Consider the following 144,179-nt stretch of genomic DNA (forward strand, 5'->3'; position numbering starts at 1 on the left):
CATGAAGAACCTGTGATACTTTCATCTTGGCTACAAAGAATTTCACCCATAATTTGGTTTTGAAACCACAAGCATGCAACATGAACTTCAAAACAGAATACAGCAGTTTGGAACCCAATTCTGCAAACCACAGGTAGTTTTAGCCATATGTATAGTTCCATATTTTAGGTATTGGAGGGTGAATATCAGTTATTTAATATGTTGAATCTGAAAGTATATCTTATTAAATAATTGTTATGTGTCTAAGTTCTAGGTGTGTTATGATCAAATATTGTTGAAGAGCATTGTCTGAAACTGAACAGTTTAAAGTAATCTACTGACTTTTGTCTATTATATTTTGTATTGAGCTCTAAACAGACAACTGCAATATGAGGAATGGGATCCAGCCAGAAGAAAGTGATTGAACAATGAAGGTATGTTAGTTTCACATTTGCTGTGTTTGATCTTTTGTTGATTTTTTCCTTCTCTCATATAATCTCAATCTCTTTCTTTCCTCCCTCTTCTGCTCTGTTGTGTTTGCATTTGGTAGATTGAGGGCCTATAAACATCTTATCAGAAAAATGTTGGAAGGAGGGTGAGGGGCATATCAGAGTCAAGAAGAGTGCTGGGTATAGAGGAGCCTGTGTAAGGCAGGCAGGAAAGAAGAGGGGGCACAAAAGAGATGGTTAGTCATGCTGGAGGGTTTTGGTCTTTTTCCTTCTTTTTTAAAATATGAAATCTATAAGAATGTTTTATTTGACTTGGATATGTAGCCTCAGGTTTGAGTTTAAAACCCATGGTACCTTCCAGGTTTGTACTATACATGACTTGTCCATGTTTGGAATTATTCCAGATTTGCTGCTGCACTTGAAATTCACTCCCTGCCTTAATCCAAAGTAACTTTCAAGTGTAGACAAGCCTAGCAGTTCAACACTAACATTTACTTACCTTAGCAAAGTTTTAGGTGTTCAAGGAATGCAGGATCATTTAGTAAGGAATGTAGAATTTTACCTCATTAGTTTGTATTAATGACTTATTTCCTAAGAAGCTTTTAATGGCTTAATTACATTAACTGACCCTTCATATTAAAGGTGGTTGGGTAGAGTCATATGACTAAAACAATGGAGTTAATGTAATGCAGCATAAGAACCCATACCTAGTCAGCAACCTATGCTTATTGCTTCTAGACCTTTCTTTTCCTTGCTTCAGTGGCACAATAAATCAGCTTAAAGCACAAAGCTAATTTTAAATAACATTTTACCTCAGAGAGGGACACAATGGATGTGCTGGGCAATGGCTGTACTGATCTGAACATACTCCCTGTGCTTGATCCCAGTTCTAAACCTATCTTATGTACAAGATATCCCTTCAGGGTGCCTATTCATCCATTTGGGTTTTGGAATTTAGTGAATTAGCATGCTTACTATTTTCTGGACTTTCAAGCTACTAGAGATTCTTTAGTGGTTCTTAGTGGTTCAAAACATGGCTGCTGGCTCGTTTTCTGGATCCACTGTTATTGGCTTAATGTAGAATATGATCCATTAACTTAAAAGCAAACAGGAACAGCTCTTAGGACAGTGTGGTCCTTCCTAGCTGTCTTTTTCTTTTCTAATGCTTTATTGGTTGTGACAACCTTTTAGCCTTGAAAAGATTCTAGATACTGTATGAAGTAAGAGAGTTTTGTGAGAATTAGTCCTTACTAATGTCCAAAAATAATTTCTGAGATCTTAAAATACTTTATGACAAGAAAACATTTTCATACCAAGATGCTTGTTTATAGAAGTCTCTGTTTTCAATTAGAATTTTCAAATCAGTTTGGAAATAAACATTTTGTAGAGCTGTTGTACCCTTCATTTCTTTTGGTGGGTGAAGCAGGTTTAAATAGTGCTATAAAGAGATAAGTGATCATCAGATGCCTAATCCAGCAGCAACTATTGAAAGTGCACTGGGGCTCGTGGCAGTGGGTCCATCACAAGAAGCTGTTAATTAGCAGGCAGTGTACTCACTGCCCCATCAGTGACAGCATGTAGTCCCCAGCTCCATGTTGAGTCCCAAGGCCCCAGTCTAATGTCAGCCCAGAAGGCAGAGAAGATTCTGTGTTTCTTAAAACTGTGGAAATTTCCCAGGCAATGACAGGTTTAGTGCTAAAGTTTTGAGACCAAGTGAATCCTAATTTTCCTTTCCAACCAAACTGTTCTGTGATTCTATGAACACAGAATGATACCCAAATGAATAGCCTGCTCCTGGGAAGGATTAGTTAGTTCAGCTTGGATGCCATGTTAACAGCTTGATGCTGCTCTTGGTGTTGGTGACCTGAACTCAGCTGGCTCCTCAGGGCAGGTTAGGGCTTTATGGCCATAACATGAAAAGAGTAACTGAAAGTAGTCTAGAACTTTTGGGGAGTAGTAAATGGGTAGTTGCTATCCACAGGAGTATCCCTACTGTATTTTCTGGGAAAGGAGGAAAAAAATGACAACTGTGATGTTAATAGTTTTAACAGTGCATATTTTAAAAGATTTTACATTTACTTAGGCCTAATTCTGTAGCACCACACCATGAAAACCTCTAAACCTCCTGCAAAAGTCAACTGTCACACTTCATGCATCTTAGTGAGGACAATACATTACATTGCTGGATTGGAGCAATGCCTGCTAAGTGAAATAATCCTGCCCAGGACTGAAGATAATCACTAGATCAGCAAATACTTAAAAAGTAAGTAAAATGTAAATTATGTATATAATTGTGTTCCTCAGCTGCAAAGATTGAACACTGTAGTTAAGATTGCAGGAATTTTCCATGGTTTTAAGAGGAAATTATGTGGTTTCTGTTTATTCTGCCACAAAATGTAAAAATAAAAAAAAAAAAGCCAAAGCCAACTGTATATCATTATGTTCCTGGGTGACCCAACCCACGTGCCTAATTGTACTTTAATGTGACAATTTGTCATGGCTTCAGTCTTTGAATATCATGTACATCAACTGAGTTACATATTAGCTCATAACTAAAAATCTCTGGTTTTGTGTCTTAGTCTTGAACTTTTTCAAACACCAGGACAAGTGGTGTTTGCTTTGCTCAAGGATGCTGACTGCCTAACAGAATTGGTTCCATGGACAAGAACCATTTCTTACCAAAATCAGTGAAAATGGTAAAAATAATTTGGCTAAGGTTAGACCTATATAGAAACAATTTGATTTTACAAAGGCTTGTGCATACATATTTGATGTCACATACTTGAACAGCTCTCATGGCTACTTATTTGAGTGAACCTAATCTGTTTTATTTAATCTTTGCAGGATTGGGACCTAAATGAGTAATTAAAATTAAAATAATGTGTTTGCTTAAGTTTCAATCCCATTTTAAATCAGCAGTCTGGAATTTTAGCTAGCAGAAATATAGCAGACACACAATATGCCTTGAAATACATATATTGCTGTAGAATATTAGTGTTCTTCTTTGTTGAAGGGACTTCCCCCACCTCCGCATCCCTCTTGCAAAAATTTTGCATCCTACATATGAGAGTGATAAGAGAGGAGGTATGTCATGCTCCAACATGCACAACTTTTCAAACGCTAAAAATAAATTAAAAGTTCTGTAAGTGAGCTTAGGCTGCCAACAAGCAGTCTGAACTTGTATTTTACTTGTTTCTGCAGGTTTTTCTCCAGGTTTTGTAAGCTCGTTTGCTAAAATATTTAATGTAGACTAAATGCTTGTTATTTGATTTACTTTGATTTCCTTGCTAGAGCTGTCATATACAGATAATGTTGTTTTGAGGACAGGTCTTTGGGGGACCCAGCCATTGACTGATGTGTGGTGCATGCAGCAGAACTGTGAGTAAGTCCTGTCCAAACACAAAGAGGTCAAAGGTAAATGGCAGTGGACTATTCTAGGTTGTGAACTGACATTTCAAGAGTGGCTTAATTGTGTCTGAACTCTTGCAACACTCCTCTTGGGTAGATGTAAGAACTTGGCATTTGTGACTCAGGGAAAAGGGCCTGAAGTCAAAGAGAATTATGAAAGAATCAAGTCATCTCTAATCCCCTCAGTAAGAAAGCCAATTAAACTAGTAAAATTTTGCTGAGACAATGTAGAGATATACAGGAGTGGAGTAGTTCTACTCCTCTCCACTTCTCTCTATCTCCACATTATCTCCATGCCTACAGAAGAACAATTGCTCACTTGGATAATAATAGGAGTAGGGCTCAATTTTGTGATGGGAGTTTTGCTAGAATGATGTTTGCCAAGTTCTAGTACTGCTCTCATTACCATGACCTTTAGAGGACATAGAGGTTTGAGCAGCACACACCTGATGTTGCAGGACTGTGTCAGAAACTAACTCTGTTCATCCGGCTGAAGGATGAAGTTGTGGGTAGAAAGGCCTCATCTGTGGTGTAACTCCCTTAACGCCAATTTGCTCCACAACTCGATAGTCTTGAAGTTGGGGGATTTGACAACCTTAAGCGTGCCTTCTGCACTGTACAGCACTTTCTGTTATTTCCTAGTATAATGAACCTCGAGGGAACTGGAATAGTTTGCTCCGCTGTAAACGATGTCAGCTCTGCGGTGTTGGCCAAAACTGGTTGAGATGTGGGCTCTGGGCTGCCCTCGGCTGGGGAGGCAGCACTGAGGGGCGGCCGGGGCCTCGCTCTGCGCCAGCCGCCGCTGGGAGCTGGGCCCGCTCGGGGGGCTGCAGGGACGTACCTCGGTGCACAGGGCAGGGCACCGTCACACCGCCGCTCAGACTGGGCCCGTACCGAGCGCAGCCCAGGCTCCGTTACGGACGCGGTGCCCGGCGGCCTCACGCGGTTTCGAGGCCGGTAACTTCAAGGCCGTTGCGGCTCCGGCTGCCGTGAGCAGGGACTGTGCCCCTAGCCCCGGCTGCGCGGGGGTTTTCGAGCCGCTGGCCGCCAGCACAGCCGGGCCGTGCGCGACCCCAGGACCCCCTCACGGCTCCCGGGGGGCGGGCGGGGCTCAGGTGTGGGACGGGACGGGGCGGGCGGGGCCGCGGCGCGCGCTGGCGGCACGCGGGCGCGAGGGGCGGTGGGCGCGGCCGTCACGGCGCCGTCTCCGCCCCGCGCCCAATGGCGGCACCGCCCGCGTCCGCCCGCCCCGCCCCGCGGGCCGCGGGGTTACTGCCGGGCCGGAGGCCGGGCGGGCGCACACGCGCCTCCTCCGCCTCCGCCTCCTCGCTGCCTCCTCCGCGCACCGCGGGCCGGGCAGCGGTGGCCGGCGCTGGGCGGCCTTGGCGAGGACTGCGTTCCCGTCCCGGCCGGCGGTGCCCATGGCGTAGCTGCGCCGCTGCGCGCCTGCCCCGCGGGACGCGGCGTGGACAGACCTGCCGCCGGGTAGGTGCGGCGGCCGCGACCCCCGCCCCGATTCGGGCCGTCCGCTGGGGCTGTCACCGTGACAGGGCTGAGCGGGAGGGTCCGGGGGCCTCCGCCGGGCGCGGGCTGCGGGAGCTGCCGGGGGCGGTCAGTGTCCGCACGCGTGCCGGGAGGAGCGGCTCGCCCCTCGGGACCGGGACCGTGCGAGCTGCGGGCTCCCTGTGGGAACCGAGGGGAGAGCGGGAGGCGGGCACCTGGCGAGGGGCAGCTACAGGTGTCCCAGCGGCGGTCGCTGTGCCCGGTACGTGCTGGGCGCGCTGCGGGCAGAGAGCGAAATGCTTTACAGATAGGCTCGCTCTGCTGTGTGCGAGTGTGTCCTCGTACCCTTCCTGAGCCCAGGTGAGAACTCGGCAGTGCACGAGCAGAGTGTGACTTCAGTGTAAGTGACAATAATAAAAGGGCCAGTATAATGTCCCTTCAGTGTTATTTCAGTGAGGCATTGACATGTGGGAGTTCCTGCTGCAGATTTTGCAGGGGATGCACTGGAGTCAGGTCACTGCAGGCTTCTGAGTACAGCTGTCCTAGTAATAACAAGAATGTGGCTTCTATGTTAGATGTAAAATAAGTAAGTTTTTAAACATGAGCTTTCCCCAGTTTCAAGTGCACTTGCAGTTCCAAAGTCATGGGTGTCAAACAGCACAGGATGTGCTACTTCTCCCTTTCACAAGAAAGGGCTTATTCAGGTGTAGTGTGCGTGTGTAGTTATGCCTTTTCCACTTGCTGTGGATGTAACCAGATCTAAATCTACTTAGTTCTATTAAGCTGTAGGTGTTGAAATTGATTTGCTGTCATTTATTATTTTCTTCTCAAATGTATGATCATTGCACAGTTCATTTTTTACAGAGTATTTCTGGTAGTGTTTGTAAGTTGTTAAAGAGACACTTGGACATACAAGTGCCATTATTTTGCTCTAACAAAAAGGTTTTCTGGCTGGGTCTGTATTTATACTGATCTAAGTTTATGTATTTTTTGTTTGGTGAGGTTAAACAGGGTGATATCAGACCCCCAATGGAGAGAAAACCCGAAGTGAGAGAGCTGCCTGCTCACTAACTGTGGCATCAATTAGGTTTGTCTCATGGTGACCCACAGGACTGATACTATTGTAGTGTCATATATGGAAGACTTTACATGTGTAAATGAAATCTCTTCCCAAGACAAAATCTAATTGTTTATTGCTACTTATGAAGATTACTTTATTTTCCTTACAGTCCATGCTTTTTTCCATGAATGCCTGCCACAGTATGAGTTGGTCGCTGGGTTTTTAATTAGCCCTGCACAAGTATCCTGTCAAAGTATTCCCAACAACAGTGTTAGTAAATGTTAATGGCAGATGCTTATTCATTTGAAGAGCTCCAGTTTAACCCATGAAAGCTTACAGGGCTTGAGTTCCAGCTGAGGAGGAGCTGCTCCTCGAATGCTGACCTGGTGCAGCTGGGGCTGGGCTGGGGGAGGAAGGGAGGGACGCGTGTTGGAGGGGGGGGCAGGTCATTGGCTTCCTTCAGTGAAGAGTCCTTTACTCTGAAACTTGCTTCCCCCAATTGTTTGCTGCAGTTCAACCTTTTCAAGTTTAAAGTGACACTTCAGATTTTTCTCTTGACATGCTTTCTGTCCCTGGGGAGATCTTGTTTCATTGTTGATTTTGATCCATGTTTTGTGGGTCCAGATCCTCATCTAGTCAAAGCGTGTTAAGTGATATCCACCAAGGGTGTGAGTTCTTTTAAAAAGTAACTTTTAGTTGTTGTTCCTGGCATGCAAAACATATTTTCATACTCCAGCATCTTGATGCCTACCACAGGAACAGTGTTTGGAAGTCAATTGCTAAACCAGCAGGGGGAACACAAAACTTGCTGTCTATAAAGTCTCTCCTCCTACCACAGTTGGAATTTATTAAAACTTTGGGCCTATACTTTTGATAGTATTTCTTTAGAAGGTGAATGTTAATTTACTTGGAACACCCACATACATTGAAATAAACACATTATTTTCAAATACTTGTTTATACATTTCCTCTAGCAGGCAGATCTCCCATTCTTCTGAATGCAATTTTTGCCATATTAGCCATGACTGACTTGCAAAAATACTACAGGTTTATGTGAGTGAAATTTCTCTATGAAGATGTTTGAAGTGAATTAATCCCAAGAAACGATATTTTGAGTAATCCTGCAAAGTTTCAGATGATGAACTAGACAAAATATTTTCAGAGTGGAGCTCTTACTAGGTCACATATGATTGCACGTAGACATCTCGAGAGCTCAAGTTGACTTGCAAAGCAGTTGTATTCTCACAAGAAACTATTGCTAGTATTTAGGCTTTCCATAAAAGAAAATATTTCTAGATATTCTCTTAGGTTTTAAGAAGCCATTACTAGCTTATTATGTAGAGGTCAACTGATGGTCCCAACACAGAGCAATAATAGGTTTTTTTTTTTCATTCATATTGGCGTAATGATTAAGTCTTTTGTACCAGGAATACAGAATGTAAAGGCTGTTGCCAAAGAAGGTTATGTGGATGGCTTGCACCAATCCATATTGCTTTCTGGTCTGTGAAGTCTGGTGCAGCCAAATGGCAAATACTGAAGGTGTGGATGCACAAACAGATGGCTGAATGGGAATTTGCAGGGTGTCAGGTACTCCTCAGTAAGAGCTGGGGAACAGCCTGACATCACAGTAAATTCAAGAATCTTGCTGCTTCTACTTGGGGTTAAGCCACCTTTCACTGATGGTGGGGTAAAAACATGCCGAGGAGCATTTGCTACAGAGTAACCAGTTTGCTGCTTGTTATTGATAACAATTGTATATTCCACCAGCATTAGGTGCTAAAGCAAATACAGACACAATAGAGTTCAACTGAAATTAACAGTCCCAGGTCAGGTTTAAGGATATGTAAGCTCTGGTTCTGGAATGGCACTAATTGCACAGTGAGGTATAAAATAGATATAAATGTATATAAAGTATATGCATATTTCAATGGCTATGCATTGTTCTCTGAGAGCATTACTTGATGTTGCCTGCCCCTAAAAGTACAAAAAGGTGTATGTTAAATTCCATTGGCAATCTTCATCTTCTGTTGTTTTCATGGAATCCCAAACTTTCTCTCCAGATGGTTCTCTTGAGATGCTGAAGTGTGTATTTTGTAAAGTCAAACTGAAATTTCTGTTTTAATGTGATTTGAAAATAGTGGTAAATCTTTGCCTAATTTGTCTTACAATTCTTTTTTTTTTTTTTGATATTGCCAGTAATATTGTGTTAAAATTAAAGACATGAATTATCAAGTCTTGGGCCATTTATGTGAATCTCAGAAAATACTATCTGGGATGTAGATTGCAAATATCTTGGCAATCACATTGCTTTTGATCTAGTTCCATAAAAATATTTGTATATTATAAATAGGCATTACTTCTATAGCAGTAATATTTGTGGTGATTAACAGTGGTATGCCAATTTCTAGCCACTTCATGAATACAAGCATGTTTTGCCATAAAAATGTACTAGCAAAAAGTAGTGCAGTTGGAATTGCTTGATCCATCAGTGTGGATTCGCATTTTTATGTGCTGGCATTCATCCAACAGAGCAGCATTTCTTGTGCTTACAGCAACAATTAACTCTGTGGTAGCCAAAATGAGAGAGGTTTACCAGATTTCAGTTATCTCTGGAAATCATGGAAGAGGGACTTTAAAGCTGCCACCTAATTTATATTCCATATTTTTTAATTTCAAGTATCACAAAATAAATGTCTTAAAAGAAGAACTTACTTTTTGACCTTGATTATCTAAGTAGTCATATTTGTTGAGTTCAGCAGAGAACATTTCATATATTGCATTTTAAGATAATAACTGTTTATTTGTACTTTCAAATAATTCTGTCTTGGAAAGTGTGCTAGTTTCTGATGTTTCTATAATGAAATGAATGGTGTTTTTGAGGAAAATGTGAAAACAATTTCATCTTCATCCTGTGAATAGTACTTCAAAATGAGTGACACCTGCTTATTATTAACAAATTTATTGCATTATATTTAGCACTTCTGTGTAATAATCACTCTAATTTCAGTACACTAGTTGGCCAAATTCAGATTTTTTTTTCTTCTGTCCTGCTGTAAGAGGTAATAACATTTTGAGAGTCAGCTGGAAAGGGCCTCTCTTTTAGATAATTTCTGTTGTGACCTTGCAAGAGACCTGCTTAGATTGCAGGAGAGCAGTTTATCTAGAGGTCTTTGGTCTGAAACAATTTAATTATAGAGCGGCTGTGTAGAGGTTGTTTTTCTGCCCAGAAGGCAGTAGGGGCTGTGATACATAAGGTGGTGTTAGTTATTCTGAAGGATAGTGGCAATTTGTTTATTCTCTGATTCTCCTTTGTAAGCATAGGCATTTTCTGTTGGAAATTGGTGAGCTATATTGTGTGAGTCAGGGACAATAAAAAAATGCCAAAGTATCCAGTGAGCTTACTGTGTAGTAGAAATTTGCTGAATTCATGTGTTTCTTTGCCAAGAAGCTGGAGGTGGACTGAAGACTGGTATGTCCTCTTTTGCCTTACATTTGACAAGTAAGTTGTTAGACTGTAGCTGCATTTGACTCTGTGTGATTGAGAGCTATGGTAGTATTTTTACAATGTTTTTTACAATGATGTGAGTGAAACAAAATTCTGTTCTGCTTTCCAAAGCAGCTGTTGTGGTGTTTGAAAAGAGCCTTTTCTTTAATAAAGCTATTGCATTAATGGACCAAGTCACTCCTCCAGTGTATGCAGCTTGTGTTCTGTGATAGATTAGTTCCTCCCTCCAGCAGTTAAAATCACCACTGTTTCTAAATACCTGTAGATCTGGTGAATTGGTTCACTCCAGTGATCATCATATACATGATAATTTCCTTCTGACAGAAAGGTCCTTCTGACAAATTATTTATGTGACTACTGGAATTTGTTGTGGTCTTCCTTCTCTCCATACCTGTGCCTGAAAATTTTTTACAGTTGTTATTTATACATTTGATGTAACATATTTAAAGGAAATTCTGAATGGTGATGATTTTATGGGAGTGTTCTCCACTCACTCTGAGTGGAACATGCTAGTGATTCATACCTTGACTGAAGCAAATGCCCAACGAAGTGCTTCTAAATAAAAATTTTTATGAAAAAAATTTTGCTCCAACCTGAATAGATTTTTCTGCTCAACAAATGGAATGACACCATTTATTTGGTAGAAAGTGAGAGGGTAGATGCCCCTACACAAAGGGAAACTCTTTTTGACTCCTTCTTTTAACTGTGTGTCCCTTTAAGGACTTCCCTGTTTGTGTGGGAGAAGTTTCCTATCTGTGAGATGCGCAGCTGAAAGTTTAGTGGCTAACAGATAACTTTTGGTGGGTTTATCTTGCATTCTTGTTTAGCAACCTGAACAAATAATCTGCTCATCTGCCTGCCTATTAGAGTTTGCCTTATTCTAGAGACCAAAAGAGACACTTATTTTGTTGCTCTGTTTGGCTTTTTTTCCCAAATGTGGGTCTGATAATGCATGCAGTTAACTTTAAAATCCCTAGTAGGTAATATTTCAGTCTGTTAATTCACTTCTTGTAGTATGTAATGGTCCATGGCAGTGAGGAGGGCTGGCTTGTATTGCTTCATCTAATTCCCCTGTAATGAGAAGCACTGATTTTTCAATCTTGTTCATTTATTTACTAACTGTCTTTTTTGTTTGTTTCTTTTACCCTTCCCAAAGAGGATTGCATCCTTATACAGTGAACTTGTTTAATGCTGTAGTCTTGCTTTTCATCATAATCTTTGTGGCTTTCTCACAATTAACCCAGACAGTTGCTGGTATTTATAGGTCATGGTTTCAAAACTACTTTTCTAAATGTCTACAAGTCATTTCAAGATTTTAAATCCACCACTGATGGATTTAGTTGTTTTTTCATGGTAGGAAGGTTCTAGGTAAAATATTTCTAGATGCAATCCTATGGTTTTGCAGTTCGGTCTTGAAAAAAATAACAGTGCCGAGCATTCATTAACAGTAATTTGCTGAAATCTTTTACCCTGTGTGGAAGAAGCCTTGCTGAATTGTTGGTAATTTTCCATCCTGCTGTGGCTTCAATTCCACAGAGATGCCCTCCCTAGGGTTATATCTGGCTTGATAGGTACATTAGAGCTGTTATCTGTTTAGTTGAGGTGTTCAATTAGAAACCCAGCCAAGTAAAACTTAAGATAAATTAAATTTGTGTGAAGTTGTTGGCTGCTACTGTGTTTATGAAGAGTAAGATAGTCCAGTGCCAGGAAACCTATTCTGTTTCCAATTAGAAACAATAAAAAGTTGGTAATTAGTCCAAAGAAATTTAACTGTGAGAAAGAAAGGTTCTAGAGATGTTTTTTTCATGCAATTTAGCATGATCTCACTTAGAGTGAAGATTCCTATTTCTATTGTTTTTGTTTTAGGGTAAACTTCTTAGAAGCAGCAAGTCCCATTTAAGAAACATGAACTTAGTTCTTGTTAGTTGTGGTGAGATATTACTGGTTAATTGGGAACTTGAGTTTTATTCAAATGTACATCTGAGATTTCTTGAGTTGCCATGTTTTTATGTATGTATGTTTCTGGTTATGTCTGCTTTTTTGCTTCGTTGTGCTTCCTTAATGTGTATCAGAAAGATGGGGTATAATTGTGCTTCTGGTATTCCCTGGTAAAATCAGTGAGGTTTCTTGTCCATTTTCTAACTAGAAGGTGGAAGCAGAATGCCCCAAGTAGTGTGTTGTCTTTCCAGGCAGGTGTTAAGGAGGTGCTGCTGTGGCCAAGGTGAGGTCCTGTTATGACTTTTTGCCTGTGAAAGAATGGAGTAGCTGTGAGTTGCACAGAAAATACACAGCTGGAGCTGGTATGAGATTGCAGATGGCTTGAGCCAATACAGTACAAGAGCTGTACAGCACCCCTGCCTCTTGTTTTCTCCACTCCCTTTAGAGATGTCCTGATGTAGGAAGTGCCTGAAGGCTCTATGATAAAGGAAAAAAATTCTGATTTGGTACTCAGATTACGTGTGGGGTGTTGGTCTTGGTAAACTCTGTCTGCGGTGCCATCTGTGCCTCCTCCTGTAGAGGTTCAGTAACCTCTAGGAATTTCTGCTGCTGTCAAAAAGCAATCTGTTCCAGTCTGCTCCTTGTGGAAGCCTTGTGTGCTCCTTCCACTCCAAGATGCCCGAATGCACTTCCTTCCCTTCCATGCATTGAAACCCTCCTGCATCCTGATCCTTTAAGAGACTGTTCTCTTGTTTACACTTGGTAAGCAAAACCTTCCTCAGCCTAGGAAGATTTAACTGCATACCTCCCTGTGTTTGGGGGAAGGGAAGTCCTGGGAATGTATAACAGAATGATTTTTTTTGGTCCTGTTTCTGTAAACTGTCTCTTACTTTTGTGCTGTATTATGCAGTGATTCTTCACCCAAAACTTACAATATCTGGTGTCATCTAAATTGACAGCAATAAAATCAGGTGATTAAAAAAAGGGAAAGTTGTGAAGCTGAAGGGGAAGTTGGTTATGAAATGATACTGAGAATAGACACCCCCATCCACACTTTCATTCCAGCTGTGGGCAAAATACCTACCAGGTAACAAAATCCCCCTCCAGTACACTGTTACTAAATAGGTGGAATGGTTTCACATTTTTATTGGATTTATTTGTTTATATTTTTGTTCCTGTAATTTGGTAGGCTACATTGTAATACATTAATAAGAAAATAAATAAAATACTAAAACAAAAATCACATGGAATAGAGGGGCACATTACTAAATGGCATAAAACATCTTCATTTGGCACTCATCCAGTTCCCATAGCCTTTAACTGTGACTTGTTGAAATGTCCCATTACAAGCACAGCAGCATGTGAACTGCAGGACATCAGAGTTACTTTTTCCCTGGACTTTATGATATGTCAGGATTTTTAGTTTTATTGCTATTCATATATTCCCTGAAAATGAAACTGCTTTGTTGTTTCTAAACCAGAATCTGTCCCTTTATAGTTTATGAATAAGTTACTATTTTAAGTTCTGAATGAACTTGTGGGACTTTGTGTATATGCCTTGGACATAGACATTTAAAAATTTGGACAAATTTTCAATTCCACGTGAGCATTTGCTAATCCTATTAATCAGCTTTCCTGCCTGTATGTGTGCAAATCGTGCAGAATTGACATGATCAATGTCAGCTAGTAAGTCTTTAAAAAAGCATTTTTAATAGGAGTAGGGTTATAAATAAGCCCTTTTGCTGTTCCTAAGTTTATAGAACTGCTCATATAGTTAACTATTTGTGGGGTTATTTTACTTGAGATTGGGTGTACTTGATTACAAATGTTTGCCTTATTTACTTACACAGGGCATGCGTGTATTCACTGCATTCTCACAGGGAAGCAGCTTGGACAAATGGAAGAAAAACCGGTTAAATGAGTGAAATGGTTGCCATGTGTAAAACAAGCAAACAAAAAATGCAAAAGCTTTGGCTGTGAAGGCGGCCTTGGATGGCCTAGAAACTTGGGTTCACGTTGCTATGGCAAAACAACACAAAGGGACAGATCCTGCTGGCTTCACTCAAGTATCCCCATTCACTTTGTTGGGACTTGTGATGTGACTTGAGAGGAGGAGGAATTTTGGCTTGCTTTGGTAGAGGAGTGTTTGTTAGCAGTGTTGTAGAGAGCTGTGCAACCTCTGGCACCACGTGTGGAAAGAGAAGGGAATTACCAGAGTCCATGCTGATAAGGCAGAGAGGAAGTGGAAGTTATTCTTCAGGGAGTAAAGGAAAAGTTTAGACAACAAGAAGGGTAGAGTTAAGGCAGGGGAAGAGCTTGTATGGGAAAGGTAGGTGCTGATTAATGAAACAGATGGTAGCTGTTGGGGAAAGGGCTTCAGGGAACAGAAGTAAAAGGGGTAAATAAAACAATAAGATCCCAATTCAGCAAGAAATGTGGCAAATTCCTGTGCTAGAGAAGCGTTAATAGGAAACAGAAATGCCCTAGAATCTGTGGCTCTGGCTGCCTGCAGGTTGCACTGGGCAGAGAAGCTTTGAAGAAGTAAGCAAAAATAAATTTACCTAGAGAAGAAAAGGGTGTAAAAGTTGAAGCTAAGGAGACTTCTGATTTGAAGAAGACTGCTGCATAATAGTCACTTGGCTAAAAGTACAGAATTGGGCTGAGTAGAAAGGTGCTCAAATGTCCTGAAGCCTGAACCTAACCCAGGGTGGTTCATTTTCATTTATAGTTCTTGAAGCACTTTAGAGCAGAGTCCTGTCCCCTTTCTAGAGAGCATTAGGCCCACGTGGGGGTGGGGGCATTTCTGCTAGTGGCAGAACGGTGCTGAATGTCATTTCTTAGTGACAAGCCATAGACCACAGAGCCTTATGGTCTGGGAGTGCCTGTCAGTAAGGACTAGAAAATCCATAGGGAAAGATGTTTTGGATTTTTTTTAGGAGTAAGTGTCATGCTTCTAGCCTGTGAATTCTTCCATGTTGTTGCAGTATTAAAGGTGACTTTTTAGTTCAAAGGCTAGCTTTAAAAAATCCAAAGACTGAAATTCTGAGGAAGATGAGTAGCAGAATTTTACAAAGAAAACTATTTATGTAGGTGAAAGGCAGAGAGAAAACAGTAGTGTACTCAAGTGATTTGTTTCTTCTGCTATTGGCTCTAACAAATATAGATTGCTTTAAGTACCACTAAATTAAGGACAACATTTGTTGTCCTTTAGCTTAGCATAGCAATGAGATCTGTCCTTCCAGGCCGTGCTTTGGTATCTTCCAAAAGCACCATGCTTTTCACTGGGTTCTAGCTAAGCTTTATGCATTAAAATTCTCATGGGCACCAGAGGCTCCTAGCTGAAACCAAATTAAAACCTCATGCTTTCTCCTTTGCTTGTCCTTATGTACTTCAAAATGTGTTTCCTCCCCTTCCATTTCCCCAGTCTTCTTTCATACCTAATCAAAGCTAGTAGTAGTCAGGTTATTCCTGATGTTCCCAGCAGCATGTATTCCTGATTTGATCTGCAGATATATATTTCTCAACAAAATAGGGTCTTTGTGGTTTTTAGACCCTCACTTTTACCAGGACTAGTGGCCTTTACAACAGCAGATTTCAGTGAAAATGACCAAAAATGACCCCATAGTCTTCAATGGTTTTGATTCAGATGCCTTCTTTTGCCAGCCTTCCTTGCAGCTTGTTGTAGTAAAAAGCATTGGCATGAAAACATTATTAATAAACCCAAAACTCATGTCTTCTCTTTCTCTTCCACATCAGGATTTTTTGGTTATACTTTTAATATGTCCTTTCATGATCTCATTTACAAAAATAGCCACCCAGATATACCCCAAAGGAAAAGATGATTCTCTTGAAAATTTCTTCTGAATGTCAAGTTGGCTAGCAGTTGTGTTTACTTCTTGGGTAAATAGTTTAGGTTCCTTATCCCTTTGCACAGCTTTCTTCTCTTGTTTCAAGGGAACTAGCTTCCTATTTTGTGGACTGGCTTTTCCTAGTTTGCAGGTTTCACATTTTTTCTAGTGACAGCAGGTCTCGCACTGAAGCAAAATCTGGCAGATTTTGCACCACAACTTAACTTTCTCACTTTTTGTTGTTGTGGTTGGTTAGTTTGTTTGTTTGGTACTGTCAGATGGTCACTTAAGAGCAGCTTGGTAGCTGATTCCTGCCACACATGATCATATTTTGGAAAATATCAACAAATTGCCTGCTTAGTAGGTTTAGTCTTAAATGAGTTATTACTAGCAGTTTCATCTGTCTTTTAAATTGCAGCTGTGGAGCTGACAGTTGGGGTATCATTCATCCTAAATTCATGAAACTCACTGTTAGTTTGTCACCTTTTCATGTTGTTTGATATTTGCCCTGCATTTTGAGTTTGTGAGTGTATGTCTTCAAGCAAGTGAGCTCACTCTTCAGAAAGCTCTTCCAAATTTTCATTTAAGTCTTCATTATTCACCCTTCATGAACTGGCAGAATCAGGGTAGAAGTTTAGGACTTTTCAATCATATACTGGTAGCTCTGAGTCATACCTTGCAAAAGTTATTGGTCAGTAGATTGTGGTAGGGATCAAATCACTCCTACAGATGGAAATGTGTATGTGTTCTCTCTGCCTTTGAAATCAGCTTTTTCAAATGGACTTTCATCCAAGTTGAATTGCAACTTGACATTTAAACACATTTAGATGCTCAGGTCAGAATGGGATTCTAAACATAATTTCTTTCTCTCCAGTTCTTTCCCTGTGCTCCCTGTTTCTACACAACTTGGTGCCTTATAAAATTGTCACTGAGGAATGAGAGGCTTATGCAGATGGGACAGTGAGCATCTTGGATTTTCTTTATTAGCATATGTGCTGTAGTTGCTCTTTTTCTGGTTTCTCTTCTGTTTGTTGGTGGTGGTCAAATGGCTGTACATCAGTAACTTGGGTTTCAGAATGCTTCTTCATTGCCTCTTTGCACATAGGACATCTTGCAGAACATTATGATGGTCTTCTATAGATAACACTGACTAGAAACCTCATTATTTCCTCTATTTGATAATTTTTCTTTGTGGCAGCATTTAAAAATTGAACTAGCAACCAAATAGTACCACCAGGAGGTAGAGTTAGGTTTCTTTTCATCTAGAGAAATAGCAGCAAATTATTCCAGTTTATATTTGACTTCCCAAATAATGCTCAATATTTGTAATGTCTTGCCATTTTTCCAAAAGTGCATTTTAGGTGGGGCACTAGAAAAGGAGCTGCATGAACCCCCATGTTGTGACAGACTGTCAGCTCCTGGCTCCCCCCATACCATGCTGTCCTGTAGGAGTGTGTCTGGTGTTCCCAGCAGCCTGCAGAGCTGCTCCTGTTCCCCCCACCTCCCAGTGGGATCTGGGGCACTGCCAAGGCCACTTGGAGGTTCCAGGAGCTGGATGCTGAGTGGAGCATCTGCAGGAGGCTGGAGTTGTGCCCTTGGGCCCCAGCAGCCCTTTCAGGGGTGTAGATGCAGCTCTATGCACACAGGGCAGTGCCACCCCACCAAATAACCCATGCAGAAATGCTGCTGAGCAGTTTGTCCAGTTTCCTCAGAGCCCCAGGGGTGCTGGTCTTCAAATGCTGATCTGGGTGCAGGTTCTGGTTGAGCAGGCTTCTGCTGGTGCACAGCATGGCACACACTGTGTGACAGAATCTGGCCTTTTGTCCTTGTGCTTCATTCCATTGTCAGGTCAGCAAGAACCTTTTAAGTGATATTGATGTTGCCACATGATCCTGACTCAGCATTGTGCTATCACTTAGTCCCAAGATGGAGGTTTGTCATTTCTTGCAGTACTTTATGATGGGTGTTAGTGGTTGCCAAGGTGCCATCTGTCATCTGCTCCCAAAGGCTCAATACCAACATTCCTGTTCTTTACCTTCCTGGTTTGTAATCTTATTCTAGACATCTAGATAACTGAGAATAGAATAAAAAAAAGTTTAAGAGGATATTGTGGATCTGCTTAAGTGTTTCCCATCCAAAATCTGCAGCATGCATTCTGGGGTCAGAATTTTCCATGTTTGTAAGGGTTGCAGGCATCAGCTCTATTGTCATTTATTAGCGTAGCACGCTGGAGTTGTTTAACTGACCTGGTATATCATGTCTCAAAGTATTTTAAAATAAAGATTCTGAGCAGTTTTATGTTTATATTTAGTGTCGAGTAGCATGGAAAAGTTTTCAGAGTTTGTCATACTGAGAAATGATGAGTTAAATTTGAGTTACCCACCAACCAGCACATGTGAAACATTTCTCCATGCTATAATAAAGGTAGCAGCAGATAACTGAGCAAACAAATGTTTATATGCACCAGGGAAAGTCTGATTACTTAAAATAAACATGTCTGAGGGTGTGAGTACCATTGGCAGGCTTCAGTGGGACTGTGGTATTAGCTGACAGAAAGGACTCTGGGGCCTCGCTTCCAAACAGATCCCAACTTGCACAATGTATCATAGAAGGGAGCAACATCTGCAAAGAAGTACTGCAATACAGGGGAGGAATACTAAGTTACTGGTACCTAGGGTATCTGACAATATAAAATGCACTCCCCTACTAGACCTTTAAGAGAGAGTTCTGTTTCTCTTCTTACAAGAGAGAGAATTTTAAATATCTAACAATATTTCTGTAAGTTGTATTTGTATTAATGTTTATTTTTACTTCTTTCTGTAGGCAATTAAAACTCCAGAAGATCTGATTTCAAAGCCCACCACAAATTTCAAAGAAAGTAAATCTACATGAGGAGCCACAAAGCAAGTTGATTTGAGAAGAATACAGCATTTACAAAAATGTCAAGTTGTGTGACTTCAGTGTTTCCTTTGATGGTTTTGTGCTTTGCAGCTGCAGGTAGGTGGTATTATGCAAATCATGCATTCAGTGGATTAACTTGATGTGCATATTTAGAATTGTTGATCAGAAATACTTTTTCATGCTGAAGAAAGTAGGTCAGCTAAAGTATGTCTAGGTTTTCTGTAAAACTATTGTGATCATAATTGCATCATATATGATGTGAGAAACAATGCTGTTCCTATAAGAATGTTTTCTTGCATCTATGTTCACCCTTAAGATAATACAAGAACTGCAGTAGTAATCGAAGTTATTTAGGTTATTTACCTATTTATTTTTAAAAAAATGCATGGTGCACTTAAAGGGGAGGATTGATATGGAAGCCTTTGGGAGTGGAGGCAGTGTAGCTCTGCCAGCCTGATGAACTATTGGCTCTGCCAAGAGGCTGAGTTTATTTTCCCAGATGCAGGGTTGGGCTGGTGAAGCTGAGGCTGCTAGAGTCTCTCTGCAGAGCTGGGCTGAAAGGGTCTACCTGCTCAGCTCCATGCTGCCTCCAAGACCTGTAATCTGGAATTAAGCCCCAATTATTTGACTTTATAAAAAATATGTCAGACAAAATCCCAGAAAGGTTCATAATAGGTCACTGAGTCTGTCCATCCATCCTGCCTTATTGGGATAAACCTCACCTTGGTCATTTCTGACAGTTGTCTAACGTGACTTACAGTCAACCATTAGTGATGATGGCAAAGGCCTTTTAATAACAGTTGTCTGTGTTAATGGAGTCCTTTTCGGTTAGGAACATGCATTGCCATTTAAGGGGATTGTTCCCGTCCCACATTTTGGCCTAGCTGGGGATTTTTAAAATGGTATGTTGCAATAACTTGTGACAGAGAAAGGAAAGATCTGTGGAGTTCAAGTACCTAGTTTATTCTGTAGTTTCTTCAAGCACTGAAGTGATTGTACTCAGAATGTTTGTTTGTCAAAGTTCTTTCTGTGGTTGCAAGGGGAAGCCTCTTATGTGTCCAGCTTGTGTACAGTGTGGGTCTTTGGAGAAGAGGCCAAGTGGATGTGCAGTCAGTCAAAATGAGACAGTGGGAAAAGCAGACAGTGGACAGATGGCTTGCTTAAATCTGAGATGTCCTCACTGTGGAAAAGATGACCAGCTTTGGAAGAGACAGGGCTGAACAATTAAATGTGTTACAATTTGGCTTCATTTCATCTTCAGCATGGAAAATTATGTTATTTCAAGCCCTCAAGCCTTGTGGGACTTTCTCTGGGTTTGACCTCCTTGAGGGCATCCATCCAGCATGAGTAACTTTGATTGTTTAACAGTACGTGATGCTGACATTTTGCAATAGCTTCACTGCAGACAGACTTCCAGCAATGCAGGGTGTGTCTGAGTGTGTCTGCAGCTCGAGCTGAGCACATCAATGCTGCTCTTGGCTTACAAGAGCCATTACTTGGAGCAAATCTGGATCATTCTAGATGTGTAAAAATCTACTTTAAAAGGAAGGGCCAGTGCAGAAAAGAAAAGCTTTTTTAATTGATCACAACCATAATTCTGTTTTGCTGCTGAGGAGAATGCTTGCCTGTTGAGTCAGCTTACCTCTTAATGCTAGCTTTAATTAAAACCCACTGATTTAAAAGTGCTGTCAAACAGTAACACTATTAGTAAGTTATTCAGTGTTAAAAAAAAGTAATGTGTCTGTCTTGAAATTCGTTGTGGTTTTTTTTGGTTTTACTCCCCATCTCTGTGTTTTCCTCTGGCAGATATTCTTGAAACAAACTCTTAAAAAGCTTTGGATTCAATCAGATGCTTAAGTAGAGTGACAGAATTACTTTGGCTGGAAGGGACCTCTGGAAGTCTACTCCAGCACCCTGCTTGGAGGAAGGCTAGTTTCAAATTCTTTCTTTCTTTCTCTGATTTTTCTTCTATCTGTATGGGAAGAAATCAGCTGAGGAGAGTAGGAGGGGTCACAGTCTGTTAGGGGAAGGTGAGGAAACACTGTCTTTGTGGTTTCTGGCTATATCTGCCTGTATGTTTTGGTTTCCTTCCATGCTTTTTAAATTTTTCAATAAATTCTTAATGAGAACAACTAGATAATGTCCTTACAGAGTATAATGAGTACAGTGAGATAAGAGCAAGAACCAATGGACTATGATGAAGAGGGAAGAGATGTCAGGCAGATGCAATTAAAACTGAGGAAGGACAGCTCTCTGAAGGTTATTCAGATAGAGCTTTTGCAACTGGAGGCTTTGAGTCCTTTTAATGCAAACAGTTATGCTTTAAATGCAGGGAGTTTGTGGCTCTAGGTGGGAGCACACAGCGTGTTGCAGAGCTGTGAAAAGCTGGCAGAGGGCCCTGGCTCTGGTCAGTCTGGTGGCCAGGGCACTGCAGGCGTGGCTCCTAATTGCCAGCATCCAGAACCTGTGCTTTTCCAGTCTTGAACCACAAATGTACTGGTATAAACAAAACTAGAAGTCTAAATAAAGTTAAGAAATATAAATAAAATCCCTTGCTTGTGGTGGAGCCTGGGGGAGGCAGGGGGCAGCATGCCACCTCCCTAGGGTATTGATTTATTTTTACATTTGAGCCTTTTTCCAGCTTGCTCTTTGTTTCTGAAGAAGTGAAGCTGCTGCAGCAGAGCACACCTTTGTTTTGTTTGCCAGTCCTACTCTGAAACTGCTGCTACTGGTTATGGAGGGTGTTTTGCTGACATTGTAGTAGCTTCGGTGTTCTTGTATTTTCAGGTGTGAGGTTCTAGACAGAATCCATGTTTGGTTTCTGTTTTTCCACTCTTGCTCTTGAAGGTACTAGTATGTTAAATATATCAAAAAGCCCCCAAAACGCTGGAGTTACACTGCATGATGTACAGAAATGGATGGTCAAAGATGAATCACAGATCTGCATGTTTTTCAAGCAAATAGTTTAAATATTACACCTCACTAACTGCATTGAAAATAGTCTATATAAATATTCAAAGAATATTTGCCTGTTTTTCTACCTCCTTATACTACTTGGATGTATGTAGCTAAATGCTTATCTGAATTTGATTTACTTTTGTCTTGTACACTGATTTCTTGTAAGCTTTTATTTGTAAAGCTTTTTTGGGCAGAAAAAGACTGCACAGTAAACCTTGATTACTCTGAGATTTTTCTACTTCATGGAAAGTCCAAGGCAGGATGGGGAGAAAAACTTCTGGCAAGCTCTCTACCCGACTGAAGGAATGAAGTTTTTGAAGTGGGATTAAATTAAGGTCTGGCAACCTGCAACAGGAGCTGCACACAAACACTTAGAACTACACACAGTTATCCAGGCCTTGGATGACCTCTTAAATTAGTCTGGCTTTTTAATCTTGGAGCAAAAATATTCTGTCCTAATGTGGCTTAAATCAAAGGCTGGAACATATTTATTTTACTTGCTGGCAAATTAGTGCAGTTGGGTGCATGATGCATGTCATAATAAAATGTCTTAGAGGACAGCTGAAATCCATACCTGCTCTAGACCTTGAGGGCCGAACCTTCAACAGAACAGGTCCTTCTGTGAAGGAATGGGGATGTTTTTTAACTTCAATTTTTTGGTTTTGGTTTGTTTCTTTCTATCCTGCATTACTATTCAGCTGGAAAGAAGACAGAAGGGTGATACAGGCTATGGATTTCCAGTGGCCAAAGGTTCTCATTGCAGCCTCTGGGGTAGATCTTCTGTTGGTGCAAATCATTCCTGCTGCTGAGAAAGCAGCACACCTGTGGCACCTGATACCAACTGGAATTTGCCCATGGAGCCATGTTCACTTTCCTTCAACACCCTTGATATTTAGCATTGTCTGTGCTTGACTTGTGGATGCTTTTCTCCCTATGGCTGCATTTCATGGTTGTGGTCAGGCAGATGATGACCCTGTAAGAATTGCATATATTGAAGAATTTACTTATTTTCTGTAATGCTGAGGTTATTGGTTTATCTGCTTATGTTAGGTCTGTCTTTATGGTTTTCTTCCAACAGCTCTTTACTCCCTGGTTCTCCCCTCTATTGTAATCCTAGCTGCTTTTTCTTTCTTTTTACATACTTGTTTTTGTAAGTAATCTTACATTGTTCAGAGCATGTGTGCTTCATTTTCTGTAGGACTGTTCACTTGCAAGCTCATGTATCTCTGGATCTGTGCCCCCCAGATATGATTGTGATGGGTGCCATGTTAATAAGTGGAACAACAGGAAGAAACAGGCCTTGTCATGACACCTAGTTTTTATGTTTTTTTTTAAAGATGAACTTCCCCTGACCTTGAACATTGTGTTTCCAAAAGCAATATATGATTCTTCAAAGCACGGTAGAAAAACCTTCTACTAGAAGGTGAAGGACATGATCTAAAAAAAGTAGAAAGTAATACTGGGAGTTACACAAATTTCCTTCTATTTTAAACAGTGTTTGCTGGGTATTTCCCAGATTTAATTAGACTGTAATTATTTTTTCCTTAAAGTATTTGTTGCCAGAGGTGTGGAGTTTTTTGTTTGTTTAAATTGTTTTTAGAGGATGAGAACCAAGGGAAAGAGGTTGGATCTTGAATTCTTAGGACTGAAGTAAAGCACAGGCTGGTTGCAGTATTCAGCTTTTGAATGGATGAAGATTTCACTTTCTACTTCCCTTTCCCTTCACATCTTTCTCATAATCAGCTGACTCCTGCCTTCCTTGTGAAATCACCTGTTCCTATCTGTTGATGGTCTGGGTGTTCAGACTTTTGAGGATGAAATAAACCAGCACTCAGAACATTTGAAGATTTGCAGTGTCAGAGAATTAGAGGAGCAAAGGCTGGTTCATGTGCTGTGCCATGGCAGAAAGGCTGCAAGGAGGGGCAGGGGCTGCAAGGGAATGCCCACCCTCTTCAGGGGAGGCTTATGTGCTCTCAGCTCTGAGAAATACTACTGAGAAACCAGGGACTGGCTATTAAAAGTGGAAATTGTTATAATTTTTTTATTCCTTCATCACCCTGATGGTGATTTGAAACATATGAATACCACATGTTTATCTGATAAGGAATCAAATGATGAATTCCTAAATTCATGTCCGTGAGCTCTGTGACATAACTTTGAGATGCCAAAATATACATAAAAAAGAGTTAATTTTCATTTCACACAAAACCTAATACCTTTCAAGCAGTAAATTGTTTTAAGTGAGCACTTTAAATAAAAAGACTGATTAGACTAAATCTGTGTCCCCTGATTTAAGTTTCTTCAGCATTCTTGTGCTGCATGTTGATCTATTCCTTTGTAAATTACTTCTTTAATCAGTTCATCTGTCTGTCTTTCAGCAACTGAATTGAATCAAATCCTGTGCCATTTCTATGTGCTTTATGCTTAAATAGTGTTTTTTTTATCTTCCAAACCCACGCAAAAATTGTGAAGAATTTAAAGAGTCAGGACACAGAGAAGGGTTATGTATTTTCAAAGAGGTAATTGTATCACAGACTTGGAATGGCTTGAACTGAACAGACTTCATTTTTCCTGTATCAGCAAGGCTCTCAAGCTAAAACCAGTTGAATTTCAGCAGAATTCTGCACAATTCTGCACCCATGTGGAGCAGTAGGATGTGGGATTGTGGGTCCTGATTCAGCAGAACAGCTGAGTGTATATCCAAGTGTTTGCTGAACCGGAGCATTTATCACTAAACATCAATATCTGCTTCTTTGATTAAAACTGGCTCTGGTGATGCCAAAGGAGCCCTAAGAAATCTGCAGCCCATAATGCAGTGCTGGAAATGTGTAGGTGCAGGCAAATGGTGTTACTGAGGCTCTCTGGAGGGAGGTACTCCACTGATGAAAAGTAGTTTTGAGGAAAATTTTATGGCACAGAATGGGGATGGCATTAATCCGTATCTTTGTAAAGGAATTTATTCAAGTTTTCCTTTTTTTTTTAAGAGAAACTTGTCTTTAACGAGTTCTAAGCTCCACATAATTATTTTATAAATACTTTGCTAAAAATAATTCTTTTGTTTTCTGAAGGGAATTGGGATTTGAGGTTTTGCTTGTAGATCTTTTAATATCCTTTCTGTATTGCAGGCCCTTGTTAACTCTTTATTATCGTTTCCATCTGTCATTTGTCTAATAAATAACACGATCCCTTTAATTAATAAAAAAGTGAAAAAGGCATATTTATTTAACTAAAGATTAGACTTCACATGCTGTAGAACCCCACACCCAGCATTCCCAATGTGGTCCTGGGGTGTCTCACCAAGAAATGAAGCATCTGCTATTAGAAAAGCAATTGTTATTTTCACATTAAAATTGTATTGAATTTCTGCAAATCTGTTTCTTTTGTAAGCTCCTTCCACTGAAGCATACTTGTATGATTCAATGCCATTATTTTACTGCTGGTCATGTTATAGTGTAGAGAAAATATAGGGACCAGATACATGCCTTTTCAAGAAAGAGAAATAATTTAATCCTCTGTAGCTAATGCTAAAAAGAACTGAAGTCCCTTAGGCTGTAAGTCATAGGAGAGATGAATTTGGAGTGAAAAAAAATATATATTTAGCACAAAGACTGTACCATGTTTCATTACCTGAAGGCACTGAGTTGGATTCCTCTTTGGTGTGAACTTATTTTAAGTCAATGGAATTTCACCAAGGATAAGTTTTGACACCAGGTGACAAAAGCAAAGGTTTTCACTAATGCCATGAAGTGCAGCTGCTTTAAGCACAATGTGCTTTTCTTTTTAAGCATACTTTATAAAAGATGGAGCTATTGTTCCTTTTTTTGGCAGCTTCCACACTGTGAGACTTACTAATAGGCGTTTAATAAAAAAGGGATTTTACCTGTCAGGGATAGAAATAACTAAACTGAAAAGGTCATTACTCTGATTATTGAAGTAGTGCAGTGAAGATGTAACAAATAAAGGAGTTTGGGGGTGGGCAATGGAAATGTATGTAAGGTTTGTTGCTGTTTTATCTCTTCAGCAAAAAGTTTGCATTCATCTGAAGCAGGTTTGGTGTTTTGGTGGTGGATTTTTCTGTTATCTTCTCCTTAACACTTGAAGCCAAGAGTGGGTGAAGAATTTATTTTTATGGTTATTTTTGCTCATTTTCTTCTTTAGTTTTTCTTCATTTCCTTGATCACCAAATCTGCCTTGAGTCTGGAAAGGATGATGGATGCAATCTATTTTGGAATAAATAAAATTTTTCTTTATTTATACTTTTAATTTAAATAGAGCAGTAATAAGTATGTCCTACCAGAGATGCTCCTCGTTATTTTCATTCTAGCTACTACGTCAAAATCAATTTTTTCCATCACAAGAATATGTGCCTTTCTTTAATATGTAAAAATCAAGGAGGGACACTTAGCATCATAATGCCTTGGTGATTCTTTAGACTTCAGGAATTGTATGAAAGTGGATAAAGGTGTAAAGGTTATTTGTAGCTATTACTGAAGTAGTTTAGCACAGTTCAGTTTGCAAATTTGGGGTTGCTTTAAGAAAATATGTAGAAGATGAAGAACTTGAAAAGCAGAGGTCACACATTTTATATATTGGGGGTGTGTGTGTTTGTTTAGTCTAAATGGGCATTTTGGTTACTCCTGGGAAGCATCTGCTCTGTAGCATGAAAGCTGGACAGGAAGCATAAAAAGCGTGGGTGGACAGGTGCTGCTGTGTCTGAGGACAGGGTGGAGTGCTGCCCTGCCCGTGGAGTGATGTGCCCTCTCGGTACAGCCAGGCCCAGCCGCCCCCTGTGAGGTGATGTGTGTGTGTGTGTGTGTGTGTCCATCCTCTGTGGTGACCGAGTGTAAATGTCTGTGTCTGAAGGACCCCTGGGAGAGGGTGGGGCGAGTTATGGGCTGGCAGAGCAGCTCCTTCCTGCTGTGGCTCTGCCACGAGCAGGGGCTCCTGAACGAGAGAGAGCACGGGGAGGCTGGAGCAGCAGCTGGAGCTGTTCTCCTTGTGCAACCCCCGTGCCCGATGGCCGTAGCTCTGTTCGGTGCACGGGGCTAATCTGTGAGCCTCTGCTTTTGGCTGAAATGTGAAAGGCTCGCATCTGGATTTGTGACTTGCTCTGTGATCTCCCCACGAGTTATTTAATCTCTCAGTCTTGGTCACTTGATATGTAAAACGGATGTGTTCAACCCTGGCATCTTCCCTGCAGGCCTGTTTGAAGAGCCAATGTAATCACTTTAAAGTCACATGGTTGACATTGTTGCTAACTGCTGGGATCTCGGTAATTCTTCAAAACCTCCCTGTGCCCTTTTTGGAGGTATGAAAATAACAAAAGTTTTACTAAAGGTACTGCCAGACTATTTGCCAATTTTGCTTGGTTTTAGACTCATGGATGCTGAACTGCAGAGGTTTGTTGTGATCTCTGATAAGGATCAAGGTGGTTTACGTTTTGGCAAGACATAGATAAAGTATCATGTTCTGAGAAGTGTCTTAACTCATGGAGTTACTTATTTTACTCTACCCATCATCCTTATTTAAAAAAAAATTAAAATTCACTATATTTGCAAGAAGTAGAGTCAGCCATACCAAAGCAAGGAAGTGGGAAATCTGAGACTGTACCAAAAATGATTTTCAGGTGAAATACAACTCTTTTGTTGCATGATTGGGAGACAACTTACAACTGCATTAAATCCCATGCAGGATTTGAGCAACATGATACAATTTAATGTGTGGCTTCAGTTTCTTGCATTAGGGTTGACTTTTCCTTTGGACTGTATAATAACTTGTAAGAGTTATATACAGTAAGAGTGGCCAGATTTCTGTATCTTCTGTTTTGAAATGTTATGTCAGTCTGGCAAAATTTTCTTTTATGGCACTAATGAGTTCAAAGCAGTAATTAATTTTTCTGTGGGATATTTTCACCTTCAAGCTGAAAAAGTAATAGGTATTTGAATAAATTGGCAAGAAAACTGTTGAGAGATTACTTTGGAAATTACTTGTCTCAGTTGCTTTTTGGAAGTAGGCCAGTAGTAGTTATTTTTCTTGCTAAAATAGTGCTCGTGGCCATATTGTTCACTGCCTTCATTCTCCAGTGCTGATGCTTGATCTCTGTGATCACAGATGGAAGTAAGAGACCTCAAGTATGCATCATAGGAAGGTCTCTGAGGTTTTTCTGAAGATTGCAATTGTCTTAATTGTAATACCTGACCAATGCTTCTGTAGTGCCTCCTGTGAAAAGGGGAAAAAAAAAGTAACTGAAATGTCAGAATAAGGAATGCTTCATGGCAGTAAGAGAAAAATAAAAGCAACCCTAAAAAAGATCTGATTTTATGACTTGTGTCTCTTGAAATCTTTTTTCTTCTTTGAAATTAGAAAAGTTAGAGGTATTTTCAGCAATTTCATGCCCAAGATAAAATAATGTTTAAGACTGTGTGATGGTTGATTTTGAATAAAGCATTTTAAAAAATATAAAGTTCCTTAATTCTAGGTCTATGATACATTTACTGGATCTCAAAAGTATGTTTGCAGCAAGAAGCCTATAAGTCAGCTCTTATAAATACTAGACTGAGCTTCAACTTAATTGATGTGATTCAGGAGAAAAGAATTCTAATGAAACTGTTCTGAGTATTGAACTGCTTAATAGTGTTGTTAAAATCTTCTTGTATATGGAGAAAACCAAACCAGCTTATTGTTCTGTTTGTTTCAAAATTGCACAAGCACTATGTAAAGGATTAACCAAAAATATTGTCAAAAACATTTCAAGTAAAAGTTGCTAACAAAGAACTCCTTGGGTTTTTTTCCTGCCTTGAAGAGTCCTAAAATGTATCTTGCCTCTTTCTCCAGAGAAATAATAATGCACTTGAGATGGTTTTATAGGTCAAGCATTCATGTAACTGTCTATGATTTGACAAGATTGCTCAAAGGAAAAGTGGAGTGAAATCAGGATTTACCCAGGAGGATTTTTGAGCAATGAATCAGTGCTTTTTTGGCTTAGTGGACTGAAATAATTTAATTGGAGAAATCAACATTTTTGGTACTAGTTGACTGAACTAATTAAGTTGATTCAGTTTTGATACCTGTGTTGTCATCTTGTTCCAGTTGCTTTCCTTAAATTTTTGGAAGGAGCCAGCCTGTATACTGCTGTCCCTGTGCTCCCTGGTGCCATCTCTTGCTGGAATGCTTTTTTGAGGATTCAGTTTGCTGCTTGGAGGGCTGCAAGTGCTGCAGACATAACAGGTTCATGTTGAGACCATAACTTCCTGCAGAATTGCTGTGTCTTCTTCCCTTTAATCCCATTCTAAACCAGTCAGTAGGTGTCTGATCCTGATACAGTTGCATAGCATTATGTCTCTAGGAGGACTTAATGGCAGAAATTTGAAGATGGTGTAGCACAGGTCCTCTTTCTTAATGGGTTTAATCCTAAGGGTCATGTCCTGAAGTGATAACAAAACTCGTGTTCTGGTCTGAAGACTTTTGGCCTGCCTTCTCCATTGGCGACACATAAGTTTGTTTGCTTTTTCTTCAAAGCTTCTTGTTAGGTCCTCTGTGCTATTTTGTTAACTAAGTCCTGTGTGGTGGAGTTGGAGAGAGATTTACTGAGAACCTGCTGTGCAAGGGCTGTTGTGCCAGCAAAGGGAAATCATGCTATTGCTCACTTTTGGTGGGACCCTGCAATGGGTGTGATGCTCTCTGCTCCCCTCTTTACTCGGGGCTATGTTCTTCCTCCCGTGTTCAATATCTCACTGTAATTGTTTGTATCCAAGATGTGCATTAGTATGGGTTTTTTTGCTAGGATGATCTCATCCCTAATGAGTATTTGATGCCTTTGCAATGTTCCTAATATACACATAGAACAGCTGGAAGAGACTTTTTAAACAAGGATCTTTGTAATATCCTGGATGATCTCAAAGAACATTCAAATACAACAGTGGAGTTGCATTGGAAGCTTTCAAGATAAACATATTTTTTCATACAATGGCTGAACAGTGTGCAGTGGGTGACATAGGGGGTCTCTCTGCATTTACAGTGAATGAAAGCTGCAGTGAACTGTCCAAAGGGGTTAACTAAACTGCTAATGGTTAATAGTAAGCACAAGTAAAAAACAGTAGATGAGAGTACACTTCTGTGCTATATTTCTGAATATATTCAAGTTGTTATTGTAGCCTTTTTATCCAGAGAAAAGGTTGTTTGTCCTCAACAAGAACTTGGTTCTTTTCCAGCCAGCCTTGTGGCACTGGTGCTAGGGCTGTGAGTGGTGGGACTGTGGAACTGCTCTGCCCGGGCTCTCTCTGGTCCTGAGTCAGGCCTGTGCTGTGCTCGGGGAGGGAGTGGGGCTGTTGGTTTCCCAGCTGTCCGTGTGCAATTAGAAAAGGCTGATACCGTGCTTCAGGTGCTCAGTTGGGGGTGGCAGCTTTTCTAAAGCAGGATACACTCACCAAGTGACTTGCCTTGCAGTGTGAGGTTAAGCTGCTTCTGCGTTGGATGGCCACTAAATTACCACACATCTCATGAGGTATTAGTGAAAGCATGGCTGTTAACTTCCATTCCATTCAATGAATTTAAACTACTGGTTCACAGATGGGAAGAACAAGTTTCAACTGGGCTCCTGTGTGCTTACATGAGAGCTTTTAAGTCCTAGAAGTGGCTGGTTTTCTCTGAACCATCATGATTGCTAGAGCAAATAAGGGACCCTTGGAAGTGTGTGGTGGGGTAGTGGAGCCTCCATTTTTTGCAGCAGATTATGTTTGTATTAGGTCAAAAATGACTTTCCTCTTATAGAAGAAGAGCATTGAAGTATTGTTCAAGTATTTTAAGTAACTTGATCTGTGCCTCACCTGGTGGCAGAGTCGGACACAACCTCAATGTAAAACAGCCTGTCAGAATTGGAATATAAAGCAACAAAACCATTTGGTTTACTGGCACAGCTGTACATCCTTACCCAAAAGTACATGAAAAAGCTGAGAGAAGCACTTTTTTTGTTCATGTAACTTATGTAACTCTACCCATAACAAGCGTTTGCCAGCTAGTTTCCCACAGTGATATGCAATACCTTACAAAAAGGAAATGTGCTGCTGCACAATGCAATGTTGAAACTTCTATGCTTCTCCTATGAAGACTGTTCAGTAAATGAGAGGCAACAGTCCTCCTCTGGACTCTTGAGCTGGAACTCTTCACAGTCAGTGTGTTATGCTACAATGTAAGCAAGTGAAAGCCTGAACCATTTGACCTTGTTAAAATCTACCCAACCATATAGTTTAACTGGGCCCTGCATTAGTTTGTCTGCTCGGTTTTTTGTTTGTATCTTGTTGGACATCTAAGTTTTTTCAGTCCCTAGCTCTTTTTTTTCCCCAAAATCAAAACCTGATATTACCTCCTAGTTAAAATATGCTGAAATGGGTTGCTTACATGGTATTTTCTCCTAAAAAAATAATAGTAGTAATTAAAAAAAAGGCATGTAAGATGCATAGCAATGGCTACTTTCAGGCTGTCAAAAATTGCAGCAAACCAGATGAATTGCCACCACCGAGTGCTGACTCAATGATATCTTTTATGTGTACTTTGAATGTTTAGCAGGAAGAGAGATTACTCATTCCCTCACCTTTCTGAGGGACTGTTTGAAAGCTTGCAAATCCTGCATGAGGCCCCTTAGACTGCTGACTGCACTGCAAAGTTATTTTGCATCTAGTAAATTCCAGTATATTGTGACTGTTTTCTGAGTAACACTATCCTTTACTGATTGTACTTGAAAACAAATAGTGCTAAGTGTTGCTGAGTCACTTTGAAAGGCTCACTGAAAGGTTTCTCACTGCTTACCCTATATGCAGGGCTGGGGTGTTGGTTGTTCTTTTTGTAGGAAGCAAAAAGCCATCCTACTCATTGAGGTCTCTGCTTACAGTTATGTTAGGGGCTAAGAAAACTTCTGTGATCTTGCACTTTTACATTTAGTTAGTGTTTTCTGGTTAGTTTTTACAGAATGTACCTGCATTTTTTTCCCTGAAGCCTTGTTGTTTGCTTGTTGAAGAAGGAGCAGCAGGCGTTTTCCTGTCCTGGAGAAGACAAGGAATTGCACTCCATTGCCAGCTCTCGGGCCCCCCATGTGTTCCCTGTGGTGTCAAGGAGGCTCATGCTCATGTGTAAGCCCTTAAATGGGAGTTGAACCTTTGCTATACAGAGAGATGGATTTCTACACCTGTGGGGTCTCTGAAAAGGAAGTACTTCAGATGTGCGTGTGAACATTTTATATTTTTGTGAAACCTGAATCGGCTTTGAGGCTCTCTGAGACTTTTTTCTCTGTAGCAATGATACTGCGATGCATGCCTTATAAAGGCTGTGTTAGCATTGGGCACAAATGACTTATTTCCTGTTAAAAATCCTTTCCCCAGCTTCCCTTAAAAAAAAAAAAAAAAGTCAGTAAAAGATTATTTGAGGAGAAGAGCCATTGTGTTTTCATATGGAGGCCATCTCAGTTCTCCTTTTATATCTGTTGCTCGCCTGGGAGAATACGCTGTACTCATGTCCAGAGCTTGAATTGTTTGCAGCTTCTTATTAGTTTTGAAAATGCATTTAGCAGCTAACTGCCAATGTGCGTGCTCCTTCTGCTTACAGCTAACAAGCAGCTGGGCAGTGCATTAAGGAAATGTGAAACTGGTTAACTCTTGTAGAACTACATCCCTGTGTTTCTTCAGTTGCCCTTGTAGAACTATATGGGGAGAAATCCTGTAGGATAACACAATGGGCATGTGTTTATTAATAAGGGAAGAAATGAGCAAAAGGAAGTCAAGGAGAAGAAAATTGTTTGGTGTTCTGGCAGGGAGGAAAGGCTGTAGTGAGTGAAGTGTCAGTTGTTGCCCAGATAGCCAGGAGATGAGTGAGTGGTGGCATTTAGTAAGAAACTCCTTAAACATAACTTTACCTCAGGGGGAATGGAAAGAGATGCATTAGTGAGTGATTCATTTCAGAGCTCTGATGTTTCAGATGGCCTTTTGAGAGACCTTTCCTAAGTGAGCAGTTTTACTTTTTCATGAGAATGATTTTGGTTTGGTGTGGGGTTTGTTTTATTTCTGGTGGGGAGAAAAGGGATACCTCAGGGATACTAGTTAGTGTTTTATTTTACAATTAAATATATATCCATTTATGTTACTTCAGCAGTTTTGAAAATCTTGTTACTGGACTTACTCTGTCAAAATTTACATTTTAAATAATGGAACTAATGCCTGTCTGCTGATGGGCCTTTTTCTTTTTGGTGAGGATGAGGTGCAAGTAGAGGATATATACGGCCAAATCTTTTCACATGTGGCTGCCATCTGCGTGAGCTAAATTACTGCCTATGAATCAGGCACACAATATGCAAGCTCTGCTCTGTATAAAGATCTGCTCCCAACTTGTTTAGAGTCATCCTTTCTCACTCTCCATTTAGTCCTTTCTCTGGCAAATCTCCCATGGACCTCATCTGGATTCTTGCCTGATTAAGGACTAAGAGCTTGACCCTGTGAGATAATAAAACCCCAACATCCCTGCAAGAATCTACAGATTTCAATGGGAGTTGAAGGCAGTGTGTGCTGCTAAAGTCTTCAGCATGTGTGCTGGGTTTAAGGTAATGATTTCAGGACTTGGCTGTGTTACAGTGTACATACTGGCCCTTACTTGATTAAGCTGTGAGTATATTACTATGATTTCAATCCTCTATGGGAAGGGAAACACCTAGTCTCTCTGTGGATTTTGTAGCTTATTTAGAATGAATTTTCATTTTCTGACTGTGTATATTGACATGTTTCTCACCAGAAAATTTCAGTTTATTGCTACTTATGCTTTTTTAGGAGCTGTTTTCCTAAAAGCAGGGGTCCAAGAGTAGATTGCTTTGGGAAGTGGAGGCCATGAAATTGTAAGAAGTAGGAAAGGTTGTAACTTTGACTCTTATTGCACAGAGCCTTCCAAAATGATTCACTGTTTCCTTAAAAGATTCCAGTATCTGCGTTTTTGTTAGAAACAAAGAAACACAAAGCTAATTATCACATCCAGGAAGAAAACACATTGCTGAATTAGACCACATAATGAGATAATGAGCACAGTTGGATAGTGACCTTCAGCTCTTTCTATGGGTAATGCTCTTTAGACTTTCTTTATTTTAATAGAGCAGACTACCCAAACCCAAGGTTTAAAAAGAATTCCCAGAGAACCTCCCAGTTTAGAAGTGAGTGGGAAATATTGAAATGCTCACATAACCCCCAAATTATCTTTTAATTAAAAACTGGATAAGTATAAAAAGCATTTTAACTTGCAAATAGTGTCTAACATAAAAGCCCTGTTCTTTAATGTTGCATTACTGCTTATAGGTTTCTTCTGGAATGCTGTTGCACCTAGGCACAAGGGGCCTGATATTCAATTTTAGGTTGAAAGAATAACCCCTAAAAGACAAAAGTTTCTTGATTTGAAGGCTACAGGATGCCTACCAGGAAAGTAACTTTTTATTGAAAAGCTCACCACAAACACAGGTAGTATTTAATTAAAGCAAGATTTAAAAAAAAACAAACCCAAACAACAAACTGTCACTTAAAAATCTGCGTAGTTTTCTGGTGATAATGCTCTTTCATGCTTTTGAGACCAACACTCCTGTGTTTATAAACTTTTTGGTGCATATACTTCTTTTTTTCATGCACGTATAGTTGTCTCCATACAAGGTTCACAGGGCTGGGTGTCACTGTGTTTGCACACTGGCTAGTATCTGATCAAACTTATAACACTTGTGTATTTACAAGCATGATGTGTTTTATCTTCCTGCAACATGGACTTCTGCTGTGATGACCTGGTAACACACAGTGTTTATACAGACAGGAATAGTCAAGCTTGGATGCTTGGTGAGTCAAGCAGAACAGATTGCAAAGGCCCAAGCGATGCAACCCCAGAGAGGTTCTAATAAAAAAGACAGGAAACAAAGACTAGTAAAAGTGCTCTTGTACACCCTGATGCATATTCAAGATAGTGCTGTGAACCAGTGAGTTTGTGGTCACTTTTCCTGTAGAGACTGAAGGAAGGAAGATGAGGTTTGACTGAGAAAAGAAATGGGAAACTGTGAAAAGAAAGAGTAGAAGGCAAAGGCTGTGAAGAGAAGGAAGGAAATAATGTAATTTCTGATATCCAGTCTGTGTTGTATGTGTTCATGGTTATCACAGGTACGTGGGGGATGGCAGGAAGGAGGAGGCATAAGGACTTCCTCCTTACTTGTAAATGCCTTTGGCTGCCTTCAGCTGGGGAAGGACTGGTAGGATGCAGTGCCTGGAAAGAGCACCCTCAGCCACTTCCGTGATAGCACTGAGCTGGCACACTGGAGGGAGTCAATGCCACCCAGGGGGGCACTGACTGGCTGGAGATGGCAGAGAGTCCAGAGGAGGGCACATAGTTCATAAGGGGACTGGGACACCTTCCCTCTGGAAGAAAAGCTGAGAAAAACTGGGGCTGTTCGCCTGGAGAAGGGAAGGTTGCATGGAGGCCTGAGAGTATCTGAAGGGGGTCTACAAGAAAGGCAGAGAGGGACTCTTCATTCAGGAAGTATAGTGACAGAACAAGGTGTAAGGGGTTCAAACTGAAAGAGGAGAAGTTTAGGTTGGATATATGGAGGACATTCTTTAGTGTGAGGGTGGTGAGATACTGGAACAGGTTGCCCAGGGAAGTTGTGGATGCCCTCTCCCTGGCAGGTTTCAAGGCCTGGTTGGATGGGGCTTTGAGCAATCTGGAGCAGTGGGAGATGTGTCTGCCCATGGCAGGGGTGTTGGAACTAGATGATCTTTAAGGTCCTTTCCACCCTAAACCATTCTATCGAGCTGTGATTCCAAGAGGAGGGAGCTTGCATCCATTTTCCTGGCAATTGATACAAAATAATCTTTCCAGTCCCAATTTTCCTTATATAATTCTGAGATTTAAATTCCATTTAAGTCTGTGACACTGTTGTTTCCCATGTATGGGTGTTACTCTGTGTTTCAGGGCTGGAGTGCTGGGTTCAGAGGGGTGGAAGATCAGGCAGGGCATGGAGCATATGCTGTACTGTGGCATTCTGGCCAGGTGCTGTTTGATTACATACTCCCACCATCAGTTTCTCCTCCATTAAGTGTGTTTTGCAATATGCCTTTATTTATTTTTTTTTAAAGGAAGATGTGAATAAACTTTAAGTGGTGCTTTTCATGTAAAACATTCAAAGAGAACCTGCTGTTTTAGCTAAAAAGGGTTAATTTGAAGTCTCATTTAAAAGCCACCAAATTATTTGCCAAAGGACAAGCTCATTTTTTCAGCTGCTGTATTTCTTTTGCCCTATAAATTAGTGGTAATAATGTTAACAGGTTATAAAAGGGGAAAATGTAGCAATGAAGCCATGTTAGTGCAAACCATTTGTCTTAAGTGCTAAGTTGCACTTTAAATGATAGTTTTGTTTTTAGGAAACTGGGGCCAAGCATTTCAAAAGTCTCAGATCCTTAACTTCTTGAAAATACCTTGAAAAATATTTGTCTAGGTTTATGCACCTGGAATTTCTGGTTTAAGTAATCTTACTTTGGGATAACTTTGCTGTGATGATGGCAACCCTGAGCTGTGGTGTAATGGCCTGTGGTCCAGTGGAAGGTGGGTTGGTTGTTTTTCACATGTCAGTATTAGAGTAACAGCTGAGTTTAAGATGTAACATCACACTTTGAAAACAGGTTTTGTTTAGAATGTGGTGTAAGCACTGAGCTTGTTAAAATTCAGGTATTTTTTTCAGTCTTTTAGTGTAGATGTTCAAAATAGGGTTTTCTGAGGCCACTTCATCTCTGTGCTTGTATTCCACTCATCCTGTTGAGTCAGCCTTATTGAGAGAGCAAAGATCAATTTCTTCCAGTTTGGGGATGAAAAAACAAAGATGGTTTCTGCTTTTCACTGCTATAAGCCAAAAGTGGTTGATTTGAAGAGAAGATCTCTTTATTTGCTTGTCTGATTATTGACAGTTTTATAGAATTAGCAGCAAAAGATGAGCAAAAACATGCACTTGATATGGACAGATATTTTGCCCAGCAAACAAACCTGTGGACAAAACTGATGAGAAAATGTTTATTTTAATTTATTTATTAAGCCTTTTTATGGTTAAAACCGATAGATTTATCTGTTTATGATTGGAGGTCCTAAATATGTAAATGAATTGAAGTGACATTGTATGCACTTAATAAATTATTAAACCAGTTCAGACTTCTCCCACATCAGGTCTAATACTGGAACATCTCCGGTGATCTTTGCAGTGCAGCTGTAAATGCAGTTTCCAGGAGTTCAACACAGGAAGTAGAGATGAGAAGGCAAGGGGAGTGCAGAAGTGCAATGTGGTTACCCCTTACAAAGGGAGTAGTTCCAGTTTTGCATTTCATATGAGGTGTTAAGAGTGGGCTTACACGAACACTGATTAGGGAAGCAATTTTAAGAGACCATGTGTCAGGACTGCTATGTCCTGTCATTGTAAATGGTGAGATTAGTAGTGTTGAGGAAATTAAATGGAATTCCTTCAGGAAAGGCTTTTATGTTAATAAAAGCCAGTCTCTTACATGCTCTTCAAAAGTGAAACAAATACCTTTATATGACTGAAGTTTGATTGATCTCATTTCCTCAGAGCATTTTGTCAGCATTTACATGAGGTAGCTATGGAGAACATGTATGAGTATACATAAATACTTACACATAAAAATATGTACATACATAGAGTGCAGTGAGGTATTGCATGAAATCTTCTTGATAATCAGAGCAGTTGTTAAGCTGTGACTATTTGTGTTCTCCACCATGGAAATATTTATTCAAAGTGAAAATGCATGAGAAGCTTTTGAAAGTGGTAGTTTGTGTCACTATTGTGCTTATAGTCAGCACATTTTCCAAAATCAACAGTATTATCTCTTTCTAGGAAGGTCTTTTCGCGTTCAGTCAGTGAGGTTTCACAAGCACAATCAAGTCTGAAGGCTCCCTGCTGCCCACAGTAGGGACAGGGGTGCAGGTTTATTCCAGTGGCTGTGGTGACAGCCAGCCTAGGTACTCCCCAGACCTTCCTTCCTGCTCTCAAAGCCACCAAAGGCCAACAAAAACCTGCTTAGTCTCTTTATTGCTGGGTTACTTTCCTGTCATGTTAGTGAGTTGAATCAGCTCCTGTGGAAGACAGGTTTTATCAGCATCAAAAGAGGCATAAGATAGCTGGAAAGTGTTGGTGGGAAGAAGAAAAGTGGAGAGACTGAGGCACCCTGGGTTTGGTTGTGGTTAGATGCTGGATGATTCATCCTGTCTCATAAACCTGCAGTGCTAGGTTTTACTGGTTTTTCATTACCTGTAGCAATAACTGTGTGTGTATAGCTCTGTCAAACCTGCCATCCCACAGACTTGCTCACTTGGGTCCATCTCCACCCAGATGATGTGGCCCCCTGTCTGTGTGAAGCTGAGAGCTGTGCCCTGGGTGCCAGGCACAGCATTTGTCACCTGCCAAGTAGCCACCAGGGCCTGGGGCCTGTCCTGCAGCTGGGCTGGTGCTCCTGAGCAAGCTTCAAACAATATACAGGCATGAAGTCACAGTGCCCACACCTGCCTTGGCTTGAGGCCTTCCTCAACAGCATGGGGCCAACATGGTTTCCTAGTCTTCTTTAGAACCTTGAAAAATGTTGAGCACAGTGTCTTTCCTAGTTAAAACCAAACTAGATAATAAATATTCAGAAGTCTGAAAAGAGAACCTGTAGCAGGGCATATTCCAGGATTGATTTCCTTACCAATTCTGCTGCCAAGGGCAAGAAGCATTTGGCTAACGGAGTGGGGACTGTGGAACAGTACAGTAGTCTTTGCCTTTTTCTTTATTGATTTTTTTAAAGCATCTCTTTTTGTATTTTTCAAGACAAGACTGAAGCTTTTAAGTGTTTTGTGGAGGAAAGTTTTGTCTTGCTTGAGCACTTGATCAGGATCAGTTTTCAAGGTTTGTTCAGTGAGACATATAGTGATAATGAACTCATCCTTAAAGGGTCAGTTACAGGAATTCAGCCTTCAATTGAACTTCTAATCTTGTTATTTGTGATTAGGAAAAAGCTGGTTTGCTTTCAGTTATGGAGCCATCTTTCCCAAGTTGTTCTCTTTCCTTTTGGCTTTTGCTGCTTCTGAGATCCCCACTGCATTTGATGGGACTGAAGCAAGTGGTGGCCAGCTGCTTGCAGCTGAAAGCCTGAGTAGCAAAGCCAGGTTTCTTTATTTTATGAAGGGTCCTGTCCACTGATGAGGATTTTCAATCCCTTTGCAGCTGAGGAGCTGGAAGAGCAGCCCCAGCCTGGCCTGGCGTGGCTGGCAGCGTGCGGATCACGTGTTCCAGTGGCGCTGCTCTCGTTCCAGCACTGCGTCCAGCAGCGGTGTTTATCAGATCCTCTGACACATAGCACTGAGCAGATGTTCCCTTTTTTAGTATGGACTGATGCTTCTGACGTGCAAACTGAGATTAGCAAAGGGAAGGCTTATAAAGTTTCATGCTTGAGTGAAGCACCTATATGTCAGTTTCTGACAGGCAGAACTGAGGGGAGGGAAAACCAAACCCCAGACCAAAAAGCTCTCTCCAGCTGTTTTTCACCGAGTGCCTGGTGTTGCAAGCAGAATCCACAAGCTTCAGTGGCCAAGGATTAGAGGCAGTGACTGCTAGCCTGGTCTTCTGGTGGGCTAGTCACAAATGGCAAGGCTCCCATGCAGCCCTGGGCCCAGTGACAAAGTTAAAGCAGAAGATGATTGCAGGAAGTTGCTGTTGCGCTGACAGCTGTACCATCTGGTACTCTGCATTTCTGTGGCTGTCAAAAAGATATTTTTGAAAGGAAATCACTTCTCTCTTAACTCTCCAGATGTGCATGCATCCATATGCACCAGCATCCAGAATTTATTGTTTTCTCTCTGAAGACCAAAATCTGATTTGCTGATAATTGAATTGACAGATAAAAGGAAGACATCCTATTGAAAGAAGAGCCCTGTGTATGCAGGTGTAGTGAATGCCAAGTGTTGATGAAGCTTAGGGGACTAGGTAGGAATGGTTAAATGGAATAACAGGGCTTGAATTGGATAGAATACCAACTACTGAGAAGGAAAGGAGCTCATAGAAGTGGTAAAAAAGGGGTACAACCAGAACTCCTGTAAGTTCAGTGTGTCTGTGTGAAGAAAAGGAAGAAGCTTGGGCCAGATAAAAGAAATTAAATAAAAGGAAAACTTTGGATATGCTTTTACACTGAAGCTTGGATAGCCTATCAAAAATAATACTAATGTTATGAATTAAAGGAAAATCTGTTAATGATTTGTAGAATTGTGTGATAGTGTAATTGTTTAGGAATGCTTGTGAAGTGTTTTAATAGATTCAGTAAAAGGAATTGGAAAATTTTCACAATTGCAGGAGTTGCTCTCAGCTCTGTGGTTGGGATGCCCCATAACCAGCAAACACAAGACACCTCTAAATCTCTCCTGATCTCGTTGAGGTTGCTTTCATTAGTCACCAGATAAGATAAACTCTTCATTGCATAGTAGTGCCACTTGGACACTGTGTTTTTGAGCAAAACATGGCTGCATATGGAGTTCCAAAGGAAAGTCAGTAAGGATCAAGCATGTGACAGCTACTTGCAATTCTGAAAAATTGCCTTGGGATATTTTTAATCATTATGATTAAGAAAAGCTGAAAAAAAACCTAACAAAATCCATCTATGCCAGAAATCTTACCCCTGCCCCCCAGTCTAGTGTATGCATTTTATAGTCCTACTATTACTGTATATTTTGGTACCTTCATCTATGCTATTGATACTGCCTGAGATGGGAATCCAACACTTGTTGTATTGGTTTGAAAATCATTAGAACTAGTATCAGAACTTGGAAGCACACCCATGAGTATGCAAAGAACTGAAGTATATATTTGCAATTTAAGTAGATAACATTTTGCTGTGAGGGACTCAGAAGACTTGTTTCCTTAGATAAACACAGATTGCTGAAGTTTACATGTGTGTTTTTGTGCATGCTCTTTGATGAATTCTTGTATGGCTGGTCATGAAAGTAAGTATGGTTCTCTCTCTTTGCCTCCTGAAACTGATTTTATGAAATCTGTGATTTTCTTCTCTGTCATCTTTAATTTACCCAATTTTAGGAATACAGTAAAAGCAATAGTGTGGGTAGGGTGGTTTGACAAGTTCCAATACTGATTTATTAAAAACAAAATGTTTTTGAAACCTGATTTAGAGTTTTTTGCTCTAAGCAGGCATTAAATTTTTATACAGTTTTTTCCCCCCTTTTGGCCTCAATACAGAGCTCTCATGTATACCAAGCAGAATGCTTCCTGTTGTTTTCTGATAAAAAGTGCACTTCCATTCATTGTTTCCATGCAATTTCCTATCTTTCTGTGGTCAAGAGAGGCGAATCTGAGACGATTTATGGGCTACCTCTAGGGAAAATAGACTTTTATAACATGAAGTTTAAATGTTTTAGGGAATAATGAACCAGGAATGTTAGAAATAGTTTGTGTCTGTTCATTTCTTCCTCTTTGTAATATCACTTTGCTGAAGACAGCTTTATCCATTAACAGTGATGAAAATTGAATGCTAAATGTGCTTCTTCTGTTAAGGCTGTTAAGGCACAATGTTTCTTTGCATTTTTAGGTATTGCTTGTTATCTGAAATAATTTTTGTATCTTTTACAGTCTTGTTAAAAGTTTGTGATTTGAGTTGGGCATTTCTGAAATACAGCCATGCCTGGGATGCAGGGAAGTCCTCAGTCTAACATTGACCAGTTTAAAAAAGTATGGGTGCTTCATGGGACAGAAGATTGGTGCAAGAGAATAATCTGCATTTGATTTTTAGACTAATTGCTTGAAACTTGGGTTTTTTCTCTACTACTTGAGGATAACAAAGGGAAAAACTCAACAATCCTTTTTGAAACATTGGTGAACCACTTTGTTTTCAGTTCTTTGACATGGAAACCAAAAATTGTGCTTTCTGGATGTGTTTAAATGAGAGTCAATGCATACGTGCTGTTCTGTTTATGAGTATTAAAAAGACGCTCTTATGTTAGTGGAAATGTTTTCCAAATATTGGCTTGGGAGAAGGAATGGGAAGAGAGAGTAAGAGCATATGTGGATGAGTTTGCACATTCAGGCATGGAAAAATACTAGGAAGAGTTCCTGTAAGCAGTGTTTTGCTGCAAACCTCAAGAGAAGGTAGGACTCTGACAGTACTTTTGGTCAGAACCAAGTACAGCAGAGGTTACATGAAATGTAGCTCTGTGGTAGAGTACATCTGCTTTTGAAAGGCGTCTTTGTTTTCCAGGTGCAGATGTTTGTTTTCTAAGATTATGCCTCATGGGTAGCAATGTCTTGAGACTGTGCTCAGCGGATGTTAAACCAAACAGGTTTTTCATTCATTGCCTTTTCTGTTTAGTTAGCTTAATATCTGTATAAACAAGACACCTAGAGTTTCTTTTGTTAAACAAGATGCTGAACTGATTGACATTGTCTATCTTGGCCTTGCTTGCTTGGGTATTGAAATAGTTTTGCTGTATAACAGAGGAGTATGACTTTATAATTTGTAATTTTTCATTAAATGGATAGTTTAGGTTTAATTCATATTTTTTAAGTAGCAGCACATTACTACAGCGATTGAGTTTTATTTGAGAGTTAACCTCTCCAATTAAACTTGGATTAGTGTTATGTCCTGATGAGGACAAAAGATCAATATAAGCTTATTTTTCAAAAAGTGAAAGAAGGAATTTCTGATTTAAAAATGTAATTTGAATGTTTTTCTACATGGAAAAAAGCTGTGAGGTCCATGCAGGTAACACTCAAAATTAGATCATCTCTGCTAAACAGAGATAAACATTGTGCTTCTACCAGTGGCTGGGAGCCATGGGAGTGGATGTTTTGCAACACATCCACCAGAGGGGCATAAAAAATTATTTTGCTTAGAAGGAGAAGCCAGTATCAGGAGTTTGTACCAAGCAAAACAGCAACCTAAAAAGGTATGGGACGTGTCATCTCAATGATTCCCAGTGGGCAGCTGATGATGTTAGATAGACTTTACTATGTATAACAGAAATGTTTAGAGAAACTGCAGAAAATAGAGGATCAAAAGACATGGGAGATTAAGTGTAATCTAATGTGTTGAAATGTCTGAATAGTTTGGTCCATACATGGAATAAGTCTGGGCAGAGTTGATAATAGTGGAATAGGAATAAATTGGAGGATAATGGTTGGGGATAGACAGCACATGGAGCAGGGGTCTAATTGCACGTAGCATTAGCACCAGATGTCAGTGTCAAGGTGAAGAATGTAGATTAATCCATAGTTCAAGAGAATTTTTTTTGTTCTTGAAGAAAGGGGAAGGGTGCAGGGACGGTGTTGTGGAGTTGCTGGAGGTTAGTGAGCTCAATGGAATATGCAACCTCTGCTGAGTTTCTGCAAAAGCACATGTTTTTAGTTAGTACAACTTGTATGTTTTAACTCCTACAACCAAATCTTGCCACCTGTACTGGATATTTCTTCAGGATATACTTTTTCTCAGTAGATGTTTTATAGCTCATTGAATTCAAATAGATACCTGTGGAGTCTGGTATCTTGGGTGTTTTTGTTGCTTGGATTGGTTTGTTTTTTCAAAATAGCCAAAATTAGTCCATGTTTGTGAATCTTCTCCCTGTTATTTTAAACCTCTCACCCTTGCTCCAATGGCAATTCAGTCAAAAGTGGCTTCACTCTGAAAAATATGCACTAGATGTGACAGTAAAAGAACTCCCTGAAAATTAAGGATCTGAAGGGAAATGTGTAGATTTATACAGATATAAAATGCTTTAGACAGTCATCTTCTTTAGTCTTCCTCCTGGCCAGTATGAAAGTCTGATATTCTGTACCCTGCATTTTCCTTACGGCAATCCCACTTACTCAGAGGGGAAAATGATGGAATCCAGGAGTGGTCTTGGACAACCCAGCTCCTTGTGGTTGCTGATCATTGTGGAGGAGCCTCTCCTATTCGTGAGCAGAAACACTGAGCTTTCCTCTACACCCTTGTCTCTCGACACAAAGCTGTGTAATATTTCCTACCACCCGATCTTCTCTTTTACATCTCTCAGGGCTGCTTGCCAGGATGAACTGGTCCTGAGCATTGATGTCTTGTTCAAGTGCTTGCTTGTGAGTGTGAAACTGGTTTTTTCATGGTTATCATTAATAAAAGCTGCTTTTCATATTAATAGTGGAGGTTGACCATTATCCTCTATATTGAAATTACTAGGAATTTGGCTTTCCAGGTGGTCTTCTGTGAAGGGGTATGCAGGAAGGAATTTAGTATTTACTGTTAGACAGCCACCCACACTGAATAAGTAGTAGTGACTAACGTTTTCTCTGGTAGTGATAGTTGTCACTTCCCTCTGTAAATTCTTATTTGCCTCAACTCTTGTGTATATTTTTTGGTATAAATACTTCCCTCAGTGAGAAACCCTTTATGAGAAGAAGGTTGTAGGTGGTAACAAATGCTCCATGTTGAACAGTGGTCCTTTGCCCATGCACTTTTAACTTTAGAAATGAGTGATGAATATCAAGGGAAGAAGTTATTCCTGAGTCTTGCTCAAGTGCTCTGTGAAGCTTTTTAGTTCAAGATTCAAATGATTTCCCCTCTCTGTTGTCATTCAAACGTAGGTTTGTTCCCGCCATCGTTGTCACTGAGAGATTTAAGAGAATATCCTTAAAATTAACCTTCTCTTTTGTGGAAGTCTGTCATTTGGGCACACTGAAATCTCTATTTGAGTTAGCCTCCTCCACATATTAATGTGCCTTTCAGCATAAAGTGATCAATTCTGGGTTTATACATAATGACTAGATTATTGTCGTTCTCTCATTCAAAAATCAATTACAATAAAGCTGTCCTTCTTCTGAGGAGTGTTCTATCCCCTTGGTGTGGCTTGTACCCTCTGCTATGGCATATGGGAACCATGCTCATGTCCTGTGGAGCCCCCAGCACAGATTCACGCCATTTGCAGGAGCTGCTCATGCTTTTCAGCTGACAGCACTGCAGAAATCACCATGGAAATACAACAGAAACTACGTTACCCTTTACTATGTGAGTAAAATCAATCACAGTTATGAGTTGGTCCTGGGTTGTTGTGTTATCCCCCTTAGTCTTACTCTCATTTCTGCTACCTTCTTACGGCAGAACACATGTTACTCATTAGTAGCATGTAGATATGGGAAACAAGAATGTTGAAATTGGATTGAATATGTTCCAGATGGACACAGCTACACACTATCAAACAAGATTGGGTCTGCACTGATTTCCTTTAAAATATTAATTGGAAGTGAAAAATAATTCCATACTCACCAATTCTCTAGAATTCTGAATTCACTAAACATTTGAAATAAGTATTTTATTGGAAAACATATACCTAATAATTGGTTCTTAGAAATAAAACTGCCTAACCTGCTTTCCATCCTCTAAAGGCATTAAGCAACTAAAATTTGATTGGGGTAGGAGCCAGGATTCACTAACAAGATTAAGTGGTTACATGCTCCAAAGTTAAGCAAAACCCAAGGATGGCGCACTTCAATTCTCAGCAGAGAAGGCACCAAAGGCTTGTGACAGCACTAGGATGGATAAACTGGAAGATATCTTTGACCCTTTGTGCTTTGATTGGAGTGGAGATGCGGGAGAACATCTGTACATATTTAGAGCTGATAAGGCAATCTTGATGTGTTAATTGGACATTGATAATGAATTTTGGCAGGATGTTGGTGCTACTGATGCAGGTGAGGAACAGGGTGTGAGGCTGGAGTGGGAAACTGGCCAAGCCTCATCCTGGTGTTTGTGGAGGGCAGAGGGACAGTAAAGCCCAGGTAGATGAGGCCGTGGTTTCCTGTTGGCTTTTCAAGTAGGTGGTGTGGAGGTGATAAACAATCAGATTAGTAGTATCCTAGGGAGAACTTTGTTTTGGTTTTTTTTCAGAGTGGTAAATATGCATTTTGTAGGATTTAAACTACATAAAGAAGTAGCTGGCTTTCTAGTCAGAGAAAAGTGACAGAAAAGAAGAAAGATGAAGGATCTGCAAGGGACTCAGAAGTTGCTAATTTGGGTAGAAGAGGGCTCTTGTTGCTCCCACTAGAGTGACAGTGCCTTGTAGCAGCATCCACCTTTGAGTGGGGCACATCTGCAGGTGCAGTAGGAAGGGCTGGAAAGAAATGCAGTTTATGAATGTTGAGCCAACAGCTCAAGCATTGCTGTGGTACATGCAGTATAAGAAAAGACTAAAGTAGAGCATAAATGCAGGAAAAGGTGGCAGAAGGAGCTGCCTTGTGCCATTTACAGGCTGAGTATTCAGTGGACTTTGTGACCTAGAAATAATTTTTCCTTTCACTTGCTGCTACCTCCAGGCATGCCAATGTATGTGGGCCTGGCACTACACCCAGGTTAGTGGTTGGGCAGATATGCCAATAGCAGTACATGAGAATTGTGGTTTGATATTGCCAGTGTAAGAGAAACATGATTGTGAGAGTCTTGAATTGCTGGGAAAGGCAGTATAGGCCCAGGACACACGTACTGAGACACCTGTGTGAAACTTGGCAAAAATTAGACAGCTGGAGCAACCTCTCAGTTATTTACCCCCACAGCATGCCTTGCACGTGGGCAGTCTCACAGCATGTGTGGTCTGATTGCAGTGGAGCATCCTCCAGGTAGTCCAGTCATTGGTTCAGATTCCAGGGCTATATCCCTTTCTCTTACAAGGCTGGTCTGGTCTGAAAGCAGTTCTATCAAATGCAGTAATTCCCCCAAAACATTGGTTTCTTGGACTTGAGTGGCTTAGAGCAGCCTTGTGCACCCCTTCCCTCCAAACAGATGTGACAGAGGGGACGTGCCCCAGGCTGCCAGGGTGTGCAGGCAGATGCTCTGAGCTGTGCTGCTCAGAGTGGCCCTGCCCCAGTAAGCCCTGCTCAGGAGTGACACAGCACGTGGGCTCGCTGCCAGCGAGGTGAGGGAATTTCTGCTGGAGATCTGGCCCCTGTCCAGCCAGGGTGGAGTGCAGGCAGAGCAGGCATGCCTCATGCTGCCAGTCCCTGTGCAGATAAGCTCAGCTGCACACAGTTATCCAGGATGTGAACTTCTGCTCCCTCCGGGACTGTTTCCATCTTGCATGTTGAGCAGAACAGAGGGATTTCTTAATGTGCATTTGGGGTGCCAGCAGAGGAGGCAGTTACAGCCTGAACAAACCAGTCACAATCATCTTCCCCTTGTAGGATGTGAGGGGAAAATCCAGATGTCTTTTATCTAATGTATTGAGTTTGTTCAGAGTAAGTACCAGATAAAGGCTGGAGGGGAGGATTGGTACATGTCTTGCATGGGGATAGGTGTTCACAAGAAAATCACAAGGAAAGTATTTGCTTTTTCTCCTCAACCTTTGCTAAGTGCACATTTTTGTCAGCAACTCCATTTTTGGTTTTGTTCAGTCCTGTGCCTTGTTCTTTGTGGGTGAGTGTGTGTTATGACTGAAACATCTTAAACGTGAATTCCATTCTGGGTGACAAGAAACAATTCAATGAACAAGTGCTCCTTTCCTTCCCAGCCCAAGAAATGCTTGTGGAGCTTAGAGAAGCGTTTTGTGCAGGTTGTGTAACATGGTGTGCTGTAGGACTTACACATCAGCGGCCCCGCTAATTTAGCAGCTGGCTCTCTGATCTGCTCTTGTACGTCAGGAAAATGCAGCCTTTCTACTGGTTTTGTTATTGTTACAAATCCTCAGTATTTCTTCAGCTGCTACAAAGGGCAACTTTTTAATTTTTTTTCTTAAACTGAATCATATCACTGCTTGGACCAGTCACATTCTGTATGTGTATTCTTTAAAAGGAGCTAAATAAAAACCAGAAAACCTCAAGTCAGTGCTGCTTGGTCAGTGCTACTGCTAAGCTCCTCATTTAAGGAGAAGAAAGTTTGTTTATCCTCTGTACCCCAAGCACATGCATGCGTAATTTATGCCTTGAGCATTTCCTTTACAAATATTCCTGCTCTGTGGGAGCTCATAGGATATGCACTATGCACTGGTGGGTTTCAGGAACGGCCTCTTTGAGGCCTGAGGCACTGCAGAAATCTCCCTGTGCTCAAGGGCTTTGCTTTTTCTAGATAGTCTGGTTTAAGACAGACTCTGACTTGTAAGTAAATGGCCAACTGCAAGCTGTATTTTGAAAGAACCGTGGTTTTAACCAGTGAAGTGTAGGTCAGTGCTAATACAATTAAACATAAGTGTACCCCAGCATCAGATGATCTCTAGTGTGACAATAGCTGGCTCTAGACTTGACAAAACCAGCTAGAGCTGTTCCATTTAATCAGTTGAGGATTTTCTTTATTTTGAACTTCCTTCAAAGGAAGCATTTTACTTCAATTGCAGATGTGCTCAATTTGGAAAAAAACCTATGCTTCTGCCTGTATTTCTCTTTTATGCCTGGCAGCCTCTGAACTGACTGGTTCATGTGAATCTAATTCTTATCTGAGTGATTTTGGTGCAAATTAGGGGTTAAATCAATTATGTTCTCCTGCGACCTTCTGAATCAAAAACATACATGTATCTGTTACTGTCAGGGGTGGGCTTGAGCCATTTTGGAAAAGCAGGGCTGCTTTTCCTAAATATTTGTCTTGATTTAGTTTCCTGGGATATAGTTTAAATGTAAACTGCTCTGTATGCTTTGCTTTTGTGCTATCTTGCTCTATCACATCACACGGTCTCACGTACTATATAAGAGTATGGTACTACATCATGCTGTGGTGATTATTTGAAAGGGCGTACACTCTGTTTTGGACTAGATAACTGTTATCAGTGCAGATAATTGCTGTCAGACACAAAATAGACTCAGTAAACAAACATTTCATTTTATCATGTGACAGATGCCTGCTGTTTTGTACAGTGTATTTGAATGATGTTCACTATAAATCAGCACTGCTTCAAAAGCAACAAATCCAGCTCACCCAAATCCTTCCTGACATAATTACCTTTCTGATAGATAGAAAGTTTTCATTGTTATATACACATGATGGCATTTACAGTTGCAGATAAGTGTTTGACATAAACATCTAAGACAAACCAATTCCCCTGACCGCTGTCAGGGGTTGTGGGGGGAGATTTTTTTGTTTGGTTTTTTGGGATTGTTGGTTGGTTTTGGTTATTTTGTTTATTTTTGGTTTTGTTAAATGGGTTTTTTTTAGACTTTATTCCCCTCTCTTTGTTTTTCTCCCTAGTAAAGAAAAAAATACCTTAAGTTTTGGAAAATTTAGACTGTCAGAGAGAAATGAACCAATGCATTAGCATATTCAGGACGACTTAGAAGTGCAATGGGAGTAAAAGTCTTAATTTTGTGGAGAATGAGCACAAAACTTCTGCTTGTGCTCCTGTGGATTTTCTGAACAAAAGGATCATCATTATCTGACAAGTATAAACAATGCATTGCTTTTTTTATCTCCCAGTGATGTGTGTCTGTGTCTTTCTCTGCAGGTCCTGTGCCTCAGAGGGAATGTGTCTTGTCGCCTGTTAACAATTCGCACCCAGTCCATGCCTTGTTGGAAAGCTTTACAGTCCTGTCTGGCTGTGCAAGCCGGGGCACGACGAGCCTGCCCCAAGAGGTGCACGTCCTCAATCTCAGAAACCCCAAGGAGGGTCTTGGCCATCATGAAAGAGAGGTAAAGGGGAAATTAGTTTTTCTCCAGATCCCTGGTGATAAGTATGTCTGCAAATGGGATTGTTATATGTTTATTTGCTGCATAAAGTTATTTCTGAATTGTCACCAAAGTACCACAAAGAACCATGTGCAATTTGCATGGAGACTGTCCACCTACACTTTACATGTCATGTGAATAAACTGCTTCCATACCTAGCCACCCTCTTCATTATCTTTCACAACCACAAAGTATACTCAAAAAAGGTAGGGGGTGGGCAAACGAAATAAGAAACAGATTTAGATCTCCCACAGGCCTTTGCAGAATTGGCTGTCTTCAAAAGCAGATCGTTTACCTAAATGTGTTGTAAATTAACATGAATACCTTTGGAACCCTGCCATGACCACTATAAACAAATACTGAAGTTTAGATTCTTTTACAGCCTTAATGCTTCACTGAGGGGCGGACTGCTGTACAGAAAGCAAGTGTTGCTGACTATGGTAGTCTAATTACTTATGTCTGCTGCACTTGGAGGGACTGGCAAAAACTTCAGCTGTTCTGAAAGCAACAATAGAATAAAATTTTTGATGTAAGGTTGTGCCATACTGTTGTTTACTCTCAAAACACATCAAAACAGAGTGCCAAAGTGCAAAGAAAACATTGCATGCTATGACAGCTGAGCCTTTTAGTTCATATTCTTACAGTATTACACACACAAATCCTTACTACTGTGTCCTGTTGGAGCACTGTGTGGATACACAATTAGAGAATTTGTAAAGAGAGAACAAAGATGATGATCTAACAGGGAGAAACTCAGGAAAAGAGGGTCTAAATCTGTGCTGAAAGATTCCACTTGAAAGTTCTTTCTTAGTGATTAAAATGAAGGCAGATTCCCTTGGCCAGAATCAGTCTTTCCACTGACTTCAGTATCAGCCTTGTTGGGTTTGTGGTGACTTCAGCTCAATGTGTATTGTATGCATCCATGAAATTTCAGCTGTTGTGTTAATTTTCAGTATATATATGGTCTTAAATGTCTAGTTTATGATGAGAAAAATTACTTACAGTTTTTTCAATAGATACCTTATTGGCTTCCATTAATCAAAATTGTCAGATCTTCTACTGTAATGAGATGAATAGAAAAGTTAATGCTTTTTTGATGGGACTGTGAATGAGGAACAGATATTTTTATATTTGGAGGGGGTAGTGGTGGTGTGGGAACTTGTTTTGGGAATTTTTTTTTGTTTTGATGTTCTTAAAACCTTTCTTAGTATACCAGGCACTGGATAATCAGCCTGTTAAGTACACTGTGCAAGACTGAAAAAGGTGTAGGTACAATCAGTTCTCTGGACATGAAGCCCAAGTTGTTGGGTTTTGTGGGTTGTTTGCTTGGGGAGGGTATTTGGGGTTGGTTGTTTTGGGTGTTTTGAGCATAGTTTCCGATGAGAAATAAATAGCTGTATGTGATTCTGCTGTAGATTTTTCAGTGCTTCTCTCATCTCCCAGGAAACTTTAAATCCATTGCTAAGTCAAAGGCAAATTTGATGTGAGTAGATCTCGCAAGGTGATCACAAGTTTTATTGAAAGTGGGCAGAAGAGTGCCTGCACTCTGAGGCTGTGGTACTGAGGGAACTTGTAACTCCTTGGTTACTAAAGGGTGCCCAGGGCAGGCAGGCATGAAATGGGCTGCAGCTGGAGCTTGTACCTCCCGAGAGAGCAGCATGACTCAAGTGCATTTGCATAAGCCCAAATTTCCCTCTGGGCCGTGAGGCGGAGCTTTGTGCGGCCTGGCCGTGTGGTGTGCGCGCACAGCGTGAGCCAGCCACGCTGCACGGGGATGAGGGCTGTGCCCTGCTGCCTGCTCAGAGTTACACAGTGCTGCAATCAAACACTTGGCTTTGAGTAAAAATACTTGCTGTCCAGCAGAAAGAGGCTGCTTGAGGTTCATCTGATGTGCTTATGCTAAGAAAGCAGTTTGCCCTAAGCTGTCCTGTCTGTGTGCTTTGGGGTGTGCTAAAGTGTAGGGCACTGAATAGATCTCAGCATTTGAAACCTGTGGCCTCTTTCTCCCATTTCCTGAGCAATTTCCAGTCACGGCCCTTGGAGATGGCTGCTCTAAAAATGCACAGGAAGCTGGAGCAAGGTTTGCTGGCAACAGTGTTGAGCAAAAGAGTGTAAACAACTTGGAAAGATCAGATTTTACTTATAGGATCAGGCTCAGAGAACAAAGCAGAGCAAATGTTATCTTTTCCATTATTGTAGAAACCAACTCCAAGTGGCCCTTTGTCTAAAAGTAGAATGCACCCATCACCTTAAGTTACATGAGCTTGATTTACCAGCTGAGGTATTTCCTGTTGCCTGCAAATGCTGATAGCAAAGGTAGAGATCTGTTTGTCATGTAGTATTTCCAGTAGACTCCAGAATAAAACCAATACTTTTGTTTGACAGCACATTACTTAGATTTAGCAACATCGAAAGCATGTTTAAATAAATAATGTATTTGTTCATAGGTTGGGTGAAGTTTAATGATATGGAATGCAAGTTCTGAAAATCTTTAAGTGAAGTCTTGCTTTGGGGGAGGAGGTTGGGTTGTTTTGTTTTTAACCTGCACTGTGCTAGAATGCTGCTAAATTACACATTCCTTACTTGCTGGGAGGACTGTAAACTTCCCCTAGCAAATCCCTTGGAGAGTTCATGCATTAAACATACTTGTGCAGTTATCATGGCTCTCATAAAGATGCAACATATGTGTATGCATTAATTTAACTCTCTTTGACACTCGTGTAGAATATACAGACAACAAGCGTTTGCAAATTTAAGGGGTGGCTGATGAGGGGGAGGATGTGTGGCAGGGGTGATGCAGGCAGGCTTTTCAGTAGGGGTTAGTAAGATTTGAGTGCTTGTCCTTCCCTATAAACTGGGAAAAAGAAAACAAAAGACAGACTGGAAATGTATAGGAGTGTGTATTCTGAACAGTCTTTGCAAAACTGAATCAGTAGTTTACCACTTCTGTGTTATGGCAGAAATCTGGTAAATATAAGCTCATATAATGAAAATTGTTATCACATTTATGATCTTCAAGGAATTTGTTTGTATTTTAATTCATTAATCCCATGGGGATGAAATCTTGTATGTTGAGACTGGGAATATCTTCTTTCTTTAAGTAAGAACCCCCACAGTTCCAATCTCTTTCAAATATTTCTTAGAAATGTCTTTTATCACAATTCATATTTGGCCATGCTTTATCATAGGAAATAGAATACGGGTGCATGTAATAGCCTCAAGTGTTTATATTGAACTTGGCAAGAAAAATGCAAGCCTTTTTTGTTTGTTTTATTTGATCAAATATTCCTGGGGAAGTGAGTGCGTGTGTGCATTTCTGTACTGATCTGAGTCTCAGCTGAATGCCAGGAACTACTGAACTCTTACAATAACTTTCTCTTTGGCTTTGGGTATCTTCACTACTTCAGTTTCTCAGTTTTTGGAAAAGAGATAGTTGCTTCCTCATGGAGCTGTTTGTTCTGAGAAAGAATTATTGTTTGCAGAGTAACTTGGAAACTCTAGAAATTTGCACCAGAAAAATGTGTATAGAAGAGCATAAGATTATTCTTAAATCAAAGCCACTCTTCAAGTATATTATCAAGTCCTAAATAAATGGCGGATTCTTTTTCTTATGCCTGTTGGTTGAATTTCCCTGAGCTTCTTCGGGCACACAGTTCCAATTGAAATAGTTAACAGGAGAGAGGAGGGGCATATAAAGTTAATCTCATGTGAATACTTAGGATTGAATACATATGAATACATGGAATCAGAGTTCCTGGCAATGGAGTCACTATTGTTTTCATTGACATCCTCATCCTAAAAAACTTTGAGATGTTATGCCTGATACAGATGTTTAACATGTGTTCTATGAAATGAAGGCAGGAAAACTAAGGACTTGTCTTTATATTTATAATTTCGAATAATGCTACTGAGGCTGTAATAATTTGACAGACCTTTTTCCCAATGTTTAATCAGTGCTACTCGGTAAAAAGTTAACAATAACAACTTTAAAATTTCCTTTGAGAGTAAACATGATATTAAAATGGATGTTAGCTCCTGGAATAGGCTAGTTGTAATAGGCTGATCCTGAATTCAGGATAATTTTTCTGTGTCACAGTGTTTTTGATTTTTACAATTTTGAAGATCTAGGTGAAGGTGGTGAAAACCCAGTTCATGTTGCCTAATATGCTGCATATTTACTGTATTTCTCAATGTGTTTGTTTTAACTGTTTTCAGAAGTTCAATACTACAACAGCTATACCCAAGGCTATGTAAGGGAAAAATGTTTTGTTTCGTGCTCAGGCATCCAGAGATCCAGGAACAGCCTTGAGATTCAGCTCAGATAAAGGGGCCACTTTCTGGGCATATTTAAAACATGCTGACCTGCAGCACCAGAGTCATGGTCAGAGGGAGCCTGGAGGTCATGTGCTGACCGCAGGCAGGAAGGGAATTCAAGGTTTGTTACTTGACAGCTGGAGTTAGTGAGGATTTTGTTACCTATTCATTTGTTTGAATAGATACACAGTGCTGCACGTGGGTATATTTAGTATTTCTGGTAGGTCAAAGGCCTTTGCTTTGAAGAAAAGTAGTTGCTGCTTTAGAAAAAGAAGCTTTGAGAGATAAAACAAAGCACTGTGCCTCTGCCAAGGTACAGACAAATTCTGAACTTAGCAACAGTGTTTTTCTTTTCTTGCCTCTTGACTTTCTGACTACCTTAGCTTGGCAGCAGTTGTGGATCTCTAGCTCTAGCAGCAGACCTGCATGTTTCAATGCATGTTCAGGGGTTTTGAACCTTCAGCCTCTTCAGCTGGCCAGCTCTCCTGTTATACTGAGCCCATCAAGGTTAATTTGATCACTGCACCCATTACTTCTTGTTCCTTGATGATGTGTGGCTCATGAAGTTGTGCAGACGCAACATAATCAGTCATCCTGGGTATACAGAATAACAATGGAAAAGGAGTTTGGCCACCTGCAAGACTCTGTCAAATTTGAGGTTGACTACTGCTTTTTATTGTAATTATTTTGCATGGTGTTTTGTGAGGGAAGGGTGCCACTTAAGAAGGTTGAGAATGGGAAGTCCAGATGAATTACTGCTTCCACCAGTGCTCTGTGCCAGTGAGGTCTCAGAGTCAAGCTGTGAGTGATGCTGTGGCAAATGTACTCCAGGAACACCCTGTATTTGTTCCTTGGAAAGCAGGAGTTCCTCATCACATGCATCTTTGATCCTGGGTAATTTCCAAAGTTTGTGGTAGCTCCACTGGCTCACCAGAATGGTTTCACAGGCTGCTGTTTTACTCCCTTTATGCACAGCCATGCCCAAGAGCCCAGCTGGAGTACTGCACTAAATCAGAAGAAAAAGTACATTATAGACCTTATAAAGCCTTAAAAGTAGTGGAAGCATGTGCCACAGAAATCATAATCATTCAGTGTCTCAGGTAACTCCATGTCTGCTGAAAGCTGCATCTCCCATGCAGCTGATACATTAAAATGACATTAATGTCTTAATTGCCTTCAGGATGAACATGGCATTACCATATTTTTAAGAAAGTGGAGTTTGCTTGTTGTTTGAAAGCCTTTACAATGCTCTTTCTCCTCTCTGTTAGCACTTGGAGGCATCTGTGCTTGCATAAAATTCCACCTTTTTTAATGTGGCTTTTTCATCTTGTTTGTCTGGACTGCAGTCTTTGCATGTTGTTTTTAGCCAGCTCAGGATTTGCTGGTCACTGGATTTGGCAGTCCTTTCATGTTCTGCCCACCAGAACTGCCAGAGGAAGTCCTGTGTTGGCCAGAGGAGTCTGTTTGTACAGAGCCTTATGTCCTGCAGGAGCGTGGCTGGACACGTGTCTGCCTTAAAGAGGCAGCAGTGACATCTCATTACTTGGAAAGCACTGTGCAAAGCCTTGCTATTTTCTGTTTTTAGAAATGGGGCTGTTTGCTGTGTGCAGAAAGTGAGCCCTGTTCTCAGTTGAGGGAGCTGTGTGGAGTGGTGGCTGAAGCCCTGCCAGGGCCTACCACAGAACGCTAGCGGCTTCAGAAGGAAAAACGTCAGTGTGAGTTTTCTGGCTGCTCACAGTTTTGGGTTTTGCTGACTGCTGCTTAAAATGTCGTGTTGGAAGCTGTAAACTGGACCCTTGTTTTCCTCTGAGGCAAGATGCAGCAGGTACTGCTGTGCTCTTGCAGGGCTGTAGAGAGCAAGAAGGCTGCTGCTGTTTAGTGGATGGGCTCTTCCTGTCTCTCTGAGGCTTGGATGTGTAAGCACACTGTGCACGTGGGCTCACACGGTTCTTTCAGGCAGATGTGTGTTGATTTTTGATCATAGACTGTGATTTGTTTCATGGTCTCCAAAGCCTCTGACATGTCTTCTTTATAAATTACTGCTTTGTCTGTAATTGCTTTCTCCAAGAAAAGATATTAAGGAAATGATGACATTTCCAGCAGTCCATCCATATCCCAAACTCCATGGTCAGGTTCCAGTCTAGCTTTGGGCTCATGCATGTATGTGTGAGATATTGCAGCAACATTTGTCAGGAGGGGTCATATTTATGTTGTTCTCTAGAGTGTCTGTTTGAACCAAAAGCTGGAATTAATAAAGTCGTTCTTCTTCAGCCTCCCAGTGCAGAGGAAAATTTCCAACATAAATTGTGCGGAGCTTGCCGTGCCTGACAGCCATGCTCCTGAATCAGCTGAAAATGTGAAACCATGCTGTGGCAAGATGGAAGAACAACAAATGTTTTAATTGGTTGAGTGTTTTTATGTGGATCTTGCTTTTGATAACACTTTGATAACACTCAAGTTTGTGTTTCTCTAGAAGAGTCTCTTATTTTCCCTGTGAAACATAAGCAATGTACTTACACAGTAGCAAACACTAAACTACTTTAGTGATACATTAGTGCAGCTCTGTAGTTTCTGCTGGGTGGCTAGCATCTATCTAACTTGTTTAAAATACAGGCAGTGGAAACTTGTGTTTACCTGAAATAGCCTGTGTAGATTAGTTTAGAAGGCTCCAAATGCATTTAAGGAAAACAGTCCTGGCAGATACTTGTCATATGTCTTTTATCTCTCAGTTTAAGAAGCTTTTCCTTTGTGACAGGAGCTGCTTTTTAGTAGGTACTCATATATCTTCTGACATAGTTAACTGCCTCCACATCCATTTTTTCTCTTCAGGGCACTGGACACCTGTTACACAGCTATTTAGTAATAGTTTAGGGCAGGGGTGGGAGAAGGTAAAGCAAATTAAAATTTGCAGCTCAGGCAATGCACTGAAGGAAAACTTAGATCTGCAATATATGTACAAATAAATGTGGACTGTTTCATTTCTGCATGAGTTTTCTACCTTAATTATTGAGGTAAAACTCAGTGTGATGGTACCATTTTAGAATAGGCCACTAGCAACAGTAGGGGAGATGTTGTACTTGTGGTGTATAGGGACAAACCCTCTGCACTTTAACAGATCTAAAGCCAACAAGGAATTTTCCCACAAAAGAAGACTGTCCCCTCAGGATTCATTATATGCCATGTGAATGGTATTGACATCTACTGATTTATGCAAAGCTGAGCAAAGCACTGTGTTTTGGGAAGCCTGGCTGATCTGCAGGAGGGCACATGGCACAAATGGTTTCACTTAATCTTTGGGAGTCTGAGCATCTCGATCAGGTCACAGACAGAATGGGCAAAGGGGTCCCGGCTTTGCACTGACGGGCATCAGTTTTTTATTGACCAAAGCATGGGGCTGGTCACTGTGGGCAGCCCTTGCTCTGCAGGTGACCACAGTGGGGATTGTTGTGTGAGAGTTACATTTGGTTGGCAAAGCTGAGCAGAATTGTGTGTGCAGAGACTGCTTTCTTTGCTGCAGACAGAAGTTTTTGAAAAATCTTCTTTTTCAGGAAGAAAGAGAATTCTGGTTCTCAAAGCATGTAATGCTTCACACATTCAGTGAAAATTGAATTGATATGTGTATGCACAGGGGAAGCTGGAATTTGTATAATTCAGGTAACAAAGCTAACATAGGCAGTATGTGTATGATATCTACATAAAATTTATCAGTACACACTTTGGTTGTACTTTCAAGATGATAGTTACAGAGCTGTCTCAGTATGACTTATGATAATACATTTATTGCCCTTTGTGTTCTGTCCTTATATCCACCTTAAACCTTCAATTTTTTTTACTGTTATTATTCTTGCACTGTGAAAGTCATACCCCTTTCTATTGCAAATATAGGACTTCAATAACTGTCCTGCATATTTGCCAGGTTATTTGTGTCAGGAATAGCTTTTATTACCTGGGTATTTGCATAAATTATTAGTATTTGGCTGCTTCAGCTTAGAATAACAACTTAGGAACATCAGAAATTAATTTGCTATGTTTTTGTCAGAAAATAAATGATGTGAGTAAGCTCTGGGCAGAAATAGCCCAATGTTTTCATGAAGCTAGAAGAACTGTTTTGTAATGTCTCCTTGTGTCAGAATTTTTTAAAGCTATGTGAGCTGTGGTGCTTTCTGAACAGGCACTGCATTGCCAGTAGAACCTTACCAGCGTGGTTGCCTGCTCTTCCACTTTTGAGGAGCAAGTATCACTGGTGCAGGAAACTACCAGTTATGAACCAGACACAGACAACTCTGCTGCCAGGAACAGAGCAGTATGTTTAATGTCATACAGCATACTCATCTGGCACATGATGTCTTTGATAATGTTATAGTACTAAATTTTATTTGTAATTTGATTTTTTTTAGTCTGTTGTAGGGAGCAGCTGAATTACAAGCCACAGGAGGAGATCTAAATGTTCTGCAATTCCATCCTATTACACAGACCCTCAGCTTGGTCATTTAATACTGGGGCAAGAAACATACCAGAGCATACGCTGGAGGCAGAACTACAGATAATTTCTGACTGTGCTGCAAGCCCTTAGGCTTTTGTTCTAAAGGGCTCTCTCTCACCCAACTGTTAGATACAAGTATGAAGTCAGTGTATGGGCAGGTCAGTTTTCTAGCTGGTTCTGAAGCCTTAGGTCTTCATTAAAAACAATGTGCTGCTCTACAGGGAATAGGTGCCAGACTCAAGGGTGATGCTTCATCCCTACTGAAGGCGAAAGGACTTTGTTTAGTTCATGTCTTGAACACATGTTTTGGGGCTGTCCTTTAATGGCTGAGGTCAGCTGGTCTGTTCAGCCTAGGGAAGAGGAGACTGAGGGGAGACCATATGACATTCTACAACTTCCTCATGAGGGGAAGAGATGGCCAGGCACTGATCTCTTATCTGTGGTGACCAGTGACAGGACCCAAGATAATGGCCTGAAATTGTGTCAGTGGAGGCTTAGGTTGGATGTTAGAAAAAGGTTCTTCACTCAGAGAGTGGCTGGGCACTGGAACCCCCAGGGAAGTGGTCGCAGCCTTAAGTCTGACAGAGTTCAAGAAGTGTTTGGACAACATTCTCAGGCACAGGGTGTGACTCTTGGGGATGGTGCTGTGCAGGGCCAGGAGTTGGACTCAGTAATCACTGATGGTCCCTTCCAACTCAGCTTGTTCTGTAATTCTCTGATTTTCCCGTGAATTGTTATTAATGGGAACAACATGCATAATTCAAAATAATTTGTTAGTGGATGTTGGCATGTTCATGTGCTGTAGGACTTGACTTTTAAGCTCTTTGTGTCTAGCACAGCACACCCTGACCCTTATCCCCTATTGTAGGACAAACGAGGGTGAAGGGAAAAGGAGTTTTCAAACACCTACTTAATGAAGAGAGTGCAGTGGGCCACAGGTCATAGTTGGGCGGTCCTTATCAACTTTTCTGTTTTCTTATCTTCTTTTTTATGGAGCCTAGTTTTCCAGTCTGGGTGGTAGATTGTAACAGTCAAGAGATTGTGCAATAGTATTCTCTCTTCCATGAAGTAATGTATGGGACCTCATCTGTCTCTGATTTAGTGCCAGTAGCTTCAGTGGAATTATGCCAGAGGTGAATCTTTCCCATGATTTTTAAAACTGAGCTATAACTGCTGTTTAGTCAATCTGGTTCTCTAGTACTGTGTGGGCGAGAAGGTCCAGGCAATGCCAATCTATTTGCAATCGTGTACTTAGGGTAAAATAAGCAAAGGGTTGATTTTAAAATAGAGTGTTACATGAGCCTTGGAAATGAACTTCAGTCCCCATGTACCTGGGTAGATGATACCTGGGACTCAGATCCATTCCCTAAGGATTGAGTTGTGCCTCATCCTGGAAGTAAGAGCAGGTCTTTCCTTCCCTTGTTCCTCGTGCATCACAGCTCTCTCCCTGCTCTCTCCCACAGGGACAGGTCCCTGCCCCAGCAGCATCCATGAGTGCTGCTCTGGCACAGAGAAGGTGGCATGATGTGTCCCTGGCACGGACTGGGAAGGTGGCACATGGTTGGGTTCTGTGGGAGAAAAAGTAACTCTCTGTGGGTATGAATGCTTGCTTTTAGTGCCATTGCAGTTTCCCTGCAGTTAGTGGTTTCTTTGATACTGTTTTGCAGATCTTCTGATTGCTGAGGTGAGTTTTCAAAAATTGGTGCTTGCCCTGTCTGAACAAAGAGTCTGTGTTGGAGAACCTTCCCAGAAGGGAAGCAGTAGGATCTTGTGTGCTTTTAGGAACCTGCTTATACAATCATTTGATTTAAGAATGCAAATATGTAACCCTGAGAGCAAAGTTACATTCAAGCAGTAACACCATGTGAACATATTTTAAGTTTCTTGGAAAAATCAGCAAACTCTCTCTCAGAAACTGTTGGCTCTCAAAAGCTGGGTATTGTGATCTACTATAGCTGGCTTGGTATCAAATCTGTAACACAATATTCAGGCAGCATAGCAAAACTATGAGGGGGAGGAAAAAACAGTATTTCATTTTGAATCACAATCCCTGTCTAAAGAGTGTGCTTTTTCTAGACTTTTATTTGGAGAAGAAAAGGATCCTTCTCAAAGTACTTGATAAACACTTCTGAAAAGTGGTGCAGTACCAGATCTCACCAGTTGAGTTGGATTAATGGATTAATCCTTAACTGAATTCTATTATGGCCGATGTACTAACATTATATTTTGTTCTAATGAATTTCAGTAGAAATTCCAAATCTCCTATACTGATAGACACAAGTGAACTGTAAAAATAAGTTTCTCCATATTAATTTCTTTGACTTGTAATATCAGAATAAACTATGTTCTATAAATATTGTATTAACAAAAGGAGTGAAAGCACTTAGGACAGAGATAGGTGTAAATTTTCATATTTCAGCTCTAAATTTTGCCTGCTTTGAATGAGTTATTTAATCTTTGCAGCAGAGTAATGAGTTAAGATGTCATAAATCTGTCTTTACTGCATCACTTATAAGTCAGAAAATGTACTTATGTGATCTGAGAGTTAAAATTCTTTTTTTCTTCTTTTTTAGAGAACAGCTGTCCAAGCCTAGACAGTGTAATTCAATACAACACCACATATTTTGTCCTGGCTTTTTAGCACAGATTTGTAATGGTTGTTTTGGAAAATGTGCTATGGATTTATCTGAAGGTCTTCATGCCGGAATAGTTAATTCAACCTTACAAATCCTTGGCACTTAGCTTTCATCTTTTTAGAGCAAAACACAGAGCCTGTGATTTGATGCCTTGAAGTCAGCAAAACAAAATGGTACTTTAACAGCAGCATTTACTTTGATCAGTTTTCAGCATTTGTGTCCTTGCCTTTCACGTAGTACAAATTGCTTTAGCAGAGTAGCGGGGCAGGAGCCCATGGACTGTTTTTGTAGTTGGTTTCTGTGGTGATCCTCAGCCTTCCATGAAACTGATCTCTGGGGACAGGAGCCTCTGCAGCCGCCTTAACCTTGCTGCTGCTGGAGCCCTGGAGGAGCTGTGCAGAGTGGGCAGCCAGCAGTGACCAGCAGGGTCTGGCTCAGCAGTGCCAGCAGAGCTTCGGTGGGCACTGTGCCCGTGGAGGGCAAATGCATTCCAGCAAACAGGACACAAGCTCGGGGCTTCACAGCCCCCTTGGACCTGGATGCTTTAAAGAGGAACGTGTAGGTTTTGTTCTGACATTTTCAGAATAGCTGAAGTCTATCATTTTCAGCTATGACCAAATCCTTGTATTCCTCACAAGTTAGTCATGTATTATTTGGAGGAGTGTGTGCCAAAGGGGGCCAGACACCAGTCTGAAGAGCAGCTTGCTCTGACAAACAGCTGCTGAAGTTGAGCCTTGCTGAGAGAGCCATTGCTGACACACATGCCCAGAAGGTCTGGCCTAGCTATCGATTGCACAATGAAAGTGTTGGCTGTGCAGCAGCTTTGTGATCAGATGAGCCCTTCACTGGGAGTGAGGAATGTGTTGGACCACACTGACTTATTTTCCTGCACTGTTGTGGTGCTGTCTGCTTGGGTAATATACTGTCTCTTAATATGTTTTTAAAGTAACATAGGCAAAGCAATAGCAGCTTTTTAAATGGACTAGGTGACCTAAAATGCCCAAGTCCATTTAATGATTCTGGTTTAATTTTCTTTTGGTGTTGTTTGACCAAAATGGTCACAGACCTGCCTGAGCTGCAGAAGACTTTGAATCAAGTAGTATGTTGTTGAGAAGTACCAAATGTGTGTACCGTATAAGCTTCTTTGAAAATCTGGGAATGGGTGGAGCATGTCCCTTTTTGGATCTCTGATTTTTTTTTTTTTTTTAAGCTTATGTGGGAGTTTTAGAAAAAAGTTAGGAACTTCACTACAGAGTTCACAGAGTTCAGAGTTTCACACCATGTCTTCAAAACACTTTTTGCAGCACTAAACACACATAGGATTAGTTTCTGATGGAGTTTCTGGGCAAGACTTCCATAAATATTGAGTAATAGGTATTTTGCCCGTGAAAATACAAAAAGAAAGGGAAAATTTGTAGTTATCTCTTGTGCTATTAATTAGAAACTTTTTTTTTCTGGTGGTTTAAAGCAATTGAGTATCCTTCTGTCAGTTTGTGTTGTGTTCTAAAAGTACTGTGAACTGTAGCCATGAGAAGGGATGTCTTGAATAGCTCTTGAGCTGAGACACAAAGGTGTCCAGGGGAGGGGGATCACTTGGGACTCAGCTAATACATGGTATAACTAGACCCACAGTGGGGACACTGCAGCAGAAATGGTGTTTTGTTGAGATTGCTGTAGGGAGAGTAGGGATGAGGATCTTCCTGTGCAGTGCTGTGGATGGGGGCAGCCAAGCCAGAACTTAGCAAAGGGACAAGTCAGTGGGAGCACAGCTGTGACAGCAGAAAGCTCAGCAAGGCACAGCTAAAGAACTTGTGCTTGTGTTGATGTCATAACTTTTAACACCTTAGAGTCCTGTTAAGCCTTTCAGTCTCTGAAGCAGGAGTGGGAAGAGGCATTTAAATGCCTCTGATGCATATTAAAAGTCCAGGCTTTCACCTGGACTCTGCAGTTCAAACCACCCTCTCTCACATTACCACCTCTCTGGTGAGCTCTTCTGACCATGCCTGCTGTACTTGGACTGAAATTTCCCTGTGATACCCACTGACTGTAGTTATGCAGTGTAAAAAACCCAATGCTTGGCAGCAGGGTTTTGGTGTAAAGATCTTGGGTGCTGGTAACTCCCCAGCAGTTTGCTTGAAAAATTTGAAAAACTTGGTTGAAAAAGATGCATTATATACATCTTTAATTTTACAAGCTGAGGGAATAGCAACTACAAAGTCTGATAGCAGACCCAGTTGCGAAGAATCTCTGATTTTCTCACTAAGGCAGTATGATTGCTCTGTGTGCTCTCATGTGACTAAAACAACAGGAAGAAATCTTCATGAATTCTAAAACATCTGTCTTGTCTGATAGATGTTGGTTTTGAACAAATTTGTCTATCAGTTGAAACAGAGGTACTTCTCCATGTCCTTATTACCCAAAGGACTCGGCCTAGCTATTTCTGAGATGAAGTTTTCAGAGTGTGTTACATGTATTGTATCATTCCTGCTTTTAATAAATAATGGAGGTTTTAAATAGCAAAAATTTTTTGAAGTTTCTAATAAGAGCCATATCTTTTACATTGACTTGCCATTCTGATAAAAACACAGCCAGGATGGAAGCCTAAGCTGAGTCCTCTTGTTGGCCAGTGCAAAAGCATTGTTACTAGTTTTTATTCTTGGTTATTTAAGCACATAACTATATTATAAGTAATTTCATAAATATCTAGCATCAAAGGAAGTCAGTTATTATTTGGCTTGGAAATACGTTGGATGCACTTTATGCCATTTGAAGCTGAAAAAAATCATCATGAAATTTGAGCTCATATTTCTGAGATCAGAACTTCAAAAGATATAACTGGACTATTTTACTAAACTGAGATAAGTGTTTTTATTGTTTTGTGAGAAAACATAAACCTAGAACAAGGTAATTACATTTAATAGTTTTAACAGCTTATTATTAATTAGCAGTGATTATAGCTGAAAGCCTCAAGAATTACTGAAAGCTGCTTAATTGTCATGAATTTAATAGTAGTTCTAAACACTTTTTCCTTTTTACTTTCACCTCTCCATTTCTAGACAGAACAACAAACCAGAAGTCTTGTAAAATGAATAATTTCTCTCTTATTTTCAGGTAACAGAGCTACTTTGGCTCTATAGCTGGTAGACCAAAGCAGTTTCTGTAGCTAAGAATGTGACTGTTTGGCATTTCAGGTCTCTGTCCTCCCATTAGAATTGAGAGCACTACCACCCTGCACTTTGCTAAAATGAGAAAGAATAAAATACTTTAGAGGCAGAAAATAGAGGGAAATGTGGTTCTTGGTAGTCTGTTGTACTTGGTGTTTTCTTTATGAGATGTGTTCTGTGCTGGAGAGGCCAGGTGGTGCCAGAGGTGGCTGCAGGAGCAGGAGATGGCACTGCCTGACCTTCCTGCAGGCAGGGCTGTCACTGCCCAGCTGCTGCCACGAGAGGAGCTCCTTCTTTAGGGCAGCTTGGCTTTAGTACAAATATGGGTCTACTCAGTTTTCCAACAACTTTAATCAAGCTTAACGAAGAGGAGGACAGGGATGTCCTGGGTGCTCCCAGTGGTGTGTGTGTGGGATGTGATGTCTGTCACTGTGGGGACTTGAGACACCTTTGGTCAGTGGCATTTCAGAATCTGGTGCATTCTGCATGTAAGCAACTGCTACCAGTTAGTGTGAGAGCACAGCCAGCTGTTTGCTAGCTTTCTTGCAAGTTCTTAAATAGTGATAAAAGGTCTTTCTGCTGTCCTCTGGGTGTCTTGGACCTGAGACCAGGGCCTGGCAGTGACTTTATAGTGATGGTGAACTTTTCAAGGTGAAATAAATAAAAAAAAAATTCAAAAAAATTCAAAAAACCTCAAAAAACGAACCAACCAAAGGAAATAAAAAAAACCCAAACAAAGCAAAAAACCCAAACCAACCAAACTAAAACCACCCTTCTGTCTACTTTGGACAATATTTTCAACAATAATAGGTACCTAGTTTTCAATTTGGTCTCTAGCTTTCATCTAGTTAGTTTACTGGATGAATCTCCATTTACTTTACTGGTAAACTAATGGTTGTTTGCCACTATATAAGAATCATGCAATGAACTATACATAGTCCCTCTTCTCTATCTCAAATATCCTTTTAATTTCTCTAGCAGGATACAGAATTAATTGTGAATTATCTTTGTGCTCATTTCTGTTTGCCGCCATTCAAACTGGTGGTTGTGTTCATGTTTGCTTCCTCTGTACTTTTTTTAGAAAGAGCTGTGATTGTCAGGGAACCTGCCTGTCATCAGTGTGGTGGGACATCAGCTTCCCTGCTCAGTCTATGGTAGATCATCTCTCCATAGCACACTAGAGATTTCTTCTGTAATGTGGGATGAAGTATCAAGCTAAATCCTGACTGCTTACACGGCTTATTAGGTGCCACAAAAACCACTGTAATATCAATTGCAAATCTGTATATGCCAAAAAAGGCCAGGCTGTGCTGTCGTGTGTTTGGTTATGGTTTTTTCCAACACTGAGCCCTTTCTAGAAGGGCAGTGCTGGGGTACGAGGAGCTGGGCAGGAAGGACTTCCAGCAACTGCAAACTGGTTGTTTCAAAGCCACTTCTAACAGGTTGCCTCACTTCCATGATGTCCACTTTGCTCAGATCATTTACCCTGTGTATTTTTTTAACCTCTGAGCACAGGCATTTTCTTTCCCTAGTGTATGTTAAAATTTCTTTTGGAATTCCTTCCATAAAGTAATGTAGTGCTCGCTTGTGTTTCTGGATTTGTTCCTCCTGGTTTTTATTTGTTTAGTTTTATTTGTTTTGCAGGCCAGATATATGTCCTTAACAGAATCAGCAGATGAGGTTTTATACTCTAAGCCAGCCTTGTAGACTACCATCTAGAAACCAGCAATCAGAGTTTGCTTTGCAATTCTTTTTATCTCCTTGTTCTCCAACTCTCAGCTTAGTGGTTTGACCTTTTGCATAAGATATTTTTCATCAGCATTTGCCAAGGTTTTCTTTTTAGCAGTGCTCTGCAAGCATAGAGCACAAATGTTAACTATTTCATATTTTATTTTCTCTGTGTTCTGTTGACTGACTTTTGTGGAAGTAGATTAGTCTTTAATCTTGAGTCAAGAGGTCTGAATGCTAAGAATCATAATATGTATATATATAAATTATCTTTGATTCATTGTTTCAAATTCCAGGAAGTATTCACATATTTCTGTGTTTTTCTGTAGGTCACATTACATTTGAATCCAATTTCATCAGTGCATATTCATCAGAAGCCTCTGGTGTTTCTTCTCAACTCTCCTTTGCCTTTGGTCTGGAAGCTAAAAACAGAAAGATTGGCACCTGGAATCCGAAGAGTTTTCTTTGTAAGTGTACACAGTCCTCTGGCCTGCTCTCTGTCATAGCTGCTTGTCACATAAGCATGGAGTTAATGGTATTCATTTGGAAAATTTTCAAACTTTAGATTAAAAAAAAAAGTTAAGAGAGGGTCAAGTTTCATTGTAGGGCTCTGGGGAACAGTTAGATGGTAGGGCAAAGCAGTTTGGAAAAAGTAGCCAATTACTTGTTATGTGAATTTAAGGAAAGGAAAGCAAAACTGCTTTTCAGAATCTGCATGTCATACAACTATTAATACTAACAGCCATTAGAGTTCAAAAAGCTGTGAGGTTATAGCAGATTGGAAGTGTAACAGTACCATAAAGCAAAAAGCCTCAGAGCTATTGGAAATATTAAGAGTGGATGCTAATTGTGTGGTCTGTGACCAAAACAAAATTTTGTATCTATTGAGCTTAATATGTCCAGCTACGGTTTATGTCTCTGATGAAGTTTTGGTCTATTGAAATGACCAAGCTAAGCCCAGAATGAAGTCATTTTTATTTCTCAGAAAGACTGGAGCACTGCTTATAATGCAAGATCCAAATATTACCTAGTATTTGTAAATCATGTCCTTACAGTTTGCCAGGACATTCAAGTTTGCTATTTGTAGTGAAACAGACAAGTTGTTTGGATTAAATTTTTAATGCATGACATCATGTCTAATCATGAGTTGTCTTCATGAAAGTTGCAGCTTTCACTATATTCAACTCTAATTGCAGGACTGAACTTGATTATTTTTAGCAGTGTCCTTATAGGGCTTAATTTTGCTCCTCCAGCACAGCTGACAGTGGTAGGCAAGATTGTTTCTGCAGCACCCAGGGGGAACTCAGCTGTGTCACTGTGCATCAGCAGGACAGGAGGATGCACTGTGGTGCAGCATTAGAACTCTGAGAAGGGACACTGCTCTCTCAGTTGACCTGGTGTGGTGGTGACGTGGTGGAGGGCACCAAGAGTTCTGTCACTTGCTGGACACTACAAGCTTTCAGGAATTGTTTTTCTTTTTCCTGTCATCAAGCTGTCATATAAGAGTAGGAGTAGCCTTGATATTTTGAACTTCAAAGGACTCAGTCCTGTTTCCAGTGTATTACTGATTGGTGCAAAGAATATGGCTTTGTTTTTATTCTAAGGTATTTACAATCTTAGGTTTTTCATTGGTGTTTTGGAGATTCATGACTGTTATCTTCCTGTTATGTGTCCTTAATGCAACCAGTACAGTTCTGGTCTGCTGAGGAAATGACTGAGGAACATGTGCAACAACAGTGTAACGAGTCCTCATTCCTCTTGTGGACAAAAGAAGCAGGATCTTTCATCATATAATAAAGCCTTGGACTTACTTCCAGTTTAGTTTTGATCTTCTCCTACAACACATCATCACTCCTATTTCCTATCAGCTAGTTTTTGTTCAGCTAGTTTCTGTTCTTCCTCTGCACCCAGGATTTTCCCTCTCCCCTTATCTTGCTCAGGGAATGGAGAGATGGCCTGCTGAGACTCATGCATTTCTGCTCAGCTGATGGTGCTGAGCTTGCTTGGTTTGTCTCAGTGGGGTTTCAGCAGCCTGCATTAAGGCATAGGAGCAATAGGGATGTGCCTGAGGCTCTGGCTGCCAAAGCTGTACCATTAGATAAGTGTTTGCTGCAGAAAACTGTTTCAGGTGCTTCTGGTTACAAGCTCAGGCTTGAAGAGGTGAGCAGCAGCAGTCATGGATCTTGCCAAGCAAGAAGTTGCCTGACCTCAAGAACTGCCATGGTGAACTTGATGCTGCCACTGATGCTGCAGGGAGGGGTGTACTGTTTCTCAGGTGGGGCAGGAATACCTGGTAGGCACTGCAGGTTTGCAGCAGTGTTGGGGAGACTCAAATCAAATACCTCCTCTCACAACGCCAACCTTTAATCTCTGCTGGTCATGATAAGGGCTGGATGCTGTGGTGCCTGGTGCCATCCTGCCAGTCTGTGATGCTGGGATAATGCTGCTGCCCCATGGGACCTTGCCTTTTTGTTGCAAGGGACTGAACTGGCTCTCAATGTTAACCCATCCCTAATCCATCTGAATAGCTAGCTCTCCATAACAATTTTGGATCTCCTTAAGTGCTGTAAGAATTTGTGTAATTTTCCTTCCACCATGTTAAGGTTTCTATTTTGCTTTCCTACAAAGAGCTCAAAGAATGAGATTGCATAATGCCAGAGTACTGATCCACCTTTACCTCTCCCACTTTAGTGTCTGTCATCCATCTCACTCCTAAAGTTCACTTTGTTCTTTCCCTAAGGTGATATTTTTGCTGTAAACATAAGCTAACTTCAGCCTCCTACCATGGATTCATCAGCCTTCCCACTTTTCATGGCCCTGTTTCTCAGGGCATCTCGGGGTGATAAGCCATGAGGTTATGGGCTGAACAACTTTAAATGTGGTCACCATCTGTTGCTTTTCCACAGTTCCACTCTGCTCACAAGGACAAATACATTGTTTTCCCAAAAGCTTTCTGAAAAAAACAGCACAGAATCATGTGGCACAGAAAACATGAAAAATGTGGAGGAAGTCCTGGCAGCACCTGTAGGCAAGTGCAGTATGCCAAACAGAGATCAAGGGGCTCTAGTTCTGCAGAGAGCTGTTTGCCTGTGTTGAGCTGTGCTAATTTGCATCCCCCGAGTTTGTATCCTAGGAAAGGTTGTCCTTTTCCAGAATCAGGGGTTCTTGTTTTAGGTAAGCTGTGGGGCAGAGGGATATCCTGCTTCTGCCCTAGTTGCTGAGAGGTTCCCTGCCTCTGTGCCAGAGCCTTCAGTGAGTTCCAGACAACTGACCCTAGGACTGTAAATAGCAGCTCCAAGGGCTGCAGAGTGCAGAGCGTGCTTCCTTAGCCCTTGTTTAAAAATACTTAGCTCTGTGGCTCTGACTTATTCAGTCTCCTTAAATGTATAGCCAGAACAGAAGACTGAGTATGTTGAATCTTGAAAGATTTAGAATTAGAAGAAACTTATCTAGTGCCCATGAATTCCATGGCAAGCATACCACAGGAGTGTCATAACTATTGTGTCTGTCTCTATGGAAGCCTCAGGCAAGATACTAGTTGACTTTCCAGCTTTTCCTTCAGACTTTCCAAACAATACATTCATTCACCATTTTATTAATATACTGTATGTAAAGTATGAATTGCAATGACTTTCATTGATTAAATCCTTGTTAGAGTGGTAGGTAGTGTAAAGACATTTAAATGACAACTTCTGGGACTTGCCCACACTGCTAGAGCCAGATCCAAGTTTGTAGTGAAATGATCATGGAACCGTTAGTAAAGTCCTAACTCTTTATTTCTTTTTAATATTAGCTCTTTTTTTCCTTGTAAAGTATCATAATAAAGTTCTCAAACTGTTACAGGGTTGTGTGCTTTGAGTAAGTAAGTAACTAAATAAAAATTAAAAATTAATTGTATTATAAGTTGCAAGGTTATTTCTAACAAAGGTGTCTCCAGGATATGAGAAGATGATGAACTGGATCACAAGTGCTGCTAGCACTGTACAGGTGGAGAAACCAAGGCACACTGAGCTTGAATGGTGATTGTACTGGAGAAGAGGCTAGAGTTAGGGCTGTGTGTTCTCAGTGGCCTCATCAGCAAAATGGCCTGTTTCCTTCATTCTGTGAATTTATTGTTTGAGTTTCCATTAAAGCTAAACTGCCCCAGGGAAGGATGAAAAGATTTAAAGCTTGTATCAGCACATATCCAAAAACCTGGGAAAATACTGTACTACTGAGTAGGGCTGGAGTTTAACTTCTTATCACATAGTTTGAGCATAGATTTTTTGCCTTCAGCCTGGTCCTCCATCAGTTAAGAAGCTTAAAATGAATGTGAGAGAAAATCCAGGCTTTGGGTGCATGGTTGTAGTATGGGGGAAGCACAAATTACCTTCTTGGTAAACATTTTTTCAGTGAGGACATGTAGATTTGGTGTATATGTGTGGTTTTGCATTTATTTCTATCATGTAATGCACAGTTTCACTCAGTGATTTATGTGCTCTATCTTCATAGAAACAACTCATGGTTTCATTTTCACAAAATGCCTACTGGTGGCTAAACTCACAGTGGAATAAATTGTCATTAAAATTAGGTAGCATGCCCAGATAAACCAAAGTTTGTATTGGGTTAGCATCAGAATTTCTTTAATGAAGAGTTTTTTCCAAAGTGGCACTGTATGGAAGCACAGTGATTCTCTCAGAGTGACAGTACTTTGAGGGAAGCCTTCATGACAGGGCATGGCTGCTAAGGACAGTTGTGCTTCACTATTCTGTTTCCTGTGTTGTCATTTTGCTTCTCAGGGTGCTTCCCCATCTATAAATCAGAAAGAACACTAGTGAGTAGTCTTAAGAGAAAATCTGGGCATCTTGATATAAACCTGACAAAAATTTTCTGTGTGTGCACGAGAAAGAGAAAAGAATATATGGTGTCTGCCTAGTGTGGTGTTAACAATACATTTAGCATGGACAGGTTATTTTCAGACTCTGCATGAGTTGCTGTATATTGATGGGTGAAGTAGGTGATGCTGTGAAATTATTGTAATTCTAGTAAAATAAGCCTGGAGTTTATTTTCATTGTGTTAAAAATAAATGTACCTTAGTATCATGGCATTTCAGTCCAAAAATACCTGAAATGGGTTAGTGCATGGACTGCCTGGCCTAAGTAACTGTAAATCATCACTTCAGTTCCTGGTGCATGTAGTCATATTGGTCTGGTTTTATATTTGTACATGTCACAGAAATGCAACAATTTGGGAATTGGGCCCTTTCTGTTCAAGTGTTTTTGGGCTCATCCCTCTCAAGAGCATTGCATGGGTTGGAAGCTCTGTTCAGTTCAGCAAGGGGAATGCTTCTCATCTGTGCTACATTTAATTTTTTTCCTCTGCAGGGAATAAATGCCAAAATTGCATTATAAAGGGGAGGGGGAGAGCAAGTTGAAGGACATGTTCACAGGTGATCAGACTGGTTAGATTATGACATCACAGTTTTATGTATGCTAGACAACTACTGTAGAAACTGCTTTTACCTGTGATCTTGGTGCAAGTCAGTATTGCAGAAAAACATTACCAGACTTCTTCCACCAGCCCACTTTTAGGTTTTCATACAGCAAAATAGTTTCCTTCCTTCCCATCAAGCCGTCATTTCTCTCCTTCCCTAAAGCTAGTTTATTGCGAACATGTCTTGGCAGAAAACCAGAAGTTTTATGAAACTGCACAGAAAGGTTTTATAGGTGCTACTCAGAAAGTAATTTTTTTTCTTTATATTTGGTAGCTTTTTCAATTGCTTTTATAGCCTAGGAATGTCTTTACTCAGCAAGTGAAAGTAGTGAGAATTAAATCAATGAAAAAAGATCCCAATCCTTTGTGATTTCCTGTTAGAAAAGATCCAAACCCCCCTTAAATATCTACATATGTGATTTTATATAATGTGTGATTTAAGAAGTGATGCTTCAGCTTTTTCTCTGAGTTAGTTATTCAGGCAATTGAATGAGTAAAAGTTATTGATAAGAAAACACTTATGCAAACAAATAACCTTCCTTGCAAGAGCTAGGAGTGAGTGTGGGTTAAGGTAGTGAAATGGAGGAAGCCAGAGCAGTAATGATAAATACAAAACCAGATCACTTGCTCTTGGTTTGAGATTTGAAAAGATAAAAGCTTTAAAGAAGATGAAGTGATAGAATGAAGAGTTTAATTATTAGTAATTTTTGTATTTCTAAGAAAAAAAAAATCCATGTTCTTATTGCTTTAGCCAATTGCTGGTTTATTCCTCTCACTTCATGAAAATATGGTTCACAAATTTTGGGTCACTGCCACCAAACCACAGGCTGTTCTATGGTTTGCACTAGGTTTGGATGACTGACAAAACTCACTGAAAAACAAGTGCTATTTGTTTTCCTGTGCCTAGTATTTAACGGGAAATCAGGAGGCTAAATTTCCAATCACTGGTTAAACAGACCCAGATGTGAGCAGAGTGCTCTGCTAGGAGAAGAGTGAGGAAGGATAGGAAATGCATGACTAGTGATAAATTTGGTATAAATAGTGACCTTTCACTATTCAAAGTAAAAGCATAGATTTTCAGTGTTGTGTAACAGTGTGAAGAGGAATTTAAAAGGAGCTTGACATTATTGTAGAATCCTGAGTTTGCTTTTTTTTTGAGAAGTCTTCCTCGTTCTTCTACTCAGGAGCTGGAAATAATCCTGTAGTTGCCCTTTTCCACTTGGAAAAGTTCATATTCTCCCTTCTCATCCCCACACTGTTTCCTTGCCTTTGAAAAAATGTGAAAATTAAATTTTGTGTCAAATTAAAAGCAGTGCTTAGTAAACAGTAACTATACTATGCTTTTCACAATGGTAAATTTCCCTGTAGACTTTGTCTCCTGGCATGTTTCAACCCTGGCAAAATACTGCTTTTCTAAAGTCTATATAAATGGGTTGTTCTCAGAAATATTAGGGGGACCTCAGGCTACCTGGGGTGATGATTCTTGTGAAAAGAGCAGAAGGATTTGGTCAGCAGTAGGAATGGCAGAAAATGACAGAGTAGTAAATAGATGCTTGAAAATAATGCATGTAAAAGGAGTTTAAGAGTACAATAACCCTAGTAAGGCATCTTTAAATATCCAGGGGGTTGAGGTTTTTGTTTTTTTTTTCAAAGCTTGATTCAGGAAGACATTGCAGAAGAGAGTTGCTATTTCTGGCGTAGGAAGCAAGATGCAGTACATGAAATGAATATGCAGAGTATAGTAAAAACATTCTGTATGTGTGATGTCCCAAAATAGGGAAATTTTATGATCTATAGCTACCCTCTGCTTTCACTGTAATCACTTCAGCTTGGGCAGAAATATTTCAAGAAAACCAAGTTGCCAGTAAATTTCACGGGAAACCAGGCAGGTCCTTGTGCCTTAGATTCTTCTTTCTCGAGACTTCAAAGGCTGGTGTTTCTTTGGGGAGCTTGGTTTGCTGAGAGTGTCACAGAGTTCATACTAGATCCCATGTGATTTAAGACAACTTTCAGAACTCAGCCTTTATTGTGTGGTGTTTGTTTCAGCTGTGTGAGTGGGCTGTCTCTGTGGGTCATTGTTCCAACCAGAACTCGTGTTAGGAGTGTGGATAGGCCAGATCTGATGATGCTGCCTCTTGTATCTCCTGCTGATCTTTCTCATTGCTGCCTCTGACTGCTCCTAAGCATTCCTCCTCCTCCTCCTCCTGGTCCCTCTAGGAGCCCAGCGCCATCACTTTCAGACCAAGACAGCTGCTAGTCAGGAAGATGTGGACTTTAAGTTAATCCAGCCTTCAAGAGTGAGGAAAAAAAGACTGTTTGGGCATTTAGTGGTTGAGATGTATTCCCAAACCAGTCTTGCAGGAGGCTGAAGGACCTGGAACAGGCACTTGGGAGTCTTTTTTTCTTCTGTATGGTCATGGCTCCTTCCTTTCTTTGCTTGCTTCAGTAAACAGGGGGTTTAGCCAGTGGAAGTTTACAGAAGCAGGCAGTGGATTTTGGCAGACTACTGGTGTTAGTGATGTGGAGATAATAAATCACAACAGGTTGTTACTGAGTCACTGATTCCAGTGGAAACTATAGCTGCAGTTGCATAGATAGGCTTTAATTCTCCTCTCACTTCTTCCAGTGAATTGCCTCTAAATTGAAACAGAATCCCTGGAAAAGCTTCTGCTGCCTTATTTTGCTCATATCAAACAAGTGTTATGTTGAGTCTATTAAGATGTTGTTAAATTAAGTGGGCCGTTACCTGTGTGCAATTAATAAACTCCTGCTGAGCCTTAAACCTTGGTACCAGATTTCCCCTTTCCACAGATTTTCTTGTTTCTTTATCATTCTAGTAACTGTTCCTTAGGCATTTTGAAATTTCCACTTGATTTGACACAGATTCAGCTTTGGTAGAAAATCCCAGGATCTTCTTCCTACATATATAAAGATGCAAAGATGTGCAGGAGTCTGCTCTCTGATCTTGTAAGGTTCTGCTTTCATCCTGAGAAAACATTGAACAGCATTAATTATATAAGGATCTTTGGTAGCTGCAAAACTCAGTATCTCCCAGGAAGTTGAATTCAAATCTAAAATGTATTTAAGATAGTGCTCCTCATGTGTATGTTTTCAAAAATGTGAGAACTTCAAGTGGAATTTTATGATGACTGCATGTGGTCTTGAGAGCGCTAAAATGAAACATTTTGTCATTGCCTGAAACCATCACACCTCTGTGGCTGTAAGGACTATGCAAATTTGATAGGTGATTCACAAGTGTGGCATGTAATTTCAAAAGCAGCATGTTTCTTATTCACTTGAAGAGAATTGTTCTTTTGATGATTCAAGTATGTTGTATATGGGTTTATGAACAACAAAAGATGCATTTTTGAGTTTTGGAATACCTGATATTTCTCCATCTGTGGCTTTATTTTTCCTCTGTAAGAGGATGAAATTACGTCAAAGTACAATATCAATAAACACCAGCTGACTCTGATCTCCCTGTAGGCTGCTCCAGTAGTTGGTTCAAATATTCTCATTTTATTCTGAGCAGATACACTCCTCTCCTACATGTTCTACACAGGTCTGATGCTGTACAGCTCAGATACAAATATGAAGGATGCTGCTTCTTTTCCTCCTGGTACATTTACCTCCATCATGGCTTTAGGTGTGATCAGGTGGTCCCTGTGCTGGCAGGCCATGGATGGGTAGTGGTGTAGCTGTTGTGAGAGGAGGGATTGGTTCATGCTGGCTGGCTGTGCACACTTACCTTTATATCCTGAGTCATGGCCCAGAGGTGCCCAGCTCTCTCTCAAGGCTGAATTATGAACTTGCTTCCTACTTGGGAGTTCTGAATTATAACTGTGTTAAATACTTAAAATGTTATAAGGCAAAGTAAATATCCCCTTGGATCAGATTCAAAGAAAGAAATAAGGCAATAAATGTTTAAAGGGAGAGAAGGAAATAGGTAAAATAAGAAACAGAATATGCAATTTTGTGTGTGCAGTATTCACACTCACCACTGCATGTATTTGAGATGACTCAGGTTTGGTTCTGAGAGTTGTTCCCTCTGGGGAATAGTAACTGATGACATTTGGCACTTCTTCCAGGTAACTGATGTCCTGAACTGCCATGGCAGCCTTGCAAGGGCAGTTTATTCAGACTGGGAGCTTTTCTTAAGGGATGTATGAAGGCTGTTTTTGTTTTGTTGCCCCAGCATGAGGGGATGTATGTTTCCTTGATTTGGTATGGTGCAGAGAAAATTTCAAGCCCTGTTTTCACCAGTGGTCAGCAGGGTAGTAGTGTATGCAACCAAAATATGTTCTTAAATATGTTTTGTTCTTTGATGCAATACTCAGGTTTTGGTAGCATATTTTCAATATCCTGTGCTTGATCCTCATTTCCTCTGAGGAACAGCCCTCTGAACTGTGGTGCTTGCTGTGGTTTGTGGCTATGGCCAGTATCTTACGGTCTTGCAAACAGATTTTCCATGTCCAGCTTCTTCATTTAGTCTCAGAAAAGTGACAGGACATATAGGTTTACTCAACAGCAGAGGATGTTTCCAGTGCAGTTCCTTTTCATGTCCTCACAACAACTGGAAGAAATAGAGCTGGGGCACTTTTTCCACTCTGCAACCTCAGAAAGTAACCACTAAAGGAGTTGAAGGGAGAAGATAAGAGTGTCTGTGGCAGCAGTCTCTTAATCACTCAATCAGTGCCTAATTAGTGCTCAGATAAAAATTGGTTGGTTCCTAAATATTTAAAACATTATTAGGCTTTAATGCTTTGCATTATCCTAAGCATGTTAGATTTGCTTTTGATTTGTTCTGAAGAGTAAGTAGTTAATGTTCAAGGCAGGTGTTGAAACAGTGATGGTTGCCTTTTTTGGAAGGGTCTGTTGAATTCTTTCCAGAACAAATAACGTGCTTGGCTCACTTAACCTTGCCTTAGGTCTGTGTAGTAAAAATCCCAACATTGGCAAGCACAGCAGAACTCTGCAGTCCTTTCTAAAACCTGGGTAGTGGAACCAGGATTTCAAATAGACTTTAGTAGGTGATTGAAAAAAGTAAATATGATAAGCTTCATGTTTGTTTCAAGATGTTTACTAGATGATCACTTAGTGAGGATGCTTGTGCCAGACTTTTAGTTGCTCTGCTTTCTGTCTGTCGGTTCCTCCCTTGAAGCACGTGGCCACTTCGATAGGATCTGTCCCTCAGGAAGACATTTGTCATGCTGCAGGATGATGAAAAAGGTCTTCAAGTTTTAATTAGTAATAAATGAAAAACAAAGTGTATTCTGAGGAAGACAGCTGTTGTGTTAGCATGCATTTAACAATCTCAAATGAAAAATACAGCAAAAGTGTATTATTGTAAAGTAATCAATTTCTTTCATTGATATTTAGAAGGAATAATATTTTTTCTCATGCTGTCTTGAAATGTTAAAAAAGACACAGTGATGCTGCTTTACCCTGGTATTGACCATAAAAAAAATTGGAAACAATATGCAAATGAAAACCAACTACTACTCTTACTGGATAAACTGTCTCTGAGGGTGGAATGCCAACATCTATTCAATATTCCTGCAAAATAATCACTGATTAAGTCCTTAAATCCTGTGAATTTTATGCATGGGAGATTTTTCTAGTTAGGCCAAAGCTCTATGAAAATGTCCCACATGTCTCTGATATAAAAGTGCACAATCTGGCATGTGCTGGCATATGCTGTGCCACTGCCATCCTCTGAGACTGTACACTTGGAATTTACACAGAATTTGATATGTTAGGAGCATTGTAGAGATGCTCCATGAAATCAGCCAATGGCATAGGTGCTTCTAGGTGGTGAAAATGCAAAGTGGAAATAGACCATAAATCACCTTCAGTCACTGCATTTGGGTATGAGAGGTCACATCACTTAAACATGCTACGTGTCTGCATGGATAAATGTACCACATTAAAATGTGTTTTTATTCCCATCAGGTGTCTGTAGGTTCCGTTGTTCAGTTTGAGAAGGGAAACTTCTCCTTGTCAGCAGAAACAGAAGAAAAGTTTTTTCCTGAGAAAAATGAACATCTGCTACAGTGGGCCCAGAAGGAATATGGAGCAGTAACGTCTTTCACTGAACTTAAAATATCAAGAAACATCTACATTAAAGTAGGAGAAGGTAAACCAGAACAAAACCAACTGAATTCATAGACACTTTCAGATACTGAGAATATGTTGCTTATATTTCACTTATTTTAATTTTTAAACATATGAAAGGGGAAGCAGAGAAATAAGGGCAAGCCTCAAGTCTAAGACCGGACCTTGGGTTTAGGAAACTTTTAATGGATTGTGGTGCCATCACTTTATGCTCATAAATGTGGATGCAATTGCTCGGAAGCTTACAAAAGTCAAACTTTGCCTTTTAAACAGTATCAGCTACTCATGGTGATTGTTTGGGTGCATTCATCTTGAAGTAGGGGGAAATTTCTAGAAAGACCTGAGTTACATTATTTTTTCATTATTTGCTTGTATAAGGATCAAGGCTTCTTTGGGCACAGAATTATTGCCTTCCTCACCAAACTAAGTTACCTTAGTCTGTACTGACATGTTTTCATCCCAAGGAGACAGATTTCCTGTCCCTCTGAGCCACATGCCAGATTCTTCAGGTGGCCTAGTGCAGATGGGAGAGGACCCCAGCTCCCTGGGGACTGCACACAGGCCTGTACTGGGGTGGGGCTCAGGCTGTAGCTCCATAGCTGAGCAGTGTTGGCACAACATAACTGTGTGATCCTCTGCAGGAATATCTACAGAAACTCCCAAACAGCTGAACTAGTTGGTTACAGGCAAGAAAAAACCAACAAAAAGTCTTCAGTGGACAAAACATTCTTTCCTAACCACATGTATCTGATAATTTGATTTCCTGACATAGGAGGTTTACCCCCCAAAATCAGAATATGCCTGAGTTAGTTTTATCCAAATCCTGCCAAATTTGTAGAGGATTCCCTTGTGTGGTTTTTTTTTTTTTTTTTTTTTGGCTCTACTTGGCACTAGTTGTGGATTCTAATGCCAGAAAATAATTCAGAAATATATTTCTTACCTTATTAAAATACTCTTGAAACATATACATGGGAGTAGTGGTCTCTGCATTGTGGAGACAAATATTTAATGAGATATGTTGAAAAAACCAGGTAAAATTTTGTTTGTTGATTTGCATGTCTCCAGTCAAACCAGGAGGCTAAAGAGGAGAGTTTTGCATCATCTTTAGAATGCACTAAAACACAATTTAATTAGGAGCAAGTACACAAAATGGAACTTGGCAGGCAACCAAAACAGACAGTTTCTGAGAAGGCTCCTACAAACCAGCTCAGCTGTAATTGTTTGATTTTGATTTAAATTCTTGGCAGAAGGGAACATGTGTGTATGTGGGGGGGTTATGCATGTGCTCAGGGGTGGGGACAGGGTCAGTTCTTGAACTGCAGAGTCGTGTGAGGAGTTCTGTGAAAACCACGTGGGATGTGCTCCTGGTTTGCTTCTCTGCAGAGTAAACAATGGAATCACTGGATTTCACAAACCATAGCATGCAGTGGCGTACAATGTAGGCTTTTCATGCAAAACTTACACTCTCATGAGATTTAGTAAGGTACCCTCAGCTGACAGGCTGTGAATCACTGCTGAAATTGCTCATAATCTACAGGTGGTCACACAAAGCAGTTCCTGGCTGTGTGACTGATACAGAATTTGAGGGCTGTATTCATATAATTGTCTACATTTCAGCTTCACTCAAGTTAGACAAATCTGAAACTGGAAGATGTTACATTTTAAAAATGTAGGCTGTCGCTGAATACAGAAAACAGAAAATGCAAGCCAAAGGACAGAAAGATCTGAAGAAGGCTGATCTTTCATAGAATAAAACTGCTTCTGATGCCATGGGTCTCTTAAGTCACTTTTGAAATTGCAAATGAAAGGCAGCTGAGAGCACTAGCAAACTGGATCAGGGCCAAGTGCATCTGAATCCTGTTGATTCTAAAGAGTGGCTGATCAAATGCTGCAGGGATGGTGATCACAGCAAGAATTTTAAGGGACCAGAATGGGGGTGTGGAGGAAGAGGGCACAACAAGTGGGGTTCTTGTTCTTGCCTTGGTTTGTGCAATGGAGGAGAGGGCAGAGTGGCTGCTGTGATAATCACTGTCAGATTCTAGAAAGCAGGACTGCTCACGATGACAGTGCTCTTGGTATGTGTTTTACCACAGAAGTCAGTTTAATTCCTCATGGTTCAGTAAGACATGATTGAGCAAGTCAGGAAGTCCTATCAGTTAGCTAAATGTTACCTAATGCATCTAGCATCACCAGTAAATCCAGGGCAAATGTGCTAGCCTGGAGGGACCCTAATTTCAACACATTTCTTACCTAAATAAGAAAAAAATTAGTTTTAACAGTAGCTAAATCGGAAAATGTACAGTTTATTTACAGACAGTAACACTGTGCTTCTGTCCTGGCAGAAGCTGAAACATCATTCCTGACTTTTTATAGCCAGTGCACATATCCTGCATGCCATGCTTGCTTGGTTTAATGCTGGCACATGGTCCCATCGTGTCTGGCTTAGCTGTGTGTCCTGCTGCAGAATGAGCACTGCCTAGAGTTTGCATCCTCCCTCCTGAGACCCCTGTAGCCCTTCCCTGGTCCCATTTCTATCCTGCCATTAAATGCCAGCCAAGGTTCTGATCTCTGTTGTGCTAAGGGCTAGCAAACTGTGAAATACACATAAATAAGCCCTACCATCAGGGTGCCCAAGGAAAATTCCAAACACCTTGCTTATGCCCAGATCAGATTTTGAAAGGCAAGCTCTGCTTGGATGGGATTTTTATTGCTGAATCCAACTGCTGCTGCCCAGGGTGCCTGTCTTGGGAAGTGACACTTGATTAACAGTGCTCATTTGCACAAAAACCTCCTCAGGGTGATGTTAAACTTGGATATTGAACTTCAGCCAGGAACCTGTGGATGGCACCTAATTTGTGCAGAACAGAGCAGACAGTGTCTGTCCTCATCAGTAAAAACAAGTGCTTCACACAGAAGGGACAGATCCTGGTGTGCAGTGCTGTGTGTCCATCCAGCCTGCCTGGCACTCACTGATGGAAGGTGGCTGCTGGTCACTGCTCACAGCTCTGCTGCCTTTGGCCAGCAGGGCCCCCTGGCACCCCAGCTGCTGGCCAGAGACCCTCTGCTGAGGGGGTTCCTGCAAACCCCACGTCTGATTCCTTGTTGGGAGTCTGGGGAGATTAGAGAGGCACAGAATCCATAAACTGACTGTTTGTTGGCTGGTTTGGTATGTTTTTAATTGATTGCAGACACCTGCAGTCCCTTTCCAAAGTATGTAGACAGCCCTGAAACTAACAAAGAGGAGATGTGTAGTGAGCAGAGAAAGCTGGAATGGATCCCCTTTTCTTTTCTGCTCCAGCCCAGTTTTGGTAACTGGTGTGGATGGGAGTAAGTTCATTCTGGTGTGCATGTCAAGTAGCCCATGATAGAGTTGAAATCTGCTGCAGAGGAAAAGCTTGCTATCGAGTGGGGGCCCAGGCTGGGGACTCTCTGTGCTTCTGGCAGCAAGAGCAGCACTTCTGGAGAGCTCCAGAGACGCCTCATGGAAGTGCCAGGAGCAAGAACTGAGTTGTTTGCGATGGCAAATGATAGCACGTGTGGTAATTACCCACAAACTGCTCCAGAACTGGTGTTTTATGGCCTGAATCATGTTGTACAGCAGTTAAGAAGAAAATACCTACTGTCTCTGTGTGTGTATATATATAGATATATTTAAAAATTTAAGCTCAGCATAGACCATTTGGGATCATTTTCCATTCTGTGCTGTTGTGGGAGGAGCTGACAGAACTACAGCTGCATTCAAGGCTAATCTGGCAGGGCACACACCAGATGTTAGAGAAGTGCTTTGCCTGGGGAGTATGAATAGTCACAGCCTTATACAGCTTTAGTAACTTCTGTAGGGGACACAACAGGGTTAATATTCAAAGGCTGCTTTGTGTAAGATCAGGAGAAGAAACTCCCCTGATTGTTTCTGCAGAGACCAGGGTCACAGGAGTCTCTGGTTTTCCTGCAGAGCTGGGTAGCACACACAAATGCCCTTCAGAGGTGACATTTCAGTTCTCATTTAGAGAGTGCATGGCCTCAGAATAGCTCATAAGAGTTTCTTCACAGTTTTTTGTTCACAATGCATGCTAGTTGATTTATTTTATTTTGGTTTTTTTGGGTTTTTTTTTGTATCCTGCTACTGACCTTAATAGGAAAAGTCCTTCTTGTACAGCAATGGTCAAAGACCCAGGCATGTGGGATTGTATTCTTACAGTACTTCAAGTACTTGAACATGGTACTTGGTCCTTCTGTGTATTATGAAAATTCATATGTCAAGCTATCTCAGAAAGGCAAAGTGCTCCTGATTTTCAGTAGAAATAGTGTTTCTTGGGCTACAGTAATAGAGACTGTGCATGAGAATTTCATATGAAGTGACTTTTTTAATGGTTTGCATTTTACACTAGTGGCTCTTCACCCAGAGGGTGTTTGGGCACTGGCACAGGCTCCCCATGGCAGGGGTCACAGCAGCAGCCTGGCAGAGGTCAAGAAGCCTTTGGACAATGCTCTGACACAGGGTGTGGCTCTTGGGGATGGTCCTGTGCAGGGCCAGGAGTTGGACTCCATGACCCTTGTGGATCTCTTGCAGCTCAGCACATTCTGGGGTTCTGTAATGCTCATATTCAGCTTTTTGGTTAAAACCAAAAGAGATTGAATAGCTATGCTAGAATTTCGTTATTTCAGCTATGTGTATTGTGATCAGTTTCTTAATATCAACAGCTGATTCCATAATTTTTTCATGCTTTTAATTTTCCATGTGCAAGACAAATGCAATATTTGTTGCTTTCTAGACAACACTGACTCCGACTACACAATATATAGTAAATATATTAAGTAAGGAAATGGAAAGTACTTTCTGTAGTATTTAAAGCGTGGTAGGTTTATCATAACAAGAATAAAATATTTTCCACAGGGAGAAGGAGTTGATTCCAAAAGTTATCTCTGAGTAAATTGCAATAGAAAGAAATCTCTTGTAAAGATGCAAGGAGCAAATTAAATCTATTTTACTAATTTTGACAAGTTTTTCACATTTTTCTTCAGAATTGTTTTCACACTTTTCTGTACAGGGGTTTTCTTTCATTATGTGTTTAAATCCATAAATAATAACTATTAGAAAGTTGATGTATTGATGCAACAGTAATCTCCTTTACAATATGATGATTTGTCATTTGTGCTTGTAACAGATGTTAGAGACACCTTTAAGAAATATAGTGGACACTGAAGTGTACGTGGTATGTGCATACATCTAAGCTGCCATCTGTGGTTAAAGGTCCCTCTGCTTGCTTTTTTTTCCCCTCCAGATCAAGTTTTTCCTCCCTCGTGCAACATAAAGAAGAATTTTCTCTCTTTGAATTACCTTGCGGGATACCTGCAACCAAAACCAGCAGAGGGGTGCCTCATGTCTAACTTAGTCCAGGAAAGAGAAGTTCATATCATTGAACTAAGTACTCCAAATTCCAATCCTAACAGGTAAAGTATCATCTAAATAGACTAAAACTGTTTGAAGTAATAGCTAAAAACTTCACTTGTCTTATAAAAATCAACTGAAAGCAGCCATTTCATCCTTAAAGAAAAGCTTGAGCTTTAATACTTTACTTTAAATAGAAATTGATTCTTCAGTATGTAAAGATTTTAATTCTGCTGCATGATCACAGGATTTTTCCGGACAAGACTGCAAAGCACAACTTTTATGGACTGTATACTGCTCCCCTTCTTGCTCAATCAATCACATTTTTCCAAGGATAAGGTGAATAAGGGAATGTGAGTAAGGGCAGTATCTGACAGAGAGGTTTTAAGGTTAGACCACTGTGTGAGGAGGTGAGACAGAGGTAGAAAGTAATCCTGACTTGTCACAGGCAGGGATGACTGGCAGCAAGGTGTAGGACAGTGGCTCCCAAACAGTGTCCAGATGCTGCAAGTGATCTGTGCTCTGTGATAAGTGTTCCACAGCTGCTCTGAAGATTCACAACAGTATTTTCTGTCAAGTTTCCAGTTGAGTTTAAGGGATAATGTGATAATTATGAGAAATACTAAGGGTTGATAGTGGTGCACTGACTAAAATTTTTTTAACTGCTGGCTAGGAAAAGTAACTCCATACACATTATGAAGATTTTCTAAATTTTGAATTATAGTTTTCATCAAAGGGGAAGGGTAAGACATATAGAATACTCATCTTTTACTGGTCTTTCCTAGATCTTTGTGGGAGAACATAAGTGGGGTGTGCTTCAGATAGGAAGAGGTTTTCCAAGTGTGACTAAGGGCCAAGTATGATTGCTAGAACAGAAATTTGCTATGAAACTTAGATGGTTACAATTTCATCAGCGATAAGGTAGAATTAAAATCCTGTCTGCTTACTGCATTCACTGGATATCTGGCATTGTCTCGTTCTGCTCCTCATGCAGCTGCATGTGAGTGCATCCTATCCCTAATGAGAAATCCACTCAGGGAGATGGAGGTGGGAGAAGATGTTTTTGTGAAAAGGCTAATTCTCATTGCAAGATGTTGAACCCAGAACCTGATCATTTTCTTGCATAAGAACCTGAGGAGAGTAAGAAAGTGTTGAGGTGGAATGGAGTGGTAGTGTAGTGGAAGTGGAGTTGGTAGCCCCAAATGCTGATGCAGCCCCATCCTGAACAGAGCTGATGCTAAGCATCCTTCCAAGTCCCTTGGAGTGCTACACGATGACAGCCTTGTTTCCAAGCTTTTGGCTTTGGATGATAGCACAATAGGAATTTGCTTTTGAGATAATAACACTGCAAAAAGTTTAAATGTTTTGCTATTAAAAGTAAAAAAAAAAGAAAGATACTAAATTACTTTGTTCTTAGTTTTATGTGTTATCCACAGCTATCCTTGTGAAGTTTAAATCCCCAAAGAAGCATACAGAAGCTGAGCTGGGCATGTGTAAAGGGGCAGGAGATGGACCAAAGGTCCCAAGATACATGAAGTCTCAGTGTATTATTAGTTGGAACCTATTAGCTGGAGATGAGCACGTTCTTATAATGTATGGCCCCATAGGATGGTCTGGAAGTATAGGTTTTTCTGTTGAAATGGTATTTTACATGTTGAGATGTTATTGATGGGTAAGAACCCATTTGCTGTACTTATTTTACTGTGATCTTGAAAATCTGGACAGTTTTCATCTATTTTCCAGTAAGCAGTAGGCTGGACATCTGGGTTTTTTTCTTTTTAAAGTAACTATATACCCAGAAGTAGTGGAAACTGAATACACTGCTTAATTCCTCAAAGCACGCAAGATCTGAAGCAAAGTCATTCCACAATTTAACTGTTTAGGCAGACACCCCCCAGTATAGTACTTGTGGTTTGGGTTGGGTTTTTTATGCATGTGTGTTAACCTCTTTGTCTTTTTTACTTTTTTTAAGGTATTTTTTAAAGTTTTAGTACAGTTAAAGCCAGAGGAAACTAAAACAGTTATATTTAGGCACTGTCACAGTGAAATAAGAAAATTATGTTTACTTTAGAAAGCAACCTGCTTGCCATATCACTTACCTGCACTAAATAATAGGTGAATTGAGTAGCACACTTCCTGTAAATAAGAGACAGAAATTTTTTTTTTCTAAAAAGTACTTGTTTTTATTGTTATGCAAAATCACTTAAGTGTATATGGAATAACAATCTGTTTTGCACATGTTGTGTTGCCCGGGATAATATCCAGCATTTTAATCAGCTGGCCAGACAGTGGAAACATGATGGATTGGAAGAAGGTTGATAGCTGAAAATTTCTGGCATTCTGTTCTAACTTTCTATTTTCCATACAGTGCTCTCCAGGTGGATATAATCGTGGACATTAAACCATCTCAGCCAGGCACCAGGCTTGTCAGGGATGTGGTGCTTATCCTCAAGTGCAGAAAGTCTGTCAATTGGGTTATCAAGTCTCATGATGTCCAGGGAAAGCTGGAAGTGATTGTAAGTTAAAGCACCTTTATTTTTTGTGAGCTATTGTAATGCAACAGTATAGCATCCATTTCAATGTGATATAGTGCTAAACCATGTTGATTTCTGAATGTTTTCTCTTAGATACTTCTTTTTAATAATTACTGCATTTTAAGGAGTAAATGCATAAACTTTTTATTCTCGTTAACTTCCAATATATGGGCTGTAAAACTGACCAACACATTGCAGAAGCCAGGTGGTTAGAACAAGGATTTAGTATGTGTCTTTTTGATTTCTGTGGAAGCATCCTAAACACAGAGTAGGATGTTCATTTCTCTTTTTGCTGTTACTTTGGTGTATGGATCAACAGGTTCATGTCAGAAGTTGGAACAAAGCCTTCAAGTGCAGAATAGATAATACTAGATATGCAGCACACACCCACATCCCTTTGGAAGTGGAAACTCCTTTACTTCTGCTTGTGCTTGTAGTAGTATCTACCCCTTTCCCTGCCAGTACTTCTGTCTCCAGTAAGTGTTTGGTCAAATTGACCTAACTCTCCTCAGACAGCAAAAAAGAATTGTTTTTTAAAGTTAAAGCCAGGCTCTCTAAAGTTAAACTTTAGAGATACTGATACTGATTCATGTTGATTTTTGGTACAGGCTTTATGGCTTAACACACTTTCTGCTAAGAAAATGTGTGTTCCCTTGCTCTGAAATAAATATAAGTGAACTGATCTTGCAGCCTATAAATTTGTGGCCTATTTCCATATTAAGTGATCAGTTAAGAGCACATTGTACACTTGAGCTGAATGTTTGCTCAGGACCACCCATGAGCCTCATGACTAGCAGTTTTGCAGCAATTCAGTTACATTTTCAAACTCCAGTTCTTGGTATTTATAGCAATTTTCCATTTTTTGCTTAGTTGCTTTCTGCTTGTAATCTGTACAGAGGAAATTCTGGCAGAATGCAAAGGCTAATTGATCTAAATCTCCCAAGAAAATAGATTACTAAGGATTTCATAGTAGCTTTGGAGAGTGAAGGGAATTAAAGGAAAGCTAATTTTGGTGTTGCTCAGAAAATTTAATGGAAAAATTATCTAGGGTGGATGATGAAGTTCCCTCTTGACCCCTGACACATTTATCTTACAGACAGGAGAGGATGTTCTGGTCATTCTGTAGGTCTGAAATAGTCCTTAAAGAGAAAGGTCAAGTTTGGTTGCTGAGGATTACCACTCTTGTAAGCAGAATGATGAAAAACAATGCTTGACTTCAAAGTTTCATCCTAGGTTATGACATAAAATTCACCACTGTATATTTGGGCATATATGGATCTACTCTCACAGGATAGAGAATTGTACTTTAGTGCACACCATGCTAGGAAACAGCTCACGTGGTGAGCTCACATTTCATGTCCATAAAGCTGTCACTTTGTGGATCATCAATTTTCACAAGACAATTTTTACAGGTTTTTTAAATTTTTAAAATGCTGCACTTGAATATAGAAAAGCAGACTGCTTAAAAAACTTTATTTTTAGATTGCTTCTTTATTAATTATTGAAAATATAAGTAAAAAGTATAATTAAAAATAATTTCTGTAATGAGTGGCAGAAAGTAATATTTTGTTTAGATTAACGCAAAGTAATACATTAAATATATACAGAAATGTCAGTATTTAAAAGACTTTGGATTCATGTTAGGGTTTTGAGTAACTAGTTTACTACTTCATTTATATAGATGTTTCGTTTTCTGAATATATGTTCATTTTCCTTTATTTAGAGGGGGTAAGGGAGGGAACTAAACTCTGCCATGTCATTAAAAAGTCTGCAAATCCAGCATTTAGCATCTTTTCATATCTCTATTAAGCTGAATGCCTTTCCAAGCCCAAATTTAGACAATGCATAAAAACATTACTAAGCAATTAGGTAATGTTTCACAATGTTCTTTTTATTAGTTGAAGCAGTTCCATGCACTTCAATTTTCCTAACTTCTTGCCCTCACTACGAATTAGAATTGTCTTGAGGGGATTGGCAAGCTGAGAGGGGAAGGTTAGTGCTAAGCTGCCTCAAACCCAGTGCTGTAAGTTACTGAGGTCCAAGTTCACAGACAAAAAATGAGAAAGATGTTTTAAGTCATACAACTCATCTCCCAGCTTGCTGTGTCTTTTGGAACTCTGCAAGGGGATGGACACAAACCCAAGGAAAATGGGAGTACTTTAGTTAAATCAATTGCACTTGATGTGTGTGCAGTGCTTTCTTCTGGGCTGTGTTTAACTCCTGTGTGCAGTCCTTACATGCAGGGCTTGTGTGGTTCTCTGCTTGTACACTGCTGTTCACATTGCTTCCTTTGCAGCTGCTGTCCCTCTGCAAAGCTGGGAGCTGTGCAGTGAAGCTCCAGAAAGAAAATAAGTTTATGGGCAAGGAGTAGAGAGGTGCAATGCACAGAACAAACCCTTGAGGGTTTCAGAAGCCTGGAGGGGCGGTTGCTTACCTGAGAACAACTGCCCAGCACCTTCTGAAATGGTGTCTGTTCTGACAGACAGCTGGGGGCTCAGATTGCCTGCTTTCAGTCACTGTGTGTGAGGCAGGGCAGGCAAGTGAAGGGAGGTCTATTCCTGCCAGCCCTCGTTCTTGCTTTTGTTTCAGTGAGGCAATGCAAGACTGAACATTTACAGACTCACTGTGGAGTGCAGGGGTGGAAACAAGCCCTGGAAATGTTCAGGTGCTAGCTAGGACAGTAAAGTTCTGAGATAATATTTGTTCAGCTGTCTCCTTGTGACAGAAAAGAGATGCAGCAAAGTTGGGTTAGCATAATAACTCCTACCAGTCAAAGCTGCGTGGTAATATGAAAAGACATGATCAGTTTTGTCCAGTTTTGCACCTTGTTGAAGATCTAAGATTAGTTGATTCCCAAGAGTCATGAGGCACTAAAATTAGGATACCTGTTGCTCCATTTTTGTTTCTTATCTTCAGTGACCTTTGCTGAGCATTGATAACTGTTCTGGTAACAGTATCCTCAAACCAGGTGCTCTGTATCGTAAATTTATCTTTAACCTCAGTTGTGAAGCCCCAAGTGTTTAAAGGCTGCAGAACTGGGTCCTTAGGAAGAAATGAGGGAGGGAGCTAAAGATACATTATGCCATTCTATCAGGACTTTCTACATGCTTTATTCACTTCTTAGTTCAGAAACTCACTTTGATGTCAGGTAGGGAAGTACAGCTGAGCCCTCTGACCTGTGTAGCACGTCCAGAGGAGCACTAAGAGAGATCTCCCTAGTCAATCTTGTGGTGTTCCAGAGAGAAAGATTTAAGATTTGTTCACATTGAGGAAAAACCAGTGGGGATGAAAAGAAGATGCAGTCTATATGATGGAGAAGGTAATCAAGCATGGGAATGAAGGTGTTTGTGGAACATTCCATGGTATCAGCTGCATTAGAAAGAGCATTTCAATCCCATTGCAGGAATGGCTGAAAAGTGGGTCATCGTGCCTTTGCTGCTGCATCTATGTTCAGCTTGTTCTGCAGCCATTGATATGATTGTTACTGTGATAATAGTAATGCTGTGACTGTAAGAATAAATGTATATGTATTTAGCTTTGGTGTGAATGAATACATGTTAAAGATGCCAAGCTGCTGAATACATGTTTGTGTAATACGAGTGAATATTTTCAAACTGCCTCTCTAACAGTGAGGTGAGAGATATTTGTTGTATTCCTTTGATTTGCCCGTTTGGACAAAAAAATTTGAAATTTCACAAAACATTTACAGGAAAATGAAAATTAAGTGGTTGTGTGGCTCATTTATTCATTTAATAATTTAGCATGTTCATTCATAAGGTCAGCATGTGCATTTATGAGTTTGCTGTATTGATGTATTGTGTAAAATTTGCATTGTTAATTAATTTTAAAATCTTTTCATTTACAGAAAGTAAATGTTTTTTATGTAGTCTGGCCATGCATAAATGTGCATGCTCTCACTTACTGCTCTGTTGAGTGTTTAGTTCAATTGTGTTTAACAAACTCTACTTTGGAGGCACACAGCATTTCTAGGGTGAAGCTCATTTCAGACACAGCCTGTCCTTGGTGCCAGCTGACTTACAGCATTAGCTGCTATCAGCTCTACTTCATGAGCATGCTTTTTGCCTTTTTCAGTAATGCTCATTTGAACAAAGGTTTTCCTTTATCAAGCTTAAGTCATGCTCTAATCCAAGAAATTAAGAGACATTTGAAAATTCATTTGTCATCTTGAGTTCAGGAGTAATTTCAGATGAGTTTTGAAGAAAGTATGGCCTTATACAAAAGGCTGTAAATATGTCTTTGTCTCGGTTAGGGATGAACAGTTTCTGATTGCTTTGATTTACTGTACTCCAGGCAGAGGCTGAGAGGAGGCAGAGAGTTCTTTTCCATCTGTGCAGCTGTTATGTGCTTAAGGTGGCAGGGTTTGCTTTATTTCCCAGGTCTCCTCAGTTTGCTGTTACTTAGTAGAGTAAAACAGAATAAAAATCCAAGGTTCAATCAGTGTCACTATTCCATTGTAATTATCCTTAAGTGGCAAATCAAAAACCAAGTTTTTCTTTATTTACAGACATCAAATAGTATTGGTTTTGGAAAAGAAACAGAACGATCTATGACTATGAGTAAATCAGTAATACCTGACCTTCCCTCATCACATGAGAGTTTGATCAAGTGGGCTTATGAGCATAATTACAGTCCAGTTATTTCCTACACAAAAGCACCTGTTGCTAACAGATTTCATCTGCAACTTGAAGATATAGGTAAGTTTGAAGATGAACTTTTAGCATATAGAAAAAGCATATCTTGTGGTTTTAGGAATACAATTACTTAAATGGTGTTTTCTCAGTTTTGAAGCTTTGGTTTTGGCTGTTGCACTTCTTTTACTGCTTGTCATCAAGAATGCTGGTAATATCTATGAATGATGGTTGCAAGTAATAATCTGTGGCTTTTTGGTTAGAAAAGTCCAGGCAAAGTTGTGTGATTTCCTGAAATTTGGTGGAATTAAATGTTTATAGTTTATCCAATGCCCAAGACTTCATAGCTGATGGTACCCACTGTTCACTGAAATAGATGTCAGCAACTGGATATCTTGTTAGTTGATAAATCCAGCTTTGATTTTTTTTTTTAGTGTGTTTTTTCCAAAAGTATTAGCATAGTGTTTCCTTGAGACGATTAAATAAACATTGAAACTGTTTAAAGACATGAGTGGCTTACCAAAAAAGTCTGAGCAAACAGAATAAATACAACTATTGAAAAAGGAATGGGTATTTGGCCAAAGTAATTGCTGATGTGTGTCCATTGAAGCTAGCAGAGTAGCATCTGTTTTTTCACTAATTCTGAGTTTCAACCACTAAAACTATTGATTTACAGTTTTGATAAAGCTTATGTTCACATTCATGTTATCAATTGCACTCTCATGGGCTCTGTCCTCAGCAGTCATGTGTATAAGCTGAGATATAGTTTCCTCATTTACTCACTCTAAAGTTAACTCTTATTTAGCTTCATTCTGCTTATATAAGTAGTTTCACAACAGTAGTGACTGAATTTCTGATGGATCAGGTAGTGGAAGAATTTCACCTAATGATTTGCACTTAGGCTCTTTGAGCAGTACAAAAACAGTATATTTGATGAATGTGATGTTTCTATTATCTTGCTGGATCTTTTACATATAATAGATCCACTCATCAAAAGTTTATTTTCAGCTCTTGGTGAGAGAGATTTCTGACAGGGGCTAAGTACACCAAGATTAGGTGCCTCAGTAACAACTAAACTCTTAGTTGTAGGAGTTGTGACTACCTACCTGACAAGTGCAAAGATGCTGCTTTTAATGGTCTTAGGAGCTCCCTTAATGGGTAATATTTTTTTGTATGAAAGTTATTACTTCAGGATACTTTTTCAGAAAAATATCTAACAAACTAATGTGGATTTGTTTGGTTTTTTTTAGAAGAAATGAATGATGAAGAAGACCATTCCCTTCCTCCAGAGCTGACAGAATTGCTGGGTGCTAACCCACTGCCAGCTCCAAAGAATACTGATGGCCTGACTTTTCCATTTCACATTAACAGAGGAAGACATGACACAGTGGGAGAAGAAATCTTCCCATCCAGGCATTCAGTAGATACATTAATAAATCATGACTTCGGGCATTCCCTCTCAAAACATAAAGAACCTGAAGAAGTTCAGGGCAGTGCTGATATGGCCCTGTCAATAAAGTGTGATGACCAAGTTATGACAGTAGCTGTAGAAAAAGATTCTCTACAGGTTGGTGTGATATCTTATTCTCAGAACTGGGGAGGCTTTTTTGGACAGCCCATTTTATTTGCATTTTGATTGAAAAAATAAACATTCGAAGTTCTACAGCCATCACCACACAAACCCCCCAAAACAGTTTGGTGAGGAAACTATACTGTGGATCTTCTTTGCCATAACTCAGGATAGTGTTTTCTCTTCCCAGCAATCTGGTGGTTTTTAGAGGGATTTCTGATTGAAGGTGTGCATGGTTGGTTTTCAAAAAATTACTGTACTCGGCCATTAGTCTGAGTTTTTAATTTCCAAAGAAGCTGCTTTTGGTAGCAGTGTGAGACCTAAACAGATGTAAAGATCTGTCTTTACCATCTACCAGCTGATAGGTTGCTTGTGTCCATTTGTATTGTGGAAAAGAGCCTTGAAACGGCATTTTAGCTCATTTCAGACCAAACAGAGTCAGCATTATTAATCAGCAGATTAATAATGAACCTGCTGTTTCCACTTTTTCCATGTTACATTTATTCCTTGCGTGCCATGTGTACCAGCATTTTGAGAGTGCCCTTGCCTGGCTGTCAGCACAATGAGCTTCCCTTGCAGCAGCAGGCAGCGCTGAGCTGCATTCAGAGGAGCCCAGTGCTGCTCAGCCCTGACAAAGCTCCTTTGTTCCAGGCCGGCGGCCACGCCCGCACCGAGCTCTCGCTGCTGGACCGCTCCTGCAAAGCCAGCACGAACGGCACCCACTTCATCCTGGAGTCCTCGCTCAACAAGTGCGGCACTCGGACAGCGTACATCTTCAACAAGATTGTCTATTTTAACTCTGTGAGTACTCACAAAGAGCATCCACCTTCTGTACTGCACATTGTAGTAGCACAGAGAAGCCATTGCAGTTAGCTTTAGTCTTAGCAAAAGGGAGGCATCTTGATCCTTCCTGCCTAGCTCAGTTGCAGCCACAGTCCCTGTATTCAAGAAGGTAGGAAGGCTGCGCATTCAGTATGCTCCCGTGGTCAGATAGTACCCCAAAGGAAAACAGAGGAGGTGGAGTTAAATACATTTTACAACATAGCTGCTCTTTGGGGACCATCTGTACCAGTCTGGGAGGCACTGGTGTTCCCTGTGCAGCTTTGATCATCCATACATAAACAGTAATACATTGCTGTAAAGAGAAATAGGAGTGAAGTTTTGTAATTGCACAGAGCACTACCTTTAATTCATACCCTGAATTAAGTGAAGTCTTTCTTCTGAAATTGTGTGTGAAAAAAGGCTTCTAAAATGTGAGACAACGACATTATTTTTGCATGCTTTTCTCTCACAATTTGAATTTATATTTTTTTTTAGCAGTTGCTATATGTAATGAAGGGACTCTTGAGTACTTGTGTATGAGTGATGATACAAAGGAGCCCAGTTAGGTTGTAATCAACTGCTTCCAGGCTCAGCTTATGAGCCAGAGTACAGTGCAGATATTCTGGGTTCAAAAGTAATGACACGTTTCTCTCGCTGAGCTTTCGAGTACATAGAAGTAACTTTGGCAAATGATGGAAAGCCTGTGGTCCAACCCAAACACAGCTCAGGCAATCTGATCTGACCTTGCCTGGTTAAAACTGTTCTATGCTGGGGAGTCAGTAGCACCTAACTTTAGAAACAGTCCCAAACCAAGACAGAATCTTTGGCAAATGACAGAAGAGCACGGGTCTGGAGCTAAACACTCTCATGGTCCCTGGTATTCTATTATGGCCCAAATTAAAGTGGTTATTTGCCTCCTCTCCTTTCTCCATCATGTCTTTTAATAGTCCTGGCTATACACTTGAACTCTCACTGATGTATGGGATTGTTCAGAATTTGGGAGCATTTCTCCTAAAATGCAGACACCCTGCAGTGGAGTGTCAAAGGGTGTGCCTATGTCATTTTTTAGCAGTTGCTCTAAGTCTAAGAAAACAAAGTTGAAATCCTGAGAGGGAAGAAACTAGCTGAGAAGCTGCAAGCTTAAAGAGGCAAAATGCAGAACACTGGAAAACAAAACTATAAATTTCCAGGTGAAGAAATAAAGATGTATGAAAAGGATGATTAAAAAAAAAAAAAAAAAAAGGATGAGAGAATTCAGTGAAAAAAATGGGAGGAAAATGAGGAAGTAATATTATGGTTTTGGGTGTACATGTCTGAAGAAAAATTGCTGATGACAGAAGAGAAAATCCTGTAGTGACTCTAACATTTTTAGTGATTTTTTTACGAGTACACAATGGAGAACTGATAGTAGCAAAGTATCACTTTAGAAAGCCATTTCTTTTTTCAGTGTTGGCTATAGAAATACTAGAAATAGAATGGAAATGCTGGGCTGCTCATTCAGACACCAACACCCAGACTGGTGTCCTTCTTCACTGGCGCTGAAATCTGGAAAAAAAACTCAGGCATTCTTTAATTATAAGCTGCATATCGTACATGCTCAGCACAAGGCTGTTCAAGACATGCTTTCACCATTTGCTTAGCTGGTGCTCTTCTTGTGGCCTTTGCATTGTTCTGAAGAGAGCAGAAAATAACAAGCATGAGAGTGCTTGGTTATCACCTAATCTAATTTGTTTGCAATCCCTCTCTGTGCAGATTGTCATTCAGCTGTCAGCACCAGCTGAAGGCAGTGGCTTTGAAGATGAGGACATGGAATCAGGTGATAATGGATTTCCAGGGGATGCTGATGAGGGAGAGGTGCCTTTCTCAAGCTGGCCTGAAATAGCGGTATGTTACCCTCGGTTTTGCACCTGACAATGAACAAATACCTGTTGTAATAGGCCTTTCACATGAATTATAGTAATTGTCTAGAAATTCATTTGTCTTTTAACACATTTCTTCTCACTACTGTTTCTCATGACCCTGTTGAAGATTTGCATTAAGTAGATGTAGCGTGGGTGGGCCTGTATTGTATATAAGAAATGTGTCCTACCACTCCTGACTCGTGATGTTACTGTATTTTTTTCTCATTTTAGTTTAATTGCACACTGCACCAGCCAGAGGATGACAGAGGCATTTTCTGGCCTCCTGAACCACACATCACCAATGTGACCTTCAACATGGATCTGTACAAAACAGATTTATTCCTTGCTCCCTCCCAAGGACTCTTCTCTGTTGCCAAGAATGGGCCAGTATATGTAGAGGTAACAAACTGAAAACAACTTCAAATTAGCAGAAGGGTTTTGCAAGGCTGTGCAACTGAGCCAAATCTGTTCTTGTCAGTTGAAAGGTTTTGTTGGGCAGCTGGTTCAGGCCTCTGATGCCTTCAGAGAACAGAAACTGAGGGATAAGAAGTAGGACAATATTTTGGGTAAAAAATCCAAAGGATTCTTGCAAAATGGATGAATTTAACTTACAAGGTAGATTGATGATTCTTCCTAAATCTGCTTTTCCATACCAAACTTTAAGATGGTTTCTGAACTTGTGCTCTGAACTGGCATGTCCTGATGGGTTCATTTTATTGTGTGTGTCTGAACTTTGTCTGAAAGATGTAGTAGACATGCAAAAAATTATTACAAATGTGTGTCTTTTATATGCTAGTGTTCTCAGGTTACACAGTCAATACAAATTGTGGTCTCTCTCCAGTCTGCTTAAAAACATCAGTTATAATCCTTTTGAATGCTGCCACATAAGAGATCTAGCAGATTTAGGTAAATAACACTGAAACAAAATCAACAGCTGGGTACCTTTGACTTCGGGTATGTTTTGCACAATATTTCCATGTTCTGAGCTGCTTATGAAATCTGTGGAATTGGTGTGGAATTTCACACCAATACAGTCAGTATTTTTAAAGATAGCTATGTGAACAGAATTTTGGATTTTCAAATAGCGGTAGACATTAATAAATGCAGCTTTGGCAATGAAGAAGTATTGCCAGTTTCTAGGCAAGTAAATCATAAGGTGTGAGCTATGGGGTTCTAAGACCAGGAAAAAGCAGCAGTGCTGTGCTGTGTTTCTCTTGCCCAAGTCAGTTCTTTGGGAACCCATGTTGCACATGATAAGCACAGTGATCCATTTGGTGCAGTTTTCTTCATTATTTCAGTGTCCTTTCTCATTTATTTTTTCTCTACCCAGTGCAAAATACTTAAGACAGCTAAAGCAAAAATAAAGTCTGTTACACTCAGTTAAGAATATTTTTATAACAAACACTTAAAACCATCCACTTCCTTCACTGATCTGGGATGAATCCCCCTGACTCTGAGCCTGCTGGAGCTGTTTATTCAGACAGATGTTCTGATTTCTTCATCACCTTTCCTGGCAAAAGCCTTTTTATTCTGTTTTTCTTTCTTGCACAGTGGAAAACATATCAGTTTTGAACTTCAGTGACTCCATTTTTTAAGATGACTCTGGGGTTTTTTCCCTCTTTTTTGTTTCTCTTTTGCATTTGTTACTAAGAAAAATATTTTTGGGTTTTGATAAATACCTATTTGGTAAAAATTCTATATCTCTGTTGTTTGGTAAGGGTTTTTTTGTTTGAATCTTTTGGATTCTGGAATTTTATTCTTTCTTCTCTGCTGTCATTTTCTTACCATATTTTGATCTTCCATCTTCCTCCTGTGTTTCTTTTCTTTCCTTGAGATATCATTCATCTTTTTATTTAATTAACTGTAGTGTGCCTGTCCTACTTTCCATAATCTATTTCTTAATTAGTTTACACCATCAACTTGTTTCCTGTCAGTATCTGTGGCTGACTTTTGTTAATCCATCTTTATTTCTGTTCTTTTTAGAAGATAATCTTTCTTGCTTAGATGCTTCAGCACATTCCTTCATCTCTAATTTGATTGCTGCTCACATAAGGGAGAGAAAAAAGGAGAAATGCTTTTATTCTCAGCAAAACTCCTAGCATCCAGAAATTACTGCACAGACCACACAATTTGGCAGGCTCTTCCTTAAAGATACATGCAGCAGATATGGATTAAATATGCATATAAGGCACATTTCTTCTAAGAAGATTTCTTGTGGAACTGTTTCATTGGGCAGTGTTAATGGGTGGATAAATGCTTCTGTTGTTTATTAAGAGCAACATGCCTCATTTGTTACAAATTCCATTTATTTCTTCCTTTGAATTATTCTGTAGCATTTATTGTCTGCATTCCAATCCAGCTGAGCAACATCAGGGCACTGGAGGCTTTCAGTCTTAATTATTTTTCATAAAAGAATATGAATTTCAAACTTACAATAAGCTAAAAGGATCCTTTCACAAGAAATGATGGCTTTTTAGGAGGTTCCCTCACCCCCTCCAGCCCAGGAATGCCACCCACACGTCAGACCATGACCTTCTCTCTGCCTTTGCATTCCTCTCTTGGCTGGGGGTGGATTCTCTGTTGTGTCTGTTGTTTTTTTCTTTTTTTTTTTCCTCTTTTCATTATAATTTTGAACAGATACAAAACCATAGAATTAGCGATTGATTTCCATACAGGTCTGTTATAGCCTGTGTGTCTAAGGGAGGCAGTGCCATCTCAGGTGGCAGACACAGACATTACTGTGTGTCTTATCTGGGGGGGGGGGGTTCATCTGCTTTCAGAAAGATAAGGGATTGCTGTATTTATGTATGGTTATGCTATTAAACAGCTGCTGGTTTTGAAACCACAGATTTTCTGTCTCTCGGTTTGACAGTTTATCCTTAACATTTAGCCTTCAAAATACTTCAGATTGGAAATGGCACTGGAAAACTGCTTAAAAAATTGTTGAAAATATTAATGAAATGTGAACTAAAAATGTCATTTCTGAGATCTTACTGTCTCTTTCTTTCATGCAGGTGTCTGTGACTAAAGCTGACAGATCGTTGGGCTTTGCTATTCAAACGTGTTTTGTTTCCCCATTTTCAAATCCAGATAGAATGTCTGACTATACCATTATAGAAAACATTTGTCCTAAAGATGAATCTGTTAAATTCTACAGTATTGAGAAAGAGAATTTTCCAATACCACATGCACAGAAGGACAGAAAAAGATTTAGCTTTGTGTTCAAACCAATGTTCAACATCTCACTGCTCTTTCTTCACTGCGAGCTGACTTTGTGTACAAATAAAGACAAAGATACTCAAGGACTTCCAAAGGTCAGTAATTAATGTAATTTATCAAAACTTCTGATTTACATAAAAACAGTGTATTTTTTCATCTGAACTCTGAAGGTAATAAATAGTTTTCTATGGAATTGTCTAATGAACATGATATCTCTAGGCTCAGAGTTTTAGTAGATAAGAGTAATTATACTGTGCATTTTGACTACATAATTTGCAGTTGCTGCTTAAATTTCTTTAGATGGCTACAAATAGAAATTGCTTTTTATTGCACAAGTGGTTCAAGTTTATCTTTTCAATGCATATCCAAAGCACAAACAATGTAAGCTTTAATTTCCAAAGACATGCACCATGTTAGATAATACTGTAATCTCATTGCTACAAAAGATAAGGTTGTTTGGAGGGTCTCATTTTTTGGTAAATTGTGTAGGGTAAACTGGTTATGAGGCAGCTGTGCCACTGGCAGATGAGTGACTCTGACCTCTGTTCTTTGTACTCCAGTGCATTCCTCCTGATGAAGCTTGCACCTCTCTCAATGTGGATATGATCCTGGCCATGATGCACAACAAGAAAACCTTCACCAAGCCCCTTGTTATAATAACACATGAAGGAAAACAAGAAGGTAGAAAAATGAGCTTGACCTGTTTAATAATGCTATATATATATAGAATATTGTGTAACATAGAGTCACTTGAAATGAGGGAGCATGTGACACTGTATAATCTTGTGCTGGTGCTGTGTCTGTAAGATGTTACTTGTTAGGACATTTCCCTGGCAGCAGTCATCAGGCCAACTCACAGCCATTTTTTAATCATGTTACTGTTCTCTGGACATGTGAGTTTGCTGAGCATTGAGAGAGGAATACTCAAAGTAGTACAGAATAACATGGGTTTTGGAAGTATGAATGTAGCAGTAGCACTTGGAGCAATTTCTTGTTGCCCAGAGATCAAAGGCAGTCTTGTGCTCTCTGCTGTGTCCTTTTATTTATTGTGCTTGTAAATATAAATTCATGAATAATAGCAATAGAATCACAAAGTATTGAGGATCTTAAAGCCTGATAAGTTTGTAAGGCAAAGAGGTGGCCCTGGAGACTCACTACATTGTTGAACTATGAAGAGCCAAGGATAGTGTGCACAAAGGGGATCCACTTTAGTGGGACATGTTTGATTATGTAATCTGTCTTGGCAAAAAAAGAAAAAAGAGTGTGGTTAGTAACTGGTTGAAGGAGTTGGAGAGGCTGAAGGTTGGCATTATGAGATAATGCAAAACAGCATGATGGGACCTTATTCTAGTTTAAGAATATGCCCTGTGAGTGATGAGAAGTAAGAACTGTTCTCAGTTTCATTTAATTAATAAGTTTTTCTTAGTAGATCACTCTGACAAGAGCATCAGTCATGTTTTGCTGCAGTCCTGGAAGAAAATATGTTCATTTATCTTTTCTTTTTGTATTTGCATTGACGTTTCATAAGAAGCTTCAGTGGCTTCCCATACACATCAAAATCTTCCAGTGGTGTCCAAAGGCTGTTTGACCTCTGGAATGCTTTTCAGGGAGCATCAAAAGGGTGGTGATCAGGAGTCATTTAATCTCTTGTTTTACAGTGCATGCTGTTAGTCTTTGAACAATTTAAAGTTCAAATACAGCATTGCTAGGGGACATAGACAACAACTGTTTCTCTCTAACTCTGCAAGTCAGCTCATATTTAGTTCGGAGGGTTTTTAACAAAATTGTTAATACAGACCAAATCCAGTATGACTTAAAGTCAAGTATTTGATCTGTTGCTGTTACCATTAAAACTATACTTTGGGCCTGATTCTGGACTCCCATTTTGCTCAGCTCTCATATTATTTCAGTAGATTTTCTATTGGGAATGAGTAAATCCTGCAACTGAAATTCGTCTTTCACTAAACAGACTCGTACTTCAGCTCTCTTGTCCTTGTGATGTGTGGAGCATTGTGCACAGCTCCCATCTCAGGCTCCACTCAGAATGTTGTCTTTGTCAGAGGCACAAGGTCTCAGTGTGCAAAGACAAGCTAAATTTATAAAGATTACTTACAGGACAACAGTGTGATAGAGTATTTTGTTGCATTGTGGGTGATTTGGTATAATTGTAGGACTCTTGGTGGAAATCTCCCCAGCATATCCCAGCTTTCAGACAACATACAAAGTGGCACATGAACAATGTAGCTTTGTTGGTATGCAGTTCTGAAGTGAATCAAAACCCCTTTCTTAAAGCCAAATGCCATTGTTGGCCAATATGCGAACATAAGATTTGGAGAAGAAATTATATCACATTAATGAACAGGAGAATTTACCTCCCAGAGGTAAATTTTCTTTGATGTAAACAGAACCAGCTTTACTATTTCAAACCACTCTATGTGAGGTACTGCCCCTGGTTCTCCTTATCAAGCCACATGTGAAAGTCATGGGCTTGACATTTCAAAAGTCAGAACAAACTGGTCATTGCAAAGGTGATTTTTTTTATTCAGACAAGCTTATAACTGCCATTGCCTGTATTAGAAATCACAATGCTATATCTGAATGAGAATTTGTGGTAGATCCCAGTGGAGGTGATTAAAACCTAACTCCATGCCACATACATTCCCTTTGCATTCCTGCATTTCCCCATGCTCTGTCCCACTCCCATGAAAGGCACATGGATGGCCATTTATATGCTAGGAAATACATGTTCTGTTGAAATAATCTACCAGTGTTGTTCAGATTTTTGCTAAGTGTGGAAACTTTAAATTATTATTTCTACACCAAAATCAGACAGGTCATAGAAAGAAGGTCAAAAGGATAATTAACAAGTGCCTCTATCCTACAAAGGTATAGGAAATGTTGATAATTCTAAAGGCTGGCAGCCCTTGTTTTTAAATTAGATGGGTTTTGTAGACCTCAGTGATTCTCACTGAGTTGCTCTGAGCAAATCACAATAAAATACATTTAAGAACTGGATGTCTGAAGAGAATTGATAATGAGCTACACAGCTTATCATTAGCTGATTTCATTTTCTCTGTGGAGAGGCCAGTGATAGAAATAGCATGGAAAATTCATTTTCCCCTCAGCTCAGAAGGCATTTTCTTGGCACTTGGGATATGCCAGTGGAGTGTTTGGACAATCTGACAGTGCCCTTACCTATGTTTGTACTTTACATTTTCAGTCCAGCCTTCCTTGCAGATCTTACATTCAGTTGTATTTTTGTATTTATGAGCACTTGATAACTTTACAGATTATTTGTGCATATACTACCCCACATACCCTCTATGTCCTCATCTGTTTCCTACTACTGTTCCACCTGTTTTGGACCATCTGCCAAAAGGGATCTGCAAGAGATACTCATGTGTTAGAACAAAGCACAATAACACAGTTTAAGGATAAAATGCTTTTTGGGTTTTGTAGGCACATGTCTCTCAGGGCCTAATGGTCTAAAGGATGTTGCTGGAAGTTTGGTGCTGCCACCTGGGTTTTAGAAGTTAGAAGCATACTCTTATTTAAGAACACTTTAAATAAATGAATATATTTCTTTTCAGTATTCTTGGGCTGTTATGTTTGCAGTGAAATGAATTAAACTATTTTTTTCCAGTTGCTGAAGATACAAAACCAAGTACTGAAATACAGTCTTATCAAATCCTTCTACATCTGTTGCACTGATCACACTCAGATATGCCAGAATATAAATGAAATCCCTGAGTTGCTGGGCAATCCAGAATCAAGCTGCAGCTAACCAAATAGGTCCCTGGGTCTGAAGCCAGAATCTCTAGCTCTTCTGCTTGAAGTGGCATTCTTGGAGAAAGATAAGAGAGGGCAGTTAAGAAAAAGGAGGGGAAATTCTTCATTTTTTAAACATTTACTTGTCTCTTTCTGTTATGGGGTGATATCTTTATCACTAGGATGATGATATTTGATATTCTTGCCTAAAGTAATATCTTTGATCTTTGAACAATACCTATGAACTTCTATTTCTTATATATAAATTTTTAACTTCCCCCTCCCCCCTGGAAAAAACAACAAAAAGGAAAATCAATCAAACAAAAAACCCAAAAAAAAAAAAAAAAAAAAAAACCAAACAAAAAAAACACCAAATCCACACAACTTAGAACTTCCAAGACTGAATACTATGTAGGACTCAGGATAAAGGGTGAATCAACACATTTTCATGCAATTTGGACAAAGCAGTATGTATTGTGCTATAAAACTCACTATTCTTTGATGAGTATGTGCTTTTGTGTGTGTGTGTGTGATTCAGTGTGCTGTTATGTCATGATTAGTGAGTGGTCACATGAATGTAATCACCTTAACACAATCTTTGTTCCTTCACAATCTGTGAACTTTAGGAGTTCCACAGAGGGGTAACCAGAGTTACTGTGGGTCATGCCTGATGACATCTGATTTGGGAAAGGTTGCAGTGTATTTGCCAGCAAAATATACGGTGCATGAACTATACTGTAGATAGAGTCCCTTGAGGAATAATTAATATATGAAAAGAATTCTTCTGAGATGAGTGAGATCACTGAATTTGGTCTGCTTTTCTTGAAATTCATGGTTTGTAAAAATTACTGTTCATGATCTGTCAGATCAGAACCTGCATAGTTTGTAGGCTGCATGTGGAACTCTATCTGATTAATGTTTTGTACATTTTCTTTGTTTTAAATTAGATCCGTCCCTTCCAAAGCCAAACGTGAGACAGCCACGTAAGTAACTCTTAAAACAATCTCTTTTCATCTTTACACGTTTGTCTACAAAGCATTTGATAAGTTAAGAAAGTTCTCTTCAAGCTTTCTGAGTGTGTGCATGTTTAATTCAGAGACAGAACAGAATTCTGGCTGTATTGTTGATTGAGAGGTTCCCATCCGTGTTCAGGGGAGGACTGTGACCTTTTGTGTATCTGAAAATCAGGTTTGGGGAAACACCACTGAGAGTCTCAGCCCTAGCAAGTTCATGAGTTGGTGTGTGTGTGTGTTATCTCCCCCCTCTGCTGAGGCCCCTGCTTCCCAAGAGCAGAGTTAGAGCAGCAGTGCCATCCCTCAGAGCTTCTGTGTCCTACCTGTGCCCTGTTTGAGCCTCACTCCTGTCCTGCACCACAGCCCCACGTGCTCCAGCACCAGCATGTACAGGCCATGCTTCGATGAGATCACTGCCTTGATATGGATTCATTTCTTTGGTTTCCATGTTATCTTGGTGTAGTGAATGAATCAGGAGAGGAGAGAAGCAGCACTGGAAGAAAATAAACAGGAAGGTGCAGATGATGTGTAGCCAAAAGCAAGAATGAAAGCAGAAAAGGGAGATTTAAAGAGAAAGTGCAAAGAAGGTTTTTCTTCTGCTCCTGTCCCTGTGTCTTCAAGGCTAAACTTGTTTGAAATAGCAAAGGCGGTGAGCAATTATGCTTCTGCCACTTCTCCATGCAATTTTCTTCTCTCCACTGTGTTTCCTCCTAAGAGGAGAGGACACTGACTGGTGCCTGGTGGAAAAAACTGTTGATTATAGTCTTTTGTGTTTGCATTTGAATGACTAGAATAGCCGAAGGAACCAGAAACAGTCTCATAGAAAAAAATGAAAGAAAAACCTTCTAAGACACTGTCCGTGAGGTGTTGTATATGCAAACCAGGTCACAAATACCCAGGAATGGGTCCTGAAAGCCCTTGCCAACAGGAGCTGCTGGAGAAGCCTTTTGTCAAAAGAGGATGAGGGATGTCTTTAGGGGCATCTGCTGGATGCAGGATGTGTAAAGTGAGGGTGTTGGTTGTGTCCTGAGAACTGAAAATTCCACTGAAGGATCCTACTAAGATCCAGTCAGCTCATTTCCTGGCCAGCATAGTCAGTAAAATGTTATTCCTTGACTAAGCAATTTTCTGCACTGGGAGATATTAAAAATACTAAAACTAGAAATCGGTTTTTTAAGAAGAAATTTCCCTAAAAGATTGCATTTTTTAGTATTTCTAATTATCAAAAATAAAAAAACAGAGGCCAAAAATGTTTCTGTTTGGATGATTAACACTGGAGGACAATACATCCAGGAACCAAATGCTGTTACCCTTGAAATGGTCCTACAAAAGGGCCTCTCCCCTAGAAAGTGATTTACGTGCGTGTGTGTGCTTCTATTTTTGTGATCTGGAATTAATTTCAGTTATTGAAAGCGTTGCCAAATGTGAACAACAATTGTTTCTATTTATGTTTTCGCTGACTTTTTGCTGGCATCTCTTTCCTCTTAACAGCAGTTCCGTTCTCCACCTAGATTTCAGACTGAACTTGAGGAGATGTAGGGGAAAGTTTGTTTGAATGTTAGGCCATTTAAATGAAAAACATTTTTGCCAAACATTCCAGCCTTTTTAAAATGCACTTTAAAGATAAATGAATACTTAATTGAAAGCAAGTTATTAACAGCCAACCAAAAATGCTTAATTTTTGCAACATTTTCCAGACTTAAGTGTGCTGAGCTGGAGTTTTACTTGTTATGTGGAACGGTTGGACTGAAGCCACTCTGAAAGCATCACTTTCATTTCCTTGATGCAAATCTGCCAGTCTGTTTCTCAAAGCAGTGCTTAGTCAACTAAGAAATTTCAAAAAGCTCTTCCATGCGAGCGTGGGGGTGAATTTCTGTGGGATTTCTGCCTGTGAAATAAGCAGTGCCTGTGTGTGTGTTTCCCTGAGCAGCGGTGCTGTACGGGCTGGACACGCTGACCGTGGTGGGCATCGCCTTCGCGGCGTTCGTCATCGGAGCCCTGCTGACCGGAGCGCTCTGGTTCATCTACTCGCGCACAGGTACCGCGGCCCCCTGCACGGGATGGAGCCACCACGGCTCATCCTGGCCTCCTTCACTGCCTTGCTCTCCTTACTCAGGAGCTTTCCAGCAGCTCCTCCCATCAGCCTCTATTCCACATCAGCCCAATGATACCCGCCCTTCCCTAAAGGGAGATGTTACGTGTTATGGTTTAAAATTTGCTTAAATAATTTTAAACACAAGTCTTGGAAACTCACCTGGGACATGAGTAAAGCTGAGTATTCCTGGCTTGTGTGTCATCATTAGTAACATCCCTGTATTTCGAATTTATATAATATTTCAGTTAATGGATCCCTTTTGGTTCCCATACTACTTTGGAATTATTTTTTTTTACAGTTATTACATTAGGCTGATGTGTACAAGACATGGGTCAAATGGTTAAGAGAATGCTTTATCTGAACAGACATATTCTGAGTATAACTAGACTTGAAAATTTTTCTTGGGCCTTGATTACATGGAATTTTGCCACAATTATTTATTCCTTCATTCTTCAACTACTAATTTCAATTGCTAGAAGTCACATGTAACCTTAATTGTGTGCAATCAAATACTTAGGAATGTGTCTGAATTAGTGCAGCCTCTCATAACAGATAATTTTCCAGTGTCTCAGAATTTTTTCCCATGCTAAACTAAATTAGCAAAAATGGAGTACTGGAAGAAGAAGAAGAGGGTGTTTGGGGAGCTTTCTGTTGCATGACCCAGGCAAGGACTGGACATTGGTGGAGCCTTGATTTCAAGCTTGTGACCTTGGCTGCTTGTGGGTTATGGGGTATCTCAGGATCCTTAGAGTATTCTGGGCGCTCAGCTACTTCTACTTTAGACCTCATGAGACCCTACCAAGATCTGGGAGGTGGGAAAAATGTGAGGTCAATTACTCCAAGTCTGTGCATCTCTAGAGCACTGAAATTTGCCTGTAGCCCACTGCAGGGTTTTTTTTCTGGTGTCTGAAACCTCATGGAAGCTATTTAGGAGTGAGAACTCTGGCCCTGTTGGGTCACAGCTTCTGTAAATATTATGACCTGGAAGCTTATGTTAATTTGGAAATAAAAACTATGGCATTTTTTCCAGTTGGCAGTGCAACAATTTTTGTATAAGCAGTTTAATACTTCTCAGTGCATCAGCTGTGTATGAAACTTGTTTGGAACTGAAGCAAACATGAAAAATTTAAAGATTGTGATAATATGTATAAATTGTATAATTCTGTCTCATATAAGTACTGAAACATTGTGGAAGAAAAGTAAGTGCTATTTCAGTGAGTAAGTGCGAAGTTAAGTAATTCCCATATCAGTAACCTTTATTAACAAAAAAAAAATTAATTGTTAAATTAATACCTTTTGCTGCTGCATTTGTTGAAGTTCAATCTGTATTCACACACAGAACCATCTATAGACACGTTGTGTGTCAGTAGTCAAGGAACAGTGGGAAGCCAACATGATAAATCCTTCAGCAACAGTAGAACTGGGAGCAATCCCATTAAAACAATTATATTAGTGAAGGACATCAGTCATGGTGACCACATACAAGTAGTGCAGAGGGCAGCTGCTCTGGCTTTGTGCTTGAGAAATGAAAATAAGTGGAGAAAAAGGTCACACAAAAAGTAGTAAATGAATATAAGAAAGAAAGGGGACACTGTAACTCACCAGATTAGAGAATCACAGAAATGATAAAAATTATCTAGGAGGTTTTCTGGTTCAGATTTTCAAAGGATTGTGAAAGTGCACCTATGTTCCTGTGCACATAATTTTTCTGTGCATAGTGTCTTGTATTTACAAAGCATAACTTGCAGCAAAGGCAGCAAAGGTTCTGGCAGGCACAGCCTCTTAGAGGCCAACTGCTGTGGCAGACAAGATAATCCAGCTGCAGTGGAAACATTTCAGAGCTCGCTGCAGGCTTTTATTGACTTGAGGAAGGGAAGAAAAAAAGATAATCCAAATTTCATCTACAAAGTGGCTGTCTTTTGCCATTAGAGAATTTATGCATTGCTGAATTGTGCTCTGAAATTGCATCTTTTGTTGTAAGCAGTACTGAGTTTCCAATACATGGTTTAGACGAAAGGTTGGAAAATATGAGTTCATTCTAGAGCTCTCTTTTGCTGATACTCAGAGCACAGATAAAAGCTACTGCTGGTAGAGAATGGCAGCTTGGGATGTGTGAAATAAGTTATTTTTGTTGCTCTAGTGCTATGTGCAATGCAGCAAAAGGCCACCTTTTTGCCAGTAGTAAGATTTGCTGATACAATTTTATTAGTGTGTCTCTGCTGCTAACAAAGAAGGTGTTATGTGAATGAGCTCTTTTGTTTGTCTTGATAGGCCATTAGCCTTAAAACCTAAAGCAGGTCATAGCAGAAAGGAACCACAAAATAGGTAGAATTTCATCTCCAGATATTGAGCAAGGATTGTTGTCATGTAGGGATTTTGCAAATTTCAATCATGAAAAATTTCTGCCAAAGCATCACAGCTGTGCATTAGAAAATTCTAGATTGTCTGAAGCAATTTGACATGGAATAGAGATGTCCTATGATACACAGGTAGTAAAAGAAGAGAGAGGGAAAGCTAATATCAGAACAACAGAGGAGGAATTTTAGCTGACTTGTCTGCAAAAAGACTCAGTACTTTTGATCCTTTCTCTAGTCAGTTAAAGGGCACGAAAGGTGTTGGTGCTGCCTGGAGAGCACCCAAGAACTAAGGGAAATATCAGACATTTGCCACAATTGACCTCATTTATTTAGGGGCCTTGTAAAGAAGCAGAAGTTTTGCAGTGTGCATGAATGCAGATACTCTTCATAATTTAACCATATAAATATGTATCAATGTAATACATGTCTTAGTGGATTCACTGAGTGTGTTTAGGAGAGACAGGCACAAGCCTGATTAGTTAATGTGACCATTAAACCTTGTAAAGTGTGTTACAGAAAACATCCGTCCCTGCCTTCTCTGAGGAAGTGCGCTTCCCTTCTTCGGGCTGTGCTGCGAATTAAGAGGATAAAGTGTTCCAAAATCTGAGAAGTTAAAAGTGTCTCTCCTCCCCCACTTCTCTCCCTTTTTTATGAGATCTGATTTAAAGTAAACTGACATAGCAACCAATTATATTTGGCAAATGGAGATAGAAAAGCAAACATTCAGACTTCCTGGACAGGGAGTACAACTGGCAGCTTTCCTAAGAGTGAATAATAAAGTGCGTGTTGTCGTGTTCAGATGGGTAAAAGCTTGTTTACTGTCAATAGATGAGATGTGTCCATTCTGAGCAGTTTTGGTTCAGTAACATGAGATACATGAAGATGTTTACATGAAAAAGACAGAGAACGCCTCTTCAATGATTGTTTGCATTTCTTTACGTCCTTTTCTTGAAAACTCTTTTTAAAAAAGCTTTGCTATGGTTTAGCTAGGTGTTGAGGAAGTAAAATACAGGAAAAATCAGCAAGTCCAGATGTAGTTGCTAGGCTGTGTGTTCATAACATCACTGTGATTTGGACTTTCTTTTTTCTTGAGAACATTGAGAGAATTTGTTATTGTTCAAGAAGTGGTTGTGGTGCATCAGAGCTGCTGATGTGCTCTAGAAATGAGGTGCTGCAGAGGCCATTACAGTGGAAGGAAGGGGCCTTCCAAGCCAGACAGAAGGGAGGGCGCTTTCCAGAAGAGCTAGGAGAAGAGAGCGAGCCATTGGGCTTGCTGGGGACCGTGGCACTGCGCTTTCGCTTTACCATAACATAAAAGCAGCATGTGTTTGGCTCATAAATGAATTATGTTTAAATGCAAGCAGATTGTGTTGATGTGCTGGGGCTGCCCAAAGCTGTGTGACCATGTGGTCTGTAGAACGGGTGACAGCAGAGCTGCAGGGAGGCGGGGGCCGGGGGCCCAGCCGGGGGAGCCCCGCGGCCGCCCCTCCTCTGCCGCCCTCCCGAGCGGCTGCTGCGGCGGGGCTGCGGCTCTGCGGCCCCCTCGCTGCCCCCTGATGGTTGGCTCTCGTTTCGTTTTACTGAAAGGGAGTTTGCTTATCGCTGCCTTTATAAATATATCCTGCAGTACAAAAGGAAGGAAAACATGTACACAAACAACGGTAGAGAAGGGAGCAAGTCGGGAGGGGAAGAAACATCCAAACAAGGCTTATGAAAGCCTGTGCAGCACGATGACACATACTTTGATTTGATCCTGTTTATTCTGGGGGGTTGCGAAGCCACTTCCAAAGCAAGTTAAAGCTGAAACTTGTTTTTTTTGTAGATGACTGGGGGTAGATTCTGACCTGCTGCCTGTGAGCAGAAATCCGTGGCTCGTGTATGAGCTACAATAGTTATTTCTTACATTGGGAAAAACAGATTCAAAATCTGCTCGCTAGACTAAAATGCTGGACCGAATGCTGAATTTATAAACAAGATCTTCACATCTTTTTAAAAGCTTATTTGGCCTCCTGAGCAGTGTGGTTTAGTAGTTTAATTTGTTGTTTTTTCTGTCCTGTCCTGCCCTTTTTACTCCCCATTCCTAAACCAGTGGGGTGTAAGGAAAGAGCTGTGTGTTGTGGGGCTTTAAGTGCACTTCAGCTGTGGCTGTGGCTTGAGCTAGCAGCACATCTGCTGGGCTCCATTGCACAGAGCACTTGCAACCTCTGCTGTGAGAAATCCTCAGACCTCCCTTGTTTGCAGCGCCTCTGAGTACTGAGCAGCCTGCAGGAGGATATTTTGTGGCCTGAGACACAAAGCGTTAAAGGCGCATTTCCTCTGCAGCCCTTCCGAGAAGCCGGGCTCTGGCAGCTGGGCAGCAGCACACAGGGCATGGGGATGTGCCAGAGCAGCTCCTGTGGGAGGAAGCTGGCTCGTCCTTGCTCTGTAACCCTCTGGATGCAGGCTGTGCCTCCGGCCTTCAGCCTGTCACTGAAGCAGTTACTGGGAAGTGGGATCTCTACCAAATCCTGAACATGGAAGAAAAATTGGAGTATGCAGACCTGACCCATGGCATCAGGTTCGGGATAACATAGTATAATGTGGAGCAGGAGAGCTGTGTCACCATAAGCTCATGAAGCAAGAGATGTACTAGCCTCTGACTTTTCCTAATTGCTCTGCCCATGATTCCACAATCATTTCCGTCTTGCTGCTTTTCTGGGAAAGCAGCTGTGCTGGTTCTGGCTGCCACAGCAGGTCTGCAGCTCAGGCAGCAGCAGTGTGACTGTTGCTGCACTGAGATCACAGGTTTGCTTGCTGGAGATGAGCTCAAGGGAGGGGGCAGCTACAGTGCACATTATATAAACTTAAGTCTTGCCATCTGTTTTGAAGAGACTATTTTGTAATATTGCTAAGGTTACAGACTTGAGCACTGTAACTTTAAAAATGCCACAGTTATGGTTTCCCTATGTGGCCTTATTATGATCTTTGAGGCATTACATGGCATAATTATTACTTTCGTGCTTAGTTGACAGCTGGATTTTTCCTTTCAATCCCAGCCACAGGTGCAGAACGGTGTGAGGAGACTCCAAGTGCTTGACTTGGCAATATAAATAGCGAAGGGGTTGTTGAGACATGCTCTCACTACAGGTTCTAAGTGCTGCACATACTGTGTAACTATAGGAAAACTTCCTGCATGTTGTGTTAGGAGTAAATCAAGTCAAGCTTTCAGAATAGCCTGTTGTTTTTCTACATGAAGAAAACTGGCTATGTCTCAGGATATGTGGTATCCAGCTGATGGAAGAAGATTGTTTTGAGCTACACTTTTAGTAAATATGCCGCTCTATAAACTGGCATTAAAACTAAAGCCTACATTTCCTGGCCTTTTTTCCTGGAAACAGCAAAGCTGTAAAGTGTCTGAGTTGTGTAATAGGATCCGTCTTGAGTGACAGCTGACAACAGAAGATAGACAGTGTTGATCTTGGCAGTTTCCATCACTGCTTGTAAAATGCTCAAGGAAACAGCACTGTTATTTTCCCCATGTGCACAGCCATGCTGAGGTGCCAAAGTCTGGTAACATTTTCAGAGATACTCCAATTAAGGTCTGTTACCCAATATGTTAATTGCTTGGGAAAACAAACCACCAGAAGAGGAGGACTGGGAAGAAATGGGTTGTTGTTTTCTATGAGTACATTTTCAGTTTCCCTTCTCCTGACCCCACTTTTTCTCTTGCCTGTCCCTCAGGGGAGACAGCGGGAAGACAGCAAGTCCCCACATCACCGCCAGCCTCCGAGAACAGCAGTGCAGCCCACAGCATTGGCAGCACACAGAGCACCCCCTGCTCCAGCAGCAGTGCCACCTAACCCAGGGACACAGCCAGGGAGCAGCACAGGACTGTGGGGACATCGGACAGCAGCTTCTGAACGTTGAAAGGATCGGTTTGGTTGTTTCTGGAAAAATGAGGAGGGATTTTTCTATGGGGGGAAAAAAAAGACTGATTTTCTTTTGGGGAAGCCACTGTGTGTGTGAGTGTGTAAATGAGCACACAATGCATGAGTGAACACAGCCTGTTGGATCTTGTTAGCATGTTATGCTACATGTGACAAAGCTACTAATTTTACAGTACTGCAACCTGTTCTAGGGGTCTGTGGGCCCTCAATGTGAACTCTATGCCAGTTTGGAAAAATGCTGCTTTGTCTATATGATTTTTTCCTTTCCCTGAACCTTATCATTGACACAAGGTATTCATTAAGGGAATTCAGTCATAGAATCACAGAATGGTTTGGGTTGGAAGGGACCTTAAAGATCATCTAGTTCCAACCCTCTGCCCTGGGCAGGGACACTTTCCACTAGACCAGGTTGCTCAAGGCCCATCCAATGTGCCTTTGAATACTTCTAGAGATGGGATATCCACAACTTCTCTGGGCAACCTGTTCAGGTCCTCACCACCCTCACAGTAAAGAGTTTTTTCCTAATGTCTAATCTAAACCTCCCTATTTCAGTTTAAAGCCATTACTCCTTGTCCTATCACTACATAAGAACAAAGGTGAACTTAGGTCAAAGGATTTCTCTTTTTCTGAGCAAGAAAGCATCAATGTCAGATCTCCTTGGTAAATAACATTTTATTATTCAGCTACATTTAGCCTCTTTTGAATAATCTTTGTTTTTTCAGCTTACAGCTACAGCATCTCATTTGCTTTCCTGTTGTGTTTGCAGCTTCAGGTTTGTTCCAGGTATTTTTGTTATTATAGTCATTGATTTAGTAATTGGAAAAGAGCACACTCTAACATTCCCTCTCTTGTTTTATGGGCCAAAGCTCTTTTATAAGAGATTTTTTGATCTGCTATACCAAAAACAGGCACACACAAACATTAAAACAAAGAATGGTCTTATGCACTAACATAGATGGGTGTGTACCTTTAATGGCAATGTCTTTATGCAAATAGATCTATATCAAGGTATACACAGCCTAACTACTTTACCAGTTGGAAATTAGCACAGCATTCTTTCTATACATAAACATATAATCCATAAATAGATATATATAAAAAAAATGAAAACTGTCTTTTCAGTTTATAACGGTAGATAGATGAGCTAAAAAAGTTTATTTGGTTCTGATCATTTAGCTAGCCTAAATTCTCTTTGAAATAAGACATGGGTTTGAGGGCACAAGGAATGTACAATAGTGCCTGTTGTTTGCTATTCTCTGAAAATAGTTGTGCAGTTTTTTGTGCCAAACTGTTGTATGAATGTTATGATTGGATAGTCCCAAAGTAGTATCAGAATATGGAAATGGAAGAAGGGTACTAATTGTCACTATTTTTAGTGTCATTGCCTTATCTTCACCTTCAGATTGATGCAAAATGAAAAGCAGAAAAAGACACTTTTAACATGTAATTGTTTGACTGTTACTTGCCACTTTGTAATGTGTTCTACTGATCCTTCTTTGAGGAGGAGAGGGCATGGGTTTCCTCTAAGAATGAGATTAATAACTTTCATTAGTTGTAGTGAAGGTTACCTGTGCTCTGCAAGAGAGGAAGGGACTTCATTACACTCGAGTGATAGTCTGAGCTGCAGATTTCTTACTGATTCTACACTTGTGCCTTGCTGATGCCAGGATAGTCCAAGTGCAACATATGCAAAGATTTAAGTGCCAGGATCAGGCAGAGTGTTACTCACTTTAAATCAAATCTGTTACCAATCCTGCAAACCCCTCTGCAAACGGGTAACTGCACGCCTTGTCCTCACTATTGGAAGCACGTGCTGGACTCTGAACCAGGGCTGGTCTTGGTGTCACACATACAAAGATATTTGACGCTGCAGGCCTGGTGATGTGGACAGGGTGCCATGAAAGTGTGGTTACCCCTGCAGAAGGGTGTGCAGGGTGGCTCTGCTCCGAGCCGTGGGGAGGATGAATGTGCTGCCTGTGTGGTTGAAAAGAAAGCGCTTTGCCTAACCTTCAGCAGAATGTATTGTTAAAGCATATTCTATGTGTAAAGTCTTTAAAGATGTCTTCAAAGAAGACTAGAGTCTTTAACTTCAATCATAGCTATATTTTACTACATTAAATTTCTGTATAAAGATATATTTAAATGTTTTAGATAAATGTAAGTTACTCTATATGAAATGTTTAATTTCAATTACTGTGAAATTTACATATTTTGTAAATTCCTTTCCCCATTTTAACCCTTTCCTTCCCCAGATATTTTATTAAGTAGTTTCTCATAGGAAGTATTAGATTTGGTTGTTGGGATGGACAGGTTGAAAAATTCTGTGTGAAATAGATAATTGTATATTTTTGAGAGAAACATGCTGCATTATCAATTTTTTTATCAAAACTTTAATCTAATTTTAGAATAATTTACAGATTTATATATACCATTGGATAAACCAAAAATATATAAAGGTCAAAGATTTGATTTGACTTGTGTGTGAAATTCAGTTTAAATTAACTGAACGTGGTATACTCAGCTATTTAATTCAGCAGTTTTAATAGAACTGAGTTAATTGTCTGTTGGAGTTTACCAAAATGGCACATGATTGCTTAGCAGATGGAAGAGTCATTTCTGCTTCAATAAAGAGAGAGAACCAAACCCAAACATTCCCAGTGAATAACTTTATAACAGAAGTGCGCAGTACTTTGCAGCAGCTGTAAGCTGCCCTCAGCTCAGAGCCTGACACAGCTCTGGTTTTACAGCAGCCATTTGTCAGCACTGCCAGTCTCTGTGTGTGGTGTGGCAGCTCCTGAGGTGCTGATTCCCACCTCTGCCCCGGGGGTTTCACCACGCTGGGCTCACATGGCAGAGCCCTGTGGGGCCTGAAGAGAGGCTCTGCTGTCCCAGCAGCGGTGTGCATGGACGGAGTCAGTGTTAATTTCAGCATGATGCAATCAACTGCGAAGGAATTTATGTAAGATTGGGAGGATTGGGCTTAAAATGGACACCTTGTGCCTGTAAAAGCTATTAGAATGCTTAAATGTCCAAGTAGACTGCTTGTTCTGTCATGTGTTGTCTAATCACTAACTCTAACCTTTTACTTTATTTGGATTTGGACATTTCTACATTTGTGATTCAAGAGATCAGATCTTTCTGTGTTCGGCTATTTTTGTAGCATTTGCCACATGAAAATGGATTTTGCAAAATGTCTGTAGATGCTGATGATTGTAACCTTCCCCCTGCTCTTTCCTAACCATTCCTCTCCTTTATGTTCTTTCTGTTATGTATATCTACCTCATGCTTCACAAGAAGACTGTACTGTTGGTTGTGCTGGCAGCCCTTCGTGTGAGGTGCCTGTTGTACCCTGTTGTTGTCATTCATCAGGATGTTCACAGTGTTACCAGATCTTCGCTGCCATGTCCTGACAGTTCCAAACACAATATTCTCACCTTTGCATAAATAAGTATATTTCTTTTAGATGCAAATGCCAAATCAAAGAATGGGAGAAATTTACTTCCTAAAACCTGTGGCCAGTCTGAACACCCCGTTTGTATTTCATATTACATTCAGTATTTCAGAGCCTTGTGGAAATGCATAATTGTACAGTTTTGATAACCACAGTGTCATGTCATCTTAGTCTCTTGTGCATAATAAAGTATATATCAATTTATTAATAATTGATGTCATGATTCATTTGCCTGTCCTCGTGTCCCATAAATTTCAGTGGGAATTGTGTGCAGGATTTGATTTTGTGTATCTACTTCTGAGTTCTTTTAATCCATTGGCTTTGTTTGAGTACTCAATGTCATGGCTTCTTGCAGAAAACAGTAGATATGTTTAGTTAAATGCTGCTGGTTTTTGCTCAGAGTTGAAGTCCAGAGTTCTGATCCTGTGGGCAATTAGTTGTTGCATGTCAAGACACAGCCTCATTTGAATTCTGCAGAAAGCCTGGCTTGAGCACAGTGAAGCCCATGGCTGTGCAGCAGCAGAGTGCTGCTGGGTTGTACCTGTGACTGCAGCTACACTGGAGACTTGTGAGCAAGACTGTTTTCATCACTGAATGATCTTCCTGTGCAGGAGCAGGTAGTTTTGCTGTGTATCAGCAGGACAAGAATTTGGGTGTTTACTGTCCTGCTTTCTAATTTGTTTCCTGTGTTTCTTGTGCAGAATATTCTTTATGGGCACTTGAGGGGAACAGCCTTAGTGGTTTTTTTCTGGGTTGTTCAGACATTGTAGTTATTGACTCACAAAAGGGAGTTTCTTAGTAAGGGAATCTAAAATGTTAAAAACCAAGATTCCTTCAGTACAGAAAAGGCTATTAATTAGAAGCAGTTCTAAGCTTATGTGTTGCCTATGACATAATTCACAGAGGTGCAATGGATTTATTGCTTCATAACAACCATATTTCAGTTACTGCATCAAGACACTTCTGTTTTCCTGTGGAAATGAGCTCCATAGGGTGAACTCACCTGAAAGTTGCTGTAGCTGCTGTTCCCTTTCTCCTGTAAAATTTATACTTTGACTGAAACATGGTGTGAAAGCATGATCAGTGTCTCATATGTGGAATTAATTTTAAAATGCATTTATTAGCCAATGAATTCTGATGTATTTGCACTAGTATTTTTAGCCAATAAGAGTTAAGAGTATTGCCATACTACAGAGTAGGTATCAATGTTGTGCATATTTGTTCCCTCAAGCATTGTGAGTGAAGCAAATGTTTTGGACGGTCAAAAAATACCTGGTGCCAGTTTTGGGAGAAACACAGTCCAGAGCTCTTCAAATTTAAACAGAATTAAATTTATCACAGCATTCCTTCCAAGACAATATAAAAGGAAAAGGAGACAATATTTTGATAGATTTTCACAGCTGTCACTTTGTAATTGTAAAGCAGATATTTATGAGGCTGGAAGCCTGATTGCAGCAAGTGTTTTTGTAGAGTGTTCCCAAATCTCAGGCCCTGAACCTAGCCTTGCCAACCTCCGTGCATTTACACTTTGCAAAAGAAAGATCAAATTACATCCTTCACCTCCCCAAAGAAGTTTAGAGCTCAAATTGCAGATTTCTCTGTGGTGTTCTGGAAGCCCCCAGGGTGCCACTGCAGCCTGCCCAGAAGGTGATGTGCCCCATGGTGCCTCCTGGCTGGCTCTGCTGCTCACCCTGCTGCGCTGAGCTGCAGCTTTACTGTGTTTAGGAAAGTCTAAAAAGGAGTTGGTTTGTGGACAGATGAAGAGGATAAGCAGCACAAAAGTGTTACTCTTGCACTCTTGTTTAAATAACAGATTTTTTCCATCCAGTTTTGGCACATATATTTTGAGGAATTGGTTAAAAAATATTTGGGTGGAGGTTCTTTTCCTCTGTTACTGCTGCTTATAAACTGCCGGCTCTAGTAAAGAACATACTGTAGAGACAAAAAATTAAATCAGTATTTTAAAGGGCAAAATCTTGAGTATTAAGCAGAAAAAGCTGATGGTATTTAACAGTGTGGTAAATGGCTCACCGAGCGCTCTATTTTGTCAGTAAATTTTTTATGGTGTGCCTGCAAAGTCACAGTGTAATGCATGAACGTGGCTATGGTTTTCCCAGTTCTCTAAGCATTTAAAGTCCAGATTTGCTTTGTAAATAGGGTGAAAGGATTAAAAAATTCTTAGTCTGTCCTTTATACAAGTAGGCATATCCCATGAGGCTGTAAGAGCTTGGGATGTAGCCTTGTAGCCTTTGCACTACGCAATATTTTTATTTGTCCATGATCCTAAAGGTGATTAGTAACATTGGCTGTTAGTATTGAAAAATAAAATAAACAGGAAGATTTAAGAGGAGTATACACACAGAGCGTTCGCAGCAGGAATATTTAGGTTTTCACAAAATTCTTCGAGTGCCAAAACATGTCACAGAAAATTTAAATCACTGAAAAAAAATAACATGAAGGAAGCAGTTAAGAAGTGTCTGGAAATGGGAGGTTGGAGACACATGCCACACTTGGGCCCGAAAGGAGCTGGGTCTGGCAGACTTCCAGGGCTGCCATGCCCCCAGCATGCCAAGGGCACGGGGGCTGGGATAGTGCCTGTCACTGGAACTCCAGCTCACGGTGCTGGGCACCCGCCAGCCGGGCAGGGTTATTGCGGGCAGGCTTTACTCGTGCTGTTAACCCTGGCTATGGCTGTCCCTGTGATACTGCCCTTGTTAACAGGCTGCTTCAGACAAACCAGGTGTGCGTGTAAGCTAAGGGGATCTGTCTGGCTTTTGCACTGGGGAGAAGTGCCATGAAATACGAAAGGCTTCAGCTGGAAGTCACCATCTGCACTCATGAGGGTCACAGAGCGAGTGTTCTTGCAAGCAGGAGAAGAGGTACAGCACCAGTCCTGTCTCTGGGAGCTCCTCTGCTGATAAAAACTGAGTCTAGGAGTTCAAAATAAAAATCCTCATCCTGAGCAATAACCAGCTGCTGTGTTTGCCCTGTGCAGGTCACACAGGAGCAGCGGGATGGAGCAGCGGCTCCCCCGCGGGTCTGGGTGCGCCCTGCGGCCCTTCAGGCAGCTCCAAGTGGACCCTTTTTGGACCAAGTTAAATATCACTGTAGCTGAAAGATGCCTATGGGCTTTGGGGAGTGGCGCACGTTTTTATCCCGGTTGTACCTTGCCGTCTCAGTGGCACACCGTGTGGGAGCCATGAGGGATCCCTGCCGCAGGGGGCACCGGCCCAGGCTGGGGCTCTGGGCACGGACAGGCCGCCCTCACTCTTATTTCCGTGGAAAGAAACCCAAAGGCGGGGTTTGGATCCCAGTCCTCTGGTGACATGTCTCAAACCCCTCTTAGAAGCACAGAAGGTGCTTGAGAGGCAGCTCTGATGAGCAGGGCGGCAGGGAGCGAGCAGACACACGGGTGTGAGGGGATGAGGGTGCTGAAGGTGGGGAACATGATCAGCTGAGAGGCAATGGCAGGTACAGGACGACAAATACCACGTGAAGAAGGTGAGGCTGTTCCTTTGATTTAAATATACTAAGCTGGTTGTGCTCTCATTCTGATGATGTGGGGAGGCAATGTTGATAATTAAGACTGGAAAAAGGAAGAAATCCATGATGAGGTTATTGTCAAGTTGGTTGACAGAGCAAGCTGGATGAATGCTGTGATTATGAGTGTTGCAGCATGACTGTGCTGTATTTCTCCAGAGAGGGCTGAGGGATGATTACACTGGAAAGCACGTACCCCACTGACATGCTTTGTGCCATTACAAAGACACAGCGAGTACGCCCATGTTTTTACTGGCAGTGCTTAGTGAACTTTTCTGTGACTTCCCTCAAGTGTGGGTCCCTGAAGTGAGTCATATTCTACTACATGCTAGACAACAAGGGTCTGTCATAAACCAAGAGGCCTTGCCTGGGCCAGCTGCCGTCCCTGTGGGCTATGGAAAGCACAGGATGATCTGCTCTGAGGACAGAATTATTTCTTCTGCTTGGGTTGTGCCCATCACCTGAAGCATAGGATCACCTACCAAGGAGGCCACAGTTATATTGGGAACTATACAAATCCAGCTTTGGCAAGTCATTGTGAATGGTTAGTTTTGTTTTCTGGTTTAATGGTAGTAGTAGGGTTATGCCAAGCTGATATCAGGTGATTTTCCTGTTGTTTGTTCTGGTGGACTTTCATTTATTACATTGCTCTTCCATTACAAAATAAAAATTTATAAGATGTTGAAACTTAGACCTCATACTTTTAGAGTGCATGCCTTTTAATCAATATCTGGTTAAACAACTGTGAGCCAAGACCAAATTTGCTATTCTCTCATCTAGCTGTTGTAAGAAATCTTAATTGCAGTGTTTATTATTAACAACAAATACTACGGTTACACAGACCAGAGCTACATTTTATAGATTTCTCATGCTTTTATTGAGCAAAACCAAAACTATACAATATCCAAACCAAAATACTCACACGGTTATGTTTTCAATATAAATGCACATGTGTATACAAACACACATCATTCCATCTAGCACTGGGTGAACCCAAGAAGGGAAAGTTCCAACGTGTATTGGAGAATGCACGTGGCCATGAGTAGTGCAAAAAGCATGTAGAGTATGCAAGCCAGTGCTCTTGTGAACAAGCAATTTACATCTGGAAGTTTTGACTCAGTTGTGCTGTGTTACAAAATCTTACAGGCCTGGATTTTGTTGGCTTGCTTCAGGCAGTTAGGGGAGCCATCAGCCTGTGCCTCCTGTATGGTGGCTGGAGGAGCAGCCCGTGGGGATGTGAGAAAAATCCCTCTCCTGGCTGAGCCCCTGCAATGGGCCAGGGTGAATCTGCAAGGGCATCTTCTCCAGAGGGCAGTGCTCATGCTGGGAACCAGCTCCTAAAAACCCCTGTGCTTCCATCTGAATGAACTCATCATTCCCAGAGCTCTTCTGTGCTGGTGCTGCCAGTGTAGGAATATGTCAGTACAGGTTTATTTTGACACAATCCATAAAGGAAACAGTTACATGGAAGGAGACTGGAGGAGATCAGGGTCACTGCCATACAAGCATGGAGCTTCTCTCTCTAGGAGGGGTAACTCCAGTCTTGCCCCCTGATTACAAGCCTTTAAGATTTTTCACAGCATGGAAAGAAACCAAGGTGTGTAAAACTGGAGGCATTTGCCAGGATCTAGGTTCAATGCCACCTAGAAGAAAAAATAGTTTGTGTTATTCAGAGTCCATATTTCATTTTTAAAGTAAACTAAGGGCCAAATTCTTGCCTGGTATAAACCTGGTTCATCACCTTCCGTCAAATTCTGTCTATTTACACCAACAAAGTATCTCTCAAGTGTGTGAGCTGTTCCTTAGTACCTAATAACAGAAATATAATCTGGCAAGCAGACAGTTTTGACAGCTGCCAGTGTACTTCAGATCCAAAGATGATTCCTTGAACTTCAGCTCTTCCCTCCTTCTTTAGACTTTTATTAAAAACAGGACCTATTCCCTAGTGTATCATGTCATACTTATTGCAATGTTAGTTCAGCACACTACCCATTTTCTCCAAACATCTGAATTCTGCTCCACAGCTGTAAAGTCCTTTTCCTCCACTCTAATCAGCATTAAAATCTCTTCTTTCCAACTGTAGTTCTGACAATTGCAGTGCTGGTCCTCCTATTTGCATTTAAGTCAAGAAGGATCACATTTCAGACCAGCCACTGCAAAATGCCATGCTGATTTTTTACAAAAATATGTCTTTTGAGCAGTATGCAAGGCAGCAAGGCATTAGAGCTATCCTAGCTTCCATGATGTGGGTGGGTTTTGCTATAAAAACCCCAAGAGAAGTTGAAGCAGGTGTTCTGCACACCTGATCACAGCACACAGAGGGTGGCACTTGAGGTCTCCTCACTCACACTGTGGCTGTGGCTTGCCCAGACAAGTGCCCCTTGTTATATTTGACATTGTCTTTCTGTGGCAATGTCACTCCCATAGAGGTAGAGAAATGTGTGGAGCACTGGGCTGTGTTTCCCAGGTGCTGTCACTTTGGCACTTGAGAAGGTCAGTGGCTGCCAGGCTGCCACTGCTGCTGCTCTGTGTCCCTTCCTCAGCAGCGCTTGCTCAGGTCTCCAAGGGAACACCAGCATTAGTCATACATGCATCAGCTGTACCCAGCCCACCCCTACACACCCCATTCCCACTGCCTGCTCCCAGATGGATTCAGCTCAGCTGCTTTGGAATGGCCAGGACTGGGCTGGCTGGCACTGCATGTCATGAAGCCTGCTCACCAGGGAGGCTTGGAAACTGCTCATCCAAGTTTTCAGGAAGGTTTCTTCCTCTTTTTTCTTTGAGCTCATTGCCATTGCTACATTGAGTGCTGTCCATTCACACTTCCAAGTATGCTTTTTGGACAAAGCAAGCACATCTCTAAACATTTTTGTCTTCTGGGAATGAGTTTGTAGGTTAGGTGACAGTCACTGAAACAAAGTAGCATGTAGCATTTGAATTCCTGAGTATTAAAGAAATATTTCCAGATAACAGTCTGCAAAAAATGACATAGACTGCAACTATGTTCCAGGCTCATCAAATGCCTTCAAATATCAACTAAAATAGTAAAATCACAGAGTGCCCTTAGGCAAGTAATAGATAAGTGGTGGTGGTGGGGGAATAACTGTATGGGATAAGTAGTCTCATTGTATTGAACACTTTGGCAAAGACTTAGAGTTTGTGGAAAGAAATAACCATTCAGTTTTGCAAACACAGACACATGAAGCTGTGGCACAGTGCTAAAATATTTTGAGGAATTAGAGTTGTTCTTTTATCAGTCATCAAATTTAAGGAAACCACTCTTCGTGTGTCATGGGCTGTGCTTTCAACATATTCTGTGATTCATTGCCAAGGACTAAGAAACTTCAGGGATGTTCTCTGAACTTCTCACCTTCCCTAGGACTGACTGCCTTTGAAATGCACATTACATGACCCCTGACTAAAAGCTTCTAATGTGTGATTCAAACTGAGACTTGACCAAGTATTTGATGGGAAAGCTTGCATTTTCCCCTGAAACTTTGCTTTATTTTCCTGAAGAATTTAGTACTAAAATTAAGCCTATTTTAAACTGATTTACTGAATTACATCACATGACTCTCTATGCCACTGGCTGTGAATTCAAATAGGCAGCCAGCTGAGGAAATTTCAAACCTTTGTTTTATTCATCTAAAATAATTTGATAACTTCATGTCTCTGGGATAGTGCAAAACACTCTCATGGAAGGATTACCCATTTCTTTTTTCTTGAGGAAGATTGGTTAATCAAAGCTATCATATAAATCTTGCAAAACTGTCGGGTGTTACTCTCCATAACACAGTAATAAGAGCTCTTCACTGGTGATACTAATTAGGAAATGCATTTCTCCCTGGCAGTGGTTTTCCTTTGATGTTCCTGTTGGGCCAGTGCAAACAGGCAAATGCCAGAGAGCTGAAACCTGGCTGCTGCTGGAGTGTCACTGGTACCTAACACTGCAGGTCTGTTTGCCCATTAAGGCATAAGGAGTTTTCTGTATAAACTGTTGAAGGCCTAATGGGAATTTCCCCCTAAAACTCTCTCCTGCAGATCCAATGAAAAATGGGCTCTGTACTGCTGTTCTCTGTGTATGCATCTTCCTCTTCTCACAGCTTGAGTTCATTTTGCAATAGAAGCAGCTTGTGTTTATTTCCTTTCTTTTCTTTCTTTTTAAACCCTGATAGTGACAAATAGGTCTTAGCAAGATATTTCCTGTTTTTCTGCATACTCCAGGTATTGCAGTACAGTGGAATTACCTTTGTAATAAAGCACTCACACACTATAAATTAGACACAGCAAAATATCTATTTAGGCCACCTTGTCTGAGACATCTGGAGGTTTGATGCACATTTTATAGCAGAGAATTAGTGCTGGTTTCTGTGACACAACTCCTGATTATCACCTGAGTGGGTCAGGTACTGGTGCCCAGACACAGAAAACTCAGAGCAGATCCTGATAGGTCTAAATCCAGGGGATTTGGGGTGTACTAACATATTCCATGAGATTTATACAATCTACTGTAAGCCCTTTGGGGGCAGCTCTTATCTGTTTCATTTAGACATTGGTTCTGAAGAATGACATTCCCTGGCCAAAATGCCATTCAAGAAAGGTACTTCCTATGCAGTGGTGTAAACCACTCTGAGGGCACAGCTCAGTGGAGAACCCAGCTCTGCCAACAACCATGTCAGGGCATTTGGATTTTCTTGGATTTTCTCTGCCTCACTTTTTTTTTGAAGAAGATGCATGTGTGAGAGCTGATGTTCTGGGGGAGGTCTCTGTTCTATTTTCACTACTTCAGCAATCTGAAATAAAAGGTGAAAGGTTAAAACTCTTTGCTCTAAGTGTTTTCGAAATTTCCTTGCTGAAAGGCACATTCTGCCAGGTAAAAAAAAAAAAAAGGAAAGCTGGAAAAAAAAATATAGTCCTTCACTGTAAGGCATTACATCAAGAAAATTTCCCTAAACTTTTGAAGAACCTATTGCTTGTTCCTCTTGGTATTTTTTCCCCCCATTCTATCTGCCAGTGCAACCTTTCACTTGCAAACACATAAGCTACATTAAAGGACAGTACATAGGATGTAAGAGGCTGTTCTTTCTCTTTCCTGCTCCCAGCTCTCATCTGGTGTGTTTACAGCACAGTGCCTTTGTCACAGCACACAGAATTTGTGGGGTGAATCTGCACAAGTGTTAAATGCCAGGCCATAAACTAAACACTCCCAGGAATGGGAAGCATCATGAAGGGGTTCATGTGGTGAAGAAACATCATTTTCCTGGGTAAACTTGGAACAACTCTGTTTTCTTGACTCCCAGTTTCAAAACTAATTGCATATTCTGAGATCACTTTGGCTCCAAGTGATGAATGCCATGCCCTGTAATATTTAATAAGCTTTTCACTCTTACATAGAAGAGTGCTCTGTAGAATGATGGATATAGAAAATATCCCAGATTAATAAAGCTGATTTGTAGGTCAATGGAATTAGTCTAATAATGATCATTGATTATTAAAGGATGTTGAAATGCACTGGATCCTGCACTTCAGCTGTGACTAGTTTATTTTGAAGTTTCTCATGCTGAAAGGAGGAAAGTTGTGTCACAGCTGGGTGATTCACACCATCCAATGAGACCTTTGGTACAAAGTATTTTCCTCTTTAGAGACGTGGGTGACCTCTGGTGTGCTGAGGCTCAGAACTGCTCTTCTCAGCTCCCATTCTGAGGCTGACCCCCATGCTGGGAGCTGGGATACCCCAGTGTCATCCTAACCTCTGTCTACTCTGTAATTTGGATATATTATTGAATTTCCTTATTTGTACCACTGTTGTCTTTGCCTGGAAGGAAGTCTTAAGTTTGGCTGCAAAATCTGCCTTTAGTTTAGTGGAGCTCTGCACTGCAGTGCTCTTGTCTTGCTAGGAATGAGGGGTATCCTGACTCTTTGGGATCTGGTGGACTCCTGCCCACCATCCCCTGCTGCTGGACCACCTGAAGCAACTGTTGTTCCTGCTCTGGGACATCTTCCTCCACTTGCAGCCAGACATGTCCAACCCACAAGAAAGACTCTTTCTGTAGATTGTCTTCTCCATTTTTAATTCTTCTGACTGTGCTCTCCGTTCAGAGTGGTATCCAGCACATTCAAATAAACAAAAATACTTCATGGTGAAAAAGCCACAGGCAATAGTTTTGCTGGGGGAGGTGTGTACTTTATCCATGATGACTGCTCTGAAATTAGGATGAGCAATTGGAAGAAGTGGCAAGGGGAAGTTCAAACTGTTTTGGAGATTTCTTGGAAAAACACGTGGGGTTTTGAGACATTTATTTTGTGTGATATGATCAGTGTATGCTGGGTGCACTTATGGAGATGACTCACTGGTTGCTTGGGTGCAGGGGGGTGGAAGAGAAACAAGAGATGCTGGCTCTATCCTTGGAGAAAACTTTGAGTTTTCTTTGTTTTAACCATTCTTGTTTTAACTTTTCATAGAAAACCCTCATCCTATTCTCAGTGTAATTATGAAGTTACTGACAGAGGAAGACATTTTCCCATCTGAGCAGCCAGCACAGAATAAGGACTACATGGGACATGAGTAAATAACACAGGAAAGAGAGGTGGAAGGCAAAAGGAACAATAAATAAAAGCAGAACTTCTAATACGTTGCAATTTATGGTTGTTTGGGGTTGTATAAATACTTTCCTGCAATGCAGTCATTTAGATATCCTTACAGAAATCCACTGAGTCAGATAAATCAACAGGCACAAGACTATGGTTCAGAATTTTTTACTCCTGTTAACTCTCTCATGTATGCACTAACATTCTTGGTTCTACTTGGGTATTTGTTTACACAGAGTATATTATGTCCATAAATCTTAATTTAATCTTTGACCATGACAGTGATCAACTTCTTGCTCACTAAAATCCACCAGGCACAGCAAATTGTACATGGAGATGGGACTCTTCAGCAGGGAGACCACTTCATTCTAAAGGTGACTTTGGTGGACTAAGATTACATGAAACCATTCTAATGGTTCTCCTTCCCCATCAGAGCAGTTCATTGACTTCCTTCCTTGAAGTTTTGGTGCCAAAGGTAGTGTTTTGTTTTCAAATATTTCAATGGGACTGATTGTATGTGCCTTCTGTTGTTATTTCCCCAGCCCAGGGAGGTTCATGAGGTGACCATCATCTAAGTGGGGTCAGCTGTCCCCACTTGCCCCAGGTGAGTGGGGTGTGGCTCCTGGTCCCACCCAGGTGGGGCTGCTTCCCGAGGACTCTTTGCTGGTGCAGGATGCAGAGGGAAGGAATCAACCTCTTCAGTGCTGGAGCCCACTCTGAGCTTGGCAGGCAAAGGTAAGATAGCCTAAAAAAACGAATGTACTTGATTTTTGCTTTTGAAATAAGGCCTTTGCACCTAAAATTTTAGAGTTACAGTGAGTGTGAACCCTATGGTGAATTTGTCTCTGAGAGTAAAGCTGTAGCAAATAGTGGGAGAGTGGGGGGATGGGTGTGTGAAGAGCCCTTGAGCTGTCTTTATTTGACTTTCATCAGAAATAATTTTTTAAGCCTGATTTGAAAGGCTGCATGGACAGATCTTGCAGATGCTGAAATGGAGGGATTGCTTTAGCCAACATATGGGAAATATTTACAGACCTTACATAATGGTGATATATAAGAGTAAACAGAATGTCAGATAAGCCCTGCATTCCTTTATTTTCACTTAAGACTTAGGAAAAAATGCATGCTTCTTTGCTAGCAGGGAGAGAGGAGGGCATGTTGGAGGGCAAACTGATCTGGAGAAAAATGTGCATGTTAAGCAAAGTGAATTATCAGCTTTAAAATTCCTAAGTCATTCACGTGTCACGATGTCTCCTCCAAAGTCTGTGCAAAGGCCGATTTTTGTGGACTGGGAGCTTAGGTTATGGCTCCATTTTCTGTCCACCTCCATTTAGCTTGCAATTAGAAGTTCAAATATCAGAACTGCTCTGACCCTGCTCACGGTGGGAGTCGGGGATGTGTCTGTGCCAGTTGGGGAGGGGACAAGCCAGCCCCTAGGGCAGGTTAAGGATGTTCCTCCTTTCCTTGGCGCCCAGAGCAGCACCGAGGGTTTCTCGTGGCAGCCCAGGCTGGGCCACTGCAGGCAGAAAGGCCGAGGGTCTGTGGGCGGCAGCTCCGCCGGGGCAGCGGCGCTGGGCCCGGCTCTGCCCCGGGCCGGGAGCCACGGCCGGGCTTGGGCTCTGGGCCTGAGCTCCCAGGCTGGGCTTCGCTGCTTGCGCTTAGCCGTGGCTACATTTTCCTGGGGCTTTATCCTAGTTCAGTGTCTCTGTTGCATAAATGTGCGTTTGCCTGCCCCCGAGCTCCCCGGGATTCCCTGCGAGCACGGCACAGGAGCGGCACACGAACAGCGCTGTGTCCCGGCCGAGCAGCCGCGGCATTGCTCAGGCAGGAAAGGCAGGAGCAGGCTGGCAGCTCCAAGGGGATGCAGCACAGCTGCTGCAAAGGGTTTCTCATCCTCATCAGGGATGATGCTTTTTATTTTTCTTTTTTGTTCTCTTTCAGAGGCAATGTTGCTAATATATAGGCAATTCAATACATTGCTAGCTAGGTGAGGGAAAAATGCATCTTTCACCAAGTATGTTACCAAAGTGGAGATCTTAAGAAACGTTAGCTTGTGCAAAATAGTGGTGGTTTGAAACAATGACATTTTAAAATGTTGCTGCATCAAAGAAAGAACTTTCTTTGACTTTTGCTGTTGTTTCTTTTGGATATGCTTAGTTGTTTATCTAAGCAACTCTGGTCATTGAATGAGGTTTTAAGAGAAAAGGTAAGCAGAGGAAAGAAAATATTGCTGGCAAATACAAATAATTTCTACTATAGCAACTACATTTCTTTCATTTTGAAAATCTGAGCCTATTTTAAAATGTATTGATTTAGTAAAGTTTTTTGTGTTTCTAAAAAGAGCAGGATTGAGAATATTTACCCATACTGAAATGCTGAGGAACTACCTAAGGTTTGTTAGTTTTGGCACAGGCCTGCAAAGGCAGTCTAATGTCATCATGTTTGAAAAAGGAGGAAAGTGACAAAGGGTGATTCAAGTGCAGCATAAACTACACTTAATTACAGCTGTTAATTTACAGCACAATCTTCGTTTTAATAAAAATGGGAGAACTGGTACACAGTGCTGGAAGAAGGCCTGAGGCACAATCAGATTTAGCTGTGGATATCAATTAGGAAGAACAGACAATGTTTGCCATTGCTACATATATATTTTGTTGCTTAATCTTTTCAAGATTGATAAATCTGTATGTTGGGTTGAGGGTTTTTTTTCAATTTTGCTTGTTTTGTTTTTTTTTAAAGGCCAGTCTGTAACTGTGTCTGAGGTACTTTTTATGACTTTGGTGTCCTGGTCTGCTCTAAGTTCCACTGACAAACACACACCAGGTCACTTGCTGCCTGGTGCTCACTCACGTCAGTGCTGGGTCCAATAAGAACCAGCTGTGAATGCATCTGAGCTGTCTCTGATACAATTCCAAGTCTGGAAAAAGTAATTCCTCCCTTTCTTTGCAGACAGTGTTGTGCAATGGCCTGAGCTCACTAAATTCTTCTGTTGTTCAACAGCAAGTAACCTAGGTACTACATCTACTTTAATGGCAACTGGCTTGTTGAGGAAATAGATGTTTGGGAGTTTTTTACACCCTAAGCTCTGTGCGTACCAACTCACCTTTTTATGCTGATGGAATTACAAGAAATCAGTACAACCGTTACGTCTTGGCCACTATTTCCATACTATTTTGCCAGCTAAGCAGAACTGAGAGACACTGTTTTCTGGCAGAACTCCAGGAATCAGGTTAATTCTGTTGCTCTGTACACACAAAACCACTGTTAGGGAGTTTCTGTTAGCTGCTTATAAAATGCTTTGAGGAAACATTTTATAGGACAGATTTCCTTAAGATGTGAAATGGTACCATGGTCTAAGGTGGCTAATTATGAAACCATATGGAAAATCAAACGATAAAGCAAGAAAAACAACCCAGGCACTTTGGAATGTGGTATTGTAATGTTTCCTGAAAGGGGTGAGCTTGGCTAGCAAGATTTCCATCATTATCCCTTTCCTCTTCTACCCACTATATCCCTTGGCTCGGTAGTGCTCTTGCAGGTGTTATTTGTTGCAAAATACATCTAATCCCCAGGGAATCTTGATGAGTACTCAACATACAATAAGCTATTTGGGCCGACTGATCTCTATTTCTACTTTTGGAGTGAGAAGTTTGCTGTGGTTTTTCTTCACGAGGTTTTTACCATCTGCCTTAATAATTTTAGTGTTTACAGGTCTGCAGTTGTTGACAGCATTAACTGCCTTGTTTGTTTCCTTTCCTTCTGCAAGTAGCCTGATGTTACACAGAAACACCCTCTCAGCCACTTTGCTATTTTAGTATTCCAGTGAGCAGTGTAGTTTTCCTGGGCTGTTTATTCTCTGCAGCTGTACTCCAAAATGAGGGGTCCGAAATGAGGCCTGAAAGGTAGAATAAATTAAAGCTTTCCAGTAGTACAGCATTAATATTTGTGCTTTATGTTCATAAAATACTAATGCTAAGAAAGTGGCCACAAATGTAGTTTACAACAGCACTTGCAATGTTAGCAGCCTGCAAGCTGGTCTATCTTTGTAACAAATAGATATTCTAATTTCCCATCTCCTTTCCAGTAAATACAGCCTATATTCAGGGCCAGGATAACCAGCTCCTTGAGCTGGTGGAACTCTCTAAGATTTCCGAGGACTACATGCTCACAGCTCAGGACTAGCTTGGGTTTGGCAAGACTAATTATCAAAGTGAAAAAGCAGTAAGAATCAGCTCTTGAAAGAGCTCCAGTGATCTTAGGGGAGGTGGCCCAGCTACAGTTAGGGTAAGAATTAGAAAAAGCCAAGGGCTACAACTGGTGTAGAGGCAAAAAGTACTTAGAGAATGGAGGGGTGGCCTGCTCAAGGACTTGGCAGTTTAGGAAACGACTGTTGAATGTGGAAAAGGGTTCTGCCCATGCCTGGTGTTATACTTGGGTTTAGGGTTACCAGAGAGACAAAGCCTCAGTAAATGCTGACCTCAATCAGAACCTGCATTGTTGTTCCTGGCCTGAGCCCATGAGCCCCCAGTTATGCCCAGAGGCATGAGCTGCCAGGGATCCAATGTTTGCACAGCCTCCCCCTCCCTCTGATCAGTATATAATAATGCCCAGTTATGGCCCAGACAGATGCTTCAGTATTTATTAATTTGTGTGGCTGATCTATTATTTTGGTTACCCTTTTGCATTCTATCCCTGCTTGGAGCTGTTTCTCTCCTAACCCTGGGAATGGGCTGAACCTCAACTTGTGGCCACCAGGCATGACCCAGAGGCCATGGGTGAAATCCTTGTGCAGCCAACCTCCTGTTCTGGCAGCCCTTTTCCATCCCACAGCAGTCAGAGCTATTCTTTCAAGGCAGTGAGCAGGCTGGGTGGTGATCATCCAGGCCTCATTACATCATGGTCCTAAGAACAAGTACATTACAAAGAGAAGAGAAGAAATGCCTTTTCTCCAGGCCTGTTCTGCTTGGCAGACAGCTTCTACACTGGTGTGTACTGAGGATTGCTGTAGCTACCTCCTGACAGAGCCTTCCCCAAAACCTCCCTGTCATGGTCACAGTTTTGTGTTCTTCTTGAAAAATGGCCTCTCTGGTGGGACAGTTTGGAATATCCTTTCTCCAGGCTCACAATTTCAGAAGGTTGAAAAAGTGTGATATTTCAGGACTGTTGTTCTGTGTTCAGAAACTTCATTTTAAATGTAGCCTTGAATAAATGATTACTGACTCCAGCCACTCAGCTGGGGACCAAAGCGCTGTCAAGGTCATGGAAACATGCTAACAAATGTGATGCTGACCAAACGTCTAGTACATCGTGTCACATTTTTGAGAAATGTCACAAGGTAAAATATTCATTCTTTGGCAAGGGGAGGTCTCAGCTAGGAGGTGCCAGAGGAATTCACAAAGCTTTGGAAATCTCTACACATCCCTTTCTCTAGAGAGAACTCAAACATGAGTTTGAGCATGACTGTTTACATCTCAAAATAAAAGCTGGAAACCCAACAAGGACACACAAATTTCAAGAGAGTTTGTTGCCACAATTAGCACTCTGTGGAATATTGATTCTGAAGCTGTTGAACCTGTTCTCAGGGGTCTGTTTTGTTATTTATATTCTAGGGTTTGCATTGTGTAATCTAATTGGAATTTGCAAGATTTTTATGCATGTTTGTTTATAAAAATCAAGGCTGTGTACCAAGATTTTTACTATTCTTCTGTGCTAACATAGATATGATCAGGGTGTATTTAACAGTCCAGTCACTGTTAACTCAAGGAGAAGCAGGTAACCCTACCTGGCCTTGGATGAAACAGCTAAGATCAATTAAGGTATAGAAGGTCATTAGAGCAACTTCTCCTTGTAGTATTTCTGAGCTAACAACTGATACAAATTCTGATGTGAAAGAGTGCACTTTGTTCAGCAATGGTCCCCCACACTGACTCACCGTGCTATCAGAATTCTTATTTGGTAGTTTAGGACTCTTCCCATGGGGCTGGTGGTGTGTTTGGTGTAAGCACAGGTGTGCTGCAGCACAGCACTGATTAAAGCAGCAGTACCTGGGTCTTCACAGCCTCCCCACTGGTGATCAGATCTACTCTGCTCTGGAAAATAAAGTGGATCACAGCTCTGATGATCCTTAAGTACATTGTGCAGTACTCCACCCGTCCCCATTGTTGTGGGCACTTGGGCATCTAAGAGGTTGCCATAGTCTGTGCACTTCCCAGCCTCTGTGTCCTCCCCTGCCTGTGTTTGGGTGGAAAACTGAAAGAATTTTATTTTAACAACTAAGGAAAGGTGATTTAGGGACATTCAAAATGTACTCTGCTGCAGCTCCTGGGAAGAGTTGGTATTTTCCGTGCTGGTGAATTAGCCAAAACTGGTGGCAAGAACTGGTGGAAATTATTTCCCCCAGGTAACTGGGGAAGGCAGATTCTTTTGTTTGAACTTGTTGTGAGCATTTGTTGTGTTAATAACATGGCATCAATTGCTTCCCTTTTGTTTCTCCCTAACTGCTTTCCTCAGGCATTCCTGCTCTTAATCAGGCTTATTTCCCGATGCATCCATATGCATTTTTCTCCTGACCTTTCTGTTGTTTTTTTTTTTGGTTTTTTTTTTTTTTTTTTTTTTTTTTTTAGTTTCTTCTCTTTTTTTCTTTAGCTTTATTTTCTTCCCACAACACCAGTTTGCTTTCTATCCCCATGCTCTGTTGGCTGTGGTATTCAGTCAATGCTACAATTCAGGCCTTCTGATCACATCTGTTAAAATCTCATTATTGAGCTGGCTATCTTGTACTCAGGCTTGCTGAAGCTTTGTGGTGCGGGGTTTGCAGCAGAAACTGAGACAGAGCAAGCTGCCCCAGGTACTTCCCCTGCTTCTCTAGTGGGTGCTGAAACCCATGTCCAAGTGTATGCAAGAAAAGAGAAGTTGTTCATTTTAGCTGTCATAAATTCGGCATGGATTTATGGTCTCTGATCTGAATAGCAGTTACTGTAGGATTAACCAAAGCTTCAAGGACAGCTACAAACAACTTACTCTCCTTAATCAAATCAGAGGGATTTATTGAATGGATTCCCAAGACAAAATTGAAGAGTGCTGATGAAATTACAGTAGTTGCCACCATGGACTTCAGACAAACTCTTAATCAGCCTGTCATTTCATACCCCCATTAAAGAACAAAAAGTGAAGCTGGGTGCCATTTCTCCTCTGAGGGTTTTCTGTCCACCAAGAAGCTCCAGGCTAGCACCCAATATGTAAATTCTGTTTATGTCAACCACTATTTTGTGTCTTTGCTGATTTATGTCCTACTTGAGTGAATAATGCCTTGTACTAAAATTGATTGGCAGATTGTTGGTTGTCCTTAACCTCTGGTGTTTCTGAGGGTGTTGAACCATTAGCAGTGCTGGGAAGAAGCAGAAGTTAGCCAGGAACTGGTATTTCATCATGTCACTGTGGTGGTATGAGCTTGCTGATAGCCTGTGATGATGGATCAGGACAGCTGGCCTTGGAGAAAGTCTTGCCTGTTTAAGGACTAACATGAGGAGAGGCAAGATAGCTGTCATGCCTCCAGGCTGTTTCTGCGTAAGAGAAACAGACCACTGGGCTGTTTTGCCAGTTAGGATGGAAAGTGTGTTTGGTTTATGTCTCATATAAATAATAAAAGTAACAAAAAGACACAAATACCTCACCGCAAATGAAGCGGTCAGGAACAAATTTGAGAGAAAAACAAATAGCTGACCAAAGCTCATTAACCACTCGGACTGAAGTCTGGCTTCAGTCTGCAATAAAGGGCTTTATTAGCCTCTACACTTGACGTGCTCTGTTGATTTAAGCACCTAGGGTTTTTTTCCCTGCTTCTGGCAAAAACAAGAATTGATGAGGATAATGGTGCTCATGAATGCCCCTCACTGGGGAGGAGAAGGGTGCCAGGGCTCCTCTTGTTCACTCTTGTCTGTGCCCAGAAGGCCAGTCAGTGCTTGTTCTGTCAGGAGACGCTGGCAGGAGTGTGTGTTTCCTTGGCAGAAGTGCAACCTGTAACACACACACAATAGTACACAATGTCCTCACACTGGAAGTGAGTGCAATGCTGTTTCCTTGCTCAGACACCCAAGGCTGCCCTCCAGAGAGTGCAGTGCTGAGTGCCAGCCCCCAGCTCCAGGTGCCAATGGCCAGGCTGGGGCTGGGCTCCCCCAGCTGCGCCCTGACGCTGCTCTGCTCCCCGAGGGAGCTGCTGAAGCCAAGACATGCCAACAGTCTAGGTCTTCATCTATCAGCCTATATCCTGGCCAGTGGCTTCTGGTGTCTGTTTCTTCAAAATGCAGAGCTATTAAATTTATTTAGCTACTTTATTTAGATCAAATATAGTTTTATGGTGTCTTGTATGTGAAGGTTGTTGTCATCTCCTCACAGTCTTTTGTCAAAGCTTTTTTTTGCAATGGTTGACTTTGTGTTAATGAGGACCAATTAATATTTAGGTCCTCTTTTTTAAAAAGATACTTATCTTTAAATATGTGTTTTTCTGCCTGTGTGTGGTTCACAGAAGTCAGCTTTATTCAATGCTGAAGAAGACACCCTGGGCACTTTCTGGTGATATAAGCTGCCATTAGCAGAAACATATCAAATACATCAGCAGACAGACAACAGGAGTTCTTAAGTGCCTAGGAAAGATTATATTAGTTAGTGTACATATTTTAGTTATTACTACACTTCTGACCTTTATTAGATGATTACTTCACACAAGAAAATTTGCAGACCAGCCCTGCTGCACCAGTGTGGAGGGTAAGGACAGCTGTCTCTTTGCTCTAGGAAAAAACTTATTAAAACTACAGCATTTGGTTGCAAAATAATCTACCTGGGTATTTCCTTGAGAGGAATGAATTTTGGGTCTGCAAAAAGAAGCAAGCAGTTTTCAAATGCTTTGGTCTGGTGCGTGGTGCGCCAGCTGGGTGACGCTGCAGGGTGCACCCCTGGCTGTGGGTGCCAGTGGAGAAAAAGCTGAGACTGAGCAGACTACCAGGGTTTGTCTGAAGACATTTTTTCCAGATACCAGGAACTATAATATTTCCTGACTTCCTTGAAATGGTGAGTGCTAAAATAAGTGTTGTAGATGGAAAAACTGAAGGAGAACACACAAGCAACAGATCAAATTGAGCAGAGGCCCAAATTTCACATTTTAGGTTTCCTTCAGAAAGAGGAATTAGATTAAGAAAGATGAAGATCAATGTGATGACACTTCAGGAAAAACAGGAAAAAACTCTGTGGGATATGTATTACCCCAAAGAAAACCTACAGCCCTTATGAGTCTCAAAACCAGAATATTTTTTACTGAATACAATAAATCAGATTTTCAGGATAGAACAAATAATATTTGAAGTTGAGGGAAGCAACAGTTGTGTGCTTTGGAAGACAGGGCCAGCACAGGATGGTGCAGCCTGCTTGCCAGGACAGAGCCTCCTGGGACATGTGCCATAAGGCACCGATCAATCAGCTGTTGCAGCCTTCTCAGGAATCTCTCTGTGGAATTTGTGCAATATGTACTTCTCACAATTTATACTGTGGTTTAAAAGCAATTATAATAACTTGTGATTACAATTTTTTCTGAATAGTTAACTTGAGTTTTAAGTTATAAATTTGAAGTGGCTTGGACATTCCTTGTAAAGAAAGCCCTGCCTCTCTAGAGGTCAGCAGAGGTGTTGGAGCTGGAGTTCCCTGGATAAGTGGGAAGGAGTATCTGATGCTGTCTTCCCATGCTCTTTTTGGGAATGTTCTACTCCAACACCATGTTAGACATGTTAGCCCTGAGCACCCTGCACAGGCTATCTTCTCCCCTCTCTGCAAAATCTCTTGGAATGGTGTGTGTCAAGGTGGATATGTCCATTTTGTAGTTCTTTATTCTGTGGGATCTGTGCCAGAATACTGCAGGGGTGCCTCTGGTTGTATTGCGGAATTGTGAAAAACTGAAAGAAAAAAACATGCAAAACATAACCCTACAGTATCTCAGAAGAGCAAAAATACTCTAACTGAAATGAGGCCTGGAAATGCACAAGTTTAGTCACCTTCTATCTGACATTCTTTCTCTTTCTCTCTTACCACAGCACATTTCCCTCATAGGTGAAGGCAGAGTGCAGAGCCTGCAGGGTGTGAGATGGTGCTCAGTGCATGGGCAGGGCTGGGGAGCCCAGCAGGCACTGCAGGGTGTGTGATGGTGTTTGGTGCATGGGCAGGGCTGGGAGCCCAGCAGGCACTGCAGGGTGTGTGATGGTGTTTAGTGCATGGCCAGGGCTGGGAGCCCAGCAGGCAGAGTGCAGAGCCTGCAGGGTGTGAGATGGTGTTTAGTGCATGGGCAGGGCTGGGGAGCCCAGCAGGCACTGCAGGGTGTGTGATGGTGTTTAGTGCATGGGCAGGGCTGGGGAGCCCAGCAGGCACAGTGCAGAGCCTGCAGGGTGTGTGATGGGCTCACTGCCCTGCTCTCTGCAACACCAGGGCCAAGCTCTCCCTCGATTCTGATGTGGGCAAGTGGCTTTAGGACACCACATTAGGTAACCTGCCATGGGGACAAGGTGCACTTCAATGTCTGAGCAGGGAGCAGAAATCATAGCTGCTAAACAGCTTTCAGAGATAAAAAACTGCCTCTAAAGCAAGGCTTGTTAGGGAATGAAAGATGCATCTAGTGATCAAACAAGAGGTGACCATGCTGTTCTCCTTGTAGGATTTGATGACAAGTTGCTGAGAGTGATTTCAGCCCTAAGATGTCTGTACAGAAGTTTTCTCCAAGATCCCTGGCCACTTAGCTTGGCAAATCCAGTCTTAATCAAGTTATGAGAAGTATTACTTAACCTAAAGATGTCAAAAAATTATTTGTGTAGTTAAACCAAAATGATGGAAGAATAAGTTATGGCAAATAACCATGTTAAATGAGGGTCAGGTTGCTCTCTTAATCAAATAACTTTGCCAAATATTTACTAAAATAGGACAGACTCTTGTAAAAGTATAAATAGTTTGTTAGTTATTTAAATAAAAGATCCTTACAAGCCTTATTTGGTATGATTCTTTGATAGTGTTTATGAGGGGGGTTTTAATAGCAGGATCTCCATTGTGGTTTTTCACTAGTGAAAAGTAGTGAAGTTTTTTTTTTTCCTGGCAAAGTAAATTTTACTTATGAAAATCTGATAGAAAATATACTACTTTGTAAATTATGAGATTGTAAGCACTCCATACATGAACTTTAGCACTAAATAAATATTTAATTAGAAAGGGCGTTGCCATTTTTGGATTTTGGCTAGGTATTTTGTTGCCATTTTGCAATAGGCAGGTTCTGAATCCCTGATAAGAAAATACTTAGATATGTGTGGAGAAGGGGGAAGGTTCTGGAACAAAAGCTTAGAGTCTTTTACCCAAACATGTTCTTTGTGCATGTTTGTATTTGCAGAACAGGTGAGACAGATATTTTAAAAATGTAATATTAGAGAATATACATAAAGTAAGGCAACATGAATATTGAGAGTAAATGGGCACATTTTCAGTCTCCCTGATCTTGTGGAGTGGGGAATGCTTGTATTCATGTCTTGTTCTGTTTTGTTCAATTCACAATATTCCTTAAAAGAACCCTGCAGAAGAGAGTTAGAAGATACAAATTACTCTCTAATAGTATGGAAGTCCTGCATAAGGAAATTAAAGAACTTTAAGAAGTGAAAAGTAAAGGATAATTACATTTTGGACACTTCTTAATATGTGAGAGCAGAATTCTCTGACTCAGGTTTGGTGCTGTAGGTGTTAATACCACACGTCCATTGTAATTACAAATGGGATGAGGATGGGAAAGTGTCAAAAATCCTAGTGTGAACAGATAAATCAGAAAACATCCCTGATTAGGCAACAATTGCTCCTCAGATTAACCTGAATAATCTTCTTGGTTATCCTATGTCTAGTATATATCAAGTTTTTGCAACCACAGTCCAGCTTAGCTGAATGGGGGACTCTTGGGACAGCAAATGTTACATGAAAAAGGTGGGGTTGTGTTAAAGACAGACTAAAACAAAGATTCAACAATACTGTCAGCCAATCTGTGTACAAAAAGCAAATTGGCCTGAAGTACCGAGGGCTGATCTCTCTGGCTGCTGAGTTGAAAGTAGGATTATGTCAATATCTAAATCTTGCTGCTATTTTTAGTATTCTGATTGTGTAACCTGTAGTTGTGATGGTGAGTGTTTCTCATATGTGATATGAGTGATATCTCATATCTTTGGCTTTGGTGGAAGTGGCAATAAGTTTTACCAACACTATCAACTTCTGCTTTCTAGTTTTCCTCTTTTGTCCAACCTTGCTCAAGGCATCTATCAGAGTTAGGTGCATATTGTACTGAGGCACTGTCACAAGGATAGAAGCATTCATTTCTTTCTGGATGTGGAAATTACCTGCTCTGAAGGGACTTCATCTCTGCAGAAATAGCTGGAACTATTGGAAATTACTGATTCTGAGAAGGGATTGAGCCTGGTGTTCTCCAGGCAAGGTCAGAAAACCAACCAGAGTCCCAGCAGCCAGCCACTGGAAGCCAGAACCATGAATAAAAATGGGGGCTACTCACTTTATTTTAGAGGCTCCATCCTGACCTCCTGTCTGTCTGCATATCATAAGGAGTGATAAGATACAAATTTATATTTTCAGTTGAAGATCAATTCCATCCATACAACCATAAAAATGTGGAGTATACTCCATTCCCTGCAGTCACCCAAGTGGAAAATACAGCTAGGTACGAGCTAGACTGCCATCTAACTCTGAGCATAATACCCTATAATATTGTTGCAAAAGTCTGGAAGTTTTCCAGTATGTGAACAGATTATTTGAGTCCAAATGAAACCTAAGCAAGTGAGTCAGTAAAGAGATTAATCATAGATGAAGCAACTAAAAACATCTCAAACAACTGAAAAAGGACCAGTAGAAAATGGAAACAAAACATAAGGAGTGCAAAACCACAGCAACAGTCAATGTTGCTGGCTACAATAGGCTTGTGTTAACTAGAAATAGAACAAAGTAATGCAAGGGATCGGAAAATAAAAGATAAAGGCAGTTTCAGTATTTTCTGTTATAAACCATACCATTTATGGAATAATAGAGCAGAAAGCAGTACAGTTTAAACAAACAGTGTAAAAATGGGAATAGATAATTCTGTGAATGAAATGCATTCTACATTTTAAACTATTCAGAGAGAGAAAATTTGAAGTGTTAGCAGTTTTTTGCTTAAAAAAGAAAATACTGCTGATGCAAGCAGATTGTGCTGGACTTTTCCTGTGCAAACATCTGCAAAATAATCAGTCATGATTAAATGGCAATTTTTAACTGGTGACACTGTTTATATGAAAAGCAATTTCAGTGCTAAAGCCTTGTGGATTATAATGGCAAAGTGAGATGTCTTTTTCAGCAAAAGTGAGACAAGCAATAGCACCAAACTCTTAATACTCAAAAAATTAGGGAAAAAAGCAGAAAACCTGAAAATAGACGACTGAAAAGAAAGTGAACTGCAAGATTTTGCAGTTCTGTTAATGTGTTTCAAGTGGCTGGGAGTTTGCCAGTACAATGCACAAGGTGGCTCTGCTTCAGGAGATTTTAAAGCCTGGACATGCCTTATCCCTGTAAGTATTCTCAGAGAGTTGAGGGTGTAGAAGTCGATCTGGGTGCTGATGCCATGCCTCAGGCTTTCTGCTCCCAGGTTTCCTAATATGCCTGTGGGTGGATCTCTTGCTATTTTATGTGCTCTTTTATACATGTTAGAGATAGTCCTCTTGTGGGGAAGAAATTTGAGTCTGTCCCATGGGACATCTATTAACAAATCTTAGAGGTTTCTACTCTTTAGCAGTTTTGGTAGAAAAAGTCAAATGTGTGTTCGTGGATAAACAAGAGATGGATGTACAAACAGTACAATCACTAAAACCTCCTTACTGCAGGAGATCAGACCTAAAGCCAAGGCCTGCTAGGTAATGTGCAAGGAGAAATGTATCAGTTGTTTAACTGAAGGGTGTGTTGAGTGAAAGAACATGCTTTGGGATGGGGAAATAAACAGCTGGGACTCATTTGATTGTAACACTCAAAGCACCAGACAGTAGTGTCAGAATTTCTGCAAAGCCAAGGAATCCTCAAGAGACAATGTTCATCTGCTGACTTGAATGGAATAGTGGGAAGAATAGCATCAGCCAAATTACTTAAACCTAGCTATGCTCCAGTGAATAGTATTTGATGAGGCAAATTCGAGAATTTTCACTATAAACAAATTGTTTGTACAGCATCAATTTCTGTCTTTTCCTAATGTTTTGTACCCAGTGTTCCTCTGGACACAAATGAAAATATTTGGTGGGGACGCAGTATGTTTTGAGAAAAGATTCCTGAAATGCACAAAAGCAGCTAAAACTAGTGTTATGTCTTTGGAATTGAGACAGATCTCCCCCTTTTTTCTTTTTTTTTAATAGATAGAGAACATTGATACTGGGAAAGTACAGAGATGGGAAAGCCTGAAACAAACAGGAAAATTGAGCAACTCCAGTCATGCTAGTGCCCTACAATGGAGGAGATGCTTCTTGCATGTTTACTTTTATGTGGAATTCCTTTCTTAATAATATAGGCAAAACTGTTTTGCTGTCTTTTCAAAGGTGAGGATGGATGGGAAAGTGAGCTGGTTTTAAAACACCTTATCAGTGTTGTTATTTTATCCAAAAAATCAAGCTCTTAATCAGCTATTTCTGATCTGAACTTCAGGTTTCGGTACCCACACAACTGCAGTTGTACAACCACTACAATAAAAATTTCCAGATAAATATTTTTTCAAAGGCATTGAGCAGAGCAGAAGAGATTATTTTTTTTTTAAATTGCAAAGAAGGAAACCATAGAACTGTGGTAGTATATGTTCTATACATGCATGGGGGGATTCTGATGTGTCCTTTTCAATGGCAGTGTGTTATCCATGAATTTGGATTAAATGAGCTTGAAAGTATAGTTTGATGCATTTGCTCCTCTAGCAAGGCCTATCAGAAAAAAAAACATGTCTCTCCCACAGCCTAGCCCCTTCATCCCCTGTGTTCTCCTTGTAGTTCATTATCCCCCAGGTTGTGCTGGTGCAGTGGTGAGATGCTCTGCCTCTCTGAGGGGACCCAGTGGGTGCTCCATTGTTTGTGGTTCACTCTTCAGCAAGGTCAAAAAAAGCAGTTGTGCCAGTGTGACAGAGTGGGGGTAGGAGGGCAGATGTTCTTCTGCAGGAGGGATCCTCTTAAAACAAGAATGTTTGTGGAGGAAAGGTGTTTTTGCTGCATGTTTCAGGCATTGCATCTCAAGAGTTTGAAATCTGTAGGTTGCTGTCACAATCTAGAAAGTAAGCCTAGTGAAACTGCAGTTGATCATACCATGCATTTCATTTGTTCGAGTGCTTTGAAGAAACTCACTAAAAGCTGTGTGCTATATTCTGGCCATAAGGGTCTATGGCACTTCCCTGTAGGACATAAGGATTACCCTTCAATTCCTACCTTATTTAAGCTGTAACTTGATACAGAACTGTTGTTGGGGTGTACAGACAGCTCGGTCAAATAGACTCTGGAGGAGTCTCAGAGCAAAGAAATTGGGGTATTAGTCACACCAGCTTGCCAGGAGACTTTGCCTTATATGTCATGCAGGAATTGCCAAGGGGAACTTTGGATTTGTGGTACTGTGCACAGCTACAGAAGTACACGAATAGCAGCAGCAGCAGAAGGCACAAGTGAGTCAGTGTTGGAGTTGGTGTTTCCCCACAAAGCCAGGATCTGGTGGCTGGCTCTGTTGCTGCTTTGCACTTTGACAGAAAATGTACTCTCAGGCAATACTGTTCTGTGATGGCTGGGTCCTGTGTGCTCTGACAAGTCTCTGCCCTGAATTTCTTGTTCAAAGAAAGGTTTATATTCAGGAAATCTTTGTTTATGAGTCATCTTTCTCATCCAAGAGGAGGTGGCCTGTGCAGGGAGGCTGTACCCTGATGCAGTGACCTGAGCTTGGTGATGAGAGATGCAGAGTTTGGACAGTGGCCCTGGCTTTTTGCATCTGTGAAATCTTCTGAGTGTGCTCAAGGCTTTTGGAGAGATGAAGGTTCTGGGATGAATGTGCATGGTTACTTTAACCAGATGGGTTAAAGTAGCTTCATTACCATGAGACTCAGTTCCTCCCATGGCAGCTGCTGACATGTAGAGGTGGGCAAAATGGGATCCCTGATACATGCTGGCATCTCATTTAACATCTTGGTTGTATTATTATTTTGCTTAGTTTTATAAACACCAAGTACTGAACAAATACTAGATTTTTGTGGGTTTTCCCTACACAGAAACACCCACAATTCTCTCTGTAGCATAACATCACTTTCCTTTAGGGCAACTGTTGTCAGGAACAATCAGTATGGCCAAGTATTTCCCACTGCCTTCACCCAGTCAGGAGGCTGTTGAATAAATCTGATTTAGCCTGCACTCAGATGGAAGCAGGTTATTGAGGGAGTTTAGGGATTTTTCCTCCTCAAAGAAATAAACAGACTTGCTAAAAAATCTAATTGATTCCAGCTTCAGAAGTGCAAAAAAGATCTATAGAACTAAAGTGTCACTCTTTGATTTTTCTCTGAGACAGTAGATATAAATATTTTAGAATTTGAATTTTTTGAATGCTGATGATTATAAAAATTAATTATACTCAGGCAAATTAAACTCTTCCCTATGAGGATCTTTTGATAAATCAGGATTTTTTTTTTTCCTCTGGAAATGAAAACTTCCTACTGAGACACTGACTAACATTTTCACTTCCATGTTTTGGACTAGGGACTTGAGCTAGCACTAATCTTATCAAATATCTATTTGACAGAATGCATCCTGAAAGGAAAGTAAGGAAATTTAACTGAAGTAATCTATTATGAATATTCATTGATTTCAGGATAAATCTTCAATGCTAAAGAAAATCATCCCTGAGCTTTTGCAGCTATTCACTGGGAATCTTAGTATGATACAAACAGATTTGGGTTAAAAGCCAGACATATAACAGCTGTGTTGTTGGAAAATTAGGAATCTTACTCTAAATATTTTAAGCCAAAAGAAATGTTTTTAAAAATCTGCTATGCTTCAAAATTGTCTCATGTGAGTGATTTCATTATCTTTAAGGGAACAAGGGCTATTTAACTGTTTCTGGATCTTGTCCTTAACTGGTGACATATTTATATATTCCTAATTCAGGAAGCAAAAAAAGTTAAGAAACCCTTGTGTTCTAGAGATTATAATAATTGAAGTCACTAGTGTCACTTACAAAAGTAGCTCTTTTTAAAATACAAAACTCCCCTCTATCTGTCAAAAAAAAAAAAAAAAAAAAAAGAGAGGATTTAATTTCTAACTTCAGCAAAACCAAGAAATCTAGGTAATTCTTAGGGTTTTTAAAATTAGTGAAGCACGTGGGGAGCAGTGGGTGGAGGAGCTTGTATTTCCCTTTACTTCAGCACGGGAGGAGCTCCATCAGTCAGAGTCCTGAGCCAGGTCACAGGGAAGCAGCAGAGAATCAGATGTGAGCTACAGAGCCAGGGTGTTGTGTTTTCTTACAGCGAATGGGTCATTCCTGGGAGAAACAAGGGCATAGAAGAATGCTAGTTGTTCCTCATGGGCTCCATGCTGATGAACTCTGTTCATCATGGACTCATCAGCACTGAAAAGAGACGACATTTAGCAGTAACTTGCTGGGTGGCACACACTGGTGAAACCCTCAGACTGGGAAGAAAGGATCATACCTGGATCCTTCTTCAATTATGAAGTGCTGCTCTGTGTTCTAGCATGAAGAAAGCAATCTCTGCTTGGAGAGGCAGAAATGAGGAGGGTTGCTAATGCATGACTACTATATAACATTTTGTGACAAGTGACACTGGTGGTAACTGGAGCACTTGCTTGGGTATGAAACAGAGTGAAATTTAAGGAGAAGCGGGATTTGGAAGGTCTGGTCTTCCAGGAATAGCACGTGTGTGGATTCTGCCACCAACACTGTAGGAACCCCCTTTGCAGGGAACTTTGTATGACTTGGAGACTTCTATTCTGCCTTCTGTACTAGCTAAACTTAAAAGAATTCACAATTTTGTTTGTACAGTTTACTCAAAATCATCCAACCATCCATCTCCCCCTTACAGAGTTCCCAAGGGTGGAGATAACCCTGCCTTAAACAGGCAGTGTGAAACTTCTTATCACTGTTATACTCAAGCTTTCATGCAAAAAGTGAACCACATGTCTTGGAGGGGAGGAGTGGACATGTGTTTCTGTATTTCCACTGATGAACGTGGCTGTTTATGATTTGGTGCAGCAATTCAGCCCAACTCTTTCAGGGACAGGGGATTTGCAAACATTTCCTGAATTTCACATTTCTGAAATGTGGGGTCCTCTATGGAGTCTCTTGTTGCTTAATGCATTTCCACAGTGCTCTGAGTGTTCAGAGAGGGCAGGTATCTTGCCAGGGTCAGTGGGCCTGTCCTAACCCAGGACTCTAGGGCTGGGCAGCCTGTCCTGAAGCAACATCTCCAGATGTTTGGAAACATCTGGGCTCCTTGGTGCCAGAGCTTGAGAACAAGGCAGCCCTTTGTAGATCTCGAAAGTAAACCCAGCTCCCCTTTCATTGCTCATAGCAGACACCTGATTAGAAATCAAGCAGTTTGGAAATATTTGGAGTGTAGAGAAGCTGGGATAGGAGTTAGAAGAGAAGGACCAGGGCAGGCTGACTTTTCTGAGTCGCATTCAGTTGGAATCCTGCTCTTGTGTGTTCTGCTGCAGCCCTGTAACACACAGGCCATCTGCCAACAGTGACCACTGTTAGGTGCAGTGTGCTGTCCTGACACACTCGATTTCAGCTGAGCCCCACTCTGCTGGCTTGGCAGGAGGCTTGCTTCAACGCCTGCCTTATTTTCCTTTTGCAAACTAACTCTTTAGTGGAATAATTACTGTACAAACTCCAAAGCCCAGCAAGCTGCTCTGCATTCCAGTTCCACAGGAAGTAAATTCCGAGCTTGCCAAGTCTGCTCGCTCCTCTGCGGCTGCTCGGCATCCCGGATCCCTGAGCCTGTCAGCAGGGGTTACGTAACAGGCACACACCAGGGCTGCGGCTTTTCATACAGAAAACCAGAAATGAATGAGTGTGATGTGGCAGGAAGCAGCTCGTATGAAAGGCCCAAATGGAGATTGAGAGATGACAGTAATATGTTTTCAATACTAAGTTAAAGCAATGAAATACTCACTTGAGCAGCAACTCTAAAGTCCCTGAAGCTGGTTTTAAAAGGTATAAATGAAGTAAACCTCAAAAATTGCATGGTCAATTTATTTGACAGCATGAGCTTAAATTACCCTAACAGCTGGTTTAAAAACTGCTCTCTTAAGAGAGACACAGAAGTATTAAGGCAGCTGCCTTTCTTTTTGGAAACATGATTATAAAGGCAATAGGGTTACAATAGTAACAGCCTCCTGCAAGGAGATGAGCAGTTAAGGTTTGAACCACTATCTTGGGACCCTGAGTGCAGCCACCGGCCCTGGGGCTGTGTTTCAGCTCAAGCTTTGTCAGTGTGTTTGTCTCCAGCCCTGGCCCTACCTCCTGGATGCACCTTGGATCTGCACTGTGGTCTTGCTTGCAGCTTCACCTCCTTTTGCTACTGCCTGGACCCTCTGCATAGACCCTGGACATAATTTATGTCCACTTCAGGGACTGCTGATGTGCTGGCACCCAGCTCCACCTGTCCTGGTCGCACATGGCCAGACTGTGGTTTGTGTGTGAGGGCCCTGTCTGCACTGGGCTGCCTCTGGCTCACAGCCCTTCATGGAGCAGCCCTGCTCGTGCTGCTCTTTACTGGCCTTCAGTGGCACTTCCTTGCTGCTGGATTGAAGCTGATGCTCGTGCCAGAGGCACTGGACCTGTCCCAGGGTGGGACACAGCAGCCTCAGCAGTGTGGTGCTGAAAGGGTGGGACACACCAGCTCCACAGCACTGTTGTGCTGAACTGCCCTGCCCATCACCAAACTGCTGCAGAAGCTGATGGAAGTCAACTTCATCCTGTGTCATTTCTGCTTCTCAAGGGGTAACAAAACTTCTCAAGGTGTCTGTCATGTAGTCAGACTAAGCCAACTGACAGCATGTTTCCTGACCTCTCTTTTCAGATCATATCTTTTTCCTGTGTACTGAGGGCATTGATTGCTTCTTGGGATGAGCTCAGGCTTT

General features: G+C 40.8%; 1 protein-coding gene across 2 annotated transcripts; it reads left to right on the top strand.

The window, feature by feature from the left end:
• The first annotated feature begins 5,209 nt into the window (after positions 1–5,209).
• On the top strand, positions 5,210–114,058 carry TGFBR3 (transforming growth factor beta receptor 3). Of its 2 annotated transcripts, none has more exons than XM_058029914.1 (17): positions 5,210–5,321; positions 18,514–18,687; positions 49,024–49,208; positions 65,899–66,036; positions 76,995–77,178; positions 82,439–82,607; positions 84,914–85,061; positions 89,605–89,794; positions 90,979–91,295; positions 91,950–92,099; positions 93,873–94,004; positions 94,253–94,420; positions 97,036–97,335; positions 97,801–97,921; positions 101,956–101,991; positions 103,952–104,059; positions 110,194–114,058. In XM_058029914.1, the coding sequence occupies exons 2-17, from the start codon at positions 18,630–18,632 to the stop codon at positions 110,310–110,312; spliced, it is 2,523 nt and encodes an 840-aa protein (XP_057885897.1). In that variant the 5' UTR covers positions 5,210–5,321; positions 18,514–18,629; the 3' UTR covers positions 110,313–114,058. The 2 variants fall into 2 exon arrangements, with proteins under 2 accessions (XP_057885897.1, XP_057885898.1); XM_058029915.1 differs by having other exon boundaries at positions 90,982–91,295.
• The last annotated feature ends 30,121 nt before the right edge of the window (positions 114,059–144,179 follow it).

Source organism: Melospiza georgiana, chromosome 9 (assembly GCF_028018845.1).
Source record: "Melospiza georgiana isolate bMelGeo1 chromosome 9, bMelGeo1.pri, whole genome shotgun sequence".
In the NCBI taxonomy this organism is placed as follows: domain Eukaryota; kingdom Metazoa; phylum Chordata; class Aves; order Passeriformes; family Passerellidae; genus Melospiza; species Melospiza georgiana.

Bases quoted from the DNA above. Each gene is read 5' to 3' on its own strand.
- TGFBR3 (XM_058029914.1), top strand. From the start codon at position 18,630: ATGTCAAGTTGTGTGACTTCAGTGTTTCCTTTGATGGTTTTGTGCTTT. The intron at 66,037-76,994 runs GTAAGTGTACAC...TATTCCCATCAG, and splicing joins GAATCCGAAGAGTTTTCTTT to GTGTCTGTAGGTTCCGTTGT. The intron at 85,062-89,604 runs GTAAGTTAAAGC...CTTTATTTACAG, and splicing joins AGGGAAAGCTGGAAGTGATT to ACATCAAATAGTATTGGTTT.